The sequence below is a fragment of the Dipodomys merriami genome, unplaced genomic scaffold (assembly GCF_024711535.1).
Source record: "Dipodomys merriami isolate MVZ:Mamm:240054 unplaced genomic scaffold, mDipMer1.0.p SCAF_56, whole genome shotgun sequence".
NCBI classification, from domain to species: domain Eukaryota; kingdom Metazoa; phylum Chordata; class Mammalia; order Rodentia; family Heteromyidae; genus Dipodomys; species Dipodomys merriami.
This window is the reverse complement of record NW_027206135.1, coordinates 8,935,642-9,078,384: the sequence shown is the minus strand read 5'-3', so window position 1 is coordinate 9,078,384 and position 142,743 is coordinate 8,935,642. Positions and strand designations below refer to the sequence as shown.

General features: G+C 42.9%; 3 protein-coding genes and 6 non-coding genes across 18 annotated transcripts; 3 read left to right on the top strand and 6 right to left on the bottom strand.

Moving 5' to 3' along the window:
* Nucleotides 1-25,657: 25,657 nt before the first annotated feature.
* Trnag-gcc (transfer RNA glycine (anticodon GCC)) lies at nt 25,658-25,728 on the bottom strand. Its single transcript has one exon. It is a non-coding gene; the product is annotated as a tRNA-Gly (tRNA).
* A 1,250-nt stretch (nt 25,729-26,978) lies between these two features.
* On the bottom strand, nt 26,979-27,061 carry Trnal-cag (transfer RNA leucine (anticodon CAG)). Its single transcript has one exon. It is a non-coding gene; the product is annotated as a tRNA-Leu (tRNA).
* A 556-nt stretch (nt 27,062-27,617) lies between these two features.
* Trnad-guc (transfer RNA aspartic acid (anticodon GUC)) lies at nt 27,618-27,689 on the top strand. Its single transcript has one exon. It is a non-coding gene; the product is annotated as a tRNA-Asp (tRNA).
* A 621-nt stretch (nt 27,690-28,310) lies between these two features.
* Trnag-ucc (transfer RNA glycine (anticodon UCC)) lies at nt 28,311-28,382 on the top strand. Its single transcript has one exon. It is a non-coding gene; the product is annotated as a tRNA-Gly (tRNA).
* A 480-nt stretch (nt 28,383-28,862) lies between these two features.
* Trnae-cuc (transfer RNA glutamic acid (anticodon CUC)) lies at nt 28,863-28,934 on the top strand. Its single transcript has one exon. It is a non-coding gene; the product is annotated as a tRNA-Glu (tRNA).
* Nucleotides 28,935-33,278: 4,344 nt separating this feature from the next.
* Nucleotides 33,279-33,349, bottom strand: Trnag-gcc (transfer RNA glycine (anticodon GCC)). Its single transcript has one exon. It is a non-coding gene; the product is annotated as a tRNA-Gly (tRNA).
* Nucleotides 33,350-36,195: 2,846 nt separating this feature from the next.
* Fcrl5 (Fc receptor like 5) lies at nt 36,196-66,264 on the bottom strand. Of its 7 annotated transcripts, none has more exons than XM_069999990.1 (15): nt 66,116-66,264; nt 63,469-63,504; nt 61,634-61,873; nt 59,011-59,244; nt 58,175-58,453; nt 54,506-54,784; nt 50,796-51,074; nt 46,188-46,466; nt 44,382-44,660; nt 43,661-43,777; nt 42,350-42,377; nt 41,054-41,136; nt 40,785-40,853; nt 37,096-37,127; nt 36,196-37,018 (listed from the first exon to the last, which is right to left on the bottom strand). In XM_069999990.1, the coding sequence occupies exons 1-15, from the start codon at nt 66,198-66,200 to the stop codon at nt 36,941-36,943; spliced, it is 2,397 nt and encodes a 798-aa protein (XP_069856091.1). In that variant the 5' UTR covers nt 66,201-66,264; the 3' UTR covers nt 36,196-36,940. The 7 variants fall into 7 exon arrangements, with proteins under 7 accessions (XP_069856091.1, XP_069856093.1, XP_069856092.1 ...); XM_069999992.1 differs by having other exon boundaries at nt 40,785-40,841; nt 66,116-66,260; XM_069999991.1 differs by having other exon boundaries at nt 61,634-61,870; nt 66,116-66,260.
* Nucleotides 66,265-78,958: 12,694 nt separating this feature from the next.
* Nucleotides 78,959-100,529, bottom strand: Fcrl4 (Fc receptor like 4). Its single transcript, XM_070000001.1, has 11 exons — nt 100,439-100,529; nt 94,356-94,610; nt 92,152-92,406; nt 90,800-91,084; nt 89,759-90,046; nt 85,571-85,672; nt 84,535-84,562; nt 83,630-83,712; nt 83,352-83,420; nt 80,875-80,906; nt 78,959-80,785 (listed from the first exon to the last, which is right to left on the bottom strand). Exons 1-11 carry the CDS (start codon nt 100,491-100,493, stop codon nt 80,672-80,674), a joined length of 1,566 nt encoding a protein of 521 aa, XP_069856102.1. The 5' UTR covers nt 100,494-100,529; the 3' UTR covers nt 78,959-80,671.
* Nucleotides 100,530-119,228: 18,699 nt separating this feature from the next.
* Nucleotides 119,229-138,276, bottom strand: Fcrl3 (Fc receptor like 3). 4 transcript variants are annotated; one of them, XM_069999998.1, is made up of 15 exons: nt 138,189-138,276; nt 138,012-138,095; nt 137,332-137,352; nt 135,842-136,084; nt 135,134-135,394; nt 134,615-134,899; nt 133,568-133,846; nt 132,908-133,186; nt 129,120-129,398; nt 128,132-128,251; nt 125,314-125,338; nt 123,405-123,517; nt 122,787-122,855; nt 120,543-120,574; nt 119,230-120,457 (listed from the first exon to the last, which is right to left on the bottom strand). In XM_069999998.1, exons 4-15 carry the CDS (start codon nt 136,002-136,004, stop codon nt 120,323-120,325), a joined length of 2,040 nt encoding a protein of 679 aa, XP_069856099.1. In that variant the 5' UTR covers nt 136,005-136,084; nt 137,332-137,352; nt 138,012-138,095; nt 138,189-138,276; the 3' UTR covers nt 119,230-120,322. The 4 variants fall into 4 exon arrangements, with proteins under 4 accessions (XP_069856098.1, XP_069856101.1, XP_069856099.1 ...); XM_069999997.1 differs by lacking the exon at nt 138,012-138,095 and having other exon boundaries at nt 119,229-120,457; nt 138,189-138,273; XM_069999999.1 differs by lacking the exon at nt 138,189-138,276 and having other exon boundaries at nt 138,012-138,174.
* Nucleotides 138,277-142,743: the final 4,467 nt, after the last annotated feature.

The window sequence follows — 142,743 nt, the reverse complement described above, 5'->3', positions numbered from 1 at the left end:
CATGGTCACCCAGCTCAAAAAGTATAAAGATTACAGATGAGAGCTGCCATTTTGAGTCTAAATTCCCATTGCCTGCCTGTGGAACCAAGAATGTTTCTCCCTTTCCTTACGTCTAATTTGATCTGTTATACAAAAATAAGTATTTGCTGAAACACCCACCTTGTGAGAATCTTCTTGTGAGACACCTTGAGTTTCTTTGCATGTGTGGATCTCAAGTGCTGGTGATTGCACTGGGAAAGTAGGAAGTTGAGGGAAGCCCCTCACCCCTCATCCAGTAACAAATGTATGCCCCTTACCTCATGGGAATTGCAAACACATTCCTACATCTCCAGGAATCTGAAATAAAACCTCAGGTAAGTGGTTACAAAGAGAAAGTAGTCATTTTGGAAGGCAGAGGAGATCGGTAGTAGAAGAATATCTAGACATTAGAGGTATACAGTATTGTAAGGTGAGAAACAGAGATGCCTCATGTTGAGAGGTATCTTGGAGTCTTTATTAAAAGGACAGTGACTGAATAGTGGACTCTTTCCAAAGACCAGCAGCCAGCTGGTGACTGGTGACTCATGCTTATAATCCTAGCTACTAAGGAGTCTGAGATTTTTTTTTAAATTTATTTTTATTGTGAAAATACCGTACAGTGGGGTTACAATTACATGGGCAAGATAACAAGTACATTTCTTATCAAGCATTGTTGCTTCCTCCTTTGTTTCCTCTTCTTATCACTTCCCATACCCCTCCCAGTCCCGTACCTGATCCTCTCCCCCCCACCAAAGTTGTAAAGTTCGTTTTTCCACATAACGACTTGTACATCTCATTGTTGCAATGGGTCCACCTGTATCCCTATTTAAACAATTTGTTTTTTCCCTTCCCCTCCACAAATTATACCAACATCAAATACAGTGAAAGCAGGGGTTATACCATGGGGGTGGGGAGGGACATACAAAGCAACAAAGAAATCATCTGTTAGAAACAATAGCATGAAAGAAAAAGAAACATTTGAATTCTTATCTTGGGGTTCATTTCCCTAACATCAACTTATCTGACCTTTTCTGCTTGTCTCAGATATATACTGGTTCTTGCAAATAAGGGAAACCATAGGACCTATGTTTCTTTGGGCCTGGCTTACTTCACTTAATATAATTTTTTCCAAGTCTTTCCATTTCCTAACAAATGGGGCAATGTCATTCTTTCTGATGGAGGCATAGAATTCCATTGTGTATATATACCACATTTTCTTGATCCATTCATCTACTGAAGGGCATCTGGGTTGGTTCCATATCTTAGCTATGGTAAATAATGCTGCAATAAATATAGTTGTTCTGGTAGCTTTAGTGTGGTCTTGTTTGTGATCATTTGGGTAAATGCCCAAAAGTGGGATTGCTAGGTCATAGGGGAGCTCTATGTGGAGTCTTTTGAGGAACCTCAATACTGCTTTCCAAAGTGGTTGAACAAGTTTACACTCCCACCAACAATGTAGTAAGGTTCCCTTCTGTTCACATCCCTCAAAAAATTAAATCTCCCAACAACAAATCTTCAAAGAAACAACTGCCCTATAAATAAAGTGGGCTAAAGACTTAAAGAGAAACTTCTCTGAATTGGAAAGAAAGATGGTCAATAGACACATGAAGAAATGCTCAATCTCCCTAGCCATAAAAGAAATGCAAATCAAAACAACACTGAGATACCACCTCTCCCCAGTTAGAATGGCTATAATCAAGAACTCTAATAACAACAGATGCTGGAGTCTGAGATCTTAGGATCGCAGTTTCAAAGCCAGCCCCAGCAGGAAAGTCTGTGAGACTCTTATCTCCAATTAACCACCAGAAAAGCAGAAGTGGCACTTGCCTCAAGGAGTAGAATGCTAGCCTTGAGCTGAAGAGCTAAGGGACAGTGCCCAGGCCCAGAGTTCAAGCTCTACAACCGACAAAAAAAAAAAAAAAAAAGACCAGCAGCCAGCAAATACACTTCACAGTGCTAGGAAACTGAACCATGAAGGTTGGAAAGAAAAGAAAAAGCAGAAAACAATATCAACAAACCAATTCAGCTCCAATAGAGAGTTGAAGGGGGACACTATGGTGATCAGAGAAAAGCCAGGTGACAGGAGGCAGAACAGGAACACAGACCCGTGGCATGGCATGATAACACCTGATCTGGTCTGGCCCTAAATAGGGTCATGTCAGCGGTCAGGGTCACAGGAAACTCCCAGTCTCAGGCACTAGGATAACAGGTTTAGTAACCTATCAGCCAAGAGCCAGCTCCTGCGTACACAGATTCAGACATACCCCTACCTGGGAGGTGGGGGTTTTACCTTCTCTCACCATGAAGACAAGATGCTAGACTCTGTGTTTCCTAACAGGAAAACTGTACTTCCAATCAGTCAGTTGGTAAACCAAGGGTCTGGAAAATCTTTACTAAAGGAGGCAGATCTTAGACAGGACTGTACTTGGTGTACCCCACGTAGTCAAGTGAATCTGCCATACATATTTCATCTCTGAAACACCAAGTTTGGCCGACTTGGCCAAATATGAGCTAGTTGACCCTAGGCAAGGAAACTTTTTTAACTTCAGTTTCCTTACCTGGAAAGTGGATATAACTGTTTCTGTCTCATTGGAGAAATACATGTGAAGGCTTTGTTGCTTTTCATCTTGCTCTTCTTCAAACCTCTTTTAGCTGCCCTTTTTGGACTGAATAATGACACCTTCGTGATTCCCAAACTCCTCAGCTGTTCCTGCATGGCCCCATCTTTCTCATCCCTGTTTATAGGGGGCTCACAATTTTCCACCAGAGTCCCTTTCACCACTCAGAGGAGATTTTGAGAGTCCCACCAAGGAGACAGAAGGTCAGGCCTAGCTCAAGCAGCATCTCTCCTCGCCAACTCCCAGCCCAGAAGAGGATCTGAGGCCTGTGGCTACATTTCATCAGCCTTTGGCCAATCACAGTGCCCTTCCCCTCTGCACTCAGTGAGCCACAAGGAAGCCTCTATGCATCAAGGTCCAAGCTACAGCCCACACCTGCTGGTCTGAGCAGCAGCCCTTGTGGGCCCTGCCTCCCACAGGGTAGTCAACACTGTTCTCCACAGGAGTCTCACTGTCTGCTCTCATGACATCTTTCCATCTTGGTCGTAGCATCCTGCACACATTACCTAACCACATTGCCTTTTAAGTCAGGAGAAGCCCCCACTGATGGGGAGGTCTGCGACTGTGCCCAGGGCCCACCCAGGTCTTGTGGCCAACCACCACTTGTCAGTGACACAGACCCCTCAGCCACATCAGACAGATACTTTTACTGAGCTCTCTGGAGCTCTGCTTGATTTCCTTTTTAGAGCAGTGAGATTCTAGCAGCAGTTTTCCTGTGTGGTTTTTGCGTGCCTGCTGACCTTTCCAGACAGCCCAGCTGACTCTGGGCAGCAGGCCCTGATCTGTTCGAGAAAGCAGTAGCAGCTCTGACAACATTGAGCATGTGCTGGTCACTGGAGATATGAGCAGGTGTATTGGCTCAGACCTTTCCTTGTGATGCAGGGCCTGGTCCAAGAGCAGGTGAGTTAGGGTGGGCCTCCTGCAGAGTGGTACAAGTGGGGGGTTGGCACCTGAGAAAGCGTGTGTGTGGGTTCATGCAACACCCCCTGCCCCAAAGACCAGGAGTGCCATGGAATAACAAGGCCAGGAGCTTTCAGCTAAACTTCTGATTGTAGTCTGGACAAGTTTCTGTTCAGTGCACATGGGCTAGATACACTGTGCCTAGCTAGAAGGAGCCAGTCTACCTTGCCCTGGTCACCAACTGCTTGTAATCCTTGAGGTGCCTTCATGACCGTCACGTGCATGCTGCTGTTCCAGAACAACCTCACAAACCCCATGATGAGGGATTTTCTTTCTTAGGACTCGATCATTAGTTTGTGTCCAAAGATGAAGTCCACTGTGAGTCGCCTGGCTCTCTGGAGACATACCTCATAAGGGTTCAATTGGTCACTAATGATTAATGAAAGGGGACAATAGTAAGTAAAATCCTGCACGTACACAGGATACCTTCTTTACTTAGCATGGGCCCTGCATGTCAGCCACCTATTTTATGAGGAAGTAAAGGCATTCTCTTTGTGAACATAAAAACTTAATGAAGAAGAATATGTTATTCACCAGTAAGTGAACATCCTAAGGGATTAGCAGGAGCAATGTTATTTATTCCTTTAATAAATATAAAATGTATATGTATATTGAGTACAAAATATGAATACTGAGATCCAAAAAGCATTTGGAATTATATTCCTTGAAAAAATCACATTAATTAATATCAGCACTATGTCACATATTTAACGATTTTTTTGGGGGGTCCGTTTGTGGGGCCTGAACTCTGGGCTAGGGCACTGTCCCTCAGCTCTTCAGCTCAAGGCTAGCGCTCTACCACTTGAGCTACAATGCCACTTCCGGCTTTTTTCTTTTTGCTTATGTGGTGCTGATGAATTGAACCCAGGGCCTCATGCATGCAAGGCAAGCGCTCTACCACTAAGCCACCTTCCCAGCCCCCATATTTAATGATTTTGTGTCGAGAACACCTAAAGTCTGTGGTCTTATAAGCATATAAAGCACTGTTATTGGCTATAGTCTCTATTTTGCACAACCAATATCTTGGACTTATTTCTTCTCTCTAAGTGAAATATTGTGTCTTTTGACTGACCTTTCTCCTGCTGTGCAGAGTTCTTTTCTAAGATCAGTGTACTCCAATTGATATATTTCTACCTTGTTGCCTGTGATTTTACATTTCTTTCCCCAAAAGTCTTACCTAGACCAATATCATGGAGCTATCCTGTTTTCTTCTAATAGTTTTATAGTTTATGGTCTTAGACTTAATTCTAGTTCATTTTGTTTGGGGTATAGGATAAGGTCTAGTTCCTTTTGCCAATGTGTCTACAGTTAGCAAACATAAAGAGTTTGACTGTTCTGATTTCTATGTTAAAGCCTAATGCATGGGTGGGTAATGTGGCTTAGTGGTACAGTGCTTGCCTAGCATGAATGAAGTCCTGGGTTCAATTCCTCAATACCACATCAACAGGAAAAGCCAGAAGTGGCACTGTGGTTCAAGTGGTAGAGTGCTAGCTTTGAGCAAAACAAGCTCAGGCACAGTGCACAGGCCCTGAGTTCAAGCCCCAGGACTGGCAAAAAAAAAAAAACCCAAAAAACTAAAAAGATAAAAATGAAAAACACACAACTAATGGTGGCAGGTGCTAGTGGCTCATGCCTGTAATCCTAGTTTCTGAGGAGGCTGAGACATGAGGACTGAGGTTCGAAGCCAGCCTGGGCTTAACCACTAGAAAACTGGAAATGGAGCTGGGGCTCAAATAGTTGAGTGCTAGACTTGAGCAGAAAAACTTAGGTATAATACTGAGGCTTTGAGTTCAAGCTCTCAGACTGGCACAAAAACAAATGAACAAACCTTAACGGAAAATTTTTGGGTATTCATTATCTTTCTCTTCCCTCGTTATATAGTGCCAGCCCAGGAAATTATAGTAGTAGAAAAGCCCCTGGGGAAAAGCACCATTTTTAATATGTATTTTTTATTGTAAAGATACTGCACAGAGGGGTTACAGTTACATTAGTAAGGTAATGAGTACATTTCCTAGGGAGCATTGTTATCTCCTCCTTTGTTTTCCCCTACCATCCCTTCTGTACCCAACTCTCCAACTCCTGCCTCCCCGCTCTCTCCCCCCCACCCCTTGCACCCAAAGTTGTAACATTCGTTTCAACATAGTGTCTTGTATATCTCATTGTTACAGTGGGTCAATCTGTATCTGGACTTAAGAATTTTGTTTATTCCCTTCCCCTCCCCAAATTAGAAAAATGTATATACAAGATGCAGGACACCAGAATCAAATACAGTGAAAACAGGGGTTATACGGTGTGGGAGGAACATACCAAAACAACAAAAAAACCCCAGAGTACACTATAAATATGTTAAAAACCAAATCAAGGAAGAAAAAAACCACTTGTGTCTCTTTGTGTCCCTAACTCGGGGTTCATTTTTCTTAACATCATCTTATATGGTCATAAGTACATAGCTTTTGACCTTTTCTGAAAAGCACCATTTTAATCACATTGTACTGAAGGTATGTTCTATCCACAGGACTCATCACTACTGGGGTGGATCACCTGCCTGAAGTTTTGCCTTTCAGTAGTTTTTATTTTTGCTTTGACTTCTTATTTCTATTTCCCGGAGATCTTTTTGGTATTCAGATAGTTTCTTTTTTTGAATTGGTATTTTGGTGCATGTGAGTTGTTTCTATAGGAAGGTGTTTCTAGTTTTGACAGATTCTCAAAAGGAGGTAGGTCTCAGAACAGAGATGCCATGACCATAACAAGACAATAGAGTCCTTTGGATTATCTTAGGTATAACCAGTGCTCAGTGAATCTGAACTGTTGTGATTTGGCTAAGAAAGCTTTGTTCATGGGTTGAAGGGTTGGTTCCAATTGTGGCATTGCTGAGGGGTGACTGGATGGTGCGGGTGCTAAGTTCCTCAATGGGTTAACCTGTGGGTGAATTCACAGCTGAATGGACTATTAGCAAGTGGCCTCATTGGAGGATTTATGTCACTGGGGCTGTTTCTTTGAAAGGTGTTTCTTATTGCTGGGTCCTGCTTCTCTTTTAATGCTCTCTGGATGCCATAGTACATGAAAAGAGAGCTGGGTGCCAGTGGCTCATGCCTTGCTACTCAAGGAGGCTGAGATCTGAGGCTTGTGGTTCAAAGCCAGCCAGAGCAGGAAAAGCTGAGAATATTCTTATCTCCAATAAACCACCAGAAAACCAGAAGTGGCTCTGTAGCTCAAGTGGTAGAGCACTAGCCTTGAGCTGAAGAGCTGAGGGACAGTGCTCAGGCCAAGTTCAAGCCCCATGACCGATAAAAAATAGAAAGACAGAAAGAAAAGAGAAGGAGAAGAAAGACACACTTCAACAAATCAACAGGTTTTATTCAGGTGAAAATCTGGGAAGGGCAACCGAGTTTCCTTCAGCCTGCTGTACCTCCCTTACAACTAAGGTCTCTTCCTACATAGTGTGTTGTGAGCATCGCTGTTGCATAGGTTCACCCTTTGTCCTTTGCCTCACTATTTTGTTATTTCCCTTTCCCTTGCCCAAATCAGATAATCGTATATACAAGACACAGGGCACCAAAGTCAAAAGCAGAGACAAAAGGGCATAGACCAAAGAAGGGGGGGACCAAAGTAAAAAGGAATAACTTCACACAGTACATTAAGAACAACAACAGCAACAACAACCCTCTTTTTTCCATATCTTGGAAATAAACTTTACAACTTGGAGTGGGGGGGAAGAGTAGGGGAGAGAGGAAGTGGGAGAAAACAAAGGGGTAACAAAGTTGGAGAAAAAATGTACTTGTTACCTTACTTACATAATTGAAACTTCTCTATACAATATCTTTACAATAAAATTAAAAAATTTAGAAAGTAGGGTGTCTTTATTAGGCAGGGCAGATGGAAGTGGGGTGAAATGGAGGCAGGGTGGCAGAGCAGGGGAGTGAGGATTTAAAGGTTTGATTTTTTTTTTTTGACAGTCCTGGAGCTTGAACTCAGGGCCTGAGCACTGTCCCGAATGCTTCTTTTAGCTCAAGGCTAGCACTCTACCACTTGAGCCATAGTGCCACTTGTGACTTTTTCTGTTTATGTGGTACTGAGGAATCGAACCCAGGGCTTCACGCTTGCTAAGCAAACACTCTATCACTAAGCCACATTCCCAGCCCTCAAGGTTTGAGTAGAAGGTTTAAAGGTTTCAACAGCGGCATCTGTGTCCACCAGGGGCCTCAGTGCCAGATGTGGCCTTGGTCTCAGGCTGTCTTTCAAGAGCACTGGGTACATTTGCTCAGGGGGACGGGGAGGGGAGGTCATTGAGGGGGGTGGCAGCAAGAGCAGTTCTAGGATATGGATGTCAATGGGAAGGTGTCAGCTTTTAGTTTAAGCTCTTTTCCATGAGTAAGTGAGCAGCTTTGCTCACCGTAGCCTAGAGCCTTGCTTCACCAGGATGAAATACCAGCAAGGGAAACTATAAAAGAGAATTTTTTAGTTTGGGCTCAGTTTTAGGTATTTTAGTCCATGGTCAGCTGCCTGCATTGCTTGTGGACTGAGGCAAGGCAGAGCATCCCTCTGGCTGGAGAATGTGAGAGAGGATGCTGCTGGACTTTTGCTGGCCAGCAAGCCTGGGGGTGAGGTGGGTGGAGTCAGGGCCTGGAGATAGGATACACTCTCCTGAAATACTTCCCCTAGTGTTCTCCTGACAATTAGTCTTCAAGTCCTGGTTTCCTCCACCTCCCAGTAAAGCTACTGAATTAAAATCCTTCAGTGATTAATCCACTGATTTGGTCAGAACAATGATCCAATCACCTGTCAAAGATGTGGTGTGCTACATGGAGATCAAGACTTCAAAATAAGCTTTTGGGTGGGGGTGGGGGAGATTTCATATCGATAACACACACCAACCAGGGACTAAGCCTCTGAAACCATAGTTCAAAATACATCCCTTCCCCTTCAAGATGCTTATATCATGTATGTGACAGCAGCAATCACCAGCTGACCAGCGCATGGAGGACACCCCATGTGAGGTGATCTGGTGGTTGTTTTAAATTAAAGGCGTTCAGAGACCAGTGATGCTGGAAGAGGTTTTTTTCCTCTGTGGTTCTTTTATCTGCTTGAGGACTCTGCCTACCACAGCGGAACAGGAGTATTTTCAAATCTTCTGACTGAAATAGGAAATTATGAAAGGAGGATGAATTCATAGCACAGAGAGAAAGGCACAATGCCCTCGTAGAGCCCAGATGACTCTGACCCCGGCCTTCTTTACACTCTCTGCTTGTCTCTCCATCCCCAATAGTGTCTGGGCAAGATCTGTTCCCTACCCTAGCCCCCCCCCCCAAACACAGGTGGGGCTTGAACTCTGGGCCTGAACTCTGTCCCTCAGCTCTTCAGCTCAACGCTAGAGCTCTACCACTTGAGCCACAATACAACTTCCAGTTTTCTGAGTGGACTATTGGAGATAAGAGTCTCACAGACTTTCCTGCCTGGGCTGGCTTAGAACCACGATCCTCAGATCTCAGCTTTCTGAGTAGCTGGGATTACAGGTGTGAGCCACCAGCACCCGGCAGGACCTGGTTTTTATTCCCATCATTCTTTCTTTTCTGTGTTTGTCCATTTTTCAAAGGTATTTCACATATGCCTGTGCCAGATTTTAATTGGATCCTGCCTCCATTATTTGAAGCAAAGCTATAATGAGACTTACTGGGTGTCAGCACCTCTTGAGACATAAGGTCAGAAGCAAAAGTCACTGTCCTTGAAGAGCTTCTGGGATAGTAGGAGGTAGAAGTAAAAACTGCTCCGTTTGTTTGTGTGTGTGTGCATGCATGCATAACTATGCCCCAGAGAACAGAAGTCCTTGGAAGCATTAGCTCTCATTAGGATGGCAAGAGCAATCCAGGTGACACCAGAACTGGAAGGTGTCCTAAAGGAGGGTAGCGATGGGTGACCTGCAGATGGCAGGTATAGTTCACAGGCTAGCAGGAGGTGAGGGGCTGCAGAGATTAGAAGGGATGAGGCTGGGATGAGGCCAGCTCCTGCTGGGGGGGGGGGGAGAGAAAGAAAGAGGGAGAGGGGAAGGAAGGATGGAAGGAGGGAGAGGGAATCCTAGGACCTCCAGATGGACAGAGCCCTGCCCTCCCTCCCTTACAGCTCCCAGCCCAACACATCTCAACTGGGCTCCACTTTCCACAGTTTATTCTCTTGCCACAATGTCCCCTGAAAAGCCTGATTATTCTTTTTTCTCTGACACACCAATTCAATGCAGATTTAATCTTTTAGTGTGTTAAAGATGCACCTTCTGAAATGTTAAGGAACCAGTGTCTTGCAATGGGACCTCAGTGAAAAATGAAGTATGGGTGACAGCATAAGCTGAGCCCCATCTGCTGCTTCCTGTTCCTGGAAGGGAGTCCTAAGGAAGTTTTCAGGATCAGGGTGAGTTGTGTGGACCTGAGAGAAGGGATCTCTCCTTAGTGGCCCAGATGATGGCAACCCTGGATTGCAGGTGGCAAAGGGTAGTAGGACAGCAGGGGGAGTGGGTCCATACTGTGAGGGAGCAGGGAGAATCCTGCTCCAGGAGAGAAGCTGCCCAACATTCTCAGAGGAAGGGGAGAGAAGGGAACTTGGATGGAGTCCACCACAGATGAGGCTCTCTATGATGTGTTGTTAGGCTGTGACTCCCATGATCCCAGAGACTCAGCCACTGTAATCTACAGTGATGAACCTGCCAGAGAAAACCTATGATGGTGAATGAGGGAAGCCAAGAAGCCCCTGGCCTCTGTGAGAGCTCTAAACACAGGCTTAGATAAGACATCAAGTTCATGGATACGTTTTGATGAGTTCAAACTCTAGAGAGATAAACCTGGTTGTTTTACCAGGCAGGGGCTGGGGGTGGGGGTGGGGATGGGTTTGGGGGTGTGGGGGTGGGCAGAGGGTATAATCTGAGACTTGCAATTACCCAGAGCTATGTGGGAGATCATGGTTCCTTTTTGCGGAGTTTGCTTTGTAATAGTTCATTAAACTGAACTTTTACCTGTATGTACCTTTTTCATGTACGTTTTCTCCTCTTTTCTTCTTCTTCTTCTTCTTCTTTTTTTTTGTATAGAGAGGTTTACAATTACATAAGTTTGGTAGAGTACATTTCTCATTTTTTTGTTTGCTTTGTTGTTGTTTTTTTTTGCCAGTCCTTGGACTTGAACTCTGGACTTAGGTGCTGTTCATGAGTTCCTTTTTTTGCTCAAGGCAAGTACTCTGCCACTTGAATCATAGCTCTACTTCTGGACTTTTCTGTGATTAGTTGGAAATAAGAGTGTCATGGATTTTCCTTCTGGGGCTTGTTCAAACCACAATCCTCTGAACTTAGCTTCCTGAGTAGCTAGGATTATTTCTGTGAACCAACAACACTGGGCTTAAGAGTACTTTTCCTTTTGGACAATGTTACCCTTTCATTCTTTCTCCCAACTTTTCCCTGTATGTATCTTTTTTTGTGAATTTTTTATTATTATTATGATGGCTCTGTACAGGGAAGTTACAGTTGTATACGTCATGAAAAGAGTAAATTTCTTTTTGAACAATGTCACCTCCTCCATCTCCCAGTTTTACTCCTATGCACATTAAAAATGCATCTTTTTACACATCGAAAATGCCTTTTTTTTAAAAGCAAAAAACTGTATAGCTAACTGCTCGGTGCACCTGGAGACTTTTAGCACCTTCTCTCAGCTTTGGTTAAATAAAGTACCTAGTGTGAACATTTTTATGGCTGTTGATGCCAATTAGAGACAACATTGTTTGTCACTGTTCAAATTGTGTTCCAAAAACTGCTCCTTGAGCTGAGCATCAGTGGCTCACACCTGTAATCCTAGCTATTAAGGAGGCTGTGATCTGAGGACAGTAATTCAAAGCTAGCTAGGGTAGGAAAGTCTGAGACTCTTATCTCCAATTAACCACCAGAAAACCAGAAGTGGCGCTGTGGCTCAAGTGGTAGAGCACTTGCCTTGAGCTGAAGAGCTGAGGGACAGCTCCCATGACTAGAGTTCAAGCCCAATGATTGACAAAATAAAATAAAATAAACACTGCTCCTATACTAGACCCTTTTCTGAAATGTTAGCTTGTCCTTTCTCCTATTTTGTGAATAATTTATGCACATTGCTGATGTCCCTGGGGAATACAATGCTGTTTAAAATGGCATCTCCTCAGTCCTGGGAGAGAATGTAAGGATCTGAGGAAAGGAAGATTTTGAAGATGCCAGGGAAGGTCAGGGCAACAGGCAGAAGCAGCCAGGCCCCTCTGCTTGTGGAATGTATAATTCCACAAGTTGGGGGTCTCTTCCTTGTCTGGGACCACAGAGCCAGCCATGTGCTTGGCTCCATTCAGCCTGGGTCACTGAATTGGCTGCAGGGTCAGGCCCTGCCAGCTTTGTATCTGCTTGTTCAAGTAGGTCCAAAAGGCAGCAGACAGAAGGTGTAGGCAATGCACATAGTCTGGCAACTGAACTCTGGGCCTGGGCTCTGTCCCTGAGTTTCTTTTCTCTTCTTTTCTTTTCTTCTTCTTTTTTTTTTCTTCTTCATTTCTTTTTTCTTTGTCTCTTTCTTTTCTTTGTCTCTTTCTTTTCTTTCTCCCTTTCTCCCTTTCTCCCTTCCTTCCTTTCTTCCTTCCTTTCTTTCCTCCCTCCCTCCCTCCCTTCCTCCCTCCTCCTTCCCTCCCTCCCTTCCTCCCTCCTCCTTCCCTCCCTCCCTCCCTCCCTCCCTCCTTCCTTTCTTTCTTTCTTCCTTCCTTTCTTTCTTCCTTTCTTTCTTTCTTTCTTTCTTTCTTTCTTTCTTTCTTTCTTTCTTTCTTTCTTTCTTTCTTTCTTTCTTTCTATCTCTCTTTTTTGGTTGTTGTTGTTCTTTGTCATGGGGCTTGAACTCTGGGCCTAGGTGCTGTCCCTGAGCTCTTCAGCTCAAGGCGAGTACTCTACCACTTGTGCTACAGTGCCACTTCTGGTTTTTCTGGTGGTTTATTGGAGACGAGTCTCACAGACTTTCCTGTCCAGGCTGGCTTTGAACCACGATCCTCAGATCTCAGCTCCTGAGTAGCTAGGATCACAGGCATAAGCCACTGGCACCTGGCTCCCTTTTTCTTCCACTCAAGACTAGCAAGAGATAACAGTCCGAGGGACTTTCTTCCCAGGCTGACTTTGAACTCTAACCCTCAGATCTCAGTGTCCTGGGTAGCTAGGAATACAAGTGGGAACCACTGGCACCCGGAAAGTACATCTTTTAAAAATTATCTTGAATATTATTTTTAAAAAGTAATTTTATTGGTTGACACTGTACAAAAAAAATGTACCCATTACCCACCTGGCTTATGTAATTGTAAACCTTTAGGGAAAAAGACAGATCTGAGAAATGAGAAGAATGAAAGAAGTCAAAGATGCTGGTCTCAACAGACCTGATCCACTTTCTTTCATTTTTTTTGTTTTTGTTTTTGTTTTTTTGCCAGTCAAGAAGCTTGAACTCAGGTGTTCCTGAGCTGTTTTTGCTCAAGGCTAGCACTTTAGCATTTGAGCCACAGAGCCATTTCTAGCCTTTTCTGTTAATGTGGTACTGAACAATCAAGCCCAGGGCTTCATGCATGGTAGGCAAGCACTCTACCACTAAGCCACATTCCCAGGTCCTGATCAACTTTAATGGAAAATTGAAGGGGGCGCTACGGTAGCGTGCAGAGAATCAGGAGACACAAGGTATAATGGGAGCCGGGTTGGAAGGACTTCAGGGTCATAGGTGGTAGTAAGGATGCAGGTAGCTGGAGAGTTTGAGGAGTTTGGGGACAGGCCTTGCAAGTTTGTGGTAGTGGCCGGACATAGTTTTACCCAAGCCTGTTTCAGAGAACCTACTTTGCATACCACGTGTGGCCTACTTCATGGAACTCAGATTTCTGTCATCTGGGGCGGGGGGGGGGGGGGGGGTGGCTGTGGGTGATTGGACTTTCACATTTAGGTTAAGAGTCTGGGGAGGAGCATTTCCAGAAGAGGTGTGTGTGTGTGTGTGTGTGTGTGTGTGTGTGTGTGTGTGTGTGTGTGTGTCCCTTTCTGCAGGACTCAGCCACATTGGCAGCCATGTCATCTCTATGGCAGGACCAAGATAAAATAACAAACTGGACAATTCTTGGGAGAGGACAAATTGCTTGGCAGAAGTTACAAACGTTTGTTTTATGGAACAAAAAGCAGAGTAGGACATGTTAGCTGTTATAAGGCTGAGATTTGAGTTCACTTGGGATTAAGAATCCTTCAGTCTTGAGCCACTCCATGCAATAAACTCCCACACAGTGTGCTAGAGATTGCTGGAATTATAATGAGATATTTGGAATTTTTTTTAAAGAGATGCCTAACCCAAGTGCTGTTGGCTCATACCTGTAATCCTAGCTACTCAGGAGGCTGAGACCTGAGGATTGGAGTTCTTAGACAGCTTAAGTAGGAAGGTCTGTTAGACTCTTCCCTCCAATAAACTACTCAGAAAAAGCCAGAAGTGGCACTGTGGCTCAAATGGTAGAACAGCACAAAGAGGCTCAGGGACAGCTCCATGCCCACAGTTCAAGCTCCAAGTCCAGCAAGAGAACAAGACCAAACAAGAAAAAGAGATGATTGCATTTTCTTGTTGTTGGATGGCACCAGGGGAGAGGACTGGTAGCTTGGTTGAGCTGGTGAGACTCTTCTTGTTCTTAATTCTTCAGAGATGAGGGATGGTGGAGCCTGGACTGGACTCCCAGCTTCCAGTTGATGCTGCTGTGTTTAAAACCGCTTGTCAGGCCTTGCATCCTGAGGTTGAGGCCTGAGCTTATAGAAAAAGTAGGTTTTAATCTGGGTGCTGGTGGCTCACGCCTGTAATCCTAGCTACAGAGGAGGCTGAGATCTAAGGATTATGGTTCAAAGCCAGCCAGGGCAGGAAAGCCTATGGGACTCTTAGCTCCAATTAACCGCCAGAAAACCAGAAGTGGCACTGTGGCTCAAGTGGTAGATTGCTTGCTTTGAGCTGAAGAGCTGAGGGACAGCCCCCAGGCCCAGAGTTCAAGCCCTATGACTGACCAAAAGAAAAAAAATAGTCTTTTGTATTAAACTAAAGTGCTGTATCTTGTATCTTTCTATCTTTCTCTCCCTTCCTTCCCTGCTTCCCTCCTTCCTTTCCTCCCTCCCTCCCTTCCTTTCTTTCTTTTGTTTCTCTGTTGTGGAGCTTGAACTCAGGGCCTGGGTGCTGTACCTGAGCTTTTCACTCTTGGCTAGTGCTCTACCACTTTGAGCCACAGTGCTACTTCTGGTTTTCTTGTGGTTAATTAGAGATAAGAGTCTCATGGACTTTCCTGTCTCAGCTGGCTTTGAACCACAATCCTCAGATCTCAGTCTCCTGAGTCAGTAGGATTAAAGGCATGAGCCACCAGTGTCTAGCATATATTGACATTGGTACTGATCTTTCCTGGAATTATTTGCTTTGTGACTTCAGTTATAACTATTATCTGTGCTGTCTGTAACCAGCAGCCGTGTGAGGAATGGGAATCTTTGTTGAGGAAGTTAAAAGAATAAATTGCAATTACCTGGTATTCTGCTGTGACCAGCTAGCCAAATTAGGGAGATAAATCTTTATCAAAGGAGTTAAAAGAATAAAACATCAACTCCCAAGTGTGCTGCTTCTTAGAAAGAGAAATCTTCATTGGTGGAGTTAAAAGGAGTAATACCCCCTATGGCATGGGGCCTTTCCACTGCGCTCTTCAACCTCTTCCAACGTATCTGCCAGCCACCCTGTTCTCAGCCCTACTCACAGAAAGAAAATTTGGAAAAAAAATTGTTAAAGTTGCAAATCTTACAAAAAGAATTGCCCCCTTTAGAGCCTTGGTAATCAATTATACTTTGAATGTGAGCCTAACTCCTTGACAAGGAGGAGGGGCAATTTGGACTGGGATAACAACCTAGCGAAGTCCTCTGCTTGGTATGCTTGCATAGTTGTGATATTGCACCCTTTTTTGTGTAAGCAAATGGACTTAATGTTCTCCATACCTCTTTTGGATCTATTCATTTCTGACACTGGAGGGTTGTTGTGCACTTCTAACAAGCTGAGCCAGAAAACAACTGTATTTACCTATATAGGTGAAAATCAGCCTCAGCAGCTCAGACTTGTAGGGCAAGTGATGTGAGACACACAATGTGGTAGAGGCGTTGTTGTGAAGCCTTGAGGTCATGATGAGCCCCAGGGGAGGGCTGAAGCAGAGGCACATCTAGATACAGGGAGGGGAGGAAGGAAGGGGCAAATCTGTAGTTTCTGCTTCCCTAGGTCTGACTAGCCTTCGTGGATTAAAAAGCACAGGGAAAATGTTAATAGTTCCTCCAATGGTTTATATCTTCTCTTATATTTACTCTTAGTGAAAAATTTCAAGTTAACAAGAGTTACAGTTACTTCATAACTACGAGGTTTTGTATAATGAGATATGAAAGTTAAGAATGAGTTATTGGGATTGCAACTCTTCAGCTGACTGGTTCATCAAAACGATGGGTTGATGGTTTAAAAAGTAATTTAAAAATAGGAATGGAAAGCTCTGACGGAAATGATGGCTCATTATGAGTAAAGTAAATAGACGTAAGTTCAAAACCAGTGGACCAAATAATGGGAATGTATGTCAGTCCTGTTAAACAAATCACCAACTTTGTTCCAGTAGAATGACTTTACTTGCCACATTAAATTAACATTAACTTAAATTGGCACTATATTTATATAATTTTTAAATTTTATTGTTTTGAGATAAGCATAAAGCATATAGATTTTTTGCATACCTTTTATTTGATAACAAAATAACTTAAATGAAAAATTGGGTTCAAAGTGTGTGTAGTGTTTTCTTTAACTTTAAAAAATTGTCTAAGTATTTGTATAAAAGGATTTCATTTCAACAGGTTAGTTTGTGAGTGCAATGCATTTTGATCTTGTCAAGACTTCCCATCATTCTCTCCCCTCTTTAACCCACCAATCCCATCAAGCTACCTGGTTCCATGTTTACATCTGTACATTAAGACTCTAGTTACCACCTCCCCCTTCCTCTCTCCATTAGTCTGCCTCTCCTTCCTTTAACAGCTCCCATCCATGACAAAACATGTCTTATCTTCTTCTTGGTATTTATCTTGTAAACTGTAAGCTGTTCAAAACTGTTAGTAATTCAAAAAAGTTACACCAGTGGAATCCTCTCCTGCATAAACATACTTTAGTCAGTGTGCATCTATTTATATGGCCTTTATATGGTTTCATATAAATGTATAATTTAGATCTAACTTCCACATAGGAGAGAGAGAACATGCATCCTTTACCTCTCTAGGCCTGACTCACATCACTTAACATAATTGTTTCCGGGTCCATCCACTTCCCTGCAAATAGTGTTTTAATTTTATAAGAGATGTCACTCTCAGCTCTCAGGTAAGTTATACCACTGATATCTAGTGGCTAAAATCAGAATGACAACTTTACTGAAAAACAGGGTTTCTAGGAAAAACAGGCTCCTCTTTGATATAGATTCATGTTCCAGGGAACATGAAATGAGGGGCTATTGATCCTGGATCTCCCACATTGTCATGTTCCACACTGAGGCTCTGCTTTAATGAAGCAGGTAAACAGAAGAGGGAATTTGTATTAAGCTGCAGTTAATGGTCAGGGTCATGGCTACCATGAAAGGGTTTCCTGAATTTGGTGACTTAGCCTTGCAACGCTGTGGGCTCATGAGCTTGGAGCACTGTGCAGGCAGAAGAAAGAGGATGCTACCCAGAGCAGCACCAGGCATTGCTTTAGGCCCGCTGTTCCATCTCTTTGTGCAAAACATCCATTTGAATCTCCATCTTCACTGTCTGAATAAAGTGAGCCCCTGTTAAGATCAATTGAAAATAACATTGCTCCAGCCTTTCCCAGACAAGGATGTCTTTAAATCACTTCTTCTAGTAGGAGATAGAGTTATGTACCCAGGAAGTTCATCTCTATGCCTTAGAATTTAAGGAGTTAAGCAGAATGCTTAGCTTGTGGATAGATGGGCCTGTTCCTTCCCTGAAACAATGTAGGGGTTCCATGGAGCTTGAGACAGGAGGTAACGCAGGAATGGGAGCCAGGGAGACATTTTCTTGGCCCTGTCATGAGTAGCCTAAGGAGAAAAATGCAGGTTTTTATTTATAATGTAAGTAGCAACTGAGAAATCTTTATTTTATGGATTGAGAGATCATGAAGGCGTCATTTCTTTTATTTCTGGCACGAATGTGTTATGGTGGCCAGAAAAATACCCAGAAACTCAAGTCAATGCAGAGATATCCCCCAAGAGTCCACATACTATATGGGAAATCTGTGTGGAAGACTGACTTCCTGGTTGTCCCTCCTTTCCCTTTCCTTCCTCTCTACTTCTGGGTTGAAGGACCTTATAGTTTGGGGTCCAGTAAGCTTTTGGTTGATTCTGGTATAGCCTAGCATTTGAGAAAAGATCGGATGTGTTCCCATCGCAAATGGGGGAAAGAGTCATTCCTTAGTCACCGTAAGAAAACCAAACGTGGGGGCTGGGAAGGTGGCTCAGTGGTAGAGTGCTTGCCTTGCATGCATGAGGCCCTGGGTTCGATTCCTCAGCACCACATAAGCAAAAAGAAAAAAGCCAGAAGTGGCACTGTGGCTCAAGTGGTAGAGCGCTAGCCTTGAGCTGAAGAGCTGAGGGACAGCACCCAGGCACAGAGTTCAACCCTACAACTGACCACCACCCCACCCCCCGGCAAAAAAAAAAAAAACCTGCAAATTTTAAATAGTATTTAAGGCGTTATGGTTATGTAAATACATTCACTGCTGAACCAAGTACTCATGGAAAAAGAAATAAAAGGTGATATAATTAAACCTGAGCCACTCAAAGGAGAACGGTCTATAAATGAAGGTAACTTTTCTCTCCTGCATCAACTATCCACAATTACCTCATAGTTGAGTTTGCATCAAATTTAAGCCACCATTTTCTTTCTTTCTTTTTTTTTTTTTTTGGATCCGGTCGTGGGGTCTGAACTCTGGGCCTGGGCACTGTCCCTCAGCTGTTCAGCTCAAGGCAAGTGCTCTACCACTTGAGCCACAGCGCCGCTTCTGGCTTTTTTTTCTTCTGCTTATGTGGTGCTGAGGAATTGAACCCAGGGGCTCATGCATGCAAGGCAAGCGCTCTACCACTGAGCCACCTTCCCAGCCCCTGAACCACCATTTTCTTAGACTGTCTTGTTTTTCCCCCTAGGGTTTCTAATTGCCATTCTGCTTGCCATTAAAGCTGTTATTGAAGACTCATATATCTTCATCTCTCCATTTAGAAATGACTAGGCTGCTTAGGATTTGTATTTTGAGTCTTCATTATATTTTCTGCATTGGAAGTGACTTCCTCACTAAACAGCCCCTTTAACGAGTCCTCTGACTTTCCAAGTGGCTCTCAGCTTGGACTTGTTTACATCGTACATCCAAGTCCCACATTTTCATGAGTCTTATATCATTTTCCCTTTCAGATTTTTACTTTCTTGCTAAAGTTTAGATTTCCTAGAGCATATGCTCTGTTGGTATAGCTTTACAGTCACATATAACATTGGTCTTTCAAGTTTGAGAACATGGGTCTTTATTAATAGTCTGTGGTCTTGGGCATTTCATATCCCTTTATGGACAGTTATGTGATCTCAGCATCATGGCATTGTCATCTGTCACATGGGCAAAATGTAGCTCCTTTGTGTACTACTTCGGGATAGGATGAGATAATGCTTGTTGAACTGTGAGGCACAATGACCACTAAGTGACAAAATGCTGTTTTGTGGATTGGAGAGGGAAGAATAAATTGGTGAGCTCATCTGACCCACAGAATTGGCAGCTAAAACATATTTCCAGAGTGCTCATGATGACCTGCTGTGCCACTGGACACTGCCTTGATGATCTCATGCCAACTCCTGCCAGTGACTGACAGGTCTGTCTCCAGACTTCTCTTCTAAACCTAGACTTTTGGTGCTGTCTGCTTGACAGTTCCACATGCACATGAAATGCACATTTCAAATGTTAACTTGTTCAAAAATAGACTACTAATCTTTTCTCATAAATTTATTCCATTCAGAGGCTGGGAAGGTGGCTCAGTTGTACAGTGCTTGCCTTGCATGCATGAAGCCCTGGGTTTGATTCCTCAGCACCACATAAGCAGAAAAAGCCAGAAGTGTCACTGTGGCTCAAGTGGTAGAGGGCTAGCCTTGAGCTGAAGCGCTGAGGGGCAGCGCCCAGGCCCAGAGTTCAGGCCCCACGACCAACAGCAACAACAAAATATTCCATTCATACTGCTTACCATCTTACTATGGAGCCGCCACTCACCTAGCTGCTCAGGTCAACTATTCTGGGATCATGTCGACGCTTTTCTTTCTCTTGTACTTGATATCTAATCCATCAGAAAATTCTGAGGATATTACCTTCAAAGTGTGTACTTCACTATTCTGACCACCACCGTTATCTTCTCCCTTGAACCATCATAATCTCTTGCCTGGACCTTGTGATGTCTTTGAACTGGTATCCCTGCCTCTGTCTTGTTCTCTGTTGTTTGTCCTCAGACATGTCAGGTATGATGCTGCTTTGTGGTTTGTTCCCCCTTTCTAGGCGCTTTTCCCTCCGCTGCCCATTGAGTATCCAAAGGGCCACAGTATCGCCATGCCTTTTCATCAACTCACCTTTTTCATGAGGGTTTACTTGAATACTATAGTTATAACTATGGTGTTCTATGAGTGCTTTGGATCATCTTATTCTACTCTTTCTTTTTTCTTTCATGACACATACCAACTTCTAAATTAGAGCATACATTACTTCTTATTCATCATGTTTATTACTCAATTCTAGTTCCCTTCTAGAATGTTGTGTCCTTGGGGACAGGAGTGTTTAAAAAAAAATCTGTCTTGTTGCCAGAAGCCTTCATGCCTATAATCCTAGCTACTCAGGAGCTGAGCTCTAAGGATTGTGGTTTGGGGATAGCCCAGGCAGGAAAGTCCATGAGACTCTTCTCTCCAATAAACAAGCAAGATACTGGAACTGGAGCTGAAGTTCAAGTGGTAGATCACCAGCTTTGAGCAATAAAGGTAAGGGGCGGCATCAAGGTCCTGAGTTCAAGCCCGGTATCCCCATACACACACACACACACACACACACACACACACACACACACACACACACACACACACACACACACACACACACACACACAACCTGTTTTCTTCACCAATGAATTCTAAGTGTCTGGGCCAGCTATAGACACTGAATTCATATCCAGTGAGCAAACGAGTGAGTGGCAGTGAAGGGAGCAGGGCTCCACCACACTGCATTGCTCCCAGGTGTTTGAAGGAAACTCTTAGAGGAAGTTTTTTCAAAAGTCCAAGGAGCAGAGTCTCTAAGGGAAAAATGAAGGGAGATAGCATTTAGAGTGCAAGAAGGATGCTAAGAAACCTGAAGACTTGGGGCTGAGAAGGTGGCTCGGTGGTAGAGCGCTTGCCTTGCATGCATGAGGCCCTGGGTTCGATTCCTCAGCACCACATAAGCAAAAAAGAAAAAAAGCCAGAAGTGGCACTGTGGCTCAAGTGGTAGAGCGCTAGCCTTGAGCTGAAGAGCTGAGGGTCAGTGCCCAGGCCCAGAGTTCAGGCTCCACGACCGGACCCAAAAAAAGAAAAAAGAAAAAAAGAAACCTGAGGACTTCCCACTCAGCATGCAATGAACCAGCTGGTTCCTTCCAGATCTTACGTAGGAACAGGCCTTGAGCAGTGCAGTTTCATGGCTCTGGAGCTATTCCAACATGTCTGGGTGATGTCTCAACAGGGATGTGGAAAGACTCCAGCATGAAAATGTATAAAGATTGGATCGCCTTCAAGATCTCCTCTAACAACTGGCAATCTCCATCACAGTTCCAGAATCCCTGGCCCTGTTGGGGAGTATGCATCTAGCCTTGGCACATCTCCATCACTCTATGATTTAGAGGTACGGAACCTCTTTCCCTCCTCTACCCCAAGAAGTTATCCTATTCTTGATGAGGCCAGGTAACAGTTACCTTAACTGAGAGAGGGCACCCTGGGAAGACGGAAGGAAGGTAAGTGAAAGGTACCTGTCCGAGGCTTTATGCTTTGACCTTCCAAATCTACCTCTCACTCACAGCCCTCAGACTCTCTTGGCCATCTCTGCTTCATTGTCCTCAACCACGTCCAATTCTGTCTACAGCGCCACAGTATAAGCCCAGTGGAAAGTTCTAGCCCAAAGTTGACCCTATGGCAGAGGGCTGTGTGTGGAGGAGACAGCCCTGAGAATCCCACGAGCCCAGGCACTGCTAGCTCTTTTCATCCCAGTCCTTAATCTCTTCAACTGCCTGGTGCTAGGTGATCTAGAGCTGCAGGATAGGCCAGTTGCTCACCCACGGAATTGTTATTTACATAAACTATCTCAGGAACAAATGTATCCTTTGTCAACAAGAGACTCAAAAGGGTGTTTCTAGGGAAATCATCCCTTTGATTATATTTCTCCGGAAAATGATCAAATAATACCCAAATCATGGAAATCTATCTCTGGGATATGAATACCTCTATTCCCATACCTCTTGCCTATTCCTCTCACATTAAAATGGATACCAGATTGCACAGTCTTTCATTGTCTTCTGAATTATCTTTGGGAAACTCAGCACCTGTTTCACTGTAATGAGAAGGGAGGAACCAATGAAGGTAAATGGAAACCAACACAAGCTTTTCAGTGAGCACAAGTACCTGACTACCTGCTTCCATGAACATCTGCCATTGTTTACAAGACTTTTCTCCTTCCCAATGCAATCTAGTCTAGCAGCTGTTACTACTTCTATTGCCCTACAGATCAGGTAACCAGAGCTCAGAGAAACTAAATAGTGGGTGTTAGTGGGCTCAGGAGGAGGCAAATGCCCTGACTCCAAGCTTCAGGAGCTGCTCTATTGTTCACAAATGCCTCTGTCCAAATGTGACCCATGAACCCCACCAAGAACATTTGCTCAATTAACTAAGAGCATGAACATTGGTGTTGGACAGTGCTAGTTTCTACTTACTAATATATGGTCTTGGGTTAAACTATTTACTATTTTCTTTTGTTGTTGGTGTTGGTGGTAGTGGTGGTCATGGGACTTGAACTCAGGGTCTGGGCACTGTCTCTGACCTATTCTGCTCAAGGCTAGTGCTCTACCACTTTGAGCCACAGCTCTACTTCCAGTTTTCTGGTGGTTAATTGGAGATGAGAGTCTCATGGTCCTTCCTGCCAAGGCTAGCTTTGAACCCTGATCTCAGATCTCAGCCTCCTGAGTAGCTAGGATTACAGGAGTGAGCCAACAGCACCTACCTTCTAAACTAATTTCTTTTCTTTTTATTGTTAGTCCTGGGGCTTGAACTCAGGGCCTGGGCACTGTCCCTGAACTTCTTTTGCTCAAGGCTAGCACTCTACCACTTGAGCCACAACACCATTTCTGGCTTTTTCTGTTTATGTGGTACTGAGGAATCAAATCCAGGTATCAAATCCAGCTTGCATGCTAGGCAAGCACTCTACCACTGAGCCACGTTCCCAGCCCTAAACAAATTTCTTTATGCTTCAATTTCCTTATCTGTGAAATAGGGATAATAATAGATACTGTATGAGACTGTTGTGAACATGACGATTAAGACCAGCCCTGACAGCCCACTCCATTGTGAGGGTATGCTGCCCCTTTCATTATAGTTCTGGAGGTGACAAGGTAGATCATGGTGATCTTGAATCAATGATCTTTATGGGATTACAAGTGGTGATTTCCTTCTGCACTGATTATCTATTATTTTCTGTAAAGAAGACAAATTGTCTCTTTTGACTTATTGGAAAATAAGTATCCCATGAATTGCTTTAAAATTTAATGTAAGCCGGTGGCTCATACCTGTAATCCTAACTACTCAAAAGGCTGAGATCTGAGGATCATGGTTCAAACCCAGCCTGGTCAGGAAAGTCAGTGAGACTCATATCTCAAAAAAACCACCAGAAAACTGGAAGTGGAGCTGTGGCTCAAGTGGTAGGGCACTAGCCTTGAGCCGCAGAGCTGAGGGACAGAGCCCAAATCCAGAGTTCTAGCCCAATGACCAATAACTTGTGTGTGTGTGTGTGTGTGTGTGTGTGTGTGTGTGTGTGTGTGTGTGTGTGTGTCACAGTGTTTTCTACATGGGCTGGCTTTGAATTGAGATCCTCAGCCTCCTGAGTAGCTAGGATTACAGGCATCAGCCACTAGTACCTGGCCAAAAAGACTTAAAAAAATGTATTATATCAGTTACTGCTGATCTTTGATTTATGCTCCAATTATCCTAAATTGAACTAGTAGGTGATATATCTTGCTATCCAAAAAGTTCTAGAGACTTGGCAGGACACATTAGACTATCTGAACATTGGCCCTTGGCCCACTGACTTAAAACAATCTAACCCAACCTTCATTAAAATGTTTAAAACCTTATCCCTATAAAATTATGCCCACTAAATATAATACTATTTGCTAATGTGACTGATGTATGAATCATAGAAGATAAAGGGGGAAAAGGCCTTTCTAATGTTAGCTTGATTAGAATGAGGTCAGTCTCTTGCATCTGTCTGGAGACTATGCCTTATAAGTTTATCTCAAGTGGTAGAAATCATCCTTGAGTCATTCAGCAGTTACTGTTTGGAGATAGATGTAGATATCTCTATCCCCTGACACCCAGGAGGTGCCTTTTTTTCCCCATGGAACTTAAAAATGGCTTTTTTCCAACATATTGCTTCTGTCTTTCTCAGAGCTGCATTGAGTGAGCAGTTTGGTGACATGTCTTCTGGATGAGATGATCAACAGCTTTTTCATCATGAGCTACTCTTGCTCTGTGCTCTTTTGATTTTCAATTAAACCTAAGAAAGCTGACCTTTAGGGACATTTTCTCCTTACCTCACCTTTATGGCAGCTGCCTTTCTGCAGTGAAGGTGCTTGCCGTTGCTTCATTGTGTACCAGGCTTGTGTAATAGGCACGTGCTTCCTTTGTGACTCAGCTTACCAAAGACCTGGCCTTGCCTAGGTAGGCCAAGGCCCTTGGGTTGGTCAGACATTTCATCACTGACAAAATGCCCCCCAAAAAACTTAAATGAGGAAAGATTTGTTTTGGCTCACAGTTTCAGTCCACTGTGGTGAGGAGGGCAGGGCAAGGCAGAGCAGCTCATGGCAGAGAGTAAGCGAGCGAGTGAATAAGAGAGAGACACAGACAGAAACAGAGAAACACACAGAGAGGCAAAGAGAGAGACACTGGGAAGAAGGGAGGGAGGGAGAGGGAGAGAGAGAGAATGCGAGGGATTGGGACAACAAAACAAGGACACAGAGACCTTTACCTGTACTCAAACGCTGCATGGTGTGTGCAGTGGTTGAGTGGCGGGAGGCAAAGCTAGTGCACAAGAGAAGGTGGCATCACGTCTCCATTGAGACCAAACCTGCACGGGGCGAGTTTATGGAATGAAGTCTAGTGACATGTAATGAAGTACAGGCCCAGGCTCATACAGAGATGCCCAAGGAGCAGACGAGGTGCAAGTGGTGAGCCTTGAACCAAGTTGTGGGAGATGAGGAGTTGTGGGTGGGGTGAGGGTGGAGACAAGTGTGGGTGTCAGCTGTGGTGCAGTGGGGGTATTCGAAGACATGCTGTGGCTCTGGGTGACACAGTGAAGGTGGCCACGTGGATATGGGATGATTCTATGGGGAGTCCTGAGAGGTCCCTGGTGTGCGCGGATGACAGTGGGGTCTGGTGGGAGAGCAGGGAGCAGGTGTTGTGGCCACTGGAAAAGTGCAGTTTGTGGACTAGATAGGAGTTTGAAGTGAGGGTGGTCATGTCCATGGGTAGGAGATATCAGAGGGTGAGGAGATTGTGTGGCAGGCTGGGATGAAGGTGCAGTGTGGTGGGCTGCTTTTGTGTTTGTGTGAAATGGGTTAGAGTGAAGGAGTGGTGGGCAAGAAAGGGCAAAGGAATAGTTGTGTTTGCCAGTGCCTGTGCATGTGCATGTGTGTAAATGAGGGAAGTAAGGAGCAGAGCACAAACTGGAGCAAAATGTGCTGTGATAGTGCATTGCATGGGCCGGGAATCAAACCCGGGCCTCCCGCATGGCAGGCAAGAATTCTACCACTGAACCACCCATACATAGACATGTGCTCCCGGGTCGGCGAGGGCCGGCCCTTGCCTCCCTGCCCTGTGAGCAACTGCTGGCTTCAAGAGTGCGCCGGGATCCTGGATGGCACAGGGAGCCAGCAGCTGGGCAAGTAGAAAAAAAGGTTGGCTCCCAAACAGTCAGTCGGTCCAGGAGGGAGCGGTGGGGCGCCCGGTGCTGCAGGGAAGGGGCGTGGTGAGCGAGGTGTAGACTCACTCCTTTCCCCCTTGCCATCTGGGTCAGGAGGTGCGACATGTGTCCCGCCATGCCGTGCCATGCGGTGTGCTTCCGTGAGTGGCCGAGTGCCATGGTTTCCACAGCCACCAGTACTCTCCAAAGTGTGGATGCCGTCTCTTGACGAAGCTTGCCCGGCCTGGCTGGCCTGGCCTGGCCAGTGTGGTACGATGCACAGGTCAGAGGCACCACTTGCGGTGGCGCGGGGCTGCCCTGGTGTGTTCCCACAGCCCAGGCCCTGTGCCTTCCCTTAGGGGTGCTTTGTGGTGTCCAGGTGGTCGACGCCGGGGCTGGAGCTAAGCCGCCCTGTCCACTCATGCCGGTCATTGTCTTAGCGTGGCTCAGCACCCCTCTGTTCCCTTGTTTTGCCCTGCCCTGCCCTGCCCTGCCTTGTCCTTTTCCTGGGGTCTGGCTCTCACTGGCGAGCCTAGCCTGGGTGTGCCTCATTGTGAGAGATGTTGGCCAGTGCGGGCAGAGAAAGCAATGCAGCCAGCGCGTCCAACCCCAAGGCAAGCTGTCCCATGAGGAGGAGGATGGGAAGACAGGGAGCGCGTGAACCCCGGCAGGGTGCTGTGAGAACGGGATGAGAAAAGGGAATGAGTCAGAGGACGGGGTGGGGGGTATGTGGGGCAGAGACTGGTGAACAGGACAAGAAGTGGCACAGGGTTGTCCCCTAGAGCCTCGGTGTGCAGAAATGTGCGGCTTTGGGCGAGTGGCTGCCTGGGCCCTGCTGCCATTAGCCGGTGCTGTGGGATGGGTGGGAGGGCTTTCCAAATGGCACAGGTGTGAGCGGTTGCTGGGCTCAGGGCAGCCACCATTCGGCCACTGGAGGAAAGAAGGAGGGAGCGGTAGATAGAAGGAGTGAAGCTCCACCTGGTGGGTAGTTCATGTGTTGGCAGGAAAGCGAGGGCAAGGCAGGAAGAGAAGGCAAGGTAATGCTGTGATTGTTGGTTGGGGTGGGCGGGCCGCAGGCAGGGTTCCCTGAGTGACTGTGGCCAAAAGGCAAAGTTGCCAGGAGTGGGATTCGAACCCACGCCTCCAGGGGAGACTGCGACCTGAACGCAGCGCCTTAGACCGCTCGGCCATCCTGACGCCGTGTTGCAACTGGTGGCTTCTCCTCTCGCCTGGCTTGTGCCAGGCGTGCGCCCTGGCCCTGGCCAGGAGCCACGTTCCACCGGGGTGCGCTCAGCGCGCTGTATTGCCGGTCTGGGGGTCGGAGGGCAAACGGGGTCAGCGGGGAGGCTTAGGGTCTCAGTCCCGCGAGGTCCAGCGCACGCCCGCCCCCACGATCGAACGGCGGCGGCGCGCGGCGTGCAAGGTGGAGGCGCGCAACCAGCTGCTGCGGGCCGGCCGGTGCTTCTTGCTCGGCTCCGCACGCACAGGCACCGAGGCGAAGGCGGCGGCGGCGGCGGCGGCGGCGGCGGGCAGGTGACCCCGGCCGGCAGGTGGCCCCGGGTGGGTCCTTGGCAGGCGGGTGGGGCCGGGCTTGTGGGGAGAGCGCGGCCGCGCGTGCTTGGGCTTGGGCTTGGGCTTGGGGTTTGAGGCCAGACAGGGCAGATGCGAGCCCCAGGCCGGGGCTGGAGGGCCGCGGGTCCGGGTCCGGGCGGCTGTCGGAGAGGGGCCTGTGTCCCGACGGCAGGCGGCGTCATCCTCGTTAGTATAGTGGTGAGTATCCCCGCCTGTCACGCGGGAGACCGGGGTTCGATTCCCCGACGGGGAGGCCGCTGTGGCGTTCTTTTTGCCCACCACCCAGCGCGGCCTCTCTGCTCCAAGGCGTCCTCACTTCAGCAGCTCCAGGCCCCCTGAGCCAGCGCCCGAGCGCTCGCCTTCCACCTCTCGCTCGCCGTCGTCGGCGTCTGCCGCCCAGCCACCAGTCGGGACTCACAGACGAGCCGGCGAGCGGGCCCTGCAAGTGGGGGTGCTGGGCTGCGGGTCGGACCAAGGCAGACGCTGTGGCTGTCGGCCGTCGCGTCGCCGCGCCCGCGTCCAGCCCGCAGGCGTGCCGCGCAGGGCTCGGGAGCAGTCAGGCGGCGGGAGCTCGGAGGGCGCCCCGCAGGAACCAGGAGGCTAGGCTGGACCCAACCCGTCCCTTTGCGTGGCTGCGGGGCAGCCAGCAGCTTCGGGCGTGGCGCAGGACGGGCCGTGCGTGTGTGGCTCGGGCTGGCCCGGCAGCGCCGCGTGTCCCCGCCCACAGAGAAGTGAGGTGCGAGACACGCGCTCCCCCCCACCCGCACCCGCACCGGCACCGGCACCCGCACTCCGCAACCCCCGCCTCCTTCCCCGCAGGAGCTGTGGCCCGCGCCCGTCGCCGGCGTGCTGTGTGCGCTGGCCGTGGCGTGTGGCGTTGGTGGTATAGTGGTGAGCATAGCTGCCTTCCAAGCAGTTGACCCGGGTTCGATTCCCGGCCAACGCAACGCTGCAGCACCAGGCGACTCAATGCAGCCGGCCGACCTTTTAGCCAGCTCCGGAGGAGAGGGCGTGGGTGCCGGAGTGCACGCGTGTTGTGTTGGACACTGCCGCAGCCGGCCAGGATTGCGGGCTGCTCGCGGCTACAGGCAGGAGGAGAGCTGCCGCTTGCTTTGCCTTGCCTTGCCTTGCCTTGCCTTGCCTTGCCTTGCCTTGCCTTGCCTTGCCTTGGCTTGCCTTGGCTTGGCTTGGCTTGGCTGACGGGGAGGGAGCGAGGGAGGAGGAGTGGAGACGGGCAAAGGGGGGAGGCGGAGGGGGAGGGCGAGGGGGAGGTCGGCCAGGCAACCGGCTCGCCAGTGTCCTTGTCTTTTTGGCCAGCCATACCTCCAACCCACGGGGCCGGTGGATGGCAGGTGTCCAGAGGCGGTGAGTGTCCGGCAGCGCTGCTGGGTTGCAGGACGAGTGCTCCGCGCAGGCAGCGGCACGCTCCCTGGTGGTCTAGTGGTTAGGATTCGGCGCTCTCACCGCCGCGGCCCGGGTTCGATTCCCGGTCAGGGAAGCCTTTCTTCTTCCTTTCCCACTTTCACTGGCCTTCTTCACTGCCCTTCCACTTCCCATCCTGCCTCCACCCACCCTCTTTTGCCCTCCCTCACTTCCTCTGCGCACTGACCCTTCCTCCTGCAGGCAGCATCACTGCTTGGTGGTGAGCTGGGTAGAAACTCAGCCAGCTACTCCCTCCCTGGCCTTAAACCTCCCCCAAAGAGGTGCTGCTTGACTTGGCTCAGGGGCAGGGGGAGGCAAGCACTCGTTCTTTGTCCAGCCATACCTTCAGCCATGGGACTGCTGAATGCTAGGTGTCCAGCGGTGGGAGGAATGTCTAGTAGAGCTTCTGGGCTACAATAGGGATGTGCTCCCTGTTGGCCTAGTGGTTAGGGTTCTGTACTCTGACTGTGGTGGTTGGGGTTTAATTCCCAGCTAGGAAAACCTGGCTCCACCAACTTTTACTGCCCTTCCATTTTGCTACATACTCCCATTGTTTTTTGGACAGTGGCTGGCTAGCTTATTTCTCCAGCACCCCAGCACACCCCCCCTCTGCGCACTGACCCTTCCTCCTGCAGCACTGCTTGGCTACTTCACCCCACCCTGCCACCTTCAGCTTCTTCCCTCTGCCTTTCTCTTTCTTAGCCAACACCCCCTTTCCTGATCTTGACACTGAGTAATCCACCTGCCTTCCTTCTTACTGACTTTTCTCCACTCTCTTTCTCCAGCCTCAGCCCATCACACTCTCCAAACCCAGTCTTCCAATCCACCACTCACTCACCCCACACTCCACCACTGGCCCATCCACTGCCTGCCTCTCTCCCTTTCCCTCCTAATCTTACCCTCCCTGCCTCCTTCCCTCCTGTGTTGCATCACTCCCTCTGTCTTTCACTCCCTCACTAGCTCCCTTCCTCTGTCCCTCTGTCTTGCTCTCCTTCCTTTCCTACCACCCTCAAGGACTCCCTCACCTCACTCACCTGCTTGTTCACTTGCATATCCCCTTCCCCCTGAGCTGCTCCCCCCCCCCAACCCTAAGCTCAGGCATTCTTCCCTCTGGCTCATTTGATCACCTGCTCACTCCAACTTATACCAAGATTTCCTCACCCATCTCTCTCCCTTCCTGCACATCAGCCCTTCTTCCCTCGCTCAGGCTGCCACTTGTGCACTCACTCAGTCACTCCCAGCTTCCCTCATTCACTCCCCACTCCATTCCTGTGTGTCACATAAACTCAACTCTTCTGACCACTCACTCATTCAGTCAGCTGCTCACTCTGTTCCATTTGCTGACCCAATTGTCTATTCCCTTGTTCTGCAGTTCACTCGCACCTCTACCCAGCCACCTACCTGCTCACCCACTTGCTCAGCAAGTCACTGTGTACACACATTCCTTCATCAAGCCACCCAGTCACACCCCCCTTCACCCTCCTCTTCATCCAAATACTCTCTAGATCCATCTCATCTACCCAACCCCTTGCCCATTCCATCAATCCCTGCTTAACTCACACATCTCCCTACTCAACCTTCCACACCCGTCACTCACTCACTCACTCATTCAATCATGTTGTTCATTCATCGGCAGCCTTCCTATTCCCTCTTCAACACACACACACACACACACACACACTCACACACTCACACACACACACACACACACACACACACCCCTACTCTCGCACACCAACTTTCACCAGCATTTACACGGCGGCTCACATGTCCGACCCCATTCAGTCACCTACTCACAGACTCAACAACCCATTCACTGCATCCCCATTCACCCCATTATGTACCCGCCCATTCCCTCACTCTGACACTCCTGAATCCACTCATTCCCTTCTTCCCTCCTTCCCTCCCTTCCTCCCTCGCCTCCCTCCCTCCCTCTCTCCCTCCCTGCCTGCCTCCCTTTCTTTCTCCCTCTCTCCCTGTCCCTCTTCCCCTTATTCTTCCCCCTCACTCAATGGTGTTATTTCTGGGATGGCTCCAGGATGTCGTGGCCACATCTCCTGTGGCTACAGACACATTCCCAATGGTGAGAGGGGCCTATGCCCTCCAGTTCACCTCCCTGCCTGGTCTGGTTGGCTATGTGGCAGCAGTCATTGAACTGGTTGGTACCTCCCTCTGGCCAGGCATCGAGTCCTGCACTCCAGTTTTTCTCCACCCATGGCAGAGGGTTTGGTGGTCACCTGAGTTGAGCCAGTGTGGATGGAGATCTCTCCCTCCCTGCTGCACAACCTCCCCCAAAGAGAGAGGCAGAAGTGTGAAGAGGCATCAGGGGTTAGTTAGGTGGCTGCAAAGTAGACAAGGGGCAGCTAGCTACAGGCAAGGGCAGGGAGATGTGTGTCGCTGGGGGAATAAGCAACAGCCAAGCCGACACCAATAGGCTTGGTGACAGGAGCGTGGGCTGGAGGACACCGGATGGTCATGGGCAAACTCTCAACCCTGACTCCACATGGCCAGGAGGGAACAGAGGATGTGCTCCGTGGGATCTGTAGTGGGTTGCCACTCTGGTCTGCACCTCACCTCACAGCCCAGATCCATCTTGTGCGGCTGCCTCCCAGTCAAGTGCAGAGCTCAATGGGCTTGCCGCCCCAATTCCCTTTAGAGGGAAGCCAGGCTAGCGGTCAACCTGTTGGTGACAGTTGGACACAGGGCTCCCTGCCACCTGTGCCGAGGACCCACTGTGCTTTACACATGACTGTCAGGAGGCAGGGTGATTCTCTTGCAGGTGGGTCATGAGGGTAAGCTCTTGTTCTCCCAGATGGCAGGTGTCCCATGAAGCTTGGGGCAAAGGTGACAATGAGAGTTAGATGGACAGGTAGAGTCCAGGCCCTGGGTGGTGGGAGAATGCCTGTGGGAAGTTGGGGGGAAAGGGCTGGGGATGGGGCTTGCAACAACTGAGGTTCTTCGGAGGTTCAGAGCATTTGAGCATGGGACCCTGAGCCGCGAGTGACTGTGCTGGGTGGCTTGTGGGTGGAGACTAAGGTACCATGGGTCTAAGAAGGTAGGAGGAAGCCAGGTCGAGGAGACCAAGTGATTGTGAGTGGTCAGAAAAACAAGTGAGAGAAAGCCTGTGGGAGGAGATTGGGGTGGGAGGTGGAGGAATGGTGGTGGGTGCTGGGCGTGCCAAGGGCTGAATGGGCCTCTGAGGGAGGAAGGAGAGGAGCAGCTTATAGCAAATGGGAGGAACTGGCCATGGTTCCAGTGAGATCAAGCCCCTCTGATCACAGAGGTCCACTGAGAGAGTCAGACAGACAGATGTGTGTGTGTGTGAGAAAGAGAGAGAGAGAGAGAGAGAGAGAGAGAGAGAGAGAGAGAGAGAGAGAGAGAGAGAGAGAGAGAGAGGGAGGGAGGGATGGAGGGAGGGAAGGAGGGAGGACAGGATTGGGACAGTGAGGGGCCACATGGACCCCAACTCACACTCCTCACACACTGAAAGTTGTATACAGTGGTAGGCTAGTGGTAGACCAGGCTGGTGGACTGAAAGTTGAATCTTTTCTTTTCTTTTCTTTTCTTTTTTGTCGGTTGTGGGGCTTGAACTCTGGGCTTGGGCGCTATCCCTCAGCTCTTCAGCTCAAGGCGAGTGCTCTACCACTTGAGCCACAGCACCACCTCGTTTTCTAGTGGTTTATTGGAGATAAGAGTCTCATGAACTTTCCTGCCTGGGCAGGCTTTGAACCGTGATCCTCAGATCTCAGCCTCCTGAGTAGCTAGGATTGCAGGTGTGAGCCACCGGCGCCCAGCTGAATCTTTTCTTTATTTGAGACAAAACCTGCAAGAGGTGAGTATATGTGTGAAAAGGTAATTAAGTGATGGCCAAGGAGCAGACACTGTGCAAGTGGTGAGCCTTGAGCCAAGTTGTGGATTATGGGAGATGAGGGGTTTGGGTGGGGTGAGGGTGGAGATGGTAGGTGTCAGCTGTGCTGCTGCGGGGATTCAAAGACGTGCTGTGGCTGAGGGTGGCATAGGGGAGACAGCAGTATTCATGGGGCATGGTAGCACTGGAAGTCCTGGGAGGTCCATGGTATGCACGGATAATGGTGGGGCATGTGGAGAGCTGAGAACAGGTGTTGTGGCCATTGGAAAAGTGTACTTGTGGGCTGGTTAGTGGTTGGAGAGAGGGTAGTAACGTTCAGGGGTAGGAGATGTCAGGAGGGGGATTGATGGGGTGCCCGGGCAGGATGCAGGTACGGGGTGTGTGTGCACGCGCGCGCGTGTGTGTGTGTGTGTGTGTGTGTGTGTGTGTGTGTGTGTGTGTGTGTGAAATGGTATGGGGTAAAGGAGTGGTGGGCAAGGAAGGGAAAGAGAATATTTTTCTGTGTGTGTGCCTGTGTGTAGGCAGAGGACCAAAACATAAGGGGTAACATACTGCATGGGCTGGAAATTGAACCCAGGCCTCCTGCGTGGCAGGCAAAAATTCTACCACTGAACCACCCATGCATAGTCAACACTGTGGTTGCTTCCCTGCTCTCTGTGATCAACTGCTGGCTTCAGGTGTGCGTCAGGATCCACGATGGTACAGGGGGCCAGGCCATGGGCAAGTAGAAAGAAAGGCTGGCTCCCAGACAGTGGGCTCAGGAGGGGGCCGTGGGTGCCTACTGCTGCAGGGAGGGGGTGGGGTGGGCGGGGAGTGCACTTTCCCCATCCTGTGCTATCCCTGCTGGACTGCCGATTGGGTTCAGCGTTGTATATCCGTCAGGACACTGGACGTGCCGTGCCATGTGCCATGCGTGGCTGAGCGCCACACTTTCCTTGGCTACCTGCATTCTCCAAAGCGTGGATGTCCTCTCCTGACAAAGCTCGCCTGTCCAGTCCTCTCCTGTCCTGTCAGGTCCGACGTGCAGGTCAGGGGCATCATTTCCGGTGCCGAGGGCTCCCCCTCCCCATGTTCCCTGCACTCCATACTCCTCTTACCCGAGCCATTGTTTCAGCTCATCACTCCTGCCCTCCCCGTTTTTTTTTTTGGTCGGTTGTGGGGATTGAACTCTGGGCCTGGGTGCTATCCCTCAGCTCTTCAGCTCAAGGCGAGTGCTCTACCACTTGAGCTACAGCGCCACTTCCTCCCCGTTTTTCTTTGCCCTGCTCTGTCCTGTTCTGTTCTGCTCTGCTTTGGTGATTGCTTCTCTGCTCTGCTTTGCTTTGTTGTGCTCTGCTGCTACTGTTGTGCTCTGCTCCCTACTCCACTTCCTGTGTGGTGATGGTGGTTGTGGTGGTGGTGGTGGTCTGGCTATCACTGGTGAGCTATCACCTGATTGTGCCTCATTGTGAGAGGTGTTGGCCAATCTGGGAAGAGAAAGACATCCCTCCTCCCCCACCTCACACTCCCCCCCCCCCTCCCGGCCCAACTCTGAGCCAAGCAGAGGAGGAGGAGGAGAACAGTTTCCCAGCAAGACACAGATAGCATCATCCTCAGCAGGGTGTTGAGAGAACGGAAGGGGTTGGGGGACATGGAGACATAGGGGTCCCAAGGACTGATGACCAGGACTGGAGGTGGCATGGGGGAAGGGCTGCCCCTGCAGCCTCTGTGCAGAAATGTGTGGCTTTGGGGCAAGTGATTGTTCAGGCCCTCCTTCCAGAGACAGACAGAGTGGGGCAAGGGAGGGGCTGTTCTTTCCAGCTTTCTCTTTCTTCCTGCTCTCTTCCATCTGAATCCTGTCACTCACTTCCAGGGCGGGTCCTCCTTAATCCTCTCTGAAAGCATCCTCACAGAGGAACCCAGAAGTATGATTTACTTATCTCTTAGGCATAACTCTCCAATCAAATTGCCACACCCCTCTCATAACAGAAAGCTTGAAAAGCCACATGATACACTTGGAACTCAATTGCCTTGCATTTAAAGCAGTAACTATTGCTCTGATTTCCAATAGATGAAAGGCATTAATGAAATATCTTCTTCTTCTTTCTTCTTCTTCTTCTCTTCTTCTTCTTCTTCTTCTTCTTCTTCTTCTTCTTCTTCTTCTTCTTCTTCTTCTTCTTCTTCTTCTTCTTCTCCTTCTTCCTCTTCCTCTTCCTCTTCCTCTTCCTCTTCCTCTTCTTCTTCTTCTTCTTCTTCTTCTTCTTCTTCTTCTTCTTCTTCCTCTTCCTCTTCCTCTTCCTCTTCCTCTTCCTCTTCCTCTTCCTCTTCCTCTTCCTCTTCCTCTTCCTCTTCTTCTTCTTCTTCTTCTTCTTCTTCTTCTTCTTCTTCTTCTTCTTCTTCTTCTGCCTCTCCTCCTCCTCCTCCTCCTCCTCCTCCTCCTCCTCCTCCTCCTCCTCCTCCTCCTCTCTTTGCTGCAGCCACATCTGTTCAGGGAAGTTACATTCAAGGACAAACAGGCACCTTTGCAAGACTACTGGCTTGGCAAAGGCCTTCCCTACCCTTCCCTACCAGCTGTGCCATGTCTGGCATCTGACAACTACATACTACATGGCTGTTGTTTGGCTGAAACTCTGTGGCTTCAAACCTATTGACCTGCTGTCTGAGTTCTGATTCCCTAGAAAATAGCCTGCAGCAGAAGGCCATGTGCTAGCACAGGATGGATGAGTCTAATTCCAGGGAAAAAAACATGAAAGAGAATAAGAGGGGCTAAGAAAGAAATAGAACATATACAAGGGTGAGTATGTTCAAGTTGGCCTCAGATTTGCAACAAATGACTTGCTTAGTTACTTGGGATGTCCACATATCAAGCTTTTATGTTTCTCAATAGTGCATTTGCACTGTTAAATAATCCACTAAATTAAATTTACTCACTGGATTTATTATCTTCTTAACCCCCTTACACCATCATGCCTCCACTGAGCAGGGGATCCAGGGCGGAGGTAGGTCAGGCCATATCCCCACATGTCAGGAGGAACATGGACCATTACCTGAAAACCTGATTCCACAGTTATAGGAGCCATGCAAGCCACGGCTGTAGTCACTCCAGCCAGAACAGTTCAGTGCATCTGCTCAGCATCACTTGATGGCCAGCAGATGTAACCCAGCCCAATAGCTTTAGGACAATGTCCTCATCAATGGCCACAAAACACTGCATATTGAGCCTGAGAGTTCCTCTTCCAGATTCAGCAGCCCAAAGCTAATTCAGCTCCAAACCAAGGACAGCTTCAAATAAATAGTTGTAAAAAGCCATGCTACGAAGCCCACACAGCCTGTGCCAAGCAAGTGCCACCCATATGCAAAGTCATCTGCCCGGTTATAGTAGGAGCCTCCTTCTTTGCTATGTATCTTTCCTTCTTGATTTCTCCTCTGATTTCTCAAGGATTGACATCTAATGTATCTGACATTGAGATTGAAATTATGTTCCTGAAGCTGCAGGCACTTTTTATTTTTATTTATTATTTTAAAGAGGCAGGTTCTTAGAAACATAGGGCAGAGGCGAACATGAGCTTCTGTGCGAGTCCCTTGATTATGAGAAAGGGAGACTGAGGGGCTGGATCATGCAGGCCCATACATTCCTTCTGGACCCACCGGGGAGTTGTGTCAGTGACCCTTGCTTAGAAAGTGAGGAGGGAGTAAGGGCAGAGAAGGGCCGGGAATATGGTCCATAGGGGTTCCCTCCACAAAGAGGCAATGATAGGAGTGATGGTAAGACATGCATCTTCCTCACCCCAAATTCCATCAGGCAGTCAGGGGCTGGCCTTAAGAGTTTCAGACAGATAGAGTTTCAAGAGGGTCAAACACAGTCCTGCTAGAGAGAGGTTGATCGGTCCATTGTTCTTTGGGATATGTGCTTTCTGTTTGGCATAGGATGGTAGGAACTGCACCAGGCAGATGGTAATTGAGAAATACACTCCTAAAAGCACAATTGAGAGGCTGTCCTTGCTGAGGAACACCAGCAGTAACCACAGCTGAAGCCTACCAAAGAAGCCAGGAAAGGCAATGCCTGCAGCCTGTGCTGGGAATAACAGTAAACATACAACCAGCACAGGGTGGTAGCCTGGGAAACAAGCAGGAGTCCAGCAGGGCTGGATTTTCTACTTCGGCAATCCATTTGTCCCACGGAGAGGTGCAGCAGTTGAGGAGCAGCTGGACAGGTGTGCAGAATCATGTGTGCATCATTGAGGAGGCTGACAGTTGGGCTTGGAAGCCGAAGTGCATGCCACCTTCACCTCTGTGTAGATGACAGGGGAGCCCTAGTGGGGAAGGGCATGGGGGTGAGGTGCAGAACTTATGGGCCCACATGGGAGGCCATGCAAGTCAGGATACTCACCTTATTTTCAGGGACCATGGGTACAGAGGCCACTGTGGAAAGAAGAAGAGTATTCAGATGTGGAGACTGCCTGGAGCACTCTGCCCCTGTACTGCTGTTAGGCCTCCCTGTTCCTTTAAGCCTCTTTCTGTCCAGCAAGCATTCCAACAGCACTGACCAGCCCTCACCCCAATATCACCTCACACTTTGTTATATACTCTGAGCTGAGGACTCTCAAAAGAAGAAAATGATACTTTATCTTGTTAAGGGATTTGATTTTAGATTCATGTATGGATATGGAGAGGCCTGGAAAGAGCTTTATAGACCACTGTGGATGGAGCCCTGAGTCTGCCTTTCCTTCCTTGGGCTGTGGAGCAAGTCACTTAACTTCTCTTGCCTTGGTTACCTCATCTATATGATGATAGAAGTCAACATAGCATCTGCCTATAGGTCTGTTGTAAAGAATATATATATATATATATATATATATATATATGCACATATATACATATATATCATCACAACAAATGTATCTTTAAATTTTTTTTATTATCTTTAAGTAGTTGTACAAAGAAGTTCCCATTCTTGGAGCTGGGAAGGTGGCTCAGTGGAAGAGTGTTTGCCTTGCATGCATGAGGCCCTGGGTTTGATTCCTCAGCACCACATAAGCAGAAAAAGCTGGAAGTGGCGCTATGGCTCAAGTGGTAGAGCGCTAGCCTTGAGCTGAAGAGCTGAGGGACAGCGCCCAGGCCCAGAGTTCTGGTCCCATGACTGACAAAAAAAAAAAAAAAAGAAGTTACCATTCTACAAAACAGTATATAAATACAAAGTGTCTGATAATATTGTCACTCATTACCCCTAACCCACCCCTTCTCTCACTTAACAAATGAATCTTATACATGGATGTGTATGTGCTTATGTCTGTATAATTTCTATCATATATCATGCATTGAATAGTAGTACTATTTTTTCTCTCATATGCATGGATGCCACAGTGCATGTATATGACATGGTGCATATCATAAATATATATGCACAAATATGCTACAGGTACAGTTCTTTTTTATTTTTATTTTTGGTCAGTTGTGGGACTTGACCTCTGGGCCTGGCCACTGGCCTGAGCTCTTCAGCTCAAGGCAAGTACTCTACCAATTGAGCTACAGCGCCACTTCCATTTTCTGGTGGTTTATTGGCGATAAGAGTTTCATGGATTTTCCTGCCTGGACTGGCTTTGAACCTCGATCCTCAGATCTCAGTTGCCTGAGTAGCTAGGATTATAGGCGTGAGCCACAGGTATCTGGCAAGATACAGTTCTAAGGGATATACACTCACTTGCACGTGTGTGTGTGCACACATGCACACACACACACACAGGGTATTTGTAGCCCTCAGAACTATACCTAGCACATAAGAATTGCTCACAGAATAGATGTTAGAAGTTAACTGTTAATGCTAAATTATCTTCACACTGGAGTAAAGCACGGCATTGTCTACTTTGGGCTGAGTGTTAAGGATTCCTGGAACTACACTGAGAATTTTAATTCTGGAGCTCATTTGTGTGTGTGTGTGTGTGTGTGTGTGTGTGTGTGTGTGTGTGTGTGTGTGTGATTTATGACTTCGGATGAATCATTGAAAGTCTCTTCATCAGTGTCCTCATCTGTAAAATAGGCATAGCAGTGTTTACCTCAAAAAGAGTTGTAAGTTTGAATGAGCTCCTAGGTATTAGAGAGGTGTTACAGAGAAAAAACATGGGATGTGAACAACACAGTTCATTTGACTTTATAAAAAAGAAATCAGGGGCTGGGAAGTTGGCTCAGTGGTAGAGCGCTTGCCTTGCATGCCTGAGGCCCTGGGTTCGATTCCTCAGCACCACATAAGCAAAAAGAAAAAAGCCGGAAGTGGCGCTGTGGCTCAAGTGGTAGAGCACTGGCCTTGAGCTGAAGAGCTGAGGGACAGTGCTCAGGCCCAGAGTTCAGGCCCCACAACTGGACCAAAAAAAAAAAAAAAAGAAAGAAATCAGAAACTTAGGAGAATGTACTAGCTAAAATTACCTGGTACTTTTTGAAAAGCAGATTTAGAAAGAAAACCCTGCCTTGAAGGACCCTGCCCCCCTTTCCTGCTTCTGTCCTTCAGGCTGGATTGCTCCTTGTGGCCCCCTAAACATTGAAGACTGTTGACATAGACAGAGTACCAGCACAGAGCATCATCACGGCTGCTTAATACTGCCACTTTCACACCATTTCCACCACTATGTGCTATATCACCATAACCCTCTGTGGGTTAGCTGGAATTATGCCCTCCCTGGGTTAGCTGGAATTATGCCCTCCCCCAAAGATATCTACATCCTAATCAAGGAACCTGTGAATAGGTAATCTTATATGGCTTTTCACATGTAAAGATTAGAGACTTGGGGATTCTGAATTATCCATGTGAGTTCAATATGAATCCTTAAATTCAGAGAACGTTTACTGGGAAGAATAGTTACAATGTTGTGACGCTGCTGGCTTTGATGGCTGGCCATCAACCTGAGCTTTGCAGGTTGACTAACCTCATGGAAGGGAACACAAGCCAAGGGAAGTGGGCAGCCTCTGCAAGCTGAAGAAGCCAAGAAACACATTAACACTACAGCTCCAGAAAGACATACTGCCCAGCCCATACCAAGAATGGCTTAGTGAGACTCATGTCAAACTTTCTACCTATAGAACCAGAAGACAGTTTGTATTATGTAATCATACCAAGTTTATGGAAATTTGTCACTGCAGCAACCGAAAATAAATAAAAAGTAGAAAAGTCCTATTAGACTGAATGTGTCTTTATCCAAATTCATGTGTTGATGCTCAAGCTCTCAGTGTTACAGTATTTTTAGAATTTGGGCCCTAGAGATAATTAGGTCACAGTGAGATTCATACTTTTTTGACATGAGAAAGATAATTTCTCTGCTGTATAAGCATAAAGCAAGACGGTATCTTGTCAGGGCTGGGAGTGGGGTTCAAGTGGTAGAGCACTTGCCTGACAAATGTGAGGACTGGAGTTCAAATCCCAGTATCATTCAATAAATCAATCAAGGAGACCCTTATCTGTCTGTAAACCAGGGAGAGGGCTCTCACTGACAATCTAGCATCTTGGTTTTGGATGTCTAGCTTCCAGAACTATAAGTAATAAATGTTTGTTCTTTAAGATGCATTGTGTAGTATTCTATCATAGCAGCTAAACTGACAGAGAGTGGGGAATGATACTAAAATTCCTCTTTGCAGATGAAGATGCTGCAACTGGGAGGGGTGAAGGGAATTCAGGTAATGGCTTTGTTACACAAGTGATACTAAGGCCGTCTGCATAGAATAGAAAACACAATATTGCATGGGGGCTTTTGGATCTGGTCGTGGGGCCTGAACTCTGTGCCTGGGCTCTGTCCCTCAGCTCTTCAGCTCAAGGCTAGCGTGCTACCACTTGAGCCATAGCGCCACTTCTGGCTTTTTTTTTTCTGCTTATGTGGTGCTGAGGAATCGAACCCAGGGCCTCATGCATGCAAGGCAAGCACTGTACCACTGAGCCACCTTCCCAGCCCTTGCATGGGGGCTTTTGGATCATACAAGAAGCTCCAGGGACTTGGTGAGGGACAGCTCTATGCCTCATTGGCCAGGACCTGCTAAGGAGATAGAGACTGAGCTGAGATGAGATGCAGCCAGAATAGAAACTTGTCTTGGTCTTACCTGCATACGGCCTTTCCTTGGTGCACCACCGTACTTCTGAGTAAACCACATCTCCTCCTAGAGAATTTACTTAGAAAGAAGTTGGAAGTTCAGAAGATGCTAAGGTACTTATGTTTTATTTTAGCTACTTCCTCCTCCTCCCACTGGTTTATTTCTGGAAGGCCTAGGGCCCTCTGGGGCTGTGTGATGTCACTCCTCATCTTTTGCCACAATCATTTCATACACACACTCTATGGTCGCTGACAATCCAGAGGGCCCTTGGTCCTCACCATTGCTGTACACTGGTTGCAGTTCTACCCAGCCTGATACATTCGAGTAGGTGGGTTCTTGGGGTGCTGAGTCTGAAGGCCTCCTGTGAAACACAAAAATACTGATGCCTGACATAGTAGTTAGAGTGACTACATTCAGCTAGCGAGGTCTTTATTATAGAGTAGCTACCAAGCCTGAACATATAGACAAGTAAATAACAAATAATCGATGAGTACTGTATTAGACTAATAATGTTTTTAGTTGTTATGGCTACCCATATGCAATAAGCACTGTCTGTGCTAATGCCTATTTTAGTTAGGCATTATATTTATATTTAGTTCCATGCTGTCACCATACACATGAAAAATGGAAATTCTTTTTAAGAAAAGCTGTGTGTGTGTGTGTGTGTGTGTATGTACGCTGGAACTAGGGTTAAATCCAGAACCTGGGCATGCTCCCTAGCTTTGTTTGTTCAAGATCGGCATTCTACCACTTGAGCTACACCTCCACTTAGGGCCTTTTTTCTGGTTAATTGGAAATGAGACTCATGGACTTTCCTTCTCAGGCTGGCTTTGAACCACAATCCTCAGATCTCAGCCTGCTGAGTAACGAGGATACAGGCATGAGCCATTGGTGCCTAAGAAAAGACTTTTAGATAACCTTAACTACAAAAAGGTAAGCCTCCAGACAAGAAAACCACATAACCAGAAAGAGGGAGAGCTAAGATTCAAACCAGGCTCTAACATCTCTCTACATCTCCAAGAGATGGGAGTCACAGAGAAACCAGTAACCAGAAAGGTTATGAGGAAACTCTTAGTGATCTGAATACTTCTATCCAAGGGTTCCCAAGGGTAGTTTGTGAGCCTTAAGTCAGCTTTCAGGATTCAAGATGGTGGCCACATCGTACTGGAAAAGTGACTTCTCTGTCTTGCCAAAGTGCATGACTCCATCTTCTTGGCTGTCATCACAACTGGTTTTGACTGGCTTGGCCATGTCCAGAATTGTCCAGGCCATTGAAACAATATCATGTCAAGACACAGATGGATTCAGTGGCCACTTGGACAACCAAGCCAACAATGGTAAAATGGTGCAAGTAAATAAGTGAGAATCAATGAACACTTGATATGATAAGAAGGACAATGTAGCTAAAAGAGCAAGTCCTGGGAACTGTCTTGAACTACCCCAAGGAAGCTTGGGTACCATCCATTCAGCAATATATAATAGAAACTAGATTTTTTGTGACAACTGGATTCATTTCCATTTTTCTCTCCTATGGAAATTGCATGAACTATACAGAAATACTACCAAGGTCTTACCTGGTGGGGTCAGAGGCAGGCATTCTACCTGCAAAGGAAAACACAGAGGCATTGGATTCCAGAAAGGATGTTTTCTCAGGGGGCACAGCTCCAGGACACTCAGATCACTACCAGATGCTATTATTGATGTCACACTTCTTTGTTATGCCCAAGGGAGGACGTAGAAGGGACAAGAACTATGAAACTACTGACCTTGACCTCCAGGAGGGTAGTAGCTACTATGTGAAAGGGAGTAACAATGCACAGGCCTTTTTTTTTTGTCAGTCATGGGGCCTGAACTCTGGGCCTGGGTGCTGTCCCTCAGCTCTTCAGCTCAAGGCTAGTGCTCTAGCATTTGAGCTACAGTGCCACTTTCTGCTTATGTAGTGCTGAGGAATCAAACCCAGGGCCTCATGCATGCAAGGCAAGCACTCTACCACTGAACCACCTTCCTAGCCCACAATCCACAGTCCTTTAACTTGGAGCATTAAAGGCAATGACCTTTGGTCAGAGTACTTTATATACATATATAAAAATACAATAATGAAGTCCATTAAAAGATGTTAAGTGGTAGAACACTTGCTAGTAAGCACGAGGCCTTGAGAGATTTTTTTCTAAAGTTCGATAAATTATACTTCAGGCTTTCTTTGATTTACATGTGTTTATTACTATGAAATTTAATATATATCATATGCAAATACATATCCATATTACTTTAAAATCACTAAACTGTTTTGTCTGAATCACTATTACTGATACATATATATATACTCATTTGTTCTTTATACTAATTTTCTAATAAACTCATTAGAAAAAGGAAAAATGTTAAAAAGTGGGGAAGGAGGAGGGGAGAGAGTTATAAAGTGATTTTTTTATCAAAGTACATTAAATGCATGTATGGAACTATCCCAATGGAATGCCTTTCTAAAATAATTATATGCTAATAAAAGAAAAGGATTAAAAAGGGCAATAGGCCTTGAAAAACACACATGATTCAATAGCTGCAGGCAGGAATGTAGATTTAGAAATCAGTAAGTTTAGTTTTTGTTTTTACTGCTGTTTCTCAATCTTCCTCTTCCCATTTCTTGGAGTTTTGTATTAGGAAGACCAACTGTCATTCATGATGTTGGACAAATGACATCTCATTAGAGTATGTTTCCTTCAATCTTTCCCTCTGAGGGATTCAGAAGGAAAGGGAGGGGCCGTGAGACAGGAGAGGAGAAACTCCTGAGAGCTTGGGGGACAAGGGTGAATCATACAGTCAACATAAGCTGAGGGAATGGAGATGGAAAAGGTGTGGATCAAGCCAAGGTGCTCTAGGGTGCTACCCACCTGCTTTTCTTGAGAGCCAACAATGGAACAGCAATGCGCCAGCAGCCAGGACCACAATGCTGAGCAGCACCCCAGTGAGTCCTGCAGCCACAGAACCACTTCTATCTCCGGTCAACCCTGAGGGGAAGACTCCATACATAAACCCAAGGGAGAAACTGTGGTCTTGAACTGCCCTGAGTCCTAAAGCTGAGTAGGGAAGGAGAGAAAAGGGGGGAGGAGAAGAGGGAAAGGCAGAGGGAGGGGTGTGTGTGTGTGTGTGTGTGTGTGTGTGTGTGTGTGTGTGTGTGTGTGTGTGACAGAGAGAGAGAGAGAGAAAGAGAGAGAGAGAGAGAGAGAAAGAGAGAGAGAGAAGTGGGGAGGGGGAGAAGGGGAGAGGGGAGAGGAGAGAGACTAGTCTCAGCAGGAGCTGTGTGGCACAGTAAATAGCTCCTATCTGTGTGAAGAAGCTTGTCTGTATGTCTGAGGCAGGGCTGAGAGTCAAGATGGATGGCAGCCAATGAGAAGCAAGCATCTGATGAGCTCTAATCTCGGGGATGCTCTGTGCCATCTTTCCCATCCGCCAACATTACAGAAACACTTTACTACAACGGTATAGAGAGCTACTCGCTCTGTCTACTTGTCTCTGAGAACACTGTCCTGGATAAGCATGATGAAGATTACCAGTGTTCTTAAAGAAAATATGTGGTTCCTATCTGTGGCTTAGGCGTATTAGGAAACATACCTGTGACAAAAAGTGTCACCTTGTCACTCTGTTGAGCCCACAGGCGGTTATTGGCCTCACAGGAGTAGTTTCCAGAATGTTCTCTAGTCACAGAAAAGTTGAAGAATGCTCCTCCACCAAAAGGGGCTGAGCTATTCCCCAGGGTGATATTCTCATAATAAAACTGGTACAGGATGGGGGGCGAGCCGCTCAGGGCCTCGCAGAGAAGCTCCACCACGTCTCCCACCACAACTTGGGCCTTGGGTGCCCGGAGGGTGAGGACAGGGCGGGACACTGGAACTGAGAGAGAGAGAGAGAAAAAAAAAGAGAAAACTTTAATGGTGGTCTGCTTCTAACGTATTTATAAGGAAGAAAAAAATACTACAAGCAAATGAAATAAATCAGCTTTCAATCCTGGAAAATGGTTGAAAACACATATGATAGATAAAACAAATATCTTCGACCTACAAAAAGCTTCTCATATACAGCAATATTCAATAGAAGAGTTTAAAAAAGTATATATGAATCACTAAGTACTTCCAGTAGTCCATAAATATATAAAAGAAATTTCAACCCCATGATTAATTAAATAAGTATAAATGATCACAACTGTAAAATGTTATTCCTTCTCCTTTTCACCAGTTTGGCACTGGTTACACTGGTGAGGTTGTACATAAACTCCTAGGTGGGAATGCAAATTGAAGACACTTATATAATATAGTAATTTGATGATATATACCTAATTTATAAAAGATACAAACTTGGACTCCCCAAACCAACTCTTAATACCATATCCTTTTGGGATATGGACAAAAGGTAGGCCAACATAGTTGTACAGAGAACATGTTGTGGAGATGCAGCTTGGAATCTCAGCACTAAGAGAAATCAATTCTGAACTCAAGTCACCTCTTGGATGCAGGGATGGCTGCAGCAATCAATTGAGTAGGTTGGGTCTTGAGCTAGCATTCCACAAACACCTTGTTCATTTAACTTTGTCTCTATGACTTATGACACCCAGGGAATCAACCAAGAGGAGCCAATATTCCTACCCTGTATTTTGCTTTGTGTGACTCAGAGGTGTTTGCATCCAATGCATGGTCTCCTATTTCTGGGATGTTTTCCAGGGGCAGGAAGAATCAGCTTTTCCCTTCGCATACATCCCTTAGTTGAGTCTGCACACTCCATATTCCCTGTCTATAAAACTCATGGACTTCTAGGTCAAGAGATGACCAGGATTTTTCTATGTAGTGTGATTTTCCCACTTTGTGGATGAAGAAATTGAAGTCAATCTCGGCCCTCCTCACCTGTGCCTCTGCCTTTGAAGATTACCGAGTAGCTCTCCTTATATCTGTGCCTATAGCTAGTATTAATATACTTTTAAAATATGGTATGTAAGTAACAGTTATTTCCCAGTAATGGAGGATGTTTATGAGTAGAGGCTTACTCGGAGCCTGACAAAGAAGAGCCTGCTATTCAGGGAGCAGAACAACTACTATTTATACATTCTCTGGTTACTTTTTTATGTCATAATTTTCACATCAGAAAATAGTCTATATCCAAAAAAATTCTTCCTATTTTTTTTTACTGAGGAGTTTTGATCAGAACTCAAAGTTGTTTGAACAATGCTACTGGGAAAGTCCAGGTTCCTGAAAGAGTTTAACAGGTAAGACCCTGCACTTCCAAGAAGAGGCTCTGTAGCCAGGGCTAAGCAGGATCTTCATTCCAGAAAGCAGCTCCGAGGAGCACTGCTGCTTCATTCTCAGCTGTTAGGAAGAAAAGACACCATCAATCTGCAGCTGCTGCTACTAGTGGGCGGAGCCAACTCACCTATAACATTGATGCTCACCGCCTTACTCTGCTGGGCTCCAGCAACATTACTGGCTTCACAAAAATAGTTTCCAGAATGTTCCTCAGTCAGAAAGAGGTTGAAGGATGCTCCTCCTCCAGAGAGGGCTGAGCTGTTTCCCAGGTTGACGTTCTCATGGTAAAATTGGTATTGGATTGGAGGTGAGCCTGTCAGCGCCTCACAGTGAAGCTCCACCGTGTCCCCCACCACAGCCTGCGTCCTGGGCATCCTGAGTGTGAGACCAGGGTGGGACACTGGAACTAAGGGAGGAAAGACAGGCATCAGCTTCTTCTGTTTGAATGTGTTTTTCCACACTAAAGACACTTCTAATGGGAGATGCTTTTCTTAATTTGTAATATCTTGTGATACTATTTAGAATGCAAATATGATTTCTTCATAGAAATCTTGGGAAAGGAGAATATTTATGTAGTAATATATATATACATATATGTATATACATATATATACATATATATGTAGCTTGGAGTAATTAGATATATAAATTCAAATTCAAATTCAAAACATGGGTTGCACTGAAACTGAGGCATTTAACAGAAAGAGAAGTTGCTTCCATAGGAAATGAGGGACAGAAGAGAGCTATTGTTTACTTAGCCATGGGTGTAACTAAGTTAGAAATGGGGTCCACATGAGAATTGAGTATTGGTCACTATATGTGCTTGTTTTCATGTTCATTCACTTAAAATTAACAAGTAAACAATAAGTTCCAATAACTGATCTGAATGGTAGGAATTCAGTGATCAGAAAGACATAGGTTCTGTTCTTATGGAATCTAACATTCTGAAGAAAAGGTAGACAGCAATTGAATAAAAACACAAAAATAGAATTAGATAGATAATTGCTACAAATAAAGACAGGGCGCTATGAAATGTATAACCCTGGGAACTGATCTAAGAGGGATTAATCAGGAGAAGCATCTTCATGAAGGGACATTTAAAATTTACTATGTGAAGGGGAAAGGGAAGAGGCTGGCAGGCAGGCAAGCAGTATGTGCAAAGCCCCAGTTGAGAAGAATTTGGACACATTTGAGTTATTGGAATGACACAGCAGCAGTAATATAAGAAAAGTGTCCAGCTGGGCGCTGGTGGCTAACACCTGTAATCCTAGCTACTCAGGAGGCTGAGATCTGAGGACCTCGGTTCAAAGCCAGCCCGGGCAGGAAAGACCGTGAGACTCCTATCTCCGATAAACCACCAGAAAACCAGAAGTGGCGCTGTCACTCAAGTGGTAGAGCGCTAGCCTTGAGCTGAAGAGCTGAGGGACAGTGCCCAGGCCCAGAGTTTGAGCCCCACGACTGACCAAAAGAAAGAAAGAAAGAAAGAAAGAAAGAAAGAAAGAAAGAAAGAAAGAAAGAAAGAAAGAAAGAAAAAAAGGAAGGAAGGAAGGAAGGAAGGAAGGAAGGAAGGAAGGAAGGAAGGAAGGAAAGAAGAAAGGAAGGAAAGAAGAAAGGAAGAAAGAAAAGTGCACAAAGAGTGCCAGGCTGGAGAGCTAGGCAGAGCTGTGTAAAGTAGGCTGCATGTTTTATCCTTTTCCATTAAGTAATGGAAAGACAATTTTGACCTCAGCAAAACCCTTCTCTGCCAGGGACAGTTTTGGGATAGATGGATATTTAGGTGACATCAAAATAGTTAAAAATGATAGTGGATTTGACTAGGATAGTAACAATAGAGATAGAAAAAAGATCTAGAAATATTTAGGAAGTAAAATCAATAGGACTGGCTATGAGCAGTGAGGGAGAAAGATGTCAATGGATGCACTTGGATTTTTGAGTATATATTTAGATAGATAGAGGGATCTTTCACAGAGACAGGGTCACTTGGGAAAGACAGGACTGAGAGAAAGGTCAAGAGTCACGTATGACAGATATTTAGGTTGATGAGTTTTTAAAAAAAAATTTTTTTGGGGGGTAGGTCGGTCATGGGGCCTGAACTCTGGGCCTGGGCGCTGTCCCTCAGCTCTTCAGCTCAAGGCTAGTGCTCTACCACTTGAGCCACAGCCCCACTTGCGGCTTTTTCTTGTTTGCTTATGTGGTACTGAGGAATTGAACCCAGGGCCTCGTGCATGAAAGGCAAGAGCTCATGATGAGGTTTTGAGAAATGTGAGTGGCATGCTCAGGTGCTCAGGTGGGCATCATTAGAGATGACAGCACCTTTTATATACAATATACACAGGATCAAAGCTCTGGAACATGCCAGTGCTTAAAGGCAATCTGTAAAAGGAGTATCTAGTAAAGACCGAGAGAGTTGTCAGAAGAGAGAAAAGCTGGAAATGATAGAGTCACTGAAGCCAAGGAAAGGACAGTTTTACAAAAGAAGGAATGATTTTGTTTTGTTTTGTTGGCTGTGGGGTCTGGGCACTGTCCCTGAGCTCTTCAGCTCAAGGCTAGCGCTCTACCACTTGAGCCACAGCACCACTTCCGGCTTTTTTTTCCCCTGCTTATGTATTGCTGAGGAATCAAACCCAGGGCCTCATGCATGTGAGGCAAGTGCTCTACCACTGAGCCACCTTCTCAGCCCAGAAGGAATGATTTTTTTTAAAGTAATACTTTGGAGAAATTAAGTAAGGCAAGGATTGGAAACTAGCCATTAGATCTAAATACATTGGGAATTGTTGATGACCATTGTGAGATCATTTTGATGGAGAGTCCAGAAGACCCTAATAGGTTAGAACCTAGTACGTAATGAGGAAATGGAGACAACCTGGGTGACAGACTCTGTCCAGAAGTTTAGTTATAAGACAGGAGTGGGTGGAGCCAAAGGAAGATGCAAGTTGCTCAGTGAGATGAGGATCAAATTACGTTTTTTTCCTATTAGTCATAGAAGAAATGCAGCATGTTAAATGCCAATGAAGTGGTGTTACAAGTAGGGATATGTTGAGAACTATAGAATAGAAAGGGTGTAATTATTTTCTAAGAATGGCTGGGGGCATCGCTCAAGTGATGGAATACTTGCCTAGCATAAGCATGAGACCCTGTCTATATTACCAGTTCCTGAGGATTCAGGAAAAAATGGAATGTAGAGATTAGATGATCTGAGATATGCCCTGACACAGGGAACAGAATCCTCTTCTCTGAACCTTAGGAAGAGGAAGGTTGGTTTATTAGGTAGATACAGAGATACTGAATTTGGTGTTGGGAATCAATGTGGTATTGTTTGTTTTGTCTGTTAAATTAGGGACAGAATGGAGGTGTTAGTGAACTAGAGGTTCCATTGAGGTATAAGAACAATAGTGATAGGAGTGTTAAACCAAATTGAAAGGTAAGAAGTTGTAATCAGAAAACAAGTGCTTATAATGGAGTTGTGGGAGTATGTAGGAATGTATATGGAGAAGTGGGGGTTGGGTCACACAAATGGACACTGCAGTCATACGATGATGACAGAATGTGGAGCAGAAAGGAAGGTTGCGAGTGAGGTGCTGAAGCCTGCATTGGTAGTGGGCACTGCTGAGTGGTCAGACTGTGAACAGAGGGACACAGTGATACTGTTAAACAGTAAGAAAGCAAGAGAATGAGGTTGGGACATCTTCCATAAATAGCCCTCAGGGGAAATACAGGCCTCTCGGGCAGAAGGAGAAATATGTGAGCCAGTAAAGGCATGTATTGGCCTTTATATTGATAGAAAACTACAGATAAATCTCTTCTGAACTGAAACACACTGAACTTCCTGTCTTTCTTTCTTTCTTTCTTTCTTTCTTTCTTTCTTTCTTTCTTTCTTTCTTTCTTTCTTTCTTTCTTTCTTTCTTTCTTTCTCTTTCTCTCCCTCTCTCTCTCCCTCCCTCCCTCCCTCCCTCCCTCCCTCCCTTCCTCCCTTCCTTCCTTCCTTCCTTCCTTCCTTCCTTCCTTCCTTCCTTCCTTCCTTTTTGGAAGGTCATAGAACTTGACTCAGGGTCTGAGCTTTTTCTGGGGGAGGGAGGGATACGATCGTGGGGCCTGAACTCTGGGCCTGGGCACTGTCCCTCAGCTCTTCAGCTCAAGGCTAGCACTCTACCACTTGAGCCTCAGTGCCACTTCCGGCTTTTTTCTTGTTGCTTATGTGGTGCTGAGGAATCAAACCCAGGGCCTCAAGCTTGCCAGGCAAGCGCTCTACCACTGAGCCACCTTCCCAGCCCGTGTGGGTCTGAGCTTTTTTGCTCAATGCTAGCGCTCTACCACTTTGAGCTATGGTGCCACTTCTAGTTTTCTGGTGATTAATTGGAGATAAGAGTTTTATGGACTTTCCTGCCCAGGCTGGCTTTGAACCATAATCCTCTGATCTTAGCCTCCTGAGTATCTAGGATGACAGATGTGAGCCACTGGTGCCCAGCTTTCATTTCTTATTGATCACAAATCACCGGAATATAGTTTGTACTTTGAAAAGACTACTCCTCTGTTAGGGGATTTGAAGCTGAAATGGCTGAAGGGTGCAGCTAACAAAGGCAAGCTGCCATTGCAGCATGTAAAGCTGGACTCCACAGGGAGGCTGCGCAGGCAGCAGGCCTGTGATGTGGTACAGCAGGCGGCTCTTGAGAGCCTGAGCTGCAGCCCTTCCAACTGCAGGGGGTGGGAGCTGCTCTGACCCTTGGGCTGCACATACCGATGACATTGAGTGTTATTGTGACACTGCGCTGGGCCTCCTGGCCATTGTTAGCTTCACAGAGGTAATTTCCAGAATGTTCTGCAGTCAAGGAGAGGTTGAAGGATGCTCCTCCTCCAGAAGGGGCTGTGTGTGTCCCCAGGATTATGTTCTCATGGTAAAACTGGTACAGGATGGGGGGAGAGCCTCTCTGGGCCTCACAGTGAAGTTCAATCGTGTCCCCTACCACTGCCTGGGTCCTAGGAGTCCTGAGGGTGAAGGTAGGCTGGGACACCGGAACTGAGGAAAGAAATGGGTTAGTTGACACTGGTGTTACGTTGTTTTTAATCAAAAACAGCTCCTACTTCAAAAAGAACTAAACACTAAAGAATTTTATAGGATAAAAATGAAAAATTCTACCATTTATCTTATTTTTGTTTTCCAGAAGTTGCCTCTATTAGACATTTGGTCTTCTCCACCTGCAGTGTGTGTGTGTGTGTGTGTGTGTGTGTGTGTGTGTGTGTGTGTGTGTGTGTGTGTGTGTGTGTGTGTGTGTGTGTGTGTGTGTGTGTGTGTGTGTGTGTGTGTGTGTGTGTGTGTGTGTGTGTGTGTGTGTGTGTGTGTGTGTGTATGTGTCTTATTCATACCTCTTAAGTTTGAAGTATAATAGCCTCATTATCATTTATCTTTTGATGTACATATTCAAGTTTAAGACATTTTTAAAATTCTATCTTTGAGTTTTGTTTTGTCTTCAGTTTGGTTTTTTCTTTTTTCTTTCTTTTTCTTTTTGTCAGTCATGGGGCTTGAACTTGGGGCTTGGGTGCTGTCCCTGAGCTCTTTTCTGCTCAAGGCTAGTGCTGTACCTCTTTGAGCCACAGTGCCACTTCAGATAAGAGACTCATGGACATTCCTGATGGGGCTGGCTTTAAACTGCAATCCTTAGACCTCAGCCTCCTGAGTAACTAGGGTTACAGGTGTGAATCACTAGTGCCTGGCTTTAGTTTAGTTTTCTGACTTAACTCTAACTATATATCTTGTATGTGGGTAAGAAACACTTAACTCCACCTATGGGATATATATTATCTAGTGCCCATATTACACTTTTTGCAATTATTTCTGTATTTTCGGTTTGCATTTTGTACTTCTCAGACTGATTCTTCATTTAGTTGACAGTGCAAATAGGTTTTTTACTTTTTAAACTTTGATTTTAGTCTAAAATAGCTTTGCTATTCATTTCTCCTAAGTTCTGCTAGATCATTTGTGTGATCTCTTATTATATTGTCATATCTTCTTTGATCCCTGTTAACTCATTTTTAATATTTAAACTTACTTCAATTACATTGAGAATATTTAGAAGTGTTTTCATTTTCTATAGAAATTCTTCCTCACAAAAGTGTTATGTGTTCTTCATATGTATATATATATAGATTTGCTTTTAATTTACACACAAGCACACACATATACAATATGGTATAGCATAATATTTCAATGTATTTATAGGATGTATAATGTTCACATCAGGGTAGTTGTTTTATTCATTGATCATTTCTTTGTCTTGGGAACATTTCAAGTTCTGTCTATGAATTGTGTTCATCTTTGCTATCCTGTTGATGTGCTATATGACATTTGTCCTATTTCCTTGCACCTCTGTTCCCATTAACTACCTGGCTCCATCCCCTGCACCTAGCTTCTAGTAACTACAATTCTGGTCTCTAATTTATGAGATCAACTAATTTATCTTCCACATATACATTATAACATGAAGTATTTGTCTTTCTGTGCTTGACTTATTTCACTAATGTAATGTCCTCAATTTGTCTACTTTACTTACTTTTGGGGTCTTATTTTAAAAATGGGATCCTATCAAATTATAAGACTTCTGTTCAGCAAAGAAAACAATAAACAGAATGAAGAGACAATGTGTGGAACAAAAGATATCTGCAAAGGACTCATCTGACAAGGGATTGATATACAAAGTAGACAAGGATCTCAAACAATTCAACACTCAAAAATAAATAACTCAATCAAAACTGGGGAAATAATCTGAGTAGCCTTTCTATTTCAAAAGGATAATGTACAAATAGCCAAAAATCATATAAAATGCTTATGAATCATTAATAAAATGCAAATCAAACCACAACACAATATCTCAGCTCAGTTAAAATGGTGATTATACATATATACAGGAGCTGGCAAAGATACAGAAAAAAGGAAATTCTCATACACTCTTGGTAGAATGTAAATTAGTGTAGTCATTATGGAAAGCGAAGTAGAGGCTCAAGAAAAACTAAGAATAGAACTCCAATATGATGTAGCTAGCCCACTTCTACATGTGCGTCAAAAGGAAAGGAAGTTGGTATGGCAAAGAGACTTCCCTTTACAATTTTAAATGAAGACATGCAAAGATTATTACAGTGAACACAGTGTTTTGCTTTTCACTTATCCTGCAATGAATGAAGTTATAATTCAGGGTCTGATATTTGCTGTTGGAGTAGTGTGTGTGTGCAATGTGTTCAGGAACCACAGGACTGTCAATAGACCTGAAATCAATCTGTGTCCTTGGATTGGGCCCCAGTCTTTCAAATAATGCAGATTTTTCTGCCAGAAAGTCTGTCTGACTCACAGTAAAAGTTTCCAGTTCATAGACAACTTGTTTGCTAAAGTTTGTAAGTTCTGGTCAGTTGATATAAGAAGGTGCCAAGATCACTGTTTTCTCTTACTCTTCGTGTCTCATCTCACCTCAGCCTCTTTTTGTTCATTGAATTACAGATGCTGACTGAGCTCCTGCTTTATGCCATGCACAGGGATGTAGGGAGACCTAGACTGGGACTGTCTTGTTTTCACAGTTTGCTGACAGAAAAGAAAACAGAAGTAAAGGGGCTGTAGATACCGTTAAGTGCCAGAAGATAATAAAACATTAAAGGGTGCATTGAGCTTGAGAGCTCTGACTTTAAAGTCTTTTGGGTGTTTTGAGAATACATTATATTCTGGGGGTATCTTTTAATTCTTCAATCTGGCTTCCAAACAATCTTTCCTATTTTTCTTTCTCCCTGGATAGTCTTCTAACAAAGTCTTACCCACAGCATCACCTGAGCCTGTATTCTTGTGATGGGAAATAGTCTGACATGCCAGACTTGAGATTTTTTTTTTAAACTGTAACTATCCTGTTACTCTGCAAAGGAACAGGATATTATTCTCTTACAACAAAGGTCCCAGTGTGAACAGAAGCAATCTTGCTCCTCAGTTGGCACCTTGGTGATAGTTACACTGGTAACCAGGAGTTATACAACTAGGGTTTGTATTCTTTTCTGAATCTATGCCATACTTCTAAAAATGTTTAGTACATTATAATGCAGACTTGCCCCTTTATTATTACTTTGCACAATTAACTCATGCTAAAAAAAAAATTAAAAGAATAATGAAAACATGGAAACAACCTATATAGCTATCAAGAGCAGACTTGTAAAATAGATTAAGATATATGGGTAAGGTGACATATACTGCACAGCCATTACCATGAGTGAATATGTGTCGACACCTGCGTGTTCACCAACCTGGAAAGCTGTGCACAGCATACGATGAAAAGCAAAATAGTAGGTAGAGAATCACAGCACACACATCAAACAATCAACCTCCCTACACTACGAAAACTATGTAGAGACCTGCTTGGAAGAAAGTTCATCCGAGGGTCTTTGACCAACATCAAGTACTGGCCAGAACCCAGAGCTTACCAATGACAAAGAGGCTCACAGCCTTACTGTACTGGAGCCTCAGATGGTTTCTGGCTGTGCAGTAGTAGTTTCCAGAATGCTCTGTGGTCAGAGGGAAGCTGAGGGATGCTCCTCCTATAGAGGAGGTTGTGCTGCTCCCCAGGGGGACACTCTCATGATAGAACTGGTACCAGATGGGTGGAGAGCCTCTCTGGGCTTCACAGTGCAGTGTTGCCATGTCTCCCTCCAGGGCTTTGGCCTTAGCAGTGCTGAGGCTGAGGACAGGCAGAGACACAGGAACTGAGGGAAAGAAAATCAAAGACCAGCTATTTTGCCTTTCTGTAGATTTCCATTTGTGGTCAGTGCAAAGCTCCTGTCTCCCCTGGTTGGGAGGGCAGCCTAGCAACCTCCTCAGCATCTCCAACAGCTCTAACCCGCCCCTGTCTTGCTGTTCTTTTCTAACCTGATCCTTTCCCTTCAGACTTCTAGCTCCTTTCCTCCAGAGGCCCCTTGTTGAAGTGACACCTCCATTTGGCAAAGGAGAGGACTTCCTCAGGGGAGACATTGCGTGTTTTGCTGCCACCAGATTCATGTGTTTTCCTCTATCAGCTCTTTCCTCTTTTTCCCTTGACCCACCATTGTGGGAAAACCCTCCCCACCCCACCCTTTCCTTCCCACCATTTTGAACTTCCTTTTCAGCCTCTTGTTCTCTATTTCTCTTTTACTCTGGCTGGCCTGAGGGCTCTGTCCTTAACCCACATAGTCTTGCAAGGACCTCTTTTCTACTTCTGAGTTCTCCCTGAGCCCACACTCACTCTCTCATTTCCATGTAAGAAGAGGAAGAGGAAGTCAGGGAGGGAGTAGATGGCGCCTGTAGTCCATGGAGAGCACACAACTGATCCTGGGAGGGCTTTGGTGGTCAGAGCTCATTTCTAATGGATTGTGCCCACGGCCCCTTCCAGACCTAACTCTTCCCTTCTTGTCTTTGGCAGATGATCCAGAACATTGAATTATTGGTGACTCATTGGGTCTTTATATTTAATGTGAATTTCTCACTACCTGTGGTCTTCCTTAAGGATCCTCAGGTGTGGTTTGATAACTGATTCTTTGAGTGACACCTGGCCCTTTGGTCACTGGATTGCTGGCAACGTTGTTGGCTTCCCGGGAATATACCCGAGCATGGTTACTTCTCACCATGGACCTCCTCAACTTTGCTTTTGAGGACAAGTACATCTTTGTTCATGCTGCTTGCCTCTTTCGTACCAGACTTTGCTGAGCCTGGGGACCCCTTCTACTGAGCAGAAGAACACCAATTCCTGCCCTTCAAACACCAACTCTAGGGCTAGAAATATGTGTATTTGGATGTTGGCCAGAACTCCTAAATAAAGAAAAATGACACACATGGGACTCTTAACAGTGAGTGGCTTTGTGGATGGAAAAGAGCCAGAGGATAAATTCTGCTGATCTCCTGTGGGAAGTTGGCCTGGGGTAGATTTAGGCTTACTCTCGTGAAGAAGGAGGAAGGTGGGGAAACTTCAGCCCATAGCTGTCTGGGAGGTCCCCTGACTCCTTCTAGGGCTTGTAAAGAGTCTAGCCAGGAGTAGAAGCAACCCTGCCCAGCCTGCCCTCATATCCACCCCTCCCCGATAGAGCAAGATCAGCCATTGCAAAGATGTTACCAGCTGCACCAAAGTTGGGGCATATGGGGGTATGAAGTGGACAGGAAGATTTGGCATCAGGGGGAAATAGCAACTGCACTGTCTAATTAGAAATGAGACATTGACATGAAGAGTAACCTCACCCTAGAGCAAACAATTTTTAAAAAACTAGGGCTTCACGGGGCTGGGAAGGTGGCTCAGTGGTAGAGCGCTTGCCTTGCATGCATGAGGCCCTGGGTTTGATTCCTCAGCACCACATAAGAAAAAAGAAAAAAAGCCAGAAGTGGCGCTGTGGCTTAAGTGGTAGAGCGCTAGCCTTGAGCTGAAGAGCTGAGGGACAGCGCCCAGGACCAGAGTTCAGGCCCCACGACCGGACCCCCCCCCCAAAAAAAAAACCCCAAGAAAACAAACTAGGGCTTCAATTCAAGACCTCACACTTGCTAGGTAAGCACTCTACCCCTTGAGTCAAGTCCCGAACCCTTTCTGTTTTAGTTATTTTTCAGATAGGTTTCCCCCCCCCCCCCCCCCCCAGGCCAGCCTGGCCCACAATGACCCAACTTACACCTCTCATACAGATGGGTTTACAAGACAGTTCCATTATGATCAATGTTTTGTTTTTGTCAAAATGAGATCTGGCTAACTTTTTTTTGCTAGATCTGACCTGAAACTTCCCAATCTCTATCTCTTGAGTAATGGGGATTACAGGCATGAGCCATTGTACCTGGCTCTTGAACAGCATTTCTTCTGTAGCATGATCAAAGGAGATGAGGTCAGATCGTCCCCATTAAGTAGGGTAATCCGTGATGGGTATGATTTCAGGTAATGATGACAAAGACACTGTCTTTGGAGTTATTCTCAGGTCTTAAGGACAAAGGATGTAAACTGAACAGAGAAGGAGAAGGGGCAATGGGTGGAGTTTCATCAACTGTGCTAAGGAAGAGGCTATGCTAGAAATTGTTGTGTACTAATCATTGGAAACTTGCTGCCCACCTAGTGTGAATTGTTCCTCCTTAAACCAGTGACCTTAAAAACATCTGTTTCCAGGCCGGGCGCTGGTGGCTCACGCCTGTAATCCTAGCTACTCAGGAGGCTGAGATCTGAGGATCGCGGTTCAAAGCCAGCCCGGGCAGGAGAGACCGTGAGACTCCTATCTCCAATAAACAACCAGAAAACCGGAAGTGGCGCTGTAGCTCAAGTGGTAGAGCACCGCCTTGAGCTGAAGAGCTGAGGGACAGCGCTCAGGCCCAGAGTTCAAGCCCCACGACCGACAAAAAAAAAAAAAAAACAAAAAAAACATCTGTTTCCAGCCAAGAACCAGTGGATCATGCTTGTAATCCTAGCTACTCAGGAGGCTGAGATCTGAGGATTGATTAACCACACCAAAACTGAAAGTAGAGGTGTAGCTCAAGTGGTAGAGCACCGGCCTTGATTAAAAAAGCCAAGGGAGAACACAAGGCCCTGAGTTCAAGTCCCAGTACCTGTATAAGAAAACAAACACCCTACACCTGGTTTTTTTTAACAGATTATTATGCTGTGTTTTTTTTTAAACTTTAGGAATAGGAATACATTTATGGGAAATGCTATCACCTTCAGCATTTCCTCCTCACTTAGGAAAGTGGATATCTCAAACTATATGTCCCTTTCTAATACTCAAATAGATTTCCTGGGAAGACCAAATTAAATCAGGTAGAGCCTTTGGCCATTGGTTAACAATCTTGCTTAAGAGCTTACACAATTTTAGGAACTTAGGAAAAAGCAATATCCCTGTGAGGCATTTATTCCCCCAGCTGTTTGTCCTTTCATTTTTTCTTGTATTTAAGACTTGATATGGGAAGTGGCGCTGTAGCTCAAGTGGTAGAGCGCTCGCTTTGAGCTGAAGAGCTGAGGGACAGCGCCCAGGCCCAGAGTTCAAGCCCCACGACCGACAAAAAAAAAAAAAAAGTAATAATAATAATTAGAAAAAAAAAGACTTGATATGTATCTCCACAATCCCTCTTTCCCCATCCCCCGACATACAAATCTCAGTACTCACTTTGCACAGGAATTTGGAATGGACGGCTGGTTTTCCAAATATCGTAAGTCCCTGCCTTGCATATGTAAGACGTTGAATCTTCTTTCCTTATGGCAGGAATGTGATACTCTGGGTCTTGGCTGCAGACTTGCCTAGAAATCAGGTCATCTTTCAAGAAGCAGAACTTGAGCTGGACATTTGATTTTTGTGGCGAGAGCTGGGTGTCACAGATGAGGTTCACTGGGCTTCCATCTGTGGGCTGGGAAGGTCTAGCAAGTAGCACAGGACGCGGAAACAGTTCTAGGGGAAGAAACACAACAGTTCCCACAGCAATGAAGCTTAGAAAGATTCTGGAAAAACCACAGTTTACCCTCAGCACCAGCAAGCAGAGTTATGGCACCACATTCTCCAAAAAACATGCAAGAAAGGGATGCCATTTATTTTATTTTTCATTTTGGCCAGTACTGGGGCTTAAATTTAAGGCCTGGGAGCTGTCCCTTAGCTTTTATGCTCAACAATAGAGCTCTATCACTTGAGCAATAGCTCCACTTCTGACATTTGGTTGGTTAGTTGGAGATAAGAGTCTAATGGACTTTCCTACTTAGGTTGTCTTTGAACTTTGATCCTCAGATCTCAGCTTCTAGGATTATAATAGCTAGGATTATAGGTGTGAACCACCAAGGCCCAGCCAAGGGACACCACTTCTTGTTTCTGACATCCTTCAGTAGAAAGCTGCTGCACTTCTTTCTAGTGTCCCAGTCTACCATATTCTTCCTGTCCTATCTCTACAACCTCATGTTCTATCTCTACAATGTTCCTTTTGTCTAATACCCCTCACTAAATAATGAAAGCTTTACCTTGGACTTGGATTTTGACCTTGTTGGAAGAAGCATATCTGTTTTTACAGTGATAGTCACCATTGTGCTGTAGATCTGCATTTTGAATGTGGTACTCAGTTCCTTGATGTGGTAAATGCTGGCCATTCCTGTAAAATGTTATATTACTCCTTGATGTTCGTTTCTTTTCCTGACACTTTAAAACAACAGAGTCTCTTTCAAACACCTCAAATGGAGCCTGTAGGATCAGCTGAGCTGTAGGAAACACAAGATCAAATTTGTTTCATTACATTGTTGTTTCTTCTTGCTTTTCATTATTATGCCAATTAGACTTTGTGTGAGTGTGCTCACAAGTGCGTGTATCTATGTATGTGTATATATGAGTGCATGTGTGCAAGTACTGGGGCTTGAACTCAAGGCCTGTGAGCTGCCCCTTAGTTTTTTTTTCACTCAAAGCTACCACTCTACCACTTGAGCTATAGTTACACTTTTGGCTTTTTAAAACATTTAACTTTATTATCAAGGTGATGTACAGAGGGGGTTACAGTTATATACAGAAGGTAGTGAGTATATTTCTTGTAGGACATTGTTACTCCCTTGTTTTTCTCCCACTTTCCCTCCCCAAAATCCACCCCCTCCCCTGCAAAATTCTGGCTTTTTAGTAGTTAATTGGAGATATGAGTCTCATGGACTTTCCTAGTTGGTCTGGCTTTGAACCACGGTCCTCAGATTTCAGCCCCCTGAGAAGCAAGGATTTTTGGTGTGAGCCACTGTGTCTGACTTTCAATTAGGCATTATAGGAAAGAGAATTGGGAGAAATGACTCTTATTACTTCTTTTTTTTCTGTTCAAATGAACATGTACTTTGAGAAAAGTTGGAAAGCAGAAAGGTAAGTAAAAAGTACCTATCATCTCACCTCCAGTAATTTTTTTTTGTTTTGTTTTTATTGGCTTTTTCTGTACAGCACTGGGCTTGAACTCAAGGCCAGGGCACTGTCCTATAACATTTTTGCTCAAGGATGTTCTCTTACTTGACCCACAACTCCACTTCTGTGTGTGTGTGTGTGTGTGTGTGTGTGTGTGTGTGTGTGTGTGTGTGTGTGTGTGTGTGTGTGTGTGTGTGTGTGTGTGTGTGTGTGTGTGTGTGTGTGTGTGGTTGTTGTTGTTGTTGTTGTTAATTAAGATAAGATTCTCACAGACTTTGCTGTCCTGGCTGGCTTTGGACAGCAACCTCAGATCTCAGCCTCCTAAGTAGCTATGATTAATTATAGGTGTGAGCTTCTGGTTATTCTGTAAATTTGACATATATCTTTTTTGCTTTCCTCTTTTATATGCACATATGTGAATCTTTGTGTATTCTTTTCCATTTTTAGGGAATAGGAATAATGTGTATATATTAGATAGTTTACCTTTACTGACTGTGCTATAAGATTTAGGGAGGTCACTAGTTTCATTACTGACTGCTTTTCAATGGCCATGAAGTTTTCTTCAACAAAGTAACAGAGTTTATATAATAAATTTTCTTTTCTTAATCAGTTAGGATCTTCCACATTTGGGTTATGTATAAGGGGAATTGTTAGATCAAAAAGAATAAGTAGCTGAGTACCTCCTAGTCACTTAGGAAGCTTAGATCTGAAGATTACAGTTTAAAGCCAGCCAGCAAAAGCAGAAAAGTCTGGGATACTATATTCTCCAAATAATCAACAAAGTCAGAAGTGGAGCTATGACTCAAGTGGCAGAGCACTAAGGCACTAGCCTTTAGTGCAAAAGCTAAGGGACATTTCTTAGATCCTGGGTTCAAACTCCAGCAACATCACATACCACACACACACACACACACACACACACACACACACACACACTAAGCTTTTCATCCTTCTCTTTGTTACTACATTTCTCCATTGTTCATGAAATTAATGTGTATTATAACAAAGATTATATTACTCAACTCTAAAAACAGGTGCTTCTATGAAAATAGAAGAAATACCTTTTCCTCTTTCTCCTTGGTATATGTTTATCAATCAATCTGTCTTATACTTCTCTATAATCCATCTCTATTGCTAAATATGAAATATTCTCATCCTATTTATTTTTCTAATTAGTAAACTGGCTTGAAATACATTTTAATGTATTTTCTTTTTACATGAGTGGCTTGTAAAAGCTTCAGATTCTTGGGCCTCTACAGATTTTGACACAGTAAATATAGGGTTGTTCCCAAGTATCTGCATAGTTAAAAAGCTGCCCAAGCTTTGTGATGCAGATGGTTAGACTTGAAGGAGCACAAGAGTAGAAGGTATTAATCCTCTCTGTAGAGATTATAGTCCTTAGTCTTTATAACCTTTAGCTATTATATGACCAGTATGTCCTTTTAGATATATGTCTTAAAGCTATTACCCACTGGGCTGACTGAACTTCATCCAATTAATTTGAGTTTCCTTAATTTTTATGTTCAAACTTGAGAAGCGAATTCTGTTTCCTGTCTGATTTTATACAGAGCTTTGGAATGGCCTCCTTGTATATAGAATCACAGTATAGAATAAAACTGTTCATCCTTGTGTTGTTCAAAGTGAATAGTAGTAATAGCTACAGAGAAAATGGGCATGAAATGATTTAGGAAGTTTTTATTTCTTTTACTTCCATCTTACCATTGGAAAAGTCCAAGTGCACAGATTTACTTGGAGGTAAGTTGTCAGCCTGGCATTTGAAACTTCCAGATTCTTTGACTTGAAACGTATTAGTATTGTGGCTTAATAGTCTGTCTCCACGGTACCATTTTATTTGATATGGCAAGAAGGCAGGTTTGTGGCAAGACAGAGTCGCTGTGTCTCCTGAAAAATAATTGGTCCACGGAGGCTGTACAGAAATCCTAGATTTGAGTGAAGCTGCTGAGAAGGAGAGAGAAATGAAATGAGTTTAAGGCAGAGGTGTTCAAGGGTCCTGTGGGATAGATGGGAAGACTGCCTTTGGACAGTCCCAGAGAGGCTCTGGGCTGCATGTGAGCTGGCAGGCTTCACCTCTCCCACGTTAGCTGAGGGATGATAATGAGCAAAATGGTTTCCAGGGGATTAGATTAGCAGGGTTCTCTGTGATGTCAATGGTTAGTTAGCTGATTCTGGTAGTGTTCCTGCTCTATTGCTGTGCTCACAAACTCATGGGGGCTTATAGAACCATTGTTAAATTGCATTTTCTCTAAAAGAATACATCATTTTATCATAAGATTTTAGCACCAAAGAATGCTTGAGGAATCCACTTGCCTAACTGTTTTATAGGTGATAATTCAAATGACCAGAAAAAAAGTCATCGTAGATAATTGTGGCAGAGCAGGGAATGGACAAATCATCTTCTGGACCAAGACAATGATTGAAATGGAGAAGCTGATGTTGGGTGGGTAGAGTAGGTTATAGAAAGTTCTTATTATTCATGAGTTCCCCCAAATCCAAGAAACTCTCTGACCCTCAAAAGGTCATAATGGTAAGTCAGAACTAAGGAAATGTGGGAGATAGTTAACTTTTTATGTCTTTTTTCTTTGTAATGGCCCAGTTGTTGGATGTTCTTTTGTTTCTCCATTAACTTCCTTCAGGATATTCCTCTTAAAAGAGAATGCAATGCTCCTAATGGCATCTCCATAGTGTGATGCTGTCAAGGGAATTTCCCAGCCTGCTGATTGGAGGGGATTCCATTCAGAGTCTGAATGTTTACGTAGAGATGAAGATGTCCTGCCTGGCTAAGTAGGTAGTCCATCTGCAATAGGAGTAAGTTCAGGGCCTGTGAAGGTCAGGAGCTGCCAGGTGTTCATTCAACACCTTACCCACGGAGGGTCAGAGGGTAAAATAAAGCTACTCTGGCTTCAGGAGGATTTCAAAAGCCCAGACATCTCTTTTTTTTTTTTTTTTTTGTCGGTCGTGGGGCTTGAACTCTGGGCCTGGGCGTTGTCCCTCAGCTCTTCAGCTCAAGGCGAGCGCTCTACCACTTGAGCTACAGCGCCACTTCCGGTTTTCTGGTGGTTTATTGGAGATAGGAGTCTCACGGTCTCTCCTGCCCGGGCTGGCTTTGAACCGCGATCCTCAGATCTCAGCCTCCTGAGTAGCTAGGATTACAGGCGTGAGCCACCAGCGCCCGGCCCAGACATCTCTTTTACATCCCTATTTGCCTTGACAAGAAAATGGGAGAGACTCTGGCAGTCACATTTTTTTTTTTTTTTTGGTCAATTGTGGGGCCTTAACTCTGGGCCTGGGCGCTGTCCCTCAGCAATTCCACTCAAGGCTAGCTCTCTACCACTTGAGCCACAGTGACACTTCTGGCTTTTTCTGCTTATGTGGTGCTGAGGAATTGAACCCAGGGCCTCAAGCATGCAAGGCAAGAATTCTACCACTGAGCCACCTTCCCAGCCCATGAAAATATTTTAAATTTGGGAGATACTTTTATCCAAAAACCCTGAAGAGCAAAACAAACACACAAAAACAGTAGCAGGGGTACTCACTAAATTGTCTACTGACAGATTGTCCAGGGACAGGACCTGCAAAAATATATGAACAAATAAAACAAGGAGCCAGAAATACACATAGACCAAAGGTATTTTTTGAGATAATATATTTTGCTATCTATTTATTATGTTTTCCATTACAAATTCATTTCTAAAATGTTAGCAGTTAATCAAATACACTCTATGTGGCCTCTAAATATAGTCTATATATACCAAGGTATATGTAGTATATATATATATATGTTATAAGGTATATATAAGGTATATATGGTACATATAGTTTACATATGTTTAGTACATATATGTGTATATATATATGTATGTGTGTGTGTGTGTACATCTGGAAAGGTAAGAAGTGGTGGGTAGTAAGATTACAGAGGAATATAAGGCCCAAGTAAGTAGCTTTGATTTTACTATAAAAGCCCTAGGGAACCACTGAGAGGTTTCAAGGAGTGTGAGAATTAGAATTTGAAGCCCTAGATGGCGTGTTCTGGCAGAGGGCAGCCTTCAACAGGACAAGATGTGGGGTATTTTAGAAGGCCATGTGAGAGTTGGTGATATTTCATTTTCTTCAGAGTATTCAACTGGAGTGATCTGACCCAATTGTTGACTTGTTCACTTTGATTGCTTCCCCTATAAAGTGGGGATTCGTCTCCACCAAATAACCCTCTAGAATCTACAATGCTACGTGGCATATAAGAGACACTCATTAAATATTTATTGAACAATGAATTAATTAACAATCTAAGTGAGTGATAGAGGAGGTGAACACAAATTTGAGAAATGAGCAATGAAGACATAGAGGAGGCAAAGTTGGCAGGGACAGATTCTAGAAATTTCTAGAATGCCAATCAAATGCCAAGACCATGTAAAACTCATGGAGAAGTTGCTGAAGCCATATAATTTCCATTGAGAACAGAATTATTCACAATTACCCAAATATTTTAGTCAACATGGCTTTTATATTGTTTTAAATGCAGCTAATATTTTCCTGAGCACTTTCTTTATGGCATGTGTTTATATATATTATTTCATATAATCTTGCTAATCGCTATGAGGTAAGTACACCATTACCCATCCTTTAACAAGGCCTGGACATTGCCTTTTAGCTTTTTAGTTCAAGGCTGGTGCTCTATCACTTGAGCCACAGCTCCACTTCTGGCTTTTTGGTGGTTGATTGGAGATAGGTGTCTTAAGGACTTTTCTGCCCAAGCTGGTTTGAATAGAAATCCTCAGATCTCAACCTGCTATTTAGCTAGGATTAAAGGTGTGAGCCATCAGCACCCAGCTAGGATAGAGTTTTGAATCCAGATCTTCTTTGAGCCCAAAGCACATGGTCTGGCCAGTCCCCATCCTGCTCCTCTGTGTTGAGCCACACTGGAATGCGCTTCTAGTTCTGAAATAATAGACCATGCACTCTGTGGCTGTGGAGCCCTCTTTTTTACATCATGTCCACCCTGTCCTTCCTCCCTCCTCCTAGGCTTCCAAAGCCTTTATTAACCAGTTGGGGTAGCTTATGTTGGTCTATGCCATCTATTAGTGACTTTGCCTGAATAATTAACTAGGATCTTTTTATATAGTCTTTCTGCGTTCCCATCTATGGCTGAGGTTCCTGAGCACAAAAACAGGGCCTCCTGTGCTCTCTTATTATTCCTAACCTCTGGTACAGTGCTGTGCATATCAACGTTCTGCTGAATGAAAGAGTAAAACTATTATATTTAATTCTAACATTTTCACCTTGGCCAAACAGAGGAATGGATTTGGAGCTATGGACTGATGGAGACTTATGCACAACCCCAGGCACAAGGAGAATGTTAGAGCTGCAAGTTTTGCCTTATTTGGCCTGCTGCCTCCTCTGTGCTACCCACTGGACCTACTGTGCTTGTTCACAGCCAATTATGGCTGTAATTTTTGCAGGAGGACGTATCTTCCACCTCTTCCTATATTCAGGACCCAAACCTGGCCTTGTCATAAAGGGGGCAAATGCATCTGCAGTACAGAGAGAATAGGCTCTTGTCAGGATAAAGCATTATCAACCAAGCTGGGCACTGGTGTCTCACGTCTGTCATCCTAACTTCTCAGGAGGCTGAGATCTGAGGATTGTGGTTCAAAGCCATATCTAGAAATAAAGCCCACCCTACTCTTATCTCCAGTTAACCACCAAAAAGCTAGAAGTCCACTTGAGTTGTGGCTCAAATTGGTAGAGTGCTAGCTTTGAGGGGAAAAAAAAGCTCAGAGACACCACCCAGGCCCTGAGTTCAAGCCCCGGAAAACATACAACAACAAGAATGAGAACAAGAACAACAAATCCAGAACAAAAAAAAAAAAAACACTATCAATCAGCAGACATGACCATTTTCTAGGCTTTGTGAAGTATCTGTGGAAATTGTAACTGAAATTTTAGTTGCTATGGTTTCTTTCTCTTAAGGTTAAAGATTTTTTTCCCCCAGCTGTGACCACTTTCTTTAGGTTCAAGAGAGGAAGTCTTGTGTTGCACAGAAAAGCTAGAAAATATTAACCTCCATAGGTAGGAAAGCCTCTCTGAGCAAAGGCTGTACTCCAAGAAAGGGCCAAGCTTTTCTTGGTGGAGCAAGAGAGAGGGGCTTCCCAACCCCCCTGGGCCCATGCCAAGCCATGTACTCACCCAGGACCAGTAATACTGCCCACAGTGGCATGAAGACCAGAACCATCCAGAACGGAGGCCAAAGCAGGTATTGTCCCAGGAACATCAGTTTTAGGTCTTGATTTTATAATCAATGTACAGCTCACACCAGCTCCAAGGAATGCAACTGCTTTTTTTTATTTTAGAACAAAATATATTGGTGAATCATAAAAAAAGGAAGTGGGAGTGCTCATCTCTAAGACTCTATTTCCTGCTCTAATGGTACAATGTGAAAAGATAAATGTTAGGGTTTAAAAACCATCTACCCATGAACCCATATTTATGCAGTTGGGAAATTACCTTAAGGAAAACATGTGAAGATAGTTTCACAAAAATATTTATGGTAAGGTTGGCCATGGTGGTCAATGCTTATAATCCCAGCTATTTAAAGGGTGACATTTGGAAGGATGCTGTTCAAGTTCAGCCCAGGCAAACAGTTAGCAAGATCCCATCTTAGTCAAAAGGGGAGTATGACAGTGCGTACCTGTGTTCCCTGTATGTGAGGCTGTGGATAGAAGGACTGATATCTCAAACTAGACCCTGCTCTGCTCCCAGCACCCTCCTGCAAAAACAAACAAACAAATTACAACAACAAAACCCATGAGAGACCCTATCTGAAAAATAGCTATGAGCTAAAAGAGTGTGGTTCAAGTGGCAAAGTACAAGTGCAAGGTCCTGAATTCGAATCCCAGTACTGCAAAAAAAAAGTTAATATAACATCATTCATCATTACCTAAACACTGTTTGAGAATATTCTAGTCCACTTACGCAATGACAAGCGATGAAGCCAGTAATAATGAGGTAAACCTACACATGCAAAGAAGGCAAGTCAATACTGATTAATGCAAGAGAAGTGAGGTGTAGACTGGTATTTGTTTAATTATCCTTTGGGGTACAAATGATAATATAAACTATACTTTACAGGTAGTAAAAAGTGTAGCATATAAGCTACACTTTTTTCTGGAGAATATACCAAAATAATGGTTACATTTGAGGATTTATAGATGGGAAAGAAGTATATAATTATATCTTTTTATACTGTCTGCTTTCTTTCTTCTTACAAATTACCATGTGGATGTTTTGTTTTTACAAATTTTTGTTTGTTTGTTTGTGGGGCTTGAACTCTGGGCCTGGGTGCTGTCCCTCAGCTCTTCAGCTCAAGGCTAGCACTCTACCACTGGAGCCACAGTGCCACTTCAGTTTTCTGGTGGTTTATTGGAGATAAGAGTCTCACATTCTTTCCTGCCCAGGCTGGCTTTGAACCTTAATCCTCAGATCTCAGCCTCCAGAGTAGCTAGGATTATAGGCATGAGCCACTGGCGCCAGGCTGTTTTTACAATATTTTAAAAGTCAGTTTTTCCATCTGGGCATATGAGTCAACAAAGGTCCCTAAGACAAGGAGTGATGGTTTCTTTGAAATAATTTCTTCCCACCTTTTCTCTTGGATTTATGGTCTTAGGATCTTGGTCTTCCCAAGGGGTTAGTTTCCTAGCTACCAATGCATATTACCTTAGGTGATCTGTTGTACCTCAAGAAAAATATACAGTCTGAGTGTTGGTGGCTCACATCTATAATCCTAGTCACTCAGAAGATTGAGATCTGAGGACTGTGGTTCAAAGCCTGTAAAAGTCCATGAGATTTATCTCTAATTAACCACCAAAAAGCCAGAAGTGGATGTATGGCTCAAATGGTAGACAGCTAACCTCCAGTGAAAAAGCTAAGGGGCAGTATTAGGCCTTGAGTTCAAGAAAGAGAGAAAAATAAGAATGAATGAAAGGAAGGAAGGAAGAAAAAGAATGAGAAAGAAAGAAAGAAAGAAAGAAAGAAAGAAAGAAAGAAAGAAAGAAAGAAAGAAAGAAAGAAAGAAAGAAAAAAGAAAGAAGGAAGGAAGGAAGGAAGGAAGGAAGGAAGGAAGGAAGGAAGGAAGGAAGGAAGGAAGGAAGGAAGGAAGGAAGGAAAATCATACAGATTAATTCATTTCAGTTCATTATGAAAAACCTCAAAGAGGGGGCTGGGAAGGTGGCTCAGTGGTAGAGCGCTTGCCTTGCATGCCTGAGGCCCTGGGTTTGATTCCTCAGCACCACATAAGCAAAAAGAAAAAAAGCCAGAAGTGGTGCTGTGGCTCAAGTGGTAGAGCGCTAGCCTTGAGCTGAAGAGCTGAGGGACAGCGCCCAGGCCTAGAGTTCAGGCCCCACAACCGGACCCACCTCCAAAAAAAAAAAAAAAAAAAACCCTCAAAGAAAATAAAGTCTTTGCAAACTTTTGGAGCTAAAACAAATAACATGACTGTGAACATTTTTGAATGTCTCCAGGTACATGTACACTTATATTTCTCTTGTGTATATGCGTGGAAGTTCAATTCCTGGCTCACAAAGTGTGTAAATACTGTCTTTACTTTTAGAAAAACACTACCACATTGTTTTCCATAGTGCTTGTGACAAAGCTGCGGCGTTCTTTCAGGTAACCCATGCGAATCCTCATTGCTCTATAGTCCTTGCTGTTGGAGGTATCATTATCTTGTATATTTTATCCATTCTGGTGGGATTATCTCAAGGTGGTTTTAATTTTTTATGTCTCTACTGAACTACAAGTTCGTCACTTTTTCATATCCTTGTTGGTAATTTAGAGACCTTTATGTGAACTGTCTCCATTTCTCCTTACTTTTATGTTGTTTTTCAGCCATTTTGATTTGTAGTTCTTCCAAACTCTGGATTTGGATGTTAGCTGGTTGTATGCATGGCGAGCACCTTTTCTTGATACATGGCTTTCCGTTAGGCTCCTCCATAGTGCTTTCTGCCAAACAACCCTTCTAACTTTGATATGGTCCTTCGCCCATCTATTCTTTTGTGGTTAGAGATTTTTCTCATGCTCTCTAATAAATTTTATATACTTGTGAAGCTATGAGGATATTCCTCTAGGTTGTCTTCTAGATATGTTTTATTCTGTATCTGTAATATCATGGTTGTTTTTTGTATATAACACAAATATATATGTTTAATGCATATGATATGTACAATTTACCCAGCCTGAATATTGATTTATTCTCTGATGATATTGCTATACAATATGTAGTATGTGTGTGTGTGTGTGTGTGTGTGTGTGTGTGCATGCACGTGTGTGCACACGGTGATTCTGGGGCTTATAGTCGGGGAAGTCTGGGCTCTGTCCCTGAGCTTCCTTTGCTCAAGGCTTGTACTCTACCATTTGAATCAAATCTCCATTTCTTTTTTGGTAGTTTATTGGAGAGAAGAGTCTCATAGACTTTCCTGCTGGGCTGGCTTCTAACTGAGACCCTGAGATCTCAGACTCCTGAGTAGCTAGGATTACAAGTGTGAGCCGCTGGTGCCAGCAATCTGTAATTTTTACCTGTATCATAAAACAAGAAGCCTTGTGTTCTTTCACAGAAATTGTTGTCTGGTTTATTACCTCTTCTTATGCAACTGTGACAAAGCCCTAGTCATTGTTAATAGGTTTACATAACTTAAGTCACAAAATATTCTTGTTGAAAATTGTTTTGCCTACTTTAGCTCTTTGTATTTTTTTGTTTGTTTGTTTTTTGTTTTTTTGGGTCCGGTCATGGGGCCTGAACTCTGGGCCTGGGCGCTGTCCCTCAGCTCTTCAGCTCAAGGCTAGCACTCTACCACTTGAGCCACAGCGCCACTTCTGGCTTTTTTCTTTTTGCTTATGTGGTGCTGAGAAATCGAACCCAGGGCCTCTGGCATGCAAGGCAAGCACTCTACCACTGAACCACCTTCCCAGCCCCTCTTTGTATTTTTTCTATGCATTTAAAAATTTGTTATTTCTTGTCCATTTTTGCCCCCAAAGAACCCTGCCAGTTTTTTTTTTTCTTAGTCAGTTGTGGGCCTTGAACTGTGGGCCTGGGTGCTGTCCCTCAGCTCTTCAGCTCAAGACTAGCACTCTACCACTTGAGCAACAGTGCCACTTTTGGTTTTCTGAATGGTTTATTGGGGATAAGACTCTCAAGGACTTTCCTGCCTGGGCTGGCTTTGAACTGTGATCCTCAGATCTCAGCCTCCTGAGTAGTTAGGATTACAGGCGTGAGCCACTGGCACCTGGCTCCTGCCAGGTTTTTAATCATTCGTTGCATTGGATCTATACGCTACTTATATAAATCAGTAGGGCTGAGTTTTTGAATCATAAGCATAAACTATCTATCCCCTCTTGACCTAGGTTGGCTTGAACCTCCCTGGTAATTTTCTGTGCTTTGTCTGTAGAGGCTGTATTTTGCATTAGGTTTATTCCTAGATATTTAATATAATTTTGATGATATTGTAAACAATATCATTGTCTTTTAAAACATTTACTAATATAGGAAAATATTGATTTTTTTTGGTATATTAACTTCTTTTTTTTATTGTGAGAATACTGAACAGAGGAGTTACAATTATATGGGCAAGATAATGAGTACATTTCTTATCAAGCATTGTTGCCTCCTCTTTGTTTCCCCTTCCCATCCCTTCCCATACTCCCCTCTCCTTCCACCCGGTCCTTCCCCCACCCCCCTCCAAAGTTGTAAAGTTCATTTTTCGACATAACGACTTGTATGTACCATTGTTGCAATGGGTCCACCTGTATCCCTAGTTAAAGGATTTGTTTTTTCCCTTCTGCTCCACAAATTATACCAACATCAAATACAGTGAAAGCATGGGTTATACCGTGGCAGAAGGACATACAAAGCAACAGAGAAATCATCTTATAAATATGTTAGAAACAATTGCATGAAAGGAAAAAAAAAAACAAAAAAAATTTAAATACTTATCTTGGGGTTCATTCCCCTAACATCAACTTATCTGACCTTTTCTGCTTGACTCAGACATATACTAGTTATTGCAAATAAAGGAAACCATGGGACCTATGTTTCTTTGGGCCTGGTTTACTTCACTTAACATAATTTTTCTGTTTTTCCATTTCCTAACAAATGGGGCAATGTCATTCTTTCTGATGGAGGCATAGAATTCCATTGTGTATATATACCACATTTTCTTGATCCATTCATCTACTGAGGGGCATCTGGGTTGGTTCCATATCTTAGCTATGGTAAATAATGCTGCAATAAACATAGTTGTGCTGGTTGTATATTAACTTCTTATTTACTAAAATGGCCAAATTACTTACCAATTTTAACAACTTATCTTTAGGTTTTTAGAATTCATGACAATTCATGTACTGTGTTTGTCATGTTTGTTAATACTAGTTTTTTTGGTGTGTGTGTGCATGCCAGTCCTAGGGCTTGAACTCAGTGCTTAGGTGCTGTCCTTGAGTTTCTGTTGCTCTTTCAAAGTTCTCTTGAGTTTGAAATAATATACTCAATCTTTCAACTAAGATGACTTTACCCTGTGATAACGGATTCTTATTAAAATTCATGGGTAGCTGGGTACCTGTGGCTCATGCCTGTAATCCTAGCTACTCAGGAGGCTGAGATCTGAGGATCATGGTTCAAAGACAGCCTGGGAAGGAATGTCCATGAGACTCTTATCTCCTACTAACCACCAGAAAAACTGGAAGTGGTGCTGTGGCTCAAATGGTAAGGCACTAGCCTTGAGCTGATTGCTGAGGGACAGTGCCCAGGCCCAGAGTTCAAGACCCATGACCAACCAAAAAACCCCAAAAAAGTCATGCATAGATGAATACATACTTTATAGCCCTGCCAAAGTATAATTTTAATGAGACAATTCACTTGCTTTATCACCATATTCCACTTTTTTATTTATTATGAGTTTTGTGTGTGGTACTGAGGTTCAAACCTGGGACCTTGTGTATGATAGGCAAGCACTCTACTATTGAGCTGTGTTCTCAGGTACTAATTTTTTAATTGTTTGATTAATTAATTATTAATTTACTTTCATGGTTTTGCCAATTGACCACTGTGCCTTGTGAGTGCTAGGTAAACATTACACCACTGAGTTACACCCTTGCCCACCACAACCCTCTTTTAGAACATTTCCAGTAACCCCTAAAAATAATCTAGTGTCCATTTTTGCTGTCACTTTCAACTCCCACCCCCAGCTCCAGGCCATCAGTTACTAATAACCAACTTTCTTCCTCTAAAGATTTGCCTACTCTCAACATAGAAATGAGCTCATTTAATATGTCATCTTTAGTGTCTGACTTCTTTTACTTTGTGTAATGTTCCTGAGGCTCATTCATTCACGTTAAGGTATGCTTTGTTACTTTGTGGATTTACTTGATTCAGGCATGTTTTCAATCTACTTCAATGTAGCTTGAATGATATGAAGCCGTGTACCAAGATTTATTTAAAATATACTAGAAGATTTCAGTTTTTAAGTGTATTCCTACATGTATCTGACTTTGATAATAAAAACCAAACCAGAAGAAAACCAAAGAAATTATCTGATACATACTGGAAGCAGCTGCCTGGGCCATTCTGGGAAAGTCACTTCCAACCCTAGATCACTTTATATTGTTGTAGTTGTTATTATTATTACTATTATCTTGAAGTAATTATACAAAGGGGTTTCAATTCAACATGTCAGTTTTTGAGCATCTTGATCAGTGCCATCCTTTCCCTCATTCTCCATCTCTCTCCTCAAACTCCCTGGTTCCATTTTCACATATATATGCTGAATATTATGACTGTTTTGACCCACTCTTCATCTCTTCATGGATCTTCCCCTCTCCTGATGGCCTCTGCCCTCCAACAATACCAGTTTACTGGGATTCAGATTGCTAAACTGTACATTGGTTGTTCCAAGGAGTTACACTATTGGAATCCTCCTTCACTTATACCATACTTTACTCATTTATTTGTGTATATCTGTGTATGAGGCTATGATTTCCCTCATCATATCCACCATGATGACCTTGTGTTCTGGCCATACTCTTTGCCTGCTGTGGCTTTGCCTATGTGCATGGGGCTCCAGTGACAAAAGTTCTCCTGCCTTTAAATACTATGCTAATTCTCTAAACTCTGTCCATTCTCCCACCTAAATCAATTCCTAGGTATTCCCTACTAGCCTGTTCATTGATTTTTCTTCCTTATGCACTTATATTTAGGGAAAAAAAATCATTGAAACGGGCACTTATCATTAGATTTCTCAACGTTATCATTTTAGTGGCAAGGTAACTCTCACCCAAAATTTCTTCCAACTCAACCATCTTTTTTGGTCGATTGTGGGGCTTGAACTCTGGGCTTGGGCGCTACCTCTGCGCTCTTCAGCTCAAGGTGAGCACTCTACCGCTTGAGTCACAGCACCACTTCCAGTTTTCTGGTGGTTTATTGGAGATAAGAGTCTCACGGACTTTTCTGCCCAGGCTGTCTTTGAACCATGATCCTCAGATCTCAGCCTCCTCTGTAGCTAGGATTACAGGCATGAGCCACCAGCGCCTGACTCCAACTCAACCATCTCAGTACAAGGTTTCTTGGCTTGTCAGACATTGATCCTCTGAACAAATCAGGAAGAGGTGGGGCTCTTTGTGTGGGAAGAATATGGGTATTGGATTAGACAGACATGGAACAGAATCTTAGTTCTTCTGCTTGTCATATAAGTGACTGTGGGCAAACTTTGTAATATGTTTGGCCTCAGTTTTCCCATTTATCAAGCAAGTATTACATTTGCCTTCTAGTTGTTGTCAGGATTAATAAAATGTTTGGAATATATATTTCACAGAGCACATAGAAGAAGCTGCATATATGCCTGTCATGAAGTTTGTTAGCCACCTTCTACTCTGATTTCAGTTTTTCTTTCCAATCATTTAGTAACTGTGTCACCAAAACTCTTGTTAATCTGGAATTTTCAGGCCCAGTAGTCTTCCCAACTCAGCAGTAGGATATTAGAAATTCCAATGGAAGGTTCACAAATGAGTTACATAGAATTTATAGAAAGAGAGAAGGTATTTGAGTTCTGTTTGATTCTAGGTCAGTTCTCCATTGGAAAAGCCTTCTGTGACAGAGATCCTCATGGCTTGTGATTTGTGCAGGCCTCACATTCAGAAGGTCCCCAAGATTGATTCAAAGGTTCTGCTGCTGCCATCTTGAAAATACTAATTTTATCTTTGCATATGTGTTGTGAAAATGAAGTTGAAGAGACAATAGTCAGTGTGTGAGCTCAGAGCTGCCTGCAGAATGCATGTGCCAATCTGCCTTCCCTGCTGCCTGTTTGCAAACAGCAATTGAAATGTGCTCTGAGTTCAGACATATGGACTCACTCAATGCAGAAGTTCAGGGAGACTCAAAAGCAAGTAGCAAGTATGGTAGACTGTCGACGGCTGACACCCCTAAGAAGCTGTACTTCCATTTGAATTAGAACTTTCTTCTCATTGAGACCCTTAAACATAAAGGAACACTTTCTCATCCGTTCTTATATTACTTGATGTTATCTGTTTTACCTCCAGTGAGTATGGTAGTTAATCACTTAAGTTAACAATAACACAAAAGGTAAAAGGAACATGGAAACCTGGGATTGCTTTACCTGTCAGTCTTTCCTTACTCACCAATAAGCCAAAGCCAGAAAGTATTGCTAGAATATGTGGTGCATTGTTAAGAAATGAAATAAAAATAGTTGTTTGAAGTTGGATGCTGGTGGCTCATGCCTATAATCCTAGCTACTCAGGAGGCTGAGATCTGAGGATCGTTGTTCAAAGCCAGATCAGGCAGGAAAGTCCATGAGACTCTTATCTCCAAATAACTTCCCAAAAGCCGGAAAGTGGAGCTAAAAAAACTAAGTGATACTCACCAGATACTATGTTGGAAATGAGCTATACAACTTGGTGGGGAGGGGAAAAACTGGGAGAAAATGAGGAAGAGGGTGACAATGTTCAAAAAGAAATGTACTCATTACCTGATTTATGTAACTGTAACCCCTCAGTACATCACCGTTACAATAAAATTCAAACAACAAAACAAAAAACAAAACCCAGCAACTAAGGTATAGTAACCAGACCCTGAGTTCAAGCCCTAGTACTAGCACAAAAGAAAAGAAGGAAGGAAGGAAGGAAGGAAGGAAGGAAGGAAGGAAGGAAGGAAGGAAGGAAGGAAGGAAAGAAGGGAGGGAGAGAGAGAAAGAGAGAGAGACAGAGAGAGGGAGGGAGAGAGGGAGAGGGGAAGGGAAAGACTCATAAGACATTATGTTGGAAATAACCTTTACAACTTGGTGGGGAGGGGAGTGGGGGGGGATGGGGAAAAAACAAGGGAGGGCTAACAATGTTCAACAAGAAATGTACTCATTACCTTATGTAACTGTAACCCCCTGACATCACCCTTATAATAAAATAAAATAAAATTTAAAAAAGAGAAAGAGAGAGAGAAAGAAAAGAAAAAAGGAAGATATTTGGGTGTTTTTTAAAATTTTGTACCTTTTCTACTGTTCTGATAAGAAAAAAATATGTACAACAGCTATAAAATAGAATAGCTTACTTTTAGTGATTCCACTTATTAACTGAATGATTTTATATTTGCAGGAAAAATCAGCATTATAAAGTATATTGGACAGAAGCATTCATTTTAATACTTAAAATTTTTATACTTTCTTCTCTTAGAATAGCATTAATACAGTGCATTAGAAAAGTCAAGGAAGAGATCACAGAAGAAAGGTAAAACTTTATACTCTAATCTTTTCATGGTACTTTCTCTTGCTTTATTGTTGTTGTCAGTCATGGGGCTTGAACTCTCGGTCTGGGCACTGTCCCTGAGCTCTTCAGCTCAAGGTGAACATTCTACCAGTTGGGCCACAGTGCCACTTCCAGTTTTCAGGTGGTTTATTGGAGATAAGAATCTCACAGACTTTTCCTACCCAGGCTGGCTTTGAACTGGGATCTTCAGATCTCAGCCTCCTGAGTAGTGAGGATTACAGGCATGAACTACCAGCTCCTGGCTTCTCTTGCTTTTTGAATAAGAGATCTTGCATTTTCATTTTGCACCATGCCCCACAAATCATGTAATCATTTTGCATCTAATTCTGTTATTTATGTATTTGGTGCTGATCCTTGACCTTAAACTCTGGACCGGGATCCTGTCATTTATCCTTTTTTCCCCAGGCTAGTGCTCTACAACTTGAACCATGCCTCCTACATCTAGCTTTTTGCTAGTTAATTGGAGACAAGAGTCTTATGGACTTTCCTGCTCAGGCTGGCTTCAAATCTCAAATCTCAGTTTTCAACCTTCAGAATAGCTAGAATTACAGGCATGAGCCACTGTCACCGATCTCTGTTCTCTTTTTCACAGTCCTTGGGCAGCCTTCTGAACAACTCTATAGCTTTTGAATGGATGTGTTCTCCAGGAAGGAGGACCCTCTTCAAAGAGCCAATTTCCTTTTCAAAGGAAATTCTTATTTATTTATTTATTTATTTAGGTCTGGTCGTGGGGCCTGAACTCTGGGCCTGGGGGCTGTCCCTCAGCTTTTCAGCTCAAGGCTACCGCTCTACCAATTGAGCCACAGCGCCACTTCCGGCTTTTTTCTTTTTGCTTATGTGGTGCTGAGGAATCGAACCCCGGGCCTCAAGCGCTCTACCACTGAGCCACCTTCCCAGCCTGCAAGGAAATTCTTATTTAAATCAGAAAATAATAGAAGTCAACTGGCTTGAGGTTTTCCCCTTTCCTCCCCATCCCCCCAGCTCATGTAAATGTTTGAGGTACAATTTTTCCATGCCTCTGGGAAGTCCAACAAACCAGCTCACTTTGCATAAACATAAATGATATATTTATCCTGGAGTTCCTCTTTCTGTGGCTCTTGAAGTGACATTTTGGTGGAGGCTTGTTTTTAGATCTTATTTCAAGTTCACACTCAGCCTTAGAGATTTTATTAGATATGACCAACAGCAAGAACTGGGGATGGAGCTATCATGCACTGATGGAAGATGGTGCGTACAGGAAGACACAAAGATGCATATATATATATATATGTATATATATATATACACACACACACATTTATATGTATGTATACATATACATATAAATGACTATATGTATATATGAAATATATGAGGGATAGTAGACATTAGACATTAGACACATAATGTTCTATCTTGACTCAAGTGAAGGCAAGGAGTTGTCAGTACCACACAGGATTATTCAAGAAACAACAAAAAAAGGTTAAACCACCAAGTTTTGATTGGGAGGAAGTCAGCCAATGTGATCATCTGCCCTGGTTGAATATCAAGCAGCTTTGTCTTTTTCCAGTTACTGCAATGATTACTCAAAGGGCTCAGGATGAAGTGGGCTAGTAGAAGATGAGAAGTTACATGTCACATAAGTCTGTGCTCAAACAAGGCTGCTCTGACCACCATCAGCTGCCCAGTCAGAAGTGGAACTGAGAGTCGGCTCCTTGGAGGGCAGAGTGCTATGTGGTAGTATTGTTTACATTGAGTCCCTTCCGTCTTGGAAGGAACAATGATTCTCTTTACTGAAAGATCATTCTTTCATTCAAAAACAGGGGTCAAGCTGGGCGCCGGTGGCTCACGCCTGTAATCCTACCTACCTGAGGAGGCTGAGATCTGAGGATCACTGTTCAAAGCCAGCCCGGGCAGAAAAGTCTGTGAGACTCTTATCTCTAATAAGCCTTTAGAAAACTGGAAGTGGTGCTGTGGCTCAAGGGGTAGAGTGCTTGCCTTAAGCTGAAGAGTTCAGGGATAGTGCCCAAGCCCAGAGTTCATCCCCCATGACCAACAAAACAAAAACAAAAACAAAACAAAACAAAAGGGCTGGGAAGGTGGCTCAGTGGTAGAGCTCTTGCCTTGCATGCCTGAGGCCCTGGGTTCGATTCCTCAGCACCACATAAGCAAAAAGAAAAAAGCCAGAAGTCGCGCTGTGACTCAAGCGGTAGAGCGTTAGCCTTGAGCTGAAGAGCTGAGGGACAGCACCCAGGCCCAGAGTTCATGCCCCACGACTGGACCCAAAAAACAAAACAAAACAAAAAAACAAACAAAAACAGGGTCAAGGGGCTGGGAAGGTGGCTCAGTGGTAGAGTGCTTGCCTTGCATGCATGAGGTCCTGGGTTTGATTCCTCAGCACCAAGTAAGCAGAAAAAACCAGAAGTGATGCTGTGGCTCAAGTGGTAAAGCGCTAGCTTTGAGCTGAGGGATAGTGCCCAAGCCCAGAGTTCAGACCTCACAACTGGCAAAAAACAAACAAACAAACAAACAGGGGTCAAGCTGTGCGCTGGTGGCTAACACACATAATCCTAGTTATCAGATAGCTGTAATCCCAGCTATCTCAGGAGGGCGAGTGAGATCTGAGGGTTGTGGTTCAAAGCCAGCCTAGGCAGAAAAGTTCATGAGACTCTGAAAAAAACACTCAGAAAAAGATGGAAGTGGTGCTGTGGCTCAAATGGTAGAGCACTAGTCCTGAGCACAAAGAGGCTCAGGGACAGGGTCCAGGCCCTGTGCTCAAGCCCCAGGGCAAAAAAAAAAAATGTATCAATTACCTTCTATGTTCTGGGCATAGTTGTAGATGTCTTGGGTTATATCAGTAATGAAAGGGGAGTAGTTTCTAAATTTCTATGTGATTCAGGGTAGACCTCAAAGCCTTCCTGGGTAGAAAAGCACTCTAAGCAAAGGGAACAGCCAGTGTAAAGGTCTCAGTGTGCATTTTTGTGTTATGTCTGCTCAAGAAGCAGCAAGAAGATTGTGTGCAAAGAGGAGAAAATAGGAGATGAGATCAGAGAGCCCCAAGGACATAGACTGGGGAGACCTTGTATACTCTTATGGACCTGGTTTTAGTGTGAGAAAGCAGCCACAACAGCCACTGTGCTGAGAATGGACTGGGAAGGAAAGAGGCAAAGAGACACAGACCACTGCTGCAATGGAAGTGTGAGGTGCTTCGGTCAAAGGTGATTGACAGTGTCAACGTCTGGGTATAGAACTTTAACTGTTTATTGTATAAAATTGAAAACATACAAAAGTAGAAATAGTATAAGGCTCCTTCCTGGATGTTGTGCTTAATACCCAGCTTCAGAGATGGCACACATATTGTAAGTGAGGTATGGTTCAAGAGATAGCAGGCCAGCCAGCAGGCCAGCCTTGAGCAAAAAAGCCAAGTGAGGGGTGAGGCCTTAAGCCCCAGCACCAGCACAAAAGAAAAGGAAAAAAAAGAAGGAAGGAAGAAGGAAGAAAGAAAGAAAGGAAGGAAGGAAGGAAGGAAGGAAGGAAGGAAGGAAGGAAGGAAGGAAATGTCCCCTACATGGCCAGTCCCATCTCATCAATACCTTGCTTATTTTCCACACCCTCCCCTCATCAGATTACCTCAAGTCAAATTTATCATTTGGTTTACTATTTTAATATATATTCAATCCACATTAATACCTTTAATATTTCAGGATGATCCCTACAAATTAGTACACTTTTGTTTCTAGTAAAAATGACATTTCAATTATAAAGCTTAAAACAATATATTTAAACAATTTACTTGGGAAGTTCATACAATATAAACTAGCCAGCTAGATACTTCTGTCTGTCTGAAACACCATAAAAAGATATTACAAGTAAGTCAGGCACCTGTGGCTCACATGTGTAATCTTAGCTACTCAGGAATCTGAGATTTGAGGATTGTGGTCCTAAGACAGCCCAGGCAGGGAAGTCTATGAGACCTTTACCTCCAATAAATCACAGAAAAAGCCAGAAGTCGTACACTGGCTCAAGTGGTAGAGTGCTAGACTTGAGCAAAAAAGAGTCCAGGGAGAGAACCCAGGCCCAGAATTTAAGCCCCATGACTGGCAAAAATCAAAGAAAAAAAAGAAAATGAAAAACAACAAAAAAAAATTCAACAAATAAGCTGGGCATAGTACATGTCTGCTGTTCCAGCTACATGGGAATATTGGAAGGAGGACTCTGGTCTGAGGCTGGACCTAGGCAAAAACAAGGTCCTATCTAAAAAATAACTAAAGCAAAAAAAAAAAAGGTTGGTATTTGGCTCAAGTAATAAAGTGCCTGTCTAATAAGCATGGGGCCCTGAGTTCAAACCTCAGTACTAACAACAGCAACAAAAACCAGAAAGAGAGATTTTTGTCCCAAGTGACCTTAAGATAATGTTCTTGTTTGGGAAGCTCAGCCTAGAGATTACTTCTCCAGTTCTCCTGACTTTTTCTTTTTTGAATTTTAAAAAGTTTTTGTCTTTAAACGATTTGAGGTGGATAGTGTGAACATTGCAGGCAGGGGAGAGAGGCTATATATTTTCTGCCATACACCTGCATAGCTCCTCACAGTTAAACCAGTGGATGCAGAAGACTCTGCAGAATTACGAATGTGTTAAACACAAATCCAGAGTGCTCAATCTTTTCTCTTTGTGCAAGTCCCAGCTCAGAGAAATGTATGCTTCTGTTTTTTGAGCTCGGTCCTTCTCTTTCACCATTTCCCTTCCCTAAATCAGTGACTCAGGAATACAATCTCAGAGCAGGTAACAGAGTCTTCCCCTAACTGGACCTGGTCCTTTTAGAAAAGTATTTCCATGGACAGCCCATTACCACTTCAGATTGATGACCAGAGTGTCCTGGGTGGGGGGAGAAATACTGACTCTCTGGTCACTCTAGAGCCTTGACTGCACTGGGTCTCTAGATCAGGTTCAAATCAACTGAAGACATTTGTATAACATTCCATGTCTTCATCCTTGGAGCGGCTGACCTCTTCTGCTGGGTTAGTGGAGGGCTGTATCTTCACCTCAGAGTAGACAATTGAGGTCCTCTGGGATGAAGAGAAGATAAATGAAGAACTGGAAAGAGCATGGCACTACAGCAAGTGTCAGGAGAGAAACAATGGGGAATGAAACTTACCTTTTGCTCTAGCGAAGTCCTGGAGGCTCTGGCTACAGAGGGAAAGACAAATCACTGAATCATTAGCATGAAGATACACTTAGAGCCTAGTCTGGTGGCTTATGTCTCATAGTCTGGGGCCATTTGACTCTCTCCACTGATGGCCATAATTTTCCCACTTCAGCTCCTCAACTCTGTACAACCCATTTCATTTCCTGTTTCATCATTTCTTAGCCCAGCCCTCTGCAAGTTCTTCTCAAGCTTCATTGATCTGTGAAGTCTCTTCTACCAGATGTTGATGTATTATTTTTCCACTTTGTTCAGTTCTTGCTTCTCTTGAGTTATGGTCCATCCATCTTACCCTCCCCAACAGTTTGGTAAATTCCCATAGAGCTCTCTATAGGTCTATCCTGTGAGAAAACTCCCTCTTATATATGCATGCTCTAGTTCTTGATTTTGTTGACAGAGTTTGTGCCCCCTAATCAGTCCTGGGGCTTGAACTCAGGGCCTGAACACTGTCCCTGAGCTTCTTTTGCTTAAGGCAGCACTCTACCACTTGCCACAATGCCACTTCCAGCCTTTCCTGTTTATGTGGTACGGAGAAATCAGACCCAGGGCTTCATTCATGCTAGACAAGCACTCTATCACTAAGCAACATTCCCAGCCCCTGTTGACACAGTCTCATAGGGGTAAAGCCATAGAGAGGCATGATTTGTTGGACTACATATACTAGAAATTAGGAATCCCAGAAAACAAAGGGAGGAATCATTGGAGCACCACAGTATTTTTTTTAATTGTAAAGGTGATGAACAGAAGGATTACAGTTACATAAGTCAGGTAGCCACAGTAATTGTATGGAGAGATTAAGCCTGAAAAGGAGATACCCTCCCCAAGGTTTCTGTTTCTGTGTATTCTTTTTTTTAATTGTGAAAATACTGTACAGAGGGGTTACAATTACATGGGCAAGATAATGAGTACATTTCTTATCAAGCATTGTTGCCTCCTCCTTTGTTTCTCCTTATCATCCCTTCCCATCTCCCCTCTCCCCACCCCCTGTCCTATTTCAGTGTATTCTTATCACACATTTTGGGATCATTGGTATTTTTAGTGATATGACAGAAGCTAGGTAGTCTATCCCCGGAATAATGGTCAGATGCACAGAATTTTGCTTATTATTTCAGGGACTTTATGCAAACCTGCTGCATAAAGTGAAAGATTTTTTTCTACAGATCATCAATGCCTCAAGTGCCTAAAATATATCTAGTCTATCAACAGAAATGGTGCTTGGGCAAATATGTAAAGGAGTGTGAAGAAAGACTAAATGATCAAGGTAGCTCTGTAAGATAAGCTAAGATGTACTCAATCAATCCACGTGGATGACAGTTTTAATTCTGCTGTTCAGAGTCCCTGGTTCATGGGAGGGCTTCAGATAGCAAAGTGATAGACAAAGCAAAGGATGTGGTGACACATATCACTCAGATGTAGAAAAGGCTAGGCAAGCAGCAAATATTAGAGCAAGACACAAAACTTGGTCTGAGCTTTGACTTTTTCTGGCTTTGTGACCTTGAGAAAGTGCTCAGTCTCTTTAACTCCTACACACTTGATTTGTAAAAAAAAAAAAAAAAGGTTCAGCATTAAATTATAAGTGAGATAATGATACCAGAGGTTTAAATTCCCAAGGCAGGTGCTATACCTGGATTTATTAAAGAAACAGAACTGCTTATTTCCTTGACTCTAGGAGCTTGGGTTAATCAAACAGAGCAAGAAAGCATAGGGAGAAAAGAGATTTTAAAAAGTAGATGTCTGCCTAGCATCGATGGCTCATGCCTGTAATCCTAGCTACTCCAGAGGCTGAGATCTGAAGATTGTGGCAAGGTGAGAAAAGTCTGTAAGACTCTGATCTCCAATTAACCAGCCAAAGCTGGAAGTGGAGATGTGGCTCAAGTGGTAGAAGCACCAGCCTTGAGTAAAATAAGCCAAGCAGGAGTGTGGCAAGGCCCTGAGTTCAATAAAACAAAAAAACATAATCTATGGCACACTGCAGAATGAATGATAAGCTATGCTATTGGATACCTTATATGTACTTTCAACTCAAATATTCTCAATTTACAATAAAGTTATTGGGACATAGCCCTATGAAAAATGGAGGAAAATTTTTATATGCTATATATAAATGTTCTCAGAGTAGTAACTATCATGGTAAATACCTTACAAATGTCCATTCATTCAGACCTAGAAACAATCCTAATAATACACTATTAGGATCATAGTATCTCTTAGAAGAATGCTTAATTTTTGTTTTGATCACTAGTAAAGATACATTCCATGTTTTTCTTCACTCTTTAGAATCTAGGCTCCACACAATAGGAATTTTTGTCTGCCTTGTTCATTGACTCTTCATACACTTACAGAGTACCTAGCATATAGGATGTGCTCAAAAACTGTCTACTGGATTAGTGAACATAGTTTGCAGCCAGAATCTCTTCCCAGAGACATACCTTCTTCTTCTCCTCTTAGCCAAATAGTCTGGATCTCAGAATACACCAAGTCACCCTCTTGGTATTGCACTGGAAAAAAAGACAACATTTTAGGCTGTGTTGTTCATGTTATAAGTTGCAAATGCCTCTTCCCAAGCATTACCTCTATTCTTCTTGGACACACAATGAAGCAATTGTTTAAGGTGAATATCTGAGTTTGGGGAACTGTAGGGAGCTGAGGTTGACTCTGAGGACTCAAAGCACATTCTCTTTCCAGCTTTGTACAGAGGAGTCCTTACCATTCACATACAAGGGTTGCAGTTGGACCTGGGCAGGGCAGATGGACCGAGGGGACTCTCCAGAGGCAGGGTTGGGAGGGCTCCTGTGAAATGTAAAATCATGTGATGATCTCTGGAGCATTCTAACAGGTACAACATGAGGGGACTCCAGTGAAAAGTCAATAGGAAAGAGAAGGGTTTTATTGGTGCTTCAATGGGCTGTATAGAGTCAGATTGTACTTTTGAAAGAAATCCAAGGATTATGGTATGAGCAGGCTGCCTGGGAAAAAAGCCAGACAATCTTTGACATCTGAGTGACAGTGGTCTCATGGAATGGTTCCAATAACCAGCCTCATCATCAGGAAGTAGTGACTAAGTGTCTTCACACTGTCACATCTGGACAAATCAAAGAAAAATTAAACATAACCCATTCCCTAATTCCTGGCTATCACCTAAGACTAAGATACTGACATAGACAATATTTTCCAAACTGAACTCAAGCACACAAAGTCTAATAAATACACATGCATGTTTTGGGTAATAATAAGAATATTAGAAACTTAGACTTCCCTGAAAAATGCAAAGCATTTATAGAAAATCTGGAACCTAGTCATTGTGTCTATTGGCATAGTAACAGTCTAACTACCGGACCATAGGTATCAGAAATATTCTCTTCCAACTCATGTAAATCAACACTCTTTGGGACCATGCATTCACTTGAATGGATTGATTTCAGATTTAAAAAAAACCAATCTAAATAATATGCAAAATGAATAATGTTATGAACACACAAGAATAGTTTTAGGAAGCCTCATTTTTGGTCTACTCAAGAAACATGAAAGTGGAAGTACCTAGCCATAGGATCTAAAAGAAATAACTTGATCAAATTTTGCAACCTCACACAGTTTTGCATATTGTACACTTACCTAGTTTCTTCTTCCTGGAAATTATTTCCTGAAAAATGAAGCAAAGACACATTCACGTCAGCAGAGGAAGCTCTTTCTCAAAGACTTCACATAGTAGAGCTACACAGACAGGTCATTTAGAAGTTAACACAAACGTGAGCCCAGAAATGATCTTCATGAAATACTGTGAAAAAGGATTGAACAAAACATATAGATTTCTGAGGCCAGTACTACACATTCCTGAGTTAGATGTGCAACGATTTGAGACCATTACAACTTAAGGGCGTTTCGACATACCTCTATAAATAAATATTGATGAAACAAAAAAAATTACTCTTACAGAGTAGTGAGCTTTCACTGGATTTCAAGGAACATTTGTGGCTGTGGCCATAAGAACCTCAGGTCCCCACTCAGGTTGGAACTCAAATTCCAACTCAGGTTTCTTAAAGATTATTGTGGTTGGGGTTCAAAACTTCTATGTCCAGCCTAGTACTAGAGTTGAAGGATGAGTGGAATGTTCTAAAGCTAAAAAAATTTCTGAGTCTGTCTTCTATACCAGGCTTTCTGGCATTTGAAGTTAGCCTGTCCAAGGCTTGGGCAGAAAGCCTTTGGAATCACGCATGTATCTGGGGCAAGGAGGCTGAACAGTGGGGAATAAGGCAGCTGACACACAAGATGGAAGGCTCCAGCTTCCACCCAGAGAATCCAGCTTCCTCACCAGCTTCCATTCTGTCTTTTCTTCAGATCCCTCTAGTTTACTTTTAATATCTTTTTATGGTAGGTTTCAGATAGAAAGAAATATCTAGCTGCCTCATTTGTATGAACTTTCCAAATAAATTGTTTAGATAAATTGTTTGAAGCTTAACAATCGAAGTCTCATTTTTCCTCTACCTGTTAATTGAGACTTAATATACTAGAGTGGCTCTAAGTAGCTTTATCCACTTGGGGCTATTTGGGAAATTGCCCTTTAAGGAAGAGATGTGGGTTTGTGTGATTGTCCGGATGACATGTGGTGACTAGGTAGGGACCCCAGCAAAGGTAAGAAAGGAGTACAAACCTGATTTCCTCCAGCTCCAGCAGAAAAACAGCAGGAGAAGAATGCTGAAGAGGCCTCCAGCAGCTCCCAAACCCATGAGGTTGCTTCTGTTGCTTGGGATCTCTAAGGGGAAAGAGCCTGTGTGAGCCCCAGAAGAAAAACTTAGCGCTTGAATTTGCCATGCAGTCCTGGAACCTTTCCTCATTTTGACTGGGATCCTGCACCTTACAGACAAAAAGATATAAGGGATGAGGTGGGACTTGTAAGGATGCCTGGGGCCAAGGTATGGACAGAAAAGTTCCTGCGTAGACCAGAGTGACATGGGAAATAGCCCTTTCTACCTTCGGTGAATCAACTCAGAAATGAACAGATTAGGAAGAATTTGTGTGTGTGGGGGGGAGCATCCCATATTCTTGTAATCTAGTTTCTTGGACATCTCTCCAAGATACCTAGTAAGAGATTATATGATTGGAGAACCAATAGATTTGTTCACTAATAGAATCTCTGATATTGGAAGTTTCTGAGTTTTCTATAGTGCCCATTTTAATCTGTTATCCACAGCCAGAGATTTCATTCCGTGTATCTACACACTTATCAAACATTTACTGAATCCTAGCAAGTAGTAGCCTAGGATCTAGCCTTGAGGATTCAGCCAGTAAACATAATAGTGAAGCTCCCACAGCTGTGGAGCTTAGGGGCTGGAGAGAGGAGACAGCAATAAACAAATAAATGGAAGGGATGGAAGGTAAGAGCAGGATCAGGGGACAAAGAATGAGATGGCAGTGTTGCTTTCCATACTGATTCTCAGTCCCCAAGTAAGCCAAATTTAGACTTCAGACACCAGTACTCAAGAATTATAGACAGGGAGCATCCATACATCAGAGCAAAAGCAACAGTAAGATAATTCCCATGGATTTAATCTGATTCCTGGCCTATGGGCCAGCAGGTGACTTTTATCTTTTCATTCTGCCCTTCCTGACAAAACCAACAAATCTGTCATTTGACCTATGACGGTCCTACCTACAAATAGTGTTCAGGGGGCAGCTAGCCTGGCCTTCCCATCATGATTGCTCAAGAGGCGGTGAGGAAGGGAACAGGGAAAATTCAGGAACACAATGGCTTGGCCCCTGCATCTTATGTTGCCTGCTTGGGCCTCTGTCTGTGCAAAATGAAAATCATCTATACCCATGCTTGGAACTAAATGGTGAATCTTAAGAGAAGTTTTAAAAATCAGTCTTAGAAAGGATTCTAAAACCATATTATTGGGCTAGGATCCCATCTCTTCTACTTACTAGCTGCGTGGCTAGGGAAAATGATTCAATCTTCTCATATCTCAGTTTTTCCCATCTAGAAAATGGGGGTACTTATAGCATTTGTGTGTGTGTGTGAGAGAGAGAGAGAGAGAGAGACAGAGACAGAGACAGAGACAGAGACAGAGACAAAGACAGACAGAGACAGAGACAGAGAGAGAAAGAGAGAGACAGAGACAGAGACAGAGACAGAGAGAGAGAGAAAGTGGCCTAGATCAGAAGATGAGAACTCATTCCAGGATCTGCTTCTCCTAAAGCAAGAGGAGTAATTTGCACTTAAATATGTATTACCAATAGCTACTGTAGCCCTCCTCAGGATCAGAACCTGTGTGGTCCCTGAGGCACAGTCTGCAGTAGGAACCACTCCCTACCTTCAGAGTCACTCTGCATTTTCATGACATTGCATGCTCTTGGCAGCTTTTAACCTTTCTACCCCTCCCCATCTGCTTCCTCTTTCCCTACCTTGATAGTTGAAATTCCCTTGAAGTGCTGTGGACTGCAGTCTTTCTCCTGAGAATGATACCTGAAGTTTCTGCTACCCAAGCTGCTTCTAGACTAGGATGCATACTCTTCTATAGCACCTGGTTCTAGGAAAACATCTCAATCACCTGACCTGGGAGGGCCCCACTTGATCACCAGACTTGCCCCCAAGGGAGGTGAAGGGAAAATTGAGCAGCAGCTGGGCCTTTAGTATGGCAGCCCCTTCCCAGAGCCTCAAACCTTTCAAACTGAAAGGTTTAGGTTCATGACTTTGACTGTCAGAGTTGACTGCTTATATAAATAGCACAGCTCCCTGCCTACTTAGCATGGTTGATGGTAGGGACTTGACAGTGTGGCACTTCTGCTGAGAACTTCAACATGATTATCCATCTCTCTGTGCTGAAAGATTTCAAGGTTCAACTCTGTGTCATGTATAAACTCTGTGACTATGTGCAAATTACCAAATCTCTTTGAACTCTCTTTTTCTGTAGAATGCAAACAATAATAGCTTCATGTTCTAGGATTATGACTACAATGAACAGAGACAATGAAAGTAAAACCCATCCATTCCATATATATTTATTGAATGCATGAGCTTAGCCAAACACTGTTCTAGGCATTTGACATACAATCGTGGCTAAGGTGAGGATCCACCCCTGTGAGCAACACAGGGTACATGGTAGTGTTCCTGACCTAGTAGTTAGTGATAAGTTCTGTGGAAGGGGAATAAGCAGAACTAGGAGAGGGAGAGTTGGGAAAAGGGCTGTTAGTTACATTGTATGGAGGAAGTAAGGGGTGAACATGAGGTTATAGAGAAAGAGCAATATGAAGGTCCTGGGAATCTAAGGAAGAGACAGAAGTGTCTGTTGTGAAAGTGATAGGAAGAGAGTGATAGAAAATTGAGTCAAAGTGAGGGGAGGAAGGCTAGATTCGACAGGGCCTGGTGAGTCACTGGGAGGGGGGTTGGCTGTCATTCTGAAGGAGACAGAAGCCAGGGAAGGTTTTGTTTTTTTGTTTTTGTATGGTTGTTTATTGTAAAAATGCTGTACAGATGGGTTTCAGTTACATGAGCAAGGTAATGAGTACATTTCCTATTGAGCATTGTTGCCTCCTCCTTTGTTTTCCCCCTACCATTTCCTTCCCTCCCTACACAACTCCCTTCCCCTCCCCCCCCCCCCCCCCCCCGCCCCAAGTTGTAAAGTTCGTTTTCAACATGTTTTTTGTTGTAGGCCTTGAACTCTGGGCCTGGGCACTAGCACTTCCGCTCAAAGCTAGTACTCTACCACTTGAGCCACAGGGCCACTTCTGGCTTTTTCTGCTTATGTGGTGCTGAGGAATCAAACCCAGGGCCTCATGCATATAAAGAAGCATTCTACCACTGAGCCACCTTCCCAGCCCAGGGAAGGGTTTGAACAGGAGAGCAACAAATTGTAATTTTAGAGTTCTTTCTGGTGTTGTATGGAGAATACAAAGAAGAGCAATGAGTTGAGCAGAAGACTGGGATTGCAACAATCAAAGCAAGAAATTTTGGTGGTCTGGGGTAGATAGTGGTGGCTTTCAGAGAAAATGGGAGGATTGAAGAGAGTAAACTTTTTGGAGGAATTTTATTGTAAAGAAAAGCATAATTGTGTGTGTGTGAGTGTGTGTGTGTGTGTGTGTGTGTGTGTGTGTGTGTGTGTGTGTGTGTGTGTGTGTGTAACAAAAGAGCTTTATTGGGTGACCAGATATGCAACTTGAACCTGAGATGAAGGAGGAATTGAAGCCCAATAGAAACCATTTCCTAGGTGTCAAGGTTGTTGACTAAGAAGCTGCCTTGGCTTCTGGGACCAGAGAAAATGAAGGCTATGCACTACAGCTGGTACTAGCTGTAAACAAGGCTGTGAGCTGTTTATTATTTCCTCAGTGGACCAAGCTGGGCTCTGTCTATTGTCTGTGCTTGGAAGTTTCATAACCTGCCCGCACACAATTTGGTAGCTTGTCATCCCTCAGGCCTGCCCCAATAAAAGACTGCCTTAGGCCTTTGATTCTGTCCACTTTGAAGCTACTGTTCTGATACCCTGTGGATGATGTACTGAAATGAGAGGTGTAGCTGACACTTTGGTGACAGAGCTGTGTCCCACTGCTGCTAATGAGGTATGGCTGTTCTTTAAGATGAACACGCGATGGACCAAAGAACACACATATAAAATCACCTCAGCATGGTCAAAGGGCTCCTGATCAGCATTACTCCATGGTCACTTTGCTCAGACATGGTTGAGTTACTAATAAGCAGCAAGAAGCAGATGTCTGTCACAAGGAAGGATGGCAATGTGGAAATCAATAAAGAAGATTTGTGTCACAGAGTCATGCTGGCTCTGCCCACTCCTAATTTGATGTAGTCTATGGAAAATAAATAAGGTCAATGGTGTCTAAAACTCACCTCTCACAGTGATGGTCACCACCTCACTGTGGACAGGGCCATAGCTGTTGTCAGCTGTGCAGTAGTAGCCGCCGGCCTGGCTCTCCCTGATGGCAGGGATCTCCAGCTCTGCTCTCTGGGAACGCTCAGTTTTCCTCCCCAGACTCTCCTTCATGTTCTCCCTGTGCCAGGAGAACGTGGTGTACCCTGTGCCTTCCGCCATGGAGCAGACAAGGACCAGTGTCTCCCCTTCAACTGCTTGGCCTCCTGGGGGCTGAGTCTCCATGGAGACTTGGGACACAGGGATCCCTGGGAACAGGAGATGGTAGATGAGGGCCAGGCAGGGAAAGGAAGGGCTAAAGTGTTGTACAGGGCCACTTTATATGTGACTTTAAGACATGCCTCTCAACAAGAACTAGCATTGTGATCAGTGGGATGGGTTTTTGACTTAGAATATCAAATGTGCTTCATTTTCAATACCAAAGCCCCAGGAACAATCATAGACTTTTCCTGGAGATGCATTAACATTTTGTCTGATCTAACTGGTGGTCTAAATTATTTTTGAGAAATAGGAGGGTAGCAACAGTGGCTGTTAAGCACTAGGCTGGAATCTACCCGCTTCCAGAAGCACTGCATTGACATCTATGCCATCTATTCCCATATTTGAATGTATATGTGTGTGCCTCTTCTTTTGTGCTGAACACACACATTGAATTCAGAAGAAGTGGACATTCATTTTCTAAATAGCTTGGCATTGTGGAATCTACCCACTCAGGAGCAGAGCATCTTGTTCTCATGTTCTGTTTTCCCCAGGCCTTATATCTAACTCCATGAAGCAACCCTACCACTTCAATATGACCAAGCTGGCAAAGACTGAGTTTTTAGAGAAATAGAGATGGAATCTAACTCTGTTGTTTCTCACTACTCAATCTTAGCCTGGCATCTCTATAAAGATGACAAAACCCATCTCTGATGGACTGTGTCTATAGCTATGGGGCCAGAAGGAGCAGAAAGAGGCAAGATGTCACAGCCTCACTCAGGCTACCTGGGTGCTACACTTACTCTGCACGCTGATCTCTAGCAGGAGACTGTGTTTGCGGACGCTATGGGTCATGGTTTCGATGCCACAACCATATAATCCCGAGTCTTCTTTCCAGATGATTGGGATCTGGAGCTCTGAGGAGTTGTTCCAACCTGACAGGATGACTCCTTTGTCTCTGAAGAAGGTGAAATGAAGGGGAGTGTCTAGTCGCTCTGGATGAAGATGTGTTTCACAGGTCAGGTTGACAGAAGACCCCTCCATAGGCTGAAAGGCTGTGGCATTCAGCTTTGGACGTGGAAATAGTTCTAGAAGAGAAAAGTTAACTCTCTCTCTTTCTTTCTCTCTCTCTTCTTAAGACCGGGACTCATACTTGGAATCTGATACTTTCAATCATTAGCTAAGGCTCCAACAACTGAGCCATGCCTCCAACCTCTAAAAGGGTAGTTATTTCTTTTCTTCAAGTTCTCAACTGAGGAGTACTTAGCACTCTAGAAGAAATAGGAAATGTCTGACTGATAAACTTAATAAGCTCGCCATTGTGTTTGCCTTCTCTAGGATGGCTCAAGTCTAGTCATTCTACTTTCTCTGCCTCCCAGGATACTTCTGCCTGTCACTTATGTGGAGTTTTGATAGTAATATAAACTCCTTATATAATGCCCAATGTTTCCAACTTTGACATTATTAAATTAATCTATACAAAATGAAGGTTTTACTTTGAAATTTTGAAATTATTGTTTTTGGTGGTGGTGGTACTGGGATTTATGGGCCTTGTATTTGCTAGGAAGGTGCTTTAACACTTGAGCTACACCTTTAACCCTTTTTGACTCTGTGTGTGTGTGTGTGTGTGTGTGTGTGTGTGTATGTTTGAACTTAGGGCCTGGACACTGTACCTGAGCTTGAGCTCAGGCCTGGGCACTGTCCTTGAGCTTCTTTCGCTCAAGGCTAGCACTCTATGATTTAAGCCACAGAGCTACTTCCAGATTTTTCTAAGTAGCTTATTGGAGATAAGAGTCTTACAGACTTTCCTGCCCGGGCAGGCTTTGAGTTGCGATCCTCAGATCTCAGCCTTGTGAGTAGATAGGATTGCAGATGTGAGCCACCAGAGCCTGTCTACTTTATTTATTTATTTTTAAAAACAGGCTCACATGTTTATGATGTGACCAGACTAGACCACCACAGTCTACCTATTTGCAATTCTCATGTAGCTAGAATGACAGGCTTGCATTATCATGTCCAGTTTGTTTGTTTTTTAATTGGTTGAGATAAGCTGTTGTAAACATTTTTGCCCAGGCTGGCCTCAAACTTTGATCCTCCTATTCTCAGCCTTCTGATAGCTAGGACGGAGGGCAGCCAATCACCATATCTGGCTTACCTTGAATTTTAATAACTTTGGGATTTGATTCAAGCACATGATTTTTGTCCATAAATCCAATGCATTGGTAATGGCCACTGTTATTTAAGCTTGCTCTTGGAATAGAAAGATCCAAGCTTTTGTTAGATTTATAGAGTGTGTTTCCATTCCAAATATATTTGACAGCAGATAGTTTCTTCTTCCCTTGTTTTTGGCACCTCAGAAACAATGTGTCTCCTTCAAACACAGAATGTGGAGCCTGCAAGATTAACAAACCTGGAAACAACAGAGATAAGAGTGCATCCTTTAGGGGGCTCTTTTCTTCTGCGTGCCTTGAATTACAAAGATTGTCTTTGATTGTCTTTTCTTCTTCAAAAGGATTTTGTCTCTAGAAACAAGTATATTCTACTCCTTCAAAGCCAGTGTGTCACACTTCAGATACAAATCCCATATAAACCATAAACGTATTTATACAGTCATTCAAAGATAGACTCAAACTATAAAGTTTCTAATAAAGACAAGAAAAAGCAGAGGAAATATGGCTTAAATCCCCTGACATCATAGAATATGGGAAAAATCAACATCAACATTCTCCCCAAATCTCAGAGTAGGGGCTATGAAAGGAGTGGCTTGTGGAGAAATATACAAGGAAGTAGTTCAGTCATGGGTGTTTTTTAGTGGAGTTATTGTCAGAGACACAATTCTAGGCTCAAGAGACAATAAAAATGACCCTTTATGGAAATCATTGTATTATTCTGGGGCTTGAATTCAGGAACTCAGGCTTTCTGCTCAAGGCTAACATTCTACCATGTTAGGTTTTTTTATTATTATCATTTTTATTTATTTTTTTATTTTTTTATTTTTTTGGGTCCAGTCGTGGGTCCTGAACTCTGGGCCTGGGCGCTGTCCCTCAGCTCTTCAGCTCAAAGCTAGCACTCTACCACTTGAGCCACAGCACCATTTCCAGCTTTTTTCTTTTTGCTTATGTGGTGCTGAGGAATCAAACCCAGGGCCTCAGGCATGCAAGGCAAGCGCTCTACCACTGAGCCACCTTCCCAGCCCATATTATCATTTTTAAATAACTGTGGAGAATTCCTCTTTCTCCAGGCCTGTGCCCATGGAGGTGATCCAAGTCTTTATGTCTAAACTAAGTAAAACTGCAAAAGGAGGTTTTAGGCCAATCAGACAGAAAAATAGGAATGAAGAAAGGCCAGCTCCTGGAAGTGGTGCTGTGGCTCAAAGTGCTAGAGCACTAGTCTTGAGAGAAAGACTCAGGGACAGCATCCAGGCCCAGAGTTCAAGCCTCATGACTGACAAAAATGATAAAGAGAGAAAAAGAAAGGCCAGCTATCAGACCAGAACAGATGAGGATGAAAAGCCTGAGGTTGGAGATTTCTGCCCTTCTTTCCCATCTTCTGTTTTTGCTCAGCACACATGTACATGATTTCTCCTTTACAAAGCTATAAAATCATGCAGGGGGGCTGGGGAGGTGGCTCAGTGGTAGAGCGCTTGTCTTGCATGCCTGAGGCCCTGGGTTCAAATCCTCAGCACCACATAAAACAGAAAAAGCTGGAAGTGGTGCTGTGGCTCAAGTGGTAGAGTGCTAGCCTTGAGCTGAAGAGCTGAGGGACAGCGCCCAGGCCCAGAGTTCAGGCCCCACGACCGGACCCAAAAAAAAAAAAAAATCATGCAGGGAAGGTCTCAGATAACTTTCTTCTGTGCTACATAAAACTAACTTACTTCCTTGACTATGTAAGTGTGCATAGATGTTAGCTCATGTTAAGCATTTTAACCAACAAGCAAAAAAAAAAAAAAAGGGAACCTTCAATTTTCAAGTGAAAAACAATGAAGAAAACTGTGAAGTTGATAGGAGACAAGGTAAAAAAAAAAAATAGATGGGAAAAGAGAAGTGTGCATCAGACAGGTACCGATAGCTCACACCTGTAATCCTAGCAACTCAGGAGGTGAGATCTGAGGATCACGGTTGAAAGACAGCCTGGGCAGGAAAGTCCAAGAGACTCTTATCTCCAATCAACCACCAGAAAACCAGAATTGGTGCTGTGGCTTGAGTGGTAGAGCACTTGCCTTGAGCTGAAGAGCTGTGGGACCAGAGTTCAAGCCCCATTACCAACCAAAAGAAAAAAAAAATTAGGAATGAAGGATTCAGTTCTCTCAACCCCGAGGAAACCAAGATGAATCCAAAGCCACTTCTTTGTCTTTCTCACCTGTAGAAAAATACAAGTGCACAGGGTCACTTGGAGGTGAGCCCCGAACCTGGCATCTGAACTTTCCAGGTTCATGGACCTTCAGGGTGTTGCCTAAGATTTCTCTTTCTTCCTTTTCCCCCCTGTAGTTTGCATGGTACCATTTTGTTTTCTCTGGTTTGTAGGAGTGAAATCCTTTGCAAGTCAGGTTCACTGTCTCTCCGAAGAAGACTGTGGTCCATGGAGGATGAAGGGAAATCACAGGTTTCGGTAGAGCTGCCAAGGAGAGAGAAAGGGAACTGAAATGGGGTCCCAGCCACAGAGATTCCTGAGAGGATTTGGAGAACTCCCAATGATACAGAGAGGGACACTGCTTCCCTATGGCCTCTGATCTTTACTTTCTATTTGACCTTACTTTACTGAAAGGTGCAGTGGCTGCTTAGGAATTTACAGGAGTAGGTAGATCTCTCAGATACTGTGAGAGGGGCAAGCCTAGGGGGCCTATTTACCATTGATGAATGATAAGAGGCTCTAAACTCTCTTATCTTTTCAGGTAGGCAAGTACCTCAGCTACTATATGAATATTACACTTCTCCTGACTCCCTCCAGGGCTCTTCATGTAACAGATACTTCTCTAAGATAAATGTACCTGTGTGGTGGGTATCAGGATACAACATCGCAAAATACGCGCTTTGGAATATGGATTATTGTGAGAATTGATGGCCATCAAAAGTAAGAAAAGCTCTAAACAATGAATCAATGTTCCTTTTGTAAAGAGAATTTCCTTTGGTAAGATATCTTGTTCTCCTGGACTTTCTCAATGGAGAAAGTAGAAACTTGAATCTGTAGAACAAACTAAAAAACTCTTGGTCAATATACATTTCTGGTCTCCTTCCCATAACTTGCTTCCCTTTCCTCAAAGTCTCAAACTCTGTTTCCTTTGTTTAGCATGAGCAGTAAATAAACTTCAGTCATCTGGCTCACACAGTTTAATGTGTGAATTCTGTGTATACATTTATAGCTAAAACTTTACTTTCTCTTTTGAATTGTCTTTTTATCAGTTTTATTCATCAGCTCTAGGCAATGAACCTCAAATGGAAGGAGGGAAACATACATATAGCTCAAGTATGTGGTGAGATGGAGTTTGTACATGGAGGGAAAATAGCCATTTGATGGTCAATTATGCAGTTTTAGGGCAAGGTCCAAGTTGTATTTTACTCATACCAATGAGAAGTCGGCATTGATTAAACTACCATCTGAAGTGCAAGAGTACAGTGCTCCTAAAGACCCAAATATCCAAGACACTCTCATAACAAGAAGATATTACCTGGCATGAATTTGGCCCTAAGATCTTGGAAACATGGAGGGACAGAAGGCGGAGAATTTATGAGCAAATAAAAATCTGAAAAAAACTTAACTCTCCCTATTGTAAGCAAGGGAAGAGACTTTTATCTTTTTCCCTCCTTTTAAGAAATGTTTTCGTTTCTTTCATGCATGTGTTTCTAACTCATTTATAAGATTATTTCTTTGTTGCTTTGTATGTCCCTCCCCCACAGTGTAACCCCCGCTTTCACTATATTTGATGTCAGTATAACATGTGGAGGAGATGGGGACAAACAAGTCGTTTAAGGATTCAGGTGGACCTGTTGCAACAATGAGAAGTACAAAATGTCATGTCAAAACCAGCTTTACAATGTCGGTGTGGGGGGGGGGGTATGATTGGGTGGGGGGGAGGGGGGAGGCTGGGAAGGGAGGTGAAGGGTAAACAAAGGAGGAGGCTGCAATGCTTGGTAAGAAATGTATGCATTATCCTGCCAATGTAATTGTAACCCCTCTGTACAGTATGTTCTCAAATTAAAAAAAAAAAAAAAGAAATGTATTTCTCTGACTCTTCAGATGTTTGTAAATCTTACCATGGTAATTGGCACCTGTTAGTCTCAGCTAAGTCTCAGGTGCTATCTTTTTTGTTTGGTATCCATCTAGGGATATCTTCCTCATCTTCTAGTTCCCATGGGAGAGGAAGTGCCTAACATTGGAAAGCTCACAGTGCTCTAATAGTTGAAACGAATGGTTCTCATCAAACTCTGAGAACTTTGTCTCTCCAAGGAAAAGCCAGTTAGCTAACACAGGTGGTCTCTCCCCCCTCCCCACCCCTTCCATGATAAAGTTACAATGACCTGCTTCTTCAGGTCCTTTTGCTAATTAATGTTTCTCTAGAAAACATGCATGTATGGGTTGTTTCTGTTTGTTTGAACAAAGGAGTAGGATTCCTTTCTGTCTTTTCAATCTCTTAGTGGATTGCCTGTGATGCATTCTGATTTATGTTTATTTGATAATAAAAGTGTTTTCTTCCTTTACTACCAAGGTGAAGAGGATTTTTTTTTGATTAGGGGAAGATTTTGTTTTAAATGATACTTCCCTAATAAAAACCTGTTATTGGGCCTCTTTCTAAATCAGAGTGTTTATCTTCTGAGTTGTGCAGCTTTGAGATTGTGAGGGCTAACAATAAAAATAATTTCCACACAAATTGTTTACCAGGAGACGCATCCTTTCCTGTCACAAAGTTACTCTCTGGCTTGCTCAAAGATCTGTGTTGGGGGTAGGCTAATCTTTCAATGGGAATACAAATGAATTTGTATTGCTATTTATGATTCTGTCCAAGATGCGGTACTTCATGAAAAAAGTTCTGTGGAACCACTGTTCTGATGGCCTAAACTTCTGAGGAATGTGACAGAGCAAAAGTGGTTGACAATTGAGAAGGAGAATTGATAACATAGGAAAACATGGGTCTGGCTCCTGATGGGTAGTCCCAATTCATTTCCCTCTAAAATGCTGCTCACCATAGATTTGAAAAAGTGAGCCTTGACTTTGAGTGCTAGGTTCCCTTAGAGACATTATACCAGGGACTAGAGGGCTGCTTTCATAAACACACTAACTTTTCTCTTGCACATATCTGATGGGTAATTGAACACAGGATAAAAGCTTGATGTCTCCCTTCATACTGTATCAGTCTCCATTATTACTTAAAACATTAGGTCAGATTCTCACTCATGTAGTTGTGTTAATCATTTAAGAGTACTTATCTAAAACTAGTAACATAGTTCTGCATTTACCTAATCTATCTTCTTGAAGGTTGAAGACATAGGAATAACTATTTTCAAGATTTTAGGATTGATCTGATGTTACACACCTGTAATCCCAGCACTTGGGACCTTGAGGCAGGAAGATTGCAAGGCCAACTTGGACTATATAATGTGATTCTGTAATAAAGAAAGACAGAGAAAGGAAGGGAGGAAGGGAGGAAGGGAGGAAGGAAGGAAGGAAGGAAGGAAGGAAGGAAGGAAGGAAGGAAGGAAGGAAGGAAGGAAAGAAAAAGAAAGAGAAAGAGAAAGAAAGGGAAGGGAAAAGAAGGGAAGGGAAGGAAAGGAAAAGATTGACTAGAACATCATAATCAACAGAATGTCACATACCATATTTTACTATGTTGTATTACAGATCACAGGAATGGCACCTATAAGTCTCCCATCATTGTCCTAAACCTGAAGAAGGGCAGTTGTCACCTCAAATAACTCCATTTTGTCTCTTTACTAGGAGTAGGAATCATCTAGCTCTAATCAACTGCTGTTTGCTGTCTGGCTGTGTGTACTGATACTTTTATATGGACTTCAAATGATGTCATAAATATTCAAATAGCCCTTGGGGGAAAAGGTTCCCTGGCCCAGTACCTGTACTTTTCTTTCTTTGTTCTTTTTTTTTTTTTTTTTGGTTGGTAGTGGGGCTTGAACTTGGGGCCTGAGCACTGTTGCTGAGCATTTTTGCTCAACACTAGTGTTCTACTACTTTGAGCCACAGCTGTACTTCCAGTTCTTCTGAGTAGTTTATTGGAGACAAGAGACTTATGGACTTCCCTGCCTGGGCTGGCTTAGAACTGTGATTCTCAGATCTCAGCCCCCTAAGTAGCAAGGATTAGAGTCATGAGCCACCAGTGCCTGGCTTGGAAAGTAGTTCTTTCAAGTTGGCTAGACCCACTATCTTCCCATTGGGACCATGCACTGTCTTATCTCTTTACTGTTCAGAGCCACAACAAATAGCCAAATCTGATCTTCTTGAATCCCCAGAGTGGAGCCCTTAGTCTAAGACTTCAGTAACAGAAGAAAGCTAGGGAGAATGGGGGTTCTAGGGAAAGGATTTTCCTTTATGTTAGAAGAAGAGAAGCACACGGAGAGTTCTTTGACAGCTCCCATTCCCTCTTCTACTGGAGCCCCCACCCTTTCCTGCCATGAACACAGTTATGATGCCTAAAGCTGTGGCAGCCACCACAATTGAAAAAAAAATCAATATGAGATGTATGCCTTTGTTGTGCAAATTGCCTATGTCGTGTAACTTCTGGGAAGTAGAAAGTAAAACAGATTATTTCTATTTGTATTGTTTTATTGTTTTTAAATAAAAAAATCTCAATTTCATGGTGTATAATTTACTATAAAATTTTACATAGAATCTCTTTACATGTGCTTCTTTCTTGGTAGTTTTATACTCAGGTAAGGGAGAGTATTTCCACTGAAGGGGCCTATAAACAACTGTTTTCCCAAAGCTCGAGACTTTAAACATTCTTACCATTTTTTCCTAGAAGAACTACCCAAATAGATTCATTAGTTATGGAAAAATAAGTAATAAAGGCATACCTTTTCTCTACCTGGAAATAAAAGCTGTAAAGTGCTCTTACTGTATGCTTTAGACAAGAATCTAGATGTGAGCAGGGCGCCGGTGGCTCATGCCTGTAATCCTAGCTACTCAGGAGGCTGAGATCTGAGATCGATGTTCAAAGCCAGCCCGGGCAGGAAAGTCCATGAGATTCTTATCTCCAATAAACCCAGAAACCCATGAGATTCTTATCTCCAATAAAACCAGAAAACCAGAAGTGGTGCTGTGGCTCAAGTGGTAGAGTGCTTGCCTTGAGCTGAAGAACGCAGGGACAGCACCCAAGCCCAGAGTTCAAGCCCCATGACCAACAAAAAAAGAAAAAAGAATCTAGATGTGCTGTTTGCTAATGTAAGACATTTGCAAGTATTTGCAGATATAAGTAAGACTTTCTCTTAAAAGTTTGGACAAAGTGCCCTATGTTCTCAGTGAGAATAGCTGTGAGAAATCCTCACCAGCATCCCTGGAAACAGAGAAATGGGGAACCTGAGCAGCAGGTCTGAAAGAAGGGTGGGGAAATCTTTTCTTAGGTGAGTATAGCTAGATTCCTCTTTGATCTGAGTAAGTTGCCCTTTCTATATGCTCAAGGCTCTATGACCTTGCCAGGACCTTCCTAAACTTACTACTCAGTGGGCTGTGAAATTAACCACTTGTAATAACTGAAGCAAATCATTCTGTTTCATTTCCCCATCCTGGAACATTATCAGTGTCTTGCCTTTACTTGAGGGTAGGCAGGGAGCTACAGGAAATGATACCAAGGAGGATAACAGAGGACCCAGGCCCTGCAGGAGACAATGTGCAGCCTGTGAGCCATGACATGCAGGGGGGAACCAACAACTCCCAGGATGCACTTAGTATGCTGGAAAAAAAAAAAATATATATATATATATATCCCACAGAGAATGGGCTTTCTGTTGACCCATAGAATGGACGGGAGTTCAAAGTCATCATGACTTAAGGTGTTAATGAAAAAAAAATCTCAGAAAGTTTGGCTAAAGTGATTACACATGGCTAGGGTCAAAGCTATGGGAGTCCAACCTTCTTCCTATTTTCAAATAGTGGCTTTTTCCCTCTTTTTTTTTTTTTTTAAAGCTATTTTTCCTTTTAGGATTCTCTCTAGTCTATCAGGCTTGCTTGAATCCCACCTTAGGCTAGTGGTACCTCCTTCTGCTGAGAATTCTATGCTGTGTGTCTCTGCCTTCCATGGCAGATTTGGATTGAGAGTGAGTCCCAAGTAGCCTAGCGCTTAGGGTCCCAGTCAACAGAACAACATGTTTTCACATCCTTGTAGCCTCAGGGAAAGGAGGAAGGGGACAACTAGGTTTCTTTACACAAATATTTGAGATAGAGGCAAGTTAGGGCTAGTTACTAGCGATATAACAGGAAAAAAGAAAGCAAGGACTTACCAAATTGTCCACTGACTGGAACTGAAAGGCCAAAGGTAGGCATCAGCACAGACATGGAGCTCCCAGCCAGCTTTCCCCGAGAGCCTGCATGCCAGCCATCTACTTCCAAACAAGAGGAAGAGAAACATACTCAGTTCCACCCACTCAACAACACAGTGGTCAAAAGTTAGTGTGGATTCAGAAAGCCTAGCTTTAATTTTAGCATACATTTTCCAAATTCAGTTTCCTCATTTAAAAAATGAGGACCATAAAAATGAGTTCATAATATACTTGTAATGAGTTAAATTAGCAATTTCTCAATTCATGATTGCTGTCATTTTTAAAAATATGAGGTTGCAGCTGACAGCATCCTCTTGACTCTATCCTCTTCTTGTCTTGTATAAATTATTATTTAATAGAAGTCATTTCCTCCTTCAGTTCTACATGAAGTCCAGTCACACCCATTCATCAAGGCCAGAGTAGTCTTTTTAGATATTACTCTGCTGAAGCAACCTCTCTTTTTAACTTGAAACACTGTCTGCCATAGCTCATATGGAACTTGTAATTTGTTATATAGTATGGGGTAGTGATTAAAAGCATAATTTCTAAAGACCAGTTACGAATTTGAATCCTAACACTGCCACTGTACTAGTATCAGTCATGCTACCCAAAGCTCTGTGCCTTAGTTCATGGAGGTAGGAATTGCAGGAGTTATAGGCATTCCAGCTGTTGATTGATAAAGAATAAGATAGGCTAATACATGAGATATTCTTAGAGCATCATCAGGAGTAAGCAAGAATCAGTTACTATTAATACCCGTATCCTATGATCTGTTGTATAATATTTTCTCTTCTGTTGTCAGACATTCTTGCATTTATATTTTGATGCTCTAATCAAAGTGTCAGCTCTTGAGGATAGAGCTGTGCCCCCTTCCATGCCCTCAGATTTCTGCACTGTCTGTAATACCCACCTCTGTACTATATTGAGAATATCCAGTAATTTGTGGATGCACAAATTACTGAGCTCCCATGACATGCCAAACACTCTAGTAACTCTTCTCTTAGAGTCTAGGGTTATACATGACAACAAGATAAATACACTCTATAAATACTTGATATACAAAAGACTGCCTTTCCAAATTTCCCAGTGCTTTATTCGGACAAATACTGACAAATAATACCAAAAACATGGAAGGGAATCAAGGAAATCCATCTTATTTCTTTTCCTGCTCTTTGCAAATAAGAGGGATTTGATCATAGGATACAGAGCAAGGGCAATTATTCTCAGTACAAGATTATTTCTATCTCAGCTCACAGTTAGGATATAGTCGTTCACAAAGATCCCAGTTTGTCTTTTTCTCTCCAGCTCCATGAGCTCTGATTGAGGAAGGAAACTGAATCTAGCAGTATGTTTTTGGGTTTAATTTTGCTGTTACTTTTACACGAACAATAAGCCCACTTTGGGACACAATTTTTCATAGATAGCTTAAAGCAAAAGTAGATGAGGAACACACCTTAGTAAATCAATTATTTTTCCCCTTGTACCATGAAATCAATATCTCTCCCATTGCTCATTTTATGCTGTTCTGAAATGGGAGTAAAATCCATTCAGCCAAGGAGAGGCCTTCTGCTCTTGATGAGGCCTAGGCCATACTTCTCTCCAACACTTACCAAGGATGAGCAAGGCTGCCCACAGCAACATGGAGGACTGCTCCAGTAGCTGGAGGTGGAGTTGTTGTGAGAGAAAGGCCAGGAAAATCAGACAGACAAAGCAACAGGTGTCCCACTGCCAGCCCACGGGAGTGAGTCCTGTACCCGGCTCTGTAATATGTCTTTGAGTGTCGCTGGTTACATAATGAGGAAAAAAGAGGAAGTAAGGGGCTCTCCTTTAAAACATTCAATAGCATATTACTCACATGGTAGAATCTAGAAGTCAATACACAGAGAGAGAGTGAGGGGGCAGAGTGGGGGAAGGAGGGGAGAGAGGAGAGAGAGAAAAGGAGAGAATGAGAGAGATTTTGATATTTTATTTTATGGTGCTGGTCCTGGTGCTCAAAATAGGACCAGGGTGCTATCCCTGAGCTTTTTTAAATTTCAAGGTAGTGTTCTGCCACTTGAGTAACACCTCCATTTACAGCTTTTTGGTGGTTAATTGGAGATAAGTGTCTTGCAGATTTTCCTGCCCAGCCTGGCTTCGAACTGTCATCCTTTGATCTCAGCCTCCTAAGTAGCTGTGATTATAAGCATGGGCCTCTAAGTGCCCAGTCCAAACCAGTATCTAAGAGTGTTATTTAAGTCCTGTTCTGATATCCTTATATGAAGAGCTTTCCCAGGCTTTAAGTTTTTCTATTTTCAGAAACCTGTTAGCTTCTGACATTCCAGAAAACTGCAACTTAATACTTTCTGCTAGATACCAGGTAAGACTGAGGACCCATTGAGAGTCACATAATCTGAAGTTAAGCTGAAATGCTACCTATTCTATTAGAAATGTTCTCCTCTGCCCAGTTATGCAACGTTGGATCAACATCTATAAATCAATAAACACAATATAGCACATCAACATAAATAAGAACAAGAATCATAAAATCACCTCAGTTGATGCAGAAAAAGTCTTCAGTAAAATTCAACAACCTTTTAAGATAAAAGTGGTGAAGAAACTAGGAATAAAAGGGATGTGTTTCATACAAGGGTAGATAGGATACGCCAATAGCCAATATAATACTACATGGAGAAAAATTCAAATCATTACCCAAAGCCAAGAAGGAGACAGAGTGTCTTTTCTCCCCACTTCTTTTCAATATATTACTGAAATTCCTGGACAGAGAAGTAAGAGAAAGAAATAAAAGGGAATATGTAGATAAGGAAGAAGTCAGATTATCCTATTTGCTGATGGCATGATCCTAAACCTAAAGAACCTTAAAGATTCTACTCTTGTAATAAGACACAAAATCAACACACTAATATCAGTAGATTTTCTTTTTTTCTTTTTTAATTTTTTTTATTGTAAAAATACTGTACAGAGGGGTTACAAGTACATGGGCAAGATAGTAAGTACATTTCTTATCAAGCATTGTAGCCTCCTCCTTTGTTTACCCTTCCCATCCCTTCCCATCCTCCCTCCCCACCCAATCCCCCCCCCCCCAAGTTGTAAAGTTCATTTGATTTTCTGTATACCAACAGTGAATAGACTGAGAAAGAAATCAGGAAAGCAATTATATTCATGGTAGCCTCAGGGAATAAATTTAATCAGGGAACTGAAAAACTTCTACAGTGAAAACGATAAAACCTTCACAAAAGACAATTGAAGAAGAAGAATGAGTGGATCAAGAAAATGTGGTACATACATACAATGGTGTATTATTCAGCCATAAAGAATGAAATTACATTGTTTGCCAGGAAATGGATGGAACTAGAGTATGTCATGTTAAGGGGAGTAAGCTGGGTTCAGAAGGACAAAAGGTGTATGTTTTCTCTCATATGTAGATGTCAGATCTAAGATAAAGTGATGTGTAAATATACCCAGATACATATACATATATATATAGAGAGAGAGAGAAAGAGAGAGAGAGAGACAGACAGACAGACAGACAGACAGACAGACAGACAGACAGACAGAATATGTTTGTAATTGTAGAATCTTTTGAGGGCGTTAGGGAGTGGAGAAAGAATGCTAGAGGGTGATCAACCCCAAAATCCATTGCACTCGTGAAAGAAGATAGCAAAATGAAGCTCACTGCAAGCAGCTGAATACTAGAAAGTAGTGGGTATAGAGAGAGCAAGAGTAAAGCAGGAAATTAATCGGATTAAAATAGTGGATATGGATGTGTGCAATATCATAGTGAAACCTCTTTGAGTAATTAGCATACACCAGAAATGAAAAGCAAGAATGTAAAACAGGTCCTGTCTGGGCTCTGGGTGCTGCTGGGAAAAGGGAGGACAAACAAAGAGGGTGAAGGAGGGTGAATATGGCCAACATACTTTGCATACATCTGTGGAAATGGAACAGTGGAGCTTGTTTAGATTGGTTTGAGCAAGGGGAATAAATGGAGAGTGACAGAGGGGTGAGCCACCAATCAAGGTCTATCAAATGCATATATGAACTTGTCAAAATGAAATACCTTTATATAATCAATTGGTACTAATAAAATGTTTATTTTAAAGAAGAAGAGAAATACTTTCCTCTGGTTGCTGTTACAGCTGTGGGAACCTCCCCAGCTGCCCATCTAGACATCGGTCATGAGACAGCCCGCATTTCTGACCTATATGAAAATATCCTGACTCATCTGTCCCAGGGGAAGCCACAACCTTTGATCTGAAAGGAGATGGTTGGAAGACAAAAGTGCAGCCCCATCTTGCTTCCTATAACAGACCATGAGTTTTCAAAGTTCTTAGAATCTAACGTGTGCTACTGAAATGTCTTGGCAAATACATATTGAGCACATAACTATATCACAGGTATGGTGTTACATGCTGGGAACATAGTAGAAACCAAGACTCAACACACTCCCCATTCTAGTGAGTGAGACAGAAAATCTGCAGGGAAGTTCCCACAGAGGGAAGGTGTTCAAATAGTTCAGTGAGAGGGAAAACTGACCCGGGGGACCAGAATTAGCAGAGGATTCCAAATGGAAGTAAAATCCAAGTGGAAACAATATTATTCTAAGACTGAGAGATTATGGTGGATTTGTTTTTTTGGGGGGAGGTCCGGTCATGGGGCCTGAACTCTGGGCCTGGGCACTGTCCCTCAGCTCTTCAGCTCAAGGCTAGCGCTCTACCACTTGAGCCACAGCGTCACTTCCAGCTTTTTTCTTTTTTCTTATGTGGTGCTGAGGAATCGAACCCAGGGCCTCTGGCAAGCAAGGCATGCGCTCTACCACTGAGCCACCTTCCCAGCCCTGATTATGGTGCATTTGGATGAAGGGTGCCTGCCAACACCACCCCACCGTCCTCACCTAAGAATACATGACCTTTGACCTTCCCTTGAAGGAGTTTTGTTTTTTTAACTTTTTTTTTTTTTTTTTTGGCTGGTGTTGGGGCTTGGGTGCTGTCCCTCAGCTCTTCAGCTCAAGGCAAGCACTCTACCACTTGAGCCACAGCGCCACTTGCAGGAGTTTTTCTAATATAACATTTATGCACCTATTTGTAATAGTTTCTTTTTCTTCCTGTTAGTACTGTTCAACTATATATTATTCAACAATAATATTGAACTTTAGCATTGCTCTAGGCAACACTATGACCTTAGAAGTGTAAAGAGATGAATGAAATACATCTTCTTTAAATTACTTGATGCTGGGAATATGTCTTAATGGTAACATGCACGAAGGCCTGGGTTCAATTCCTTAGTATCACATAAACAGAAAAAGCTGGAAGTGGCACTGTGGCTCAAGTGGTAGAACACTTGCCTTGAGCACAGAGAGGCTCAAGGACAATGCCCAGGCCCTCAGGTCAGGACCAGCAAAATAAATAAAATAAAATAAAAAATAAATTACTTGAAGAAAGTCAATGTGGGAAGGACCATGGTGCGCATAGCTAGGTACAAGAACTGTAGGGACACAAAGATCACCAAGGTGGCTAGCACTCAAGTGCTTTGCCTTCTTGCGCTGTAGCCTTTCTAGCTGCCTTCATTTGTCCTATGGGTGTGGGTATAAAGTGTCATGAGGAACCTAGATTGTTGTACAGTCCCACTTATCTGAAGGGATAGTACTGGGGCTTGAACTCAGGGTCTTGTGCTTGTGCTCTGCCATTTGTGTTGTGTGTCCAGTCCTTTTGGCTTTAGTTATTTTTATAAGGTCTTGTGTTTTTGTCCAAGGTTGGTGTCAGACTGTGATCCTCCTATCTCTGCCTCTGTCTCTTAAGTAGTTGGGAATATAGGTGTGAACCACTGCACTCACTTGGCTTTACCTCCTATTAGTTGTATGACTTTGATGGAGTATTGAACTTCAGTTTAAGGCTGGAAAAAAGGAGATTAAAATGTCCACTTTAAAGGGAGGTTAGTGATGTGTACATAATAAATACAATAATGATGTAGAACTCTTGGCCCAGTGCCTAGTACACTGAACAACCAGAGATTACTAACTATGATCAAGTAGCCATTTTATAATAATAGAAACTACAACAATAATAACCTGGAAAGTGCTTTAGAACTGATACAATGTTCTTCTGATGTTTATATCCTTGTATCCCTTATGACATTGGTAAAGCATATTTTACATAACTCAAATGTTTCTTGATTTCTGAATGGTTATGGTGAAACATTTGTTGAAAGTTGCAAAAAGTTCATGTCCCTGCGACATGGTATGCATGCATCCTTTTGTTTTTGGTATTGCAAGATGCTCCAGGATCATTCTGCACCATCCTTCCCAACTCTAGGAACAGCCATTTCCTCATCAAAACCTGGTTCCTTTGAGCTTGGAACTGTATTGAGACACCAGGCTCTCAATACAAAATACAGTCTTTACTACAAGGGAAGGAGGGAGATCACATAGTTATTTCTGGTGGTACAGGGATTTGAAATGAGGATCTTACACTTGCTAGGCAGTTATTCCACCATTGGAACCATACTCTTAGCCTGAAATTACACTTTTTTGTGGTACTGGGGTTTTGAACTCAGGACTTCATGTGTGGTAGGCAGACCATTTACCACATGAGCCACATACCAAGGTTTGTTTTTTTTTTTTTTTTTTTTGGAAATTACGTATTTTAAGTAAGTTATAGAGTCTGTGTTCTCAGCAGTGCTTTGGGAGCTGGAAAATACTAGACAGATAAATGTATTATTTGGGGGGGGAGGGGCGGTCCGGTCGTGGGGCCTGAACTCTGGGCCTGGGCGCTGTCCCTCAGCTCTTCAGCTCAAGACTAGCACTCTACCACTTGAGCCACAGAGCCACTTCCAGCTTTTTTCTTTTTGCTTATGTGGTGCTAAGGAATTGAACCCAGGACCTCATGCCTGCAAGGCAAGCGCTCTACCACTGAGCCACCTTCCCAGCCCATGTATTATTATTTTTATGACTAGCTTCTGCTACAAAACCTGTGGTGAAGTTTATGATGGTTTCTATAGCTGTGTGTTAGTGATGGAGGAACAATCACTTGGAATAAGCAACTGGGTTTCACATATAAGAAAATATATTTCAATTAGATGTCTATGGAGGCAGTATGATCTTGGAACTTTATTTCATTTTCCCTGCCTGCCCATAAAATATACTACTAATTTATAGTGATAAAATATCATGCTTTTAGAGACTTTTCTGTGACTTTATGCTGAAAAATCCACCATCTTCAGGAACATACGGATATTTTTGCTCAAAACCTGGGACCTAAAAGAGAATAAATTTCCATCAATTTTATTTTATGTAGAAATCGAATTTCTTACTACTTCACTTCCATTGGTTAAAACAGTTAAAATTTTGAGAAGAGAATAACCAAATTTAAAAAAACAACTAAACTGTAAACTTTCATTAGATTTTCTGACTTCCCAAATTTAGCAATTTATTTGAAAGCCATGTGTTAAATGATTTAAAATTTAGATACTAAGGTAAAGTCATAAGCCCTGTGGTAAATATTATAAAACTTTGTATTATACGACTTTAGACTTTCACTTTTAGCTTGAACTTTGCATCACAAAAACATTTAACAGAGAAAACTGCTTTAGAAAACTGGCAAGTGTGCTCTATGGGAGTGAAGTCGGCTTACTCTTTACCCATTTGCTCTGTTCTGGTTTGATTCTTGTCATAGACTGGTGCCCCTGGCCTCTATTTTAATCTGACTTAGCCTATTTCAAATAGACTTTGCAAATCCAAAGCCTATGGCAATATAGAGTGAAGAGAGTGAGGTATTAGAAAAATTTTATTTATTTATTGCCCAAATGCTTAAAATCCAATTATTTTGCACTGAACTATTGGGCATGTTTGTGACAAGACTAGCATGTATTTGAAATTATATTTTAAATCCAAATTTGAAAAAGATAAATGGAATGCAGACCTAATTAATTATTCACTTTTCCCTCAGTATTCATTAATTCTTAGTTGGAAATTGGAAACCTGACATTTCTCCTGCAACTGGAAATGGGTGTCAGAGCTTCACATTTTACCTTGTGTATGAAACACAGGATTCAGCTTTGTGTTCTTTAAATGGTTGCCTTATTTAGTTTTATTGCTTCATAAAGGCAAACAGCTATTTGCAAATGCAGGCACTTCTAACCCTGGAAAGGAATTTTGCACAATAGTTTTTATATTTAGGATCACTTCTGAGATCTTTACAGAATGCTGGCATTCCTCCATTGTTGTATTGTTCTTTGATGTTGCCTTGCTCTTCAATTATTTCTATTTGTAACTCTCCAGTCCCGCTATCAGTATGAAAAAAAAAGGCCAATTTAACCATGCTGGTTTATTTCCAGCATTTTATTTACTGAATTCATTATTTTAAAATTTCACAATTTGGGATATGCAGTTCAACCATTCTTTTCATTTCTCTAAGCTGATTTTGCTGAATAGGATAATAATTTGCGAGTAATTATTCATGGATGCTCATCTGAGAAGTAGTGGAAGTGCTTAAGTAGATTGTATTGTCCACTAAAAAGTCTGTTTGGTCTTTAGTGAGATGCTAAAGCCAATGTTATTCATTGGGTAACATAAAGTTGCTTTAATTCATGATACAAGCAAGCCACCTGGAGTCTAACAAAATGCATGAGGCAACTAACTTATAAAGAGAAAAAATTCTTTTGTAGTTTGGAGGTTCTTAGACATGAGCCAACTACCTTGGCTCAATTCTGATCATGGCAGCAGATGGTATTGGGTAGGGGTTACATGTGTCCGAGCAAAAGGTCACATCTCAAACCAGGATCAGAAGGGGGTGGGCAAAACTCAGGCTTTCATAACAATGCTGTCATGAAAACTGTCAAGGGGTCCCATGAGAACTACCCTCTAAGTACCCACCCCCCCAATGATCTAATAACCTCTCATGGAACCCAAAGGTCCTCAATGTTATCACTGTAGGAAACAACCTTTAGAAAACACTAAAATTATATTCAGGCCACTTAAATTTTTGTGTCAAGTTGATCACTGTACCTTGCATCTTATTCATTAAGAAAATGTTAATCTCTTTGCATTTCTAGCCTTAAGAATTTATGACCTCACCTTTCACTAAAAGAAAAAAAGCACTGAGTCTGAGATATAGTCTAGTTCTAAAATTTAAGCACAGATTGCAGGTGTATGATGTAATGGTGGATTTTAATTCTTTATCTCCATCCTCTTTACTAATGTTTCCACTCAGCATTTGACTTTCTCAAGGCTTTGGTAGAATGAAAAATGGCCACAGATTCCTCTCTTCCATACATCCATACCCTTATGATGTGACTTTGTACATATTTCTTGTTTTCTCTTTTTGGTTTGTTTGCTTGTTTGGTTGGTCATTGGGCTTGAACTCAGGGTCTAGGCACTGTCCCTGAGCTCTTTTGTTCAAGGCTAGTGCTCTACCACTTTGAGCCACACTACCACTTCCAGTTTTCTGATGATTAATTGGAGATAAGAGTCTCATGGACTTTCCTGCCCTGGCTGGCTTTGAACCAGGATCCTCAGATCTTGGTCTCCTGAGTAGCCACCAGCTACTGGTGTGAGCCACCAGAGCCCAGCTCTTTGGATATTTCTAAAATGTGGACTCTATTTCTCTAGCTCTTGAATACTGTTTGACCTTGTCTCTTGTAACATGGTGGGAATATACTTTAGCCTCTGGCCCTGGCACAGTTCCTGAAATACATAATTTCCTGAATTATAGGAAAGCTAAGATCAACATTTGTTCTAATATTTGCTGTTTTGCCTTAGTTCCTGACACTGAACCCCTAGTCTCCTTGGCATTCCCTGGGTGATAAGACCATTTTTTCTTCTAATGACGTGCCTCTTGGTGCAGTCTTGAAGCATTTCAGGAGGGCAACAGGTTAGAGGTCAAGTCATGAATAGAAGCTTAGACTTGTAGTTTTACCTCACCACACGTACATCCTCCCTAATTACCAAGTAGGGAAGATAGAATGGAGACTGAGTAACTAATAGCCCATGTCTGTAAGATGAAACCTTCCTAAGAGTCCCTGACATAGGCATCAAAAAGTCTCTAAGTTGTTGAACATGTCCCCTACCTCAATGGGAGAGAAACTCCAACTTTAACTTACGTGCCTCTTCACTTGGTTTCCTGTCTATGTTCTTTATCATATGATGTTGTAATAAACCAGCCAAGATACATTAAAATGTTCTCCTCCCTGAGTTCTATGAATACCCAGCAGCACGGAGTCCAACTCCAGGAGACTTGATGTGAACTTCTCTTGGTCACTGACTATAACAACTCAAGTCTGCTGGGAGAGGCTGTCCACTGTGGAACTAAGAATCATTGTCTAGAAGATTTCCAAGAAGGGATGCCAAGGATACTGGTATTTACTAATTCCCATTTCCTCTGGAATAGGTTCTAAAGAGATGAAATATCCTTTTGTTTATAGATATGTTTAAATATAGAGCAACATTGTGGCTAAAATACATAGAACATTGTCCAGGGACTTTTAAGACTTTCTGTTCTATGAATAGTGTTCCTAGCGTCTGTGTCCTAGGAACTGTTACTCATGGGAACTTACCTATTGAGTATTCCCTGCCTCCATCTGCTGAACTGTGTCTTTCATTGGTTGTAGCCTGCTGAACAATGTTTACTTAATTTCTTTCCCCATGCAAATTCTCATGAAATGATTACAGAAGGATGATTATAGAGGATGATATGCCTTCTACATCTTGCTAAGATCCAAGTATTTCTGATATCTGTCAACAGAGTACCTTGTATCTAGTTTGTATCTCTATGTGGGTTCCCATAGTTTCAATTCTACACTTACCTTTCAAACACTCATTCATACGCTCTAAAAACCTATTGATTCTCACCTTGAGCAGAAATACCAATCTCCTCATCATTAAATGAGTCCATAAGTAAAAGCAATTAAGATAAAAAAGCAGCACTCACAAGAAATAAATCAATGAAAAAGAAATAAAATGTCCATCTGTGTCAAACTCAGCATCTATGGAATTGATCTAGTCTATTTTTGAAATACATACATTTACCTTCTCCTTGAGCCAGTGGGCCTCAATGACTCCAACGATTGATCTTATGAGTAACTAAGTAAGCAAATACTCTGTACTCTGAGGCCCAAATTTATCAATGACCTCATTCAAATATTTCAGGGAGTTTATTTGGAAAGAAGTGTCAGGGTGGGTTCTCAGCTGAGTGGAAAATGTCTTTCCTAGGTAAAGATTTCATGTTGAGGCATGGAACTTCTTGGAGGCAAGGAAGAGAGTATCTCCATGAGCAGATGATCAGCTTTCTCCCTTACCTAAGCCTCCCTTTTCCTCATTCTCATTCCAGATCCATTCATCATTCCCTTTATCTTCTGAACACAGTTCATTCCCTTCTACAAAATCGAGATTATCCATTAGGGAGAGGTTAGCCCGTGGGAATCCCAAAGAGTTTGCCTGTTCTTCCAACCATTAGGGAAGATTTGGTCCTTAGCAACCCAAAGACCTGTTTTGCCTTCTAGAAAGTTCCAGCTCCCATGCGACTTACACAGCAAGTATGGACCAAGGATATCTCCTGTCATGTTTTTGTAAAAACTATGAAACTAGTACAGGGCTTCCCTAGAATATATTGCTACCTTGAAAACAAGTGGGACACACAACACTTGTTTGCATAGATATGAGCTGGCTTCTTGAATTCGAGAGCTGCTTTGTATGAAGTGCTATGGATACAATGGTTTCTATCTAGCATATGATTTCTGTCATTTTCTGACTGTGCATTGTCACCAGGATGGGGAGGAAGTAAGTCTTTTAAAGTCTGCAAAGGGTTTCTCTGGACAGTCATACTTAAATTTCAAATGATAAGCATAATTGTACTGGGCTGGACTCTGTATCTTGTTTTCTCCTCACAATCATTGATAGAGAATATTGTTATATCTGTGTCAAGACATCTCAAAGTTGAGCCAAATTGTACCCTCTTGCTGCCAAAGAAGAGGTGTGATGCTTGGTAAATCTCTTTGGATGTTTGGAAGCAACATATTCCTCCCTTAAGAGGAGTCCTCTTATCCATTAACTGTCAGTGTTGAATGGGGCAAGAGAAAGCTCTACAACAATTCCAGATAGTCAGGGAAGCATCTCACCATATGGATTTATGACTCATAGACCTGACATCACCTTTATTACAAATCTGGATGTTGTATGGTCCTCTCATGAGCCAAGGGAGGAGAATTAAAGTATAGACTCTAAAGATTTTAGAGCAAAACTATACTCTAATAGCATTTGTATGACATTACATTTTATTAGAAATGTAATGCTTCACTGTGGCTCATCAAGTGACTACAAGGAACCACAGAATCCTCACTGCTTATCTTGGGTGAAGTGTTGCCTAACCACAAGCTGCACACACACAGCAGCAGCAATCCATCCACAAGAGGAAATATAGATCTAGAGGCCCTGGCTCAAGCAGCCACAGGGCTTGGGCTGCATGCTTTCTCTCATGTGGTGCATATCTATAGCCTTAGGTACAACACTGTGTAACTAGTTAACAAAAGAAGAAAAATCGGGTTTGTTTTGCAGATAGTTTTTCATGATGTACTGGCAACAACTAGAAGTGGACAGCCACATTATCACAACCCCAATCAGGAGTATTCCTGAAAGAAATGGATAAATGGAGAAAGGAAGAGTGGGTGGATGCAGTCATAATGCTCCATGTTCATAGGTGAAGGTGAAGCCTGGTAACTTGAGGGGATGGGTGAGGTTGGGAGAGATAGAAGCAAATGATGGCTTTGAACAAAATGTATGATACTCACAAATTGACATATTGAATGGAAACCTCTTTGCACAACAACTTAAAGATAATTAAAAAATAAGATAAGTAAATAAACTCAGGAAGGAAGAAAGGAAGGAAAGAAGGGAAGGAGGAAGGGAGGAGGAAAGAAAGAAATTCTTTAAGGGGACAGAACATAAAACACTCAAATTCAGTTTGACCGGAAGCCAAATCAGTTGTGGTTCATGCATCTGTACAGATGAGGTTACTGAGCTTTCTGTCACTGTCCTAGAAGTCTAGCCTTTAGCTGGAGATGTGAAAATGGCCCAGAGACAGTTAGTTTCCAGAGCAGAAGCTCTTTAAAAGGGCTGGGTCAGAAAGGTGAATTCCTTAATACCAGCAAGCAGGACATGCAGCAGAACATGCATTGCCTTCCCTGCACCCAGGGTGCAAACATTTTGAATACTCATGGAGAAGACATCACCTCCAAACAGGTATGCATCATTATTTCAGAGGTGGAAATTTGTATGAGTAAAAGAACAAACTAGAAACAGAGATACATGGGCAGTCTGAGACGACTGACAACAGCAGAAACACCTAATATCTGAAAGGTTGAGAAATTCCAGATATTTCCAGGCACCTTTTACCTGTGTGACAACATGCAATTGTCACAAAAGCCTTTTGAGGTAGATGCCATCACTCCCTTCACGGGCAGGGAAGAACCGGCACAGGGAGGGAACACATGACAGAGAGAGGAATCACTTTTTTTGGTTCTAGCTTGTTTTTGACCTTTGTTCCCACTATCCTAAAAGCCAGCCTTATTTCCTTATAATAAAATCCCATGCTTAAGGTCACATTAGCATTGTTATCTTTAAGTAGTTGTACAAAGGAGTTTCAAATACAACGTCATTTTATGGTTCTAATACATCTTGATCATCTCCTCCCACCTTTTCCAATTCAATCTCCTTTTAATGAACCAAGCATGGTAGTGTGTGCCTGTGATCCTGGTTATGTGGAAAGTGGAAATTGGGAAATCTACTGTCTAAGGCTAGCCTGGGAACAAAGTTTGTAAGACTCTATTTTTATTTTAAATTTTGTTTTGGGTCTGGTCGTGGGACCTGAACTCTGGGCCTGGGCGCTGTCCCTCAGCTCTTCAGCTCAAGGCTAGCGCTCTACCACCTGAGCCACAGCACCACTTCCGGCTTTTTTTTCTTTATGCTTATGTGGTGCTGAGGAATCAAACCCAGGGCCTCAGGCATGCAAGGCAAGCGCTCTACCACTGAGCCACCTTCCCAGCCCATGTAAGACTCTATTAAAAAAAATAACTAAAGCAGATGGCTGTGTGGCCCAAGAGAGTCTGTCTAGCAAGCACAAGGCCCTGAGTTTAAACCCCAGTACCACCAAGAACTAACTAAATAGCTAAATAAGTAGAAGAGGAATCCCAGTTCTCAGTAGATTTAAACACTGGGTGGAAGACAAGGTTCTTTTTTGTGTTAGTAGCAGTGATTTTCCATTAGGTTCTGAAGCAGATGCCGAATATCAGGGTTAGATGTTGAACACAGATGATCATCATAATTACATTACCTTTTTCTGCCATGGAATATAGATTTCTTTGTGAGATTCCTTTTGAACATATCTGCTTTTGGGGACCAGGATAGTCACTGGGGCTGGTCACAGGAGATTGATAGCACAGGAATTGCCCCATTTGTAGCCACTTATGAAGTCTCCCCATCTCTAGCGAGCTCTCCATCACTGTCATTCCTCAGCACATAGGATTACTTCCCCAGGCAGGCCAGATCACACAGAATGACAAACATGTCAGTGAGTGGAGAGGATAGTAACTATGGAGGGGCAGGGACACACTGCACTGTGGGGGCCAAGATGCCCATTCAAAGTCCCCTGTGTCCAGACTGGAAAGCCACCTACTTTGGAGGTCACAGAAAGAGTCAGATATTTGTTTCTTCTATTTGGAACTGTAAGAAGGAGAAATAAGAGAGTAACTATAAACTAGAAATCTTCCACTCTTTCTGATTGATCGGTAGCCAGCTGAGAATTGCTCAGGAACCCACTAACCACAACTTCCCCTTTTTTGTGACTACTCCCCTCTGTTCTTTTTTACTCCTTAAGCCATATGTAAAGCAGCCTATGCTACTTGAAAGGCTGGAGAAGCAGTAGCTGTTAAAGAATCAATTAATTGCTCCTTGGTAGGGAAGAGAGAAATGATCATTTCAAAGGTAGTTTGTGCAACTATACAAAGCACACACATAGGTGTGTGTGTGTGTTCGTGTGTGTGTGTTCGTGTGTGTGTGTGTGTGTGTGTGTGTGTGTGTGTCTATACCAACCACTGGGCACACATGCATCTGTGGATGTTAAAATCCCTCTTCTAGTATGATACTGTGAACTCCCTACAGACAAGTCCTCCTACTGGTAATAATTTTGTGTAATTAACAATTTAACAACAACAAATCAATCATTTAACAACTACCTGAGGATTAGGAAGAATAAAGTGAAAAGACTGATCATGGAGAAGTGAGTGACATAGGTGAGTTTATATTTTTGGGTGGATTTTACCTGAGGTTAGGTTGGCTAGAACTTTGTTAGAAATTCCACTCTTTCTGGTAAGAAGAAGGAGGAAAAGGAGCCCGATTAATCACAGATCCTAGGAAGTGAGGGAAACTTTAGAAACCTCAGGAATGATGCCATAATCACAAGTTGTGATCATACCAAGGAGAGAAAATAATATAAGGATGAAGGTTCTTCAAAAGACCAGAAAAATTAAAATGTGTGAAACTGGAAACTATTAAAAAAAATAGAGAATCTCTTGGCTTTTGGTTGTCAAAAATTTTCTTTTAGAACAAATACAAAGCACAATCGCCCATGAAAGGAAAAGGTTGATCAAGTGCTAATGGCCCTCACCTGTAATCTTAGCAACGCAGACAGCTGAGATCTGAGGATCAAGGTTTGAAGCCCGCTCAGGGAGACAAATTCAAGTGATTCTTTTCTCCAATTAATCAGCAAGAAGTTGAAAGTAGGGGTGTGGCTTAAGTGGTAGAGTGCCAGCTTTGAGTGCAAAAGCTAAACAAGAGTTTGAGGACCTGAGTTCAAGGTCCAGTACTCTCTCTCTCTCTCTCTGTCTCTCTCTCTCTCAGTCTCTCTCTCTCTCTCTCTCTCTCTCTCTCTCTCTCACACACACACACACACACACACACACCTGACCCCCAAAACTTTTACTGTTCAAAAGATATACTAAGAAAATTTCTTTAAAAAAAACACACTTTGAGCAAGGAGGAAGTTTTTATAGCTCATAACTACATCTGAATATATGAACAGTAATGGCTACCCAATTAGATGACACACTACTCATTAAAGAAGAGGTGACATTTGGGTACTGGTGACTCATGCCTGTAATCCTAACTACTCAGGAGGCTGAGATCTGAGGATCAAGCTTCAAACCAGGGGGGGGGCAGGAAAGTATATGAGACTCTTATCTCCAATTAGCCACCAGAAAAATGGAAGTAGAGCTGTGGGTCAAAGTGAGAGAGTGCTAGCCTTAAGCATAAAAGCTCAGGGACAATGCCCAGACTCTGACTTCAAGCCCCACAACTGACCAAAAAAGAAATGCACAAAGGATCTTCAGAAGCCCAATAAGAACTTGGGAAGGGGGCTGGGAAGGTGGCTCAGTGGTAGAGCGCTTGCCTTGCATGCATGAGGCCCTGGGTTCGATTCCTCAGCACCACATAAGCAAAAAGAAAAAAGCCAGAAGTGGCGCTGTGGCTCAAGGGGTAGAGCGCTAGCCTTGAGCTGAAGAGCTGAGGGACAGCGCCCAGGCCCAGAGTTCAGGCCCCATGACCAGACGCAAAAAAAACAAAGAAAGAAAGAAAGAAAAAAGAACTTGGGAAGATGTTCAACATCATTTGTCATCAAGGAAATGAAAACAAATCACAATAACACTATACTACACTATACAACACAACACCCTATTATGTCCACACCCCTGAGACTGGCTAAGTGTTGACAAAGATATGGAGCAACAGGGGCTATCATACATTGCTCACTGGAATGTGACCTGGTGCCATTATTTTGGAAAAGAATGTCTGGCATCCTATTAAATTGTTGAACAGAAGTCTACTATGTCATCCAGGAATTCTATTCAGGGCAATATGTCCACACAAAGATTTATACATAATAAACTTTATTATTATTTATTTTATTTTATTTTAGTCAGTCATGGGGCTTGAACTCAGGGCCTGGGCTCTGTCCCTGAGCTGATCTTTGCTCAAGGGAATGCTCTACCACTTTGAGCCATAGAGCCACTTCTGATTTTCTGGTGGTTAATTGAAGATAAGAGTTTTACAGACTTTACTACTTGGCCTGGCTTTGAATCACAATCCTCAGCTCTCTGCTTCCTGAGTAGCTAGGATTACAGGCATGAGCCACCAGCACCTGGCATTAGCTTTATTTTTAATAATAAGTTAAACAGTCCAAATGTCTGTTGACAAGTAAATAGATCTTCAAAATGTGATATAACTACATAATAGACTACTACCCAGCAATGAAAAGAAATATACACAGTTGTATGGTACAACATGAGTGAATCTCAAAATCTTTTTTCTTAGATATAGAAATCAGGTACCAGCTGGGCACCGGTGGCTCATGCCTGTAATCCTAGCTACTCAGGAGGCTGAGATCTGAGGATCGTGGTTCAAAGCCAGCCCGGGCAGAAAACTCTGTGAGACTCTTATCTCTAATAAACCACTAGAAAACTGGAAGTGGTGCTGTGGCTCAAGCGGTAGAGCACTCTCCTTGAGCTGAAGAGCTGAGGGACAGCTCCCAAGCCCCAGAGTTCAAGCCCCACCACCGACCAAAAAAAAAAAAAAAGAAAAAGAAAAGAAAAAGAAAGAAAGAAAGAAAGAAAGAAGTCCAGTACCAAAGAGTCGGTACTGTATATCTTATTTACATAAATTTTTAGATAATATAATCAACAGTGTCAGAAAGCATTCCAGTCATTGAAGGAGGAGGAGGTAGGAGAAAAGACACATTACAGAGGAAGTTTGGGAATGACAGAAGTATGCAGGATCTTGATTATGGTGATGGTTTCATAAGGGGTGCTCATCTGTCAAAGCTCATTCAATTGCACATTTTACATATGTGCAGTATGCAGTGCATAAATTGGTATTTATAAGCAAATCAAATAAGTAGACTGTATGAATAAAAACTACAGTAATGTCCCAGATATTGACTTCTCTCATATTACCTTATTGACTAGCTAGAAATAACTTCTTCTTGGATTCTCCCATCTACTGTCTACAAGCACTCCTGAATAAGGCATTCTGGGAGGGAGGTTCTACATACACAGAAAACAATTCTGTGCACTTCCTGGTGTCCTCATCTCTTGTTGATCAGAGCAGTCGGGCTGATCTTCTGACCCAAACCCTTCCAAGTCCTATCAATCATGGGATGTATGAAGCTGCTGAGGTTCAAATATCTACAAAATAGGGACTGCCAAAGTTAAGCAGAATATTGAGCTGCTACAGACAAGGGTATATTTGATCTTATGACAGAGTAAGTATCTTGAAGATCACAACTTCTGTGTGGTTGGGAATGTCCTGTTTGTATACACTCTCTCTCTCTCTCTCTCTCTCTCTCTCTCTCTCTCTCTCTCTCTCTCTCTCTCTCTCTCTCTCTCTCTCTCTCCTCTCTCTCTCCTCTCTCTAGCTCTATCATTTATTTACTTACCTATCATCAGTCACCTATCACTGTATATCCATGTGTCTATCTAATCAAACAATTTGGAAAGTCAATTTTTATTAAATAGGAACAGATTGTTATTGTTATTGTTATGAAATAAGACATAACAGGAAAGTAAGCCTCCTTAGAGAGAGATTTGATGCAGATTATGTATTTGGGTAATTTCAAACTGAAATTGAGAAATTTTACAAATAACCCTTTTAGTGTAAATTTCATACAGAATAATCATGGAGGAAGAAATAAAGGGTGAATAAACAATGTAGAAGTAAGGCAATAAAAGAATTTGAATACTGCTTAGTGGGATGATATATTCAAGGTTATCATAAACCAATCACAGAAACCACCTATGCATGTGTAAGCCAGCTGTTTAGCAAATTGCATATAATTCTTTTTTTTTTTTTTTTTGCTGGTCCTGGGGCTTGAACTCAGGGCCCCAATGCTGTCCCTGAACCATTTTGTGCTCAAGACTAGTGCTCTACCACTTGAGCCATAGCACCACTTCCAGCTTTTCTGAGTAGTTTATTGAAGATAAGAGTCTCAACGACTTTCCTGCCTGGGCTGACTTCAACTGCAATCCTCAGATCTCAGCCTCCTAAGTAGCTAGCCTTACAGGCTTGAGCCACCAGTGCCCAGCTTCATATAATTCTTTTTTTTTTTTTTTATTGCCAATTCTGGGGCTTAAACTCAGGGCCTGGGCACGGTCCCTGAGCTTCTTTTGTTCAAGGCTAGCATTCTACCCCTTGAACCACAATGCTACTTCTGGCTTTTTCTGTTTATGGTACTGAGGAATTGAGGGCTTCATGCATGCTAGGCAAGCACTCTACCACTAAGCCACATTCCCAGACTCATATAATTCATTTACAGAACTGTTTGGTCCTATTGGCCTCTAGTATTATCTTTGTATTAAGAAGATAGGTAATGTAGTAGGTAGGAGCTCAGGGTTCAGTTTTTGTTTGAAAATGATCCTGGACAAACTATTTAAACTTTATAAGCCTCTGTTACATCTGTAAAACAGGTACTGAAATAGTCAACTTTTCCATTATTTCTGTTTTTATTGCAATTCCATGTGTAAAGCTCTTGTGTCTTTAGAAGAGGGCTAGTCCATCCTCCTCTATTCCATAGCCCTGGAGTCTGCGAGCCCACAGACTCTGCCACACTTGCTTAGATGCTCCTCACGCTCTTCCCAGAGAACACACAGGCCCAAACATAGAGGAGGTGGGCTGCCATTTTGCACAGACCTGTGTCCCCTGGGGCCTAGCCCCTGGGGAGGAAGAGTCTGAGAGAGAAGGAAAGTGGGCTATTAAAACAACAGGGGAAAGCATGCAGCTTCTTCCCAAGGTTTCTGAACACCATTCTGGGTCACAGGCTAGTGGTCCAAGACTGCTGATTCACGTGGGACATTCTCATAGTCTTCTGTATCACCTTCCTGATGATTGCTGGCCTGCTGGGAAGAGTCATCACAGCATGCTGTCCTCAACTCAGAGTAAATGATTACAGGTTCCTGGTGAGAAAAGTCCACAAAAGATAAATTTCAATTACAGGTAAGGAAGAACGGTGAGGAGAGAAAGCCCGGCAATGTGACTCACCTTATCTTTCTGACACATCCTTGGTGAATTGGCTGTTGAATGAGAGTAGCAAAAGAAAGAATTAAACTCTATATTACCATGGGTGCTAAGCCAGTTTTACTTCCACTGTTCATCTCTTGACTTGTTCCTGATGAGTTTTTTTTCCCAAACCCTTAGAGATAGAGTGCATACAGGATAAAGCCTCTCCCAAGTTCCCAGGATGACTTTCTGGATGACTTCTCTCTTGCTCCTCTGCTTATTGCAACCCCGGCCACACATCCCTGACTGCCACCGCAGGCCTCTGGCTGTTTTGACCATCTGAGAGAAGGTATGTATGACATACTCCAAAGAGAAGTTAGAGGAGGCGGAGGAAAAGGTTGGCAATCTAATGCTACACAATCATTTCACCAGAAGCCAAAGATTTGGCAGTAGATCTTTAAGGAAATTCAGTGTGTGTATTCCTTCTAGCCTTTCAAAGCATACATTTTTCCTTTTACCTAGTAAGCATTCATTGAAAAAGGGTGTAGGTAAGTTCCATAGATAGAAATAACAAAGTCAGTCCACATGATGCAGAAGACCATAATTTTGAAGGAGAGAAATGACATAGAAACATTTTTTTTAAGTATTATGAGCACTTAGATAAAAACCATGCTGGTTGCCACCAAGAGTGATCAGTTCCTCCCAGGTTAGGATATGAGGAGTGACAATAAGAATCACAATGAGCTTCACTGGGTGTCCAAGCTACGCCCCGGAATGTGAGCAGGGGTCACCAGCTACACTAGAGATGAAGCTACTTTGAGACAATTAGGAAGTATGTTTTCAAAGCATTAAAATGACAAGAGTAAGGACAAAATGCTACATTAAAGACCTAAGGGGGAGCCTAAAGGTGCAGATCTAGGCAAGGCAGAGTCACTTAGGATAATAATTCCATGCAATGGGGGAATCAAGTTGTATCTCTCACAGGGATTGTGCTATGAACAGTTGCAGGGTTGAAGACTAAGACTAGAAATGGAGATCAGCTAGGAGAAGTGCAGTTGTCCTGACATATTCAATTATAAGAGGCACAACTGTATGTAGCATTCATTCATTCATTCCAAATACCGTTCAAGGGGCCTAGGATTCACCAAGTATTGATCTCAGTGCTATGAATGCACACTGTCTCCAAATATTTATGGAGTGTGCTGGTAGTATAAACAGGTAAGAGAGCTGATCATATGACTGACATTGTAGGAGAACACAAAATGCTTTTCATGTTGGGTTCATATAGAGATGACCCTTTTATCAAAGACCCCTTGCTGGAACTGAGTGCACATGGCCACCTCACCTCTACTTGTAGAAAGTTATCTCACCTGAGCTCCTCTATGACCCAGCAATCCCACTCTGGGCATTTACCCAAATGATCAGAAACAAAGCCATACTAAAGCTACCAGCACAACTATGTTTATTGCAGCATTATTCACCATAGCTAAGATATAGAACCAACCCAGATGCCCCTCAGTAGATGAATGGATCAAGAAAATGTGAGATCTATCTATCTATCTATCTATCTATCTATCTATCTATCTATCTATCTATCTATCTATCTATCTATCTAGATAAATTCTATGCTTCCATCAGAAAGAATGACACTTTCCCATTTGTAAGGAAATGAAAAGACTTGAAAAAAAATCATATTGTAAGCCATACTGTAAGCCAGACCCAAAGAAGCATAAGTCCCATGGTTTCCCTTATTTGTAATAATTAGTATACATCTAGGATAATGAGCAGATGAGCAGAATAGCTCAATAGCTATGTACATATGACCATGACCATATAAGTTGATGCTCAATGAAATAAACTCCAAGACATGGTCACAAGAGGTTTTTCTTTGTTGTTGTTTATAATGTACTATATGATTTTTTTGTTTCTTTTCTATGTTCTTCCCTCTATGGTATAACCCCTGTTGTCACTGCTTTTGATTTTGGTACCCAGGTATTGTATATATGTTTATTTGAATTAGATAAAGGAACAGGAACAACAGAATGGTGAGACAAAGGACAAGGGGGGAAACCAAAGAAACAGTGATATACACAAGACAATATGTTGGAAATGATCTGTACAACTTGGGGGGAGGTTGGGGGAGGAAAAGCAGGAGAAAAATGAGGGAGGGTAACAAGTTTGACAAAAAATGTACTTATTACCTTACTTATGTAACTGTAACCCCTCTGTACATCACCTTAACAATAAAAAAATTTTAAAAATAAAAAAGAGAGAAAGTTATTTCACCTGAATTTCCGTTTCTAGGCTGTCTGCTTTGGATCTGGGAATAAACCATGTTGAGACCTTCAGGATTTACTGTGAGAAAAGAATAGATGTTATACTTGGCTACTAGTTAAGAGCTCACACTCTATAATTTCCTTCTATTCTGCTGTAGTTTTGGGTTTGATTTCTTTCCCAGAGGTTCATGAGTGAGAGGCTAGATCCCCAGTATTGATGATAAGAGGTGGTATGACCTTGAAGAGGTGTGGTGCAGCGGGCGGGCACCACAGGCCCTTCTCAGGCTGGCTTCCTGTCTCACCATGTGGTCTTCTCCGCGCATGTGTGCTCCTGCCATCTGCCTTGAGCTTCTCACCAGAGTTGATGCTGGTGCCTTGCCTTTGAACCTCCAGAACTGTGAGTTCATCCGATTTTCCTTCTAAGCTACCCAGTCTCAAGGTATTTTATTATAGTAATGAAACCAGACTAACATGGCTTCTGAGATACCAACTTTATAGTCACCTCTTATCCTCCAAATAATGCCAAGAATGTCATTTGAAATTGCATATTAAGTTCACTAAGGTTTTTCTCAAACTCTCTTCCCACTAGCACATCCCTGGAGGCCTCTGTTCCTTAAGGACTTCTCACCATTATTGTATATTGGCTGCAGCTCTATAAAGGCTGGGTGCCCATCGTGGAGGTGTTCCTGGGGTGGTGTGCTAGAGAGCCTGGAAAAGGAAGGCTCCTGCCAATCACTGGGACTGTGGCAGAGGGAGAAGAGACAATAGATGTAAATAGGTTCCTGAGACAGAGTATCCAGGTAGGCACACAGACCAGCACGATTCATGTAAAAGTATTGTGTCCACTTCTCCATGTCACTTTCAAGAAAGTATACTAAGAGAATGACATACACAGGATAGAACCTGGGCAGCAGAGCAGGTAAGGTCAGAGGGCAAAAGCCACATGGTCTCAGGGTCCCTTTGATAGTGTAAAGACTTTTATTTGGCTAACTTAAAATTTATTTTCAGGGGCTGGGAAGGTGGCTCAGTGGTAGAGTGCTTGCCTTGTATGCCTGAGGCCCTGGGTTCGATTCCTCAGCACCACATAAGCAAAAAGAAAAAAGCCAGAAGTGGCACTGTGGCTCAAGTGGTAGAGCACTAACCTTGAGCTGAAGAGCTGAGGGACAGCGCCCAGACCCAGAGTTCAGGCCCCACAACCGGACCCAAAAAAAAAAATTTATTTTCAATGATGTAAATGCTTAAACATTGATATATAAGGACAACTGCATTTGCATAGAACTTGACCTTTATCTTTTAGAAAAAAATAGCTCTTTCAATTTTCTGTCTTAGGGATCCAATGGTCTATTTTATTTGTAAAAGATACCATAAAGGCACTTCAAGAAAAGTGGCATTTAAAAAAACAACAACTTGGGGCTGGGAAGGTGGCTCAGTGGTAGAGCGCTTGCCTTGCATGCATGAGGCCCTGGGTTCGATTCCTCAGCACCACATAAGCAGAAATAAAAAGCCAGAAGTGGCGCTGTGGCTCAAGTGGTAGAGCGCTAGCCTTGAGCTGAAGAGCTGAGGGACAGTGCCCAGGCCCAGAGTTCAGGCCCCACAACCAGACCCAAAAAAAAAACAAAAACAAAAACAACAACTTCATATCCTTGTAGTTATTTTTATTTTCTGTCAGTCATGGGGCTTGAACTCTGGACCTGGGCACTGTCCCTGAACTCTTCAGTTCAAAATGAGTGTTCTACTACTTGAGCCACATGCCACTTCTGGTTTTCTTATGGTTAAGTGGAGATAAGAGTCTGGGAAGGTGGCTCAGTGGTAGAGTGCTTGCCTTGCATGCATGAGGCCCTGGGTTAGATTCTTCAGCACCACATAAGCAGAAAAAGCCGGAAGTGGCACTGTGGCACAAGTGGTAGAGGGCTAACCTTGAGCTGAGGAGCTGAGGGCCAGCGCCTAGGCCCAGAGTTCAGGCCCACAACCAACAACAACAAAAATAAATAAATTAAATAAATAAATAAATAAATAATAGTCTCACGGATTTTCCTGCCGGGGCTGGCTTTGAACCATGATCCTCAGATCTCAGCCTCCTGAGTAGCAAGGATTATAGGCATGAGCCACTGGCTTTGTAGTTATTTTTTAACTCAACAGTACTGACATTCAATAATCATTTTCTACATAAATGTTCGAGTAGAGGAAGAGGAACAAGAAATAATCATGATAGCTTTCATGATAGCTCATGAAAACTGATATCATTAGGATACCTGTGGTCAATTTTTTTTTTAGTCAGATCATGTAAGTTAGTAGATAAATAAAGATGGACAACAAATTGTGTATGTTTTGTGCATCAGTAGACCTACTGAGTATACTTTACAAATATGATAGAAAGTGACCCCTCTCTACTCACCTTTTGGGGTTTGTAAGAATGTTAAAAATGTTGTTAGGAAGTCCTTCCAAAATGGTTTACAATGTACATACTTCCATGCTTCTAGCTTGTGTTTACAAAGAAATCATAAACATGCTGGCAGCACAAGAAGCAAAGACCTTACCTAGATGCCCCAGGGGCAGAAAGTCCTGCAAAACGAGCAAAGGAACATTGGTGGTAAGTGCTGTGTGTTCCATGTTGGAACCTTGCTTCCTATAAACAACAATTCATTCTAAGATATCAGCTAGAGCAAATTTTGGGCAAAAACTACCACCTTGTAGTTGGCAAGGAAGGCAGAAGTTATGAGACATCTGCCCAGAAACATATTTACTCTTTTAAATCTTTTCTTAGTAACAACAATGTAAAAAGCAAGCAATTGTCAGTCCAGATTGCTCTTCTGCTGCAAGAATAGCTACCACATGACTGCAGATCTCAGCAGCCCACAGTCCCTATCAATAAAGCTTTGGAGGGATTAAACAGAAATGGAAGGAAAATGTTGGCAAATCAAATATCGAACAAGGTAATGATATCCAGAGTGTATAATACTTGAACACAAATAAATACAAACATTATGGCAACTTAAAAATAAAAATTGAATAAAAGGGGCTGTTATATTGATCAAAACACAAGAATTAAACATCTGCTAATTATAATTGTAACTGTAATTTTGGGAGTGGCCAAACAAATACTATGGTAACATTAGCTACTAGTGTATTAAAACATTAACAATTATAATTTTACATTGATATCAGATAAAGACTATATCAGAGTATATAATACTATTAGGAGTAAAGATCATTTTATAAGGATAAAGTGGTTAATTTATCAAGAACATATAACAACTCTGAACATTCATATAGTTGGAGCTGCAAGAAGAAATAAGAAAAGCCACAGTTATAGTTGAAGATTTCAATACTTGTTATCTCAATAATTGATAGACAAAATAAAGAGAAAATCAGTAAAGGAATAGAAGAAATTTGTAACAGTAGAAGATTCATACTGTAAGAAATGTAAAAAAAAAGAGTTTAGGCAAAACAAAATGATACCAGGTAGAAATATGGATACACAAAAGGGAATGAAGGATATTAAAAGCGACAACTTTCAATATTACTTTGGCAAGTCTTACAAGGCAGAAGGAAGGAAAGTCACCAGCCAATATCCCTCATACATATAGAAGTGAATATACTTAACAGAATTTTTGTAGCACTCATATCCAAGTTGTGTTGGTCAGAGAAACAGTAAGATGGTTTAAACACTCAGATTTCAACTTATCATAGACTTCAGAAGAAAACTGCGTGATTGTCTCAATCAATGTAGAAAAAAAATCAACAGCTAATCTTTCCTGTCATGGCTCCCAACAAATTAGGAATAGTTAGGATTTCCTCATCAAGATAAAGAGTCTTGACAAAAATCCCACACTTAGCCAGTTACTGGTGGCTCCTGCCTATAATCCTAGCTACTCAGGAGGCTGAGATCCGAGGATCACAGTTCAAAGTGAGCTTGGGTAGGAGTCTGTGAGACTCTTATCTCCAATAAACTACTCAGAAAAATCTGGAAGTGGCACTGTGGCTCAAGTGACAGAGCACTAGCCTTGAGCACAGAGAGGTTCAGAGACAGAGCCCAGGCCCTGAGTTTAAGCCCCAGTAATGGGGCTTTTAAAAAAAATCCTACATTTAACATAATACTCAAACAACAACAAAAACTGAAGCCAGTGCTGGTAGCTCACACCCGAATCCTAGATACTCTCGAGGTTGAGGATTAGAGTTCAAAGCCAGGCCAGCAGGAAAAGTCCCTGAAACTCTTATCTCCAATAAACTACTCAGAAAAAGCCAGAAGGGGCGATATGGCTCAAGTGTAGAGCTCTAGCCTTGAGCACAAAGAGACTCAGGGATAGTGCCCAGGCCCTGAGTTCAAGCCCCAGGACCTGCAAAAAAACAAAACAAACAAAACACAAAAAACAAAAACAAACAAAACAACAGCAACAACAAAATCCCTGACTAATTCCACCACATCATAAAGAAGATTCTGGTCAATACAATCAAGCAAAAAAAAGGGAAGATATTAAAATTAGCAAAGAAGTTACTCAGGAGGCTGACATCTGAGGAATGGTTCAAAGCCAGCCTGAACAGAAAAGTCTGTGAGACTCTTATCGATCCAATTAACCAGCACAAAACTGTAAGTAGAGGTGTGGTTTAAGTGGTAGAGTAACAGCCTTGAGCAAAAATAGACAAATGAGAGCACGTGGCTATGAGTTAAACCTCCAGCACTGCCATGCACACACACACACACACACACACACACACACACACACACACACACACACACATACACACACATGCATCCATGCATACAGCACACACACATACACAATGAATAAAGAGTGAAACTATATTAGCAGGTATCAGGATATAAGATTAATATATTAAAAACAATCATATATATTATATATACTCATATATAGTATACACACACAACATATATATATATATATATATACTAAGCAAAAGTGATCAGAAATTGAGTTTTAACAATTCTCAGAATCCACTATTAATTTTATCCAAATTTCATCATAGTTGATTTATTCAAATACACCTAAGTTTATGGTCTGCACATCAGTTTGTGACAAATGGAAGGCTTTCTTTTTACTTTCAGAAGACTTTGGAATGGACATGGAGTAGTAAATACTTGCTAACATTTAAAAACAAGCAAAACTCTGCTATTTGGTTTAAAATCTCCAACAAGTAAGATGTTTCTTAAAATGACCCTGAGAACTTGACTCTCTTTTTTGTTACTACTGTCTACAGGATGACAGTGAGTGTAACACTGAGAACCTTGTTGTTGGAAAGAAACAATTGACTTTTGTACTATGAACCTAGCCAATGGCAAATTAATATGGCAAAGGCAAAAGTCACCATCTCTCAGGGCAAGGGATAGACACGCACCCAACTTCCTTTGAGTCCTGAAGTGACGCAGCAGGATGGCAGCAATGGGAAGGCCAAGGACGCCCAGCAACCCCCCAGTGACTCCTGCAGAGATGAGGCCAGCTCTTTTCCTGCGTGGGCCTGAGTGAGAACACCTATATTTGAATTCCAGTGGCAAAGCTTTTAAGTCTAGACAAAATCCACAGTGTAGAGATATGTGAGGGGAGATATTTTCCAGGTTCTCATCTCTCCCTTTAAACTTTTTTTTTTTTTTTGGTGGGGGGGTCCGGTCGTGGGGCTTGAACTCTGGTCCTGGGCGCTGTCCCTCAGCTCTTCAGCTCAAGGCTAGCGCTCTACCACTTGAGCCACAGCGCCACTTCCAGCTTTTTCTGCTTATGTGGTACTGAGGAATCGAACCCAGGGCCTCATGCATGCAAGGCAAGTGCTCTACCACTGAGCCACCTTCCTAGCCCAACTTTTTTTAAATATATTTTTTTATTGTAAAGATTCTGTACAGAGGGATTACAGTTACATGTGTAAGTTAGTGAGTACTTTTTCTATGGAGCATTGTTACCTCCTCCCTTGTTTTTCCCCTACCATCTCTTCCCTCCCCACCCTGAAGTTGTAAAGTTCATTTTCAACATAGCGTTTTGTACATCTCATTGTTACAATGGGTCAACCTGTATCCTTATTTCAGAATTTTATTATTTCCTTTCCCCTCCCCAAATTAGAAAAATGTATATACAAGATGCAGGGCAGTGAAAACATCTCCCTTTAAACTTATCTCCACTAATTTGCAATCTTCAAATCAATGACTTGGGTTAAAGTGTATTGCATCTTGGGTTAAAGTGTATTGTTTTTATGAACGTCCATGAAATCAGTCTCAATCTCAAGGAGCCCAGATCTTGGTGGTCATGTTCAGAAATGTTTGATACTGGTTGAATTCATACCATCAGATAGGCAGAAACTGTTACTGTACACAACCATAGCCCCTGGCTATTAAATTCACCTGTGATGTCGAATGTCATCACCTCACTGCGCTGAGGCTCAAGGCCATTGTCAGCCTCACAGGAATAATTTCCAGCATGGTCTGTGGTCACGACGAACTTGAAGGATGCACCTCCTCCCATGGGAGCCAAACTATTCCCGAGGACCATGTCTTCATGATAAAACTGGTACAGGATCGGAGGAGAGCCTTTCAAGGCCTCACAGTAAATTTCTACCTCGTCCCCTACCATAGCTTCGGTTTCAGGGGCCCTGAGGCTGAGGACAATGTCAGACACTGGAACTGAAGGAGGAGAAATACTTCACTGATAGTTCTGCATAAGTGTATATACAAGCAAATTTAATAAAGGAATGTGAAGGAGTATTTTTTAGTAGGAACACAGATCTGGATTTAGGAAACCTGGGCTTGGATTCTGTTTCTGTTCATTATTAATTCTACAATTTTGATTTTTAAGAAGGTTTAAATTAATCTAAGTTTCAGTTCATTCCTCTGTACAACAGAGCTAGTCATCAGTTATATCTTATGCTATCATCATAACAATGTATGTAAAGTACTCAATAAACATGACTTATCATTACTGATAGAAATAACTTGAAAGCCATTTCTGAACATGCTTACTCTTTTTTTATGTAATTATAATCTTTTTTATTGTAAAGATGCTATACAGAGGGTTACAGTTACATGAGCAAGGTAATGAGTACACTTCCTATTGAGCATTGTTACCCCCTCCATTGTTTTCCCCCTACCATCCCCTCCCTCCCTACCTTCCCCGAGGTTCTTTTTTTTTTTATTGTGATTAAGTGATTACATAATTTCCTGAATTTCACAGTGTTGTGGAATAATGATGCTCATTTAAAGTCACAAGTTCATTCTAACTTTCCTGGAGCAAATTGTCTATCACAGTCTATAACATATAACGGTGTAACATATAACAGTGTACACATGTTATACACCATACATGTGAACATGCTTACTCTTGCATATTAGTTCTAAGACCAAGACCTACACATCTGTCTAAAGTAAGACATCATTTCTCTCTTTCCAATTACTCTGCTTCATTTTTCAACATAATGTTTAATACTTCCTCACATACTTACATATATATATATATACACACTCATAAATACCCATATAAAAACATACATCTTTCTACCATTGTTATGCATCTGATTACATCAATTGAATATAAGTTCCACAAGAACACAGATTTAATTCTTCTTTGCTGTATTTTAGCCTGCTGGAACTTTGTGTGGTTTGCAATAGTTACCCAAGATTCAGTGCCAGAACTGATGCAGAATGGCACAAAACTATCCTGATGCAGCACTAGCAAAAATGACTCCTATTTTAAATGATGATTACATGAATAGGATAGCTAGTCCAAATTTTAAGAACAACATTAATATGAAATGTGAATTATAAAATCACTGGCTCTACTAAGTTGTGGAGAAATCTGGAAGGCTTGAGATATCAACTCTGTGCTTCACTAAGGGTCTTATCTCTGTTTTGCATTAGAGATTGTCTAAAGGGGAAGGGGTGCTTTCATTAAATGACAATGATTACACTTGAGAATGAGCCATCTTCTGACTATAATAAATGTGGTGCATAATAACTTATCCAGATAGAGATACAAAGTCATACAGACTCTTGCTAAGTTTAAGTTTTATCCTTCTATAAGCCATCTGAAACTTCAAATGTCCTAGGTGAGATGCTAAGGGCTTTAAAATTAGATCTGTTGCTGATTATTATTATTTTTTGGCCAGTCCTTTAACTCAAAGCCTGGGCTCTGTCACTGAGCCTTTCTGTGTTCAAGGCTAGTGCTCTACCACTTGATTTATACCACCATTTCAGGCTTTTTCAAAGTAGTTTATTAGAGATAAGAGACCCATGGACTTTACTGCCTAGGCTGGCTTCAAACTGCAATCCTCAGATCTCAGCCTCCTGCGTAGCTAGGAATACTATGTGAGCCACTAGCACTTGACCTTTTTTTTTTCAATAGTGCTGGAGATCCAACCTAAGGTCTTGTGCATGCTCAACAAACTCCCTATCACTGAGCTATATCCCCAACCAGAGATAAGTCTTTATTTGAAACTTTGTGCAGCTTAGTTTGCCTTTCTATCCACCTCTCTAGCCTTCTGTATTTGGGAGCAGACTGCCAGCTTCTTGCTTATCTTTCACATTAGGAACCCCTGGTTCTTTGTGTGTACTCTTCTAGAATTAGAGAATTCAAGGACTAGTATATCAAGCCTATGGGGGAGGGGCATATTCCATTCAGTGTGTGAGAAAAATACTAGGATTATGAGAATGTTAATAGTATTTTATTTTGAGCTTGAAAGACAGACATTTGGCTCTACTAATATTCATACTGGTGCTCCTCCTTGAGCCATACATCATATCTTGTGATGGAAAGACACAGGGGTAAGATCTTGGGAAGGCTCCTGGTGTCTGGAGCAGTGGGCAGCAGTGTTCATTCACTTCTTCCTTCACTCTGAGTGTATTGGAAACACTTTACACATTTGCTTGTCTACTTATATGCTTTTATCAATTATTTTAACTTAATGAAATCTTTACACTGGTCTATGATGAGATGGAGGAGTGACCACAAACCTTTTTACAGAACGTAGAAGTTATTCTGTTATTTTTGTGGCAAACTTCTAAGAGGTCAGATTTAAAGGTAAAGCCTATGCATCTCTATGAAGATAGAATTTAATTATTGGTGATTTTTGAGTGGTGATTAGTGCTTATAGTGTAATAATACTTAGAAGATACTTTGTTGCTGTTATTGCTGCTGCAGTAATGGAATTGAACCCAGAGTCTCAACCATACTAGGGAAGTGCTCAACTTCTTTTGTTTGTATTTGTTTCTGAGATAGGGTGTAGCTAACTTTCCCTGGGTTGGTCTCAAGATGGTACTCCTCCTGGTCCTACATCCTGAGGAGCTGAGTTTACAGGGATATACAACCATATCTGACTAAATGGTACTTTGAAAAGTTTAAGGTGTGACTCACATAGCCAAGAACCAGCCTACCAAGTCAAGGCCCTGAGTTCAAACTTCTAGTAATGCTAAAAAACAAAACAAAACAAAACAAAAACTTTTTAAGGTGGCCTGAAGACTACTTAGATTTTTAAAAATACAACTTTGGGGGCTGGGAAGGTGGCTCAGTGGTAGAGCGCTTGCCTTGCAGGCATGAAGCCCTGGGTTTGATTCCTCAGCACCACATAAGCAAAAAGAAAAAAAGCCGGCGCTGTGGCTCAAGTGGTAGAGCACTAGCCTTGAGCTGAAGAGCTGAGGGACAGTGCCCAGGCCCAGAGTTCAGGCCCCACAACCGGACCCCCCCAAAATAAATAAATAAATAAAAATTAAAAAATAAAAATACAACTTTGTTTAATCAGCAGAGAGCCAAGTAGCAATTACTATTAGATAGATGTAAGGGATGGACATTATAGCAAGATATGGTCAAACAAATCCAGAAATCAGGCTCTCTTTGTGAATAACTGCAGGACCATTAAATATATTTTGGAAAGTCTTCCTGCTTCTATTGTTAAGAGTATAAGGCTATATATTATATAGCTATATATAATATAGCTTTCCATGACACTAGCAGAGTAAAGGAAGTAGTAGACTAAATTACTGAATGTGTGACTATAAGGAAGAATCCCAGAACTCTCAGGTAGAGGCAGAAGAAGTGGAGAATCTGCTGGAGTTTCCTACCCATAAGAGCCCAATTGGAGCTGTGTTTGAAGAAGAGCATAGCCCAATGCTAGCTGTTATCTACTGTGGAATAGTCTACTTACCTATGACCTTGAGACTCACTCTGTCACTGCTCTGGGGTCCTAGGCCATTGTTAGCGTCACAGGAGTAGTTTCCAGAACCTTCCTCAGTCAGGGAGAAATTGAAAGATGCTCCTCCACCATTGGGGGCTGAGCTGTTCCCCAAAGTGACGTCTTCATGATAAAACTGATACCAAATTGGGGGAGAGCCTTTCGAGGCTTCACAGTGAAACTGTACCACGTCCCCCACTACAGCTTGGTGCCTGGGAGTCCTGAGAATGAGGACAGGACGGGACACCAAACCTGGAGGAGACAAAAGGTTGTGAGAGAAAGACCCTGATGCTTCCCTGGATTCACAACCCCATTCAAGGAGTTTGGAAATAAACACATTCCTTGATTGGTTCTAGTTCCCACAGGCTGTACTTTTCTCATCTAATAATCTAGAAGCACGCACTCAACACCCAGAGAAGTAATCTTGGATAATCTGCTTCTATCACTCTTCAGAACTCTCCACAAGAAACAAAGTACCTTCAACTTCTTTTGTCATCTTTACAATTGCTCCTCAATCTTCATCTCTGAACCTTGTGTTTGACAGAAAACCTAAAGCTTGGTTGATGAGCCAAAGGAAGAAAAAAAAGCACCCCAAACAAACAAACCAAAAACACAAAGAAATCAGGAACTTACCTCTCACAGTGACTTCCTTCCGATTGCTGAGGATGGGGCCGCCATTGTCGGCCACACAGTAGTATCTCCCAGCATCTTGCATCTTTACAGTGGGTATCAGCAACTCTGCCAACAGGGATTTCTGGGTCTTCTTGCTCACTCTTGTTCCATCTTTGTGCCAGGAGAATGTGATGGTCCCTGTGCCCTTGGCAACTGAGCAGATAAGAACCAGATTTTCTCCTTCAATAAGCTGCCCTCCTGGGGGCCGGGTCTCTAGATTCACATCAGACACAGGGATTCCTGGAAAGACACAAGATGAGATGGGAGGGTTTCAACTACAGGAATCTCAAAGTCAAGCAAAAGACTGGTGCTTCCATGAGTAAGCTAGTTGCTTCAGGTGCAACATGCAGGGGAAAAGTAGAAGCTAATGGTAGATCTTATCTAAAGAGACCAACATTTCTCCCCAGGAAATATAGGCACCAATTAAGATAATCCTAAACCTAACATTGCCTGCAAACACATCTGATGAACATTTATGTGCAAAGTGTCATTGGTGTATTAATGGACCTCAGAAGAGGAAAGAACGCTGGAATGTTACTTATATTCTGAAGTGACTCTATTTTCAATCCAAACACCTCTCCTGTCCTCTAGCCTTACCTTCACATCTCCACATTTTCCTCCCACTATTCCCCTTCATGTTCATCTTGCCTTTTTCCTATCATTTTGATGGGAGGTCTTAAGTCAACAAATGGAAATACTATCAAAGTCTTTAGGGACCCCATGTGGTCAGCAGTGCTTCTAGTTGACAGGTGACTCATGAAAGAACCTATCCTGTACATCTCTGGAACCCTACAGGATTGAGCATCCAGGAACCAGTTAGTAACCACCATTACCTGACTTAGGTGGAAAGGAATTCCTTGGCCAGGGAAGCTAGGTCAAGTTGAGTCTAAAGCAGAAAGGATACCTAGATAGATGGAAATTCATCTCTCCATCTGCCATCCTGGAGCTGGAGGCAGACAATGTCATTTCCTGTACTCCTTAGCTCTGTTGCCCTCCTCAAACACTCACTCAGCACATCTATCTTGAGTCTTGAGCTGCTTTTGATGATTTTATAAGCCACTGCTTCTGCCTGGCACCAGTAGGACCCTGAGTCTTCCAGCCTCATAGTAGGGATCTGGATCTCCTGAGAGCTGTTGCAACCTGACTCTAGGCGCTGACCATCTTTGAAGAAGCAGAATCGGAGCTGGACATGTGACTTCTGTGGAGGGAGCCGAGTCCCACAGGTCAAGGTCACTGGATCCCCCTCATTAGGCTGTCTGGGGCTGAGCTTCAGCACAGGAGGTAGAAATAGCTCTAGAGAGAACAAGCACAATTCCCCTAGGCAGTGAACACGAGATCCTTGCAGAGATGAACCTATGCTCTCAGCATCCACAATAGGAAATTGAGAACCAAGCAGGTAGGCCCATCCTTTTTCCATGATCAGGCTATATCAAGCTTTTCTGGAAATCCCCCACCCCCAAACAGCTTCCCTCACTCTTCACATAGTTTCATTGCCCAAACCTGTAAACCACAAGAGTTCACCATTACCTTGAACTTGGAGTTTTAGAGGCTTTGAGGCTTTACTCCATGGAATGTTCAACATAGCTTTCCAAAAGGCGGTACAAGAGTATTTACTGCTGTCTCTTGAGACTGAAAGTAGTTTGATGGTGTCTAAATAGTTACTCTGAAGTATTTTTCCATCTTTATAGTAAATTGCTTTATTTAATTGCCCACTTTTCCTTTGGCATTTCAGAAAAACATCATCTCCTTCAAAGATAGGGTGGGGTGAGACCTGGAGTATCACCTCATCTGCAATGAGTAGAGCATACACTCAAACCAACCATGTTTTTTCTTTCTCTCTCTTTACTTTCATTTCTGTTCATAAAAGAGGAGTTAGCACCCTGCAAACACCAGCAAATGTCCTCAATCTCCTTGTCATACACTCAGGACCAGATTGGTTTTGACCTAGGAGAGTGTCACTCACTGTCTTTCAATGAAAGGACAGTTCTGTGCTGTAGCTTTCTTCAGATCTGTTTTCTTTTTTGTCTGGCGGCCTCTGGGGTGCTGACCCTTCTCTGGTAGGAAGAGATAGTGATGCTATCCTATCTTTTTATCCACCACTAAGATCAGCAAATCATACATCTCCATACCCGTGTAGGTATCTGCCTGTGCTCCCCATATTAACCAAGTCCTCAGACACTCTGCCCAGTGGCTTAACTTGAAAGACTGTTTCCTACCCACCCTCCTCTTCCTCACCAGATGAAAATTCTACATGCACAGGTTCACTGAAGTGGGATCTTTGGGTCTTGCATTGGTAATATCCAGAGTCATTTATTTGGATTTCTTCAGATGTAGTTTTCCACACATTGTCGTTATGACACCAGGTTATAGGTCCCTTTTCTGAGGAAGGGACAGCCATGCAAGTGAGTTTCACTGATTCTCCTTGGAAGGTTGTGGACCATGAGGGATGGAGCAGAAGAAAAGCTCTTGGAGGTATTTCTGTGCAGGAAAGAAAACAATGGAAGTAGGCAAATGAACATGGGAGAATCCAGATTTTCAATTGAAAATTTTCCTGTCACGTGGATTGAAATCAGACAAAAAGTACTTGAAGAAATAGCTGGAATCGAACCTTTCCTTCTCATCCTTTGTATAACCTGACACAGATAGGGAGTGTTATAGGGAATGGGTCCCAGGTTCCTAGTTTGGGCTCTGAAAAGCTTAGGAGATGTAATTTATTATTTAGAGAGTCTTAGAAACTGATTCTGAAATGCTCTTGTATTCATTCCTGTCCATCTAAAGGTGAACTTGCTACAAATATAACTCAGAAGCCATTTCTAGACTCCAGAAAGCAGCCCTGTCTGACTATTAACATTTAATGAATAAGATTTTTTTTCATTACTTTCTTTTTCTTTTAGTACTTGTACAGGGATTTGAACTCAAGTTCTGGGCACTGTAACTTAGCTTTTTCAATCAAGGTAGGCCCTTTACCATTTGAACTATATCTCCACTTACAGCTTTTTTGTGGTTAATTGGAAAAAAAAGAGTCTCAGGGACTTTTCTGACCAGGCTGGCTTTGAATCATAAGCTTCAGATTTCAGCCTCTTGAGTAGCTAGGATTACAGATATAAGCTACCAGCACCTGATATTTTCATTACTTTTGAACCATGCTTAGTTGGAGATTCTGTAGAGAAGACAACTTTGCTTTCCATCTAAGTTTGACACAGTCACTAGTTAAAGGATATGAATCATTTTAATGGAAGAGAATGGGCTGTTTGGGAAATCAGACTTGTATTTGGAATTACAATGATTGCTGAACCTGGACGTTGAGATATGATGGTGGCCCCAGCTCTTTTAAAAGATATATAACTACTTTTCTGTCACATTTTCCTACGATTAGGAGCTACTTCTCTTTCCTTGGGTGGTAGCAATAGCTTGGGCATCTAAACAGAGGGATCTTCAGAGGTAGAGGAGGTAGGATATGAGAGTCTCTCAAGATCCATATCCTGTCTCTGACCTTGCTTCTGCAAATGCTTCCTCCCTCTATACTGAGACATCCTGGTAACAGGGAAAATACAGAGACTGGAGAAATCTAAGGAGGATCTGATTGCCCTACATGGTAACAGGTGTGACCTCAGAACATAAGCCACCTGACTCATGTGGGCACGTTCCAATCACCCCCTCTACAAGGCTGTGCTAGCCAAGAGAACTAATGCTCAGAGCCTGGGAGGAACCAAGGGGAAACATACCTGACTCTCCTTTTGCAGGAGCTGTGAGGGAATCAAGAGGTAAAAAACAAAAATTAGCACAGAGCCACATTTCTCAAACCCTTTCCATCCATATTCTATGAGATTTCCAATCACTTACCCACATAACTCCTGTAACTTTTTTCTTCCTCGTTTTTATGCTCCCATTTTTTATCAATTAGAATTCCTAAACACCAGCAAGAACTACAATTTCTTTTACAAACATATAATGGTTTGGGTCCATGCCCCTGCTCTCTCTCTGTCTCTGTCTCTGTCTCTGTCTCTGTCTCTGTCTCTGTCTCTGTCTCTGTCTCTCTCTCTCTCTCTCTCTCTCTCTCTCTCTCTCTCTCTTTCTCTCTCTCGCCTAAACACAGTAGTTCAGGTACAGGGAAAGACTTGGAAAAGTTTTCTATCTTCCCTTTATTTCTTCGGATTCCTATTGTTCCTTCTACTTTTTCAATCTCAATTTAAATTTTGGCTTAAAACATCAGGAAGGGAATCCTGCTTCTCTGCTCTCTTTCTTTCACAGGCCTTTGTTTTGGAGGTCACTCTATATCTGAACAATAACTCTGCTTGAAGCTATAGACTGAGGGATTTTAGTTGGTGGTTCAGCAGAAAGTAAAGTCCAAACTTACTTTGGGATGAAAAGAATGGTGGTGAGAAATCAAGTGTACTGGGCTTACCCTGGTAGATGTATTTGGAGCCTTTAAGATGTTTCAGGAACCCAAGTTAGTTCTTTCACATCTCTTGCTACTTGTCTCTAAACCCTGGATGAAAGTAGAAACAGAAGCTCCTCGCCATTTCCTCTGGATGACTTTAGAAAGCAAGACCATGGTTCCATCTCAAACCCATCTACTTACCCAGGTACAGCAGCATCAGCCATAGGAGCGCAAGGACCAGGCCTGTCTCACAGGACATGTCTGTCTCCCCCAAAGGCAGGTTTAGCTCTCCTCTACAAAGAAAGAGGGGTGGCTGCCACTCAGATCAGGCATGCAAACAATAGAAAAGGGGAAGTAGAACTTTGTATCACATGCTCCTTTAAAAATGTGAGTGTGGCTGCCTTCTTAAATGATATTTGTATTCCAGCCCCAGCACACTGAGCACTTTCAGATATAGGGGTCATCTTCCAACAGTTGGGGTCTCTCTGGAGAAACATCTCCACGTTGTACCTAGCTTCTCTGAAAATGCCACGCTATAGATATATTCAGATTCAACTCACCAGTTCTTCATATTTTTAAAAATGGAAAACCCCTTCTTTATTACCTCAAAGTCACATCACTTCTGGTCACCTGGGAAGCTCTCAACACACCGTGGTTGGTCAGGGTGGTGTCAGACTGTGTTTTGTGGTGTGAGCCACACACAGTCAAAATGTCTGCACACATCTTTTTCACTTTCACCTCAGTTGGCAGGAAACTTTGGAGTAGGAAAATAATAGAAATTTACAGATTCACAAATGGGGCTACTCCTACTCAGCCCTATGCAAATTAGGAAATAAAGGAATAAGCACACAAATAGGAACTTCTGTTTTGAAGCTGGAGTTCTCAGAAACTTTCTCTTCCCCTACATCCCTTGTAATCAGAGAGGTCCTTCCCCATTATGTTCTGTTCCAGGATCTATGTGCTTTCTTCACAGTGTTGATCACAATTACAAATTAATTTCTACGTGTACTTATTCTTCTCTATCTCTTCTCTGCCCCCTAACATTTGGAGGACCCCCTTTGTCTTGTCTGCTATCACATGCTCTATGCATCTCACAGTTCTTATTTATTTCACTGGATGTTGTTGTTCTGTTTGTTTGTCTTTCTGGCTAACTATGTATTCCAGGCTTGACTCACTCATGTGAACCGCCTCAGCCACCCACATATGAGAATTCTAGTCTGCCATGTTGAGCTAGCTTTTTGTATGTAGGTGTCTAGTGAGTATTTTGGGAGAGATAGTTGAATGGTCTGCCAGAAGCACTGGATCAGTGTTTCTCAACATTTTGCTCATTACCATTACTGCAAGGGCCCTTTTTAGACATTTGTTTTTGTAGTACAATTACTTAAACTCAGGGATTCCCATTTGTTAGGCAGGTGCTCTACCACTTGAGTTACCCCACCACCCCTTTTAGCATTTTTTGTCAGTCAGCTTAAATTCTGGGCCTGAGCACTGTCCCTCAGCTCTTCAGCTCAAAGCAAGCACTCTACCACTTGAGCCACAACACCACTTTTGGTTTTCTGGTGGTTAATTGGGGATAAGAGTCTCACAGACTTTCCTGCCAGATCTCACCCTCCTGAGTAGCTAGGATTACAGGTGTGAGCCACTGGCACCCTGCTGCATTGGTTATTTTTTTGAGATTTAGGATTTCACTTTATGCCTAAGCTAGTCTGGAATACAATCTTCTTATTTATGCTTACTCAAATTGTTAGAAAGTAAAGTATAAGACATGGAGGCCCAGCCCTTGGTTGAGATAGAGTCATAAACAAACACAGGTACATTTCAATGTCAAAAGTGAGGATGTGAATAGTTACTACTATTAGTTGAAAATATGGAAGGAAAGAGGTGCTCAGAAAAGCAGTCTTTTGACACTTACTGCCCATTTTGAGGCAACATATTGTATTTTCTTTTCCTTCTTCATGTTCATGTTGTTATTCTAGTACCAAAACAGCACTTGGTACTTAATGTAGGGTTTCCATATAAAAGGCTAAATGCCATGTTGTTTGAATTTCAGACTTCAATTATACATGTAATTATCTATATGTATATGCATATATAGAGATAGATATAGAAAAAGAGGCAATATAGTATGTAATAGTGTGATTGTGTGTGTGTGTGTGTGCCAGAACTGGGGCTTAAACTCAATTTTTCACTCTACCACCTGAGCCACAGTTCCACTTTGGTATTTGGAGATTTTTTTTTCTGGCTAATTGAAGATTAGAGTCAGATTTTTCTGCCCTGATTCTCAGAGCTCAGTCTTCTAAGTAGCCAAAAGTTTAACAATTTTTTTTCTATAAACATGTCCCATACAATATTTTGAATACACATACATTAAAACTGCAATTATTCTTTCCTTGAAATTCAGATGTAACTAGAAGTCCTGTATTTTTATTTGTTAAATCTGATGACCTTAACAGGATAGAAGCACTTTTATTTTCCATGAATAAATTAATGAAGGGATACTGGTTTTATTTCTATGTGTATGTAGCTCTAACTCTACCCTTTCTTTTACCCTTAATTCATGAGCAAGAACTTCCCTATGGGGTGTGGAGAAAGAAGGACTAGAGTTAGAGAGGATAATTCTCAGCGACATGAACAGTTGGGGCCTAGGCTTAGATGTAAGAGCAATAAAAACAAATTAACAAATAAACGGAAACCTTATAAATATAAGGAGAAGCTATTGGTGGAACCAGGTTCTCTCATGGCTTTTGATGTTAGTAAGCGATCAGGACAACTTCTATATTGAAGAGATGAATGTCGGAGGACTTTAAGTTGAATTACTAAGTGTGTACAAGAGCATGGAGTCTTAGGCCTCATAGGTAACATGAGCTTCTGGTGTTTTTATTCAGAGGCTAGTGGCTGTTTCTATCCAGGAGGAACTGCAGTCATGGATAGCAATAATCAAAAGGCACAGAAAGATCTAGAGAGCTGTAATGGCCTTTGAAAGCAAGGGTAGAGGAGGCAAAGGTTTACCCCTAGGCCTCTGGCAATGGGCTAACTACAGGGCCGCTTGGCAACAGGGACTTAGGGACTGTATAGTGGCTCAATAAAGATCCATGGCAGTCTAAGTCACTTTCCAAGGCCATCATAGCAGAAGATAAGACTTTTGCAACAAAATTGAAAATCTCTTAACTTTGGTAGGCACTGATGATTGGAGTAGTACTCTTAGCTGCAAGATTTTATGTGCCACAAAGCACCAGTAGTTCAAAATTGCTAGTGCCCACCTCTGAAGTCTTACTATATATCAGTCACCCCAAATTTAGACCCATAGAGCAAACTGGACAGACCACTCTTTTTTGTTGGTGATGATAGTACTGGAGCTTGAAGTCAAAACCTTTCACTTGCTCAGTATGTTTGCTCAAATGTCACTCTGCCATTTAAGCCATGCCTGCCATCCAGCTTTTTGTTGCTTATTTTGGAGATGGTGTTTCACAGACTTTTCTCTCCAGGCTGCTTTGGACATTAACTCTCTGCATTTCAGCCTACTAAATAGCAGGAATCCAGAAATGAGCAACTGGTGCCCAATTTGGACAGGTCATTCATGAATTTATGTGCGGTTTTCTAGGCTCATGGGTAGAAATTATTCAAATAATTACTAATAAAATTCCAAGATTATATAATGCCTTTAGGTAGGCATGTAGGTCTGGCCCATAATGTGTGATAAATATATGGAATTCAAAAGGAATTGAGCATCAGGTCCTTGGAGAAAGATTGGTTCCAACGGGACCCTTTGGGAAAAGAACTTCAGAAACAGGTTTTTCAACATATGTTGAAATCTTTTCTACTTGAAGTAAATGTAAGACAAGGTGAAAAATGTTCCCCAGAGGCCAGGCAAAGGGCCCCTGTGCCTACTGACAGGTAGAGCAGCTGTGTCACTTAAGAGACTTTGCACTGAGCTCACACTCAAGATCAGAAGCACTTCACTCAAAGAGGAACTGAAAACAAAGAAGTTTTGAATAGATTTAATGGAAAAGGAGCACAGGAAATGGTTCCCACCCATTAGATTGAGAATAAATGCTCCTCATCAGCCTTACCCTTGTAGAGAGGTGTCTTCAAACAGTTCTTATTCAAAAGTTCTGAGTTATAAGCAGGGTGCTGTGATCTGAGGATCACAGTTGGGAGCCAGCCCAGGGAGGAAGGTCTGTGAGACTCTCATCTCCAATAAACTACTCAGAAAAAACTCAAGTGCCACTTGTGGTTCAGGTAGTAGAGCACTAGCTTTGAGTATAACAACTTAGGGACAGCGTCTAGGACCTGAGGTCAAACCCCAGAACTTAAAAAAATAATTCTGAGTCAACTGGCACCAACTTAGTGGCATCAGCCGAAGCTATGCAGAGAATTCAGCTTTTTTCTTTTCTTCATGGGTGAATGAATCTGTGTTACAATCTGTGGAGACAGGTGCTAGCACAGCCTTAGCTCCGTGCAGACACTAATTGGCCAGATAAAAAGTAAGAAATCTATCCACAATTTTTTTTTGGGGGGGTCCAGTCGTGGGGCCTGAACTCTGGGCCTGGGCGCTGTCCCTCAGCTCTTCAGCTCAAGGCTAGCGCTCTACCACTTGAGCCACAGCACCACTTCCGGCTTTTTTCTTGTTGCTTATGTGGTCCTGAGGAATCGAACCCAGGGCCTCAGGCATGCAAGGCAAGTGCTCTACCACTGAGCCACCTTCCCAGCCGAAGTAAGAAATCTAAAAATCTAATAAGGAATCTGATTACTGTAA

Coding starts and splice junctions, on each gene's coding strand:
- Fcrl5 (XM_069999990.1), bottom strand. CDS start 66,200: ATGTTCCTGGGACAATACCTGCTTTGGCCTCCGTTCTGGATGGTTCTG. Junction 63,505..66,115: donor GGCAGTATTACTGGTCCTGG/GTGAGTACATGG, acceptor ATATTTTTGCAG/GTCCTGTCCCTGGACAATCT. Junction 42,378..43,660: donor TTGGCTCTCAAGAAAAGCAG/GTGGGTAGCACC, acceptor TTTCCTTTGCAG/GTAGAATGCCTGCCTCTGAC.
- Fcrl4 (XM_070000001.1), bottom strand. CDS start 100,493: ATGTCTGTGCTGATGCCTACCTTTGGCCTTTCAGTTCCAGTCAGTGGA. Junction 92,407..94,355: donor GCACTTGTATTTTTCTACAG/GTGAGAAAGACA, acceptor TGTTGTTTCCAG/GTTTGTTAATCTTGCAGGCT. Junction 84,563..85,570: donor CTGGAGCTGGAGGAAATCAG/GTTTGTACTCCT, acceptor TTCATTTTTCAG/GAAATAATTTCCAGGAAGAA.
- Fcrl3 (XM_069999997.1), bottom strand. CDS start 138,246: ATGTCCTGTGAGACAGGCCTGGTCCTTGCGCTCCTATGGCTGATGCTG. Junction 135,395..135,841: donor GCATGTAGAATTTTCATCTG/GTGAGGAAGAGG, acceptor TACTCATTGCAG/ATGAGGTGATACTCCAGGTC. Junction 120,575..122,786: donor GCCTAGAAACGGAAATTCAG/GTGAAATAACTT, acceptor CTCATTCAACAG/CCAATTCACCAAGGATGTGT.